Source organism: Watersipora subatra, chromosome 7 (assembly GCF_963576615.1).
Source record: "Watersipora subatra chromosome 7, tzWatSuba1.1, whole genome shotgun sequence".
Taxonomy (NCBI): domain Eukaryota; kingdom Metazoa; phylum Bryozoa; class Gymnolaemata; order Cheilostomatida; family Watersiporidae; genus Watersipora; species Watersipora subatra.
Window position 1 is genome coordinate 440799 of NC_088714.1, and position 119358 is coordinate 560156.

At 39.3% G+C, this 119358-nt stretch overlaps 8 protein-coding genes and 1 pseudogene across 13 annotated transcripts; all 9 read left to right on the top strand.

Moving 5' to 3' along the window:
- Nucleotides 1–11682: 11682 nt before the first annotated feature.
- Nucleotides 11683–35099, top strand: LOC137399561 (glycine N-methyltransferase-like). 2 transcript variants are annotated; one of them, XM_068085737.1, is made up of 7 exons: nt 11683–11787; nt 19357–19584; nt 19679–19806; nt 24134–24265; nt 28892–29034; nt 31150–31292; nt 34618–35099. In XM_068085737.1, exons 2-7 carry the CDS (start codon nt 19370–19372, stop codon nt 34796–34798), a joined length of 942 nt encoding a protein of 313 aa, XP_067941838.1. In that variant the 5' UTR covers nt 11683–11787; nt 19357–19369; the 3' UTR covers nt 34799–35099. The 2 variants fall into 2 exon arrangements, with proteins under 2 accessions (XP_067941838.1, XP_067941839.1); XM_068085738.1 differs by having other exon boundaries at nt 11750–11851.
- A 14076-nt stretch (nt 35100–49175) lies between these two features.
- LOC137399217 (chorion peroxidase-like) lies at nt 49176–55127 on the top strand. 3 transcript variants are annotated; one of them, XM_068085226.1, is made up of 19 exons: nt 49176–49227; nt 49374–49416; nt 49562–49805; nt 49999–50143; nt 50405–50460; nt 50572–50754; nt 50915–51094; nt 51297–51515; nt 51714–51944; nt 52051–52154; nt 52343–52485; nt 52697–52836; nt 52964–53034; nt 53160–53254; nt 53415–53539; nt 53654–53785; nt 54020–54119; nt 54234–54358; nt 54471–55127. In XM_068085226.1, the coding sequence occupies exons 3-19, from the start codon at nt 49712–49714 to the stop codon at nt 54620–54622; spliced, it is 2295 nt and encodes a 764-aa protein (XP_067941327.1). In that variant the 5' UTR covers nt 49176–49227; nt 49374–49416; nt 49562–49711; the 3' UTR covers nt 54623–55127. The 3 variants fall into 3 exon arrangements, with proteins under 3 accessions (XP_067941327.1, XP_067941328.1, XP_067941329.1); XM_068085227.1 differs by having other exon boundaries at nt 52373–52485; XM_068085228.1 differs by lacking the exons at nt 49176–49227; nt 49374–49416; nt 49562–49805; nt 49999–50143 and having other exon boundaries at nt 50425–50460; nt 50583–50754.
- A 5175-nt stretch (nt 55128–60302) lies between these two features.
- On the top strand, nt 60303–66405 carry LOC137399527 (chorion peroxidase-like). Of its 2 annotated transcripts, none has more exons than XM_068085681.1 (20): nt 60303–60348; nt 60495–60537; nt 60686–60702; nt 60901–60929; nt 61119–61263; nt 61525–61580; nt 61692–61874; nt 62036–62215; nt 62418–62636; nt 62835–63065; nt 63172–63279; nt 63545–63665; nt 63877–64016; nt 64144–64214; nt 64340–64434; nt 64675–64799; nt 64914–65045; nt 65286–65385; nt 65500–65624; nt 65737–66405. In XM_068085681.1, the coding sequence occupies exons 1-20, from the start codon at nt 60320–60322 to the stop codon at nt 65886–65888; spliced, it is 2301 nt and encodes a 766-aa protein (XP_067941782.1). In that variant the 5' UTR covers nt 60303–60319; the 3' UTR covers nt 65889–66405. The 2 variants fall into 2 exon arrangements, with proteins under 2 accessions (XP_067941782.1, XP_067941781.1); XM_068085680.1 differs by having other exon boundaries at nt 63172–63275; nt 63523–63665.
- Nucleotides 66406–71509: 5104 nt separating this feature from the next.
- On the top strand, nt 71510–77138 carry LOC137399529 (chorion peroxidase-like; annotated as a pseudogene).
- An 8410-nt stretch (nt 77139–85548) lies between these two features.
- On the top strand, nt 85549–87605 carry LOC137399690 (peroxidase skpo-1-like). Its single transcript, XM_068085887.1, has 9 exons — nt 85549–85552; nt 85634–85726; nt 85854–85924; nt 86064–86158; nt 86399–86523; nt 86638–86769; nt 87003–87102; nt 87217–87341; nt 87454–87605. The coding sequence occupies exons 1-9, from the start codon at nt 85549–85551 to the stop codon at nt 87603–87605; spliced, it is 897 nt and encodes a 298-aa protein (XP_067941988.1).
- A 5146-nt stretch (nt 87606–92751) lies between these two features.
- LOC137399691 (uncharacterized) lies at nt 92752–104433 on the top strand. The gene is made up of 6 exons (XM_068085888.1): nt 92752–92783; nt 103298–103340; nt 103489–103505; nt 103704–103732; nt 103922–104066; nt 104328–104433. Exons 1-6 carry the CDS (start codon nt 92755–92757, stop codon nt 104431–104433), a joined length of 369 nt encoding a protein of 122 aa, XP_067941989.1. The 5' UTR covers nt 92752–92754.
- On the top strand, nt 93559–98541 carry LOC137399530 (chorion peroxidase-like). The gene is made up of 16 exons (XM_068085685.1): nt 93559–93701; nt 93960–94015; nt 94127–94309; nt 94475–94654; nt 94857–95075; nt 95274–95504; nt 95611–95714; nt 95933–96045; nt 96257–96396; nt 96524–96594; nt 96720–96814; nt 97055–97179; nt 97294–97425; nt 97660–97759; nt 97874–97998; nt 98111–98541. The coding sequence occupies exons 1-16, from the start codon at nt 93562–93564 to the stop codon at nt 98260–98262; spliced, it is 2166 nt and encodes a 721-aa protein (XP_067941786.1). The 5' UTR covers nt 93559–93561; the 3' UTR covers nt 98263–98541.
- A 117-nt stretch (nt 104434–104550) lies between the features above and the next one.
- LOC137399531 (chorion peroxidase-like) lies at nt 104551–108662 on the top strand. Of its 2 annotated transcripts, none has more exons than XM_068085686.1 (14): nt 104551–104677; nt 104838–105017; nt 105220–105438; nt 105637–105867; nt 105974–106077; nt 106266–106408; nt 106620–106759; nt 106887–106957; nt 107084–107178; nt 107419–107543; nt 107658–107789; nt 108023–108122; nt 108237–108361; nt 108474–108662. In XM_068085686.1, exons 1-14 carry the CDS (start codon nt 104629–104631, stop codon nt 108623–108625), a joined length of 1866 nt encoding a protein of 621 aa, XP_067941787.1. In that variant the 5' UTR covers nt 104551–104628; the 3' UTR covers nt 108626–108662. The 2 variants fall into 2 exon arrangements, with proteins under 2 accessions (XP_067941787.1, XP_067941788.1); XM_068085687.1 differs by having other exon boundaries at nt 106296–106408.
- A 4996-nt stretch (nt 108663–113658) lies between these two features.
- Nucleotides 113659–119141, top strand: LOC137399528 (chorion peroxidase-like). Its single transcript, XM_068085684.1, has 19 exons — nt 113659–113698; nt 113842–113884; nt 114030–114273; nt 114467–114611; nt 114882–114937; nt 115053–115235; nt 115396–115575; nt 115778–115996; nt 116195–116425; nt 116532–116635; nt 116857–116969; nt 117181–117320; nt 117447–117517; nt 117643–117737; nt 117898–118022; nt 118137–118268; nt 118502–118601; nt 118716–118840; nt 118953–119141. Exons 3-19 carry the CDS (start codon nt 114180–114182, stop codon nt 119102–119104), a joined length of 2265 nt encoding a protein of 754 aa, XP_067941785.1. The 5' UTR covers nt 113659–113698; nt 113842–113884; nt 114030–114179; the 3' UTR covers nt 119105–119141.
- Nucleotides 119142–119358: the final 217 nt, after the last annotated feature.

Consider the following 119358-nt stretch of genomic DNA (forward strand, 5'->3'; position numbering starts at 1 on the left):
ACTATTAGCCTTTGTGCAAAGCTCATCACTTTTGTAATTTGAGCACTCTGGTGCCAGCACATTGACTTTCTTAAAGTCTGTGAGACAACCTAGTTGTTTCATGGCAGGAAGTCAACTCTCATTGGTAATGGGATTTGTGTCCCTTGCCTAAGCTTTGAGCTGCACTGATGAGGCTTCAATAGCCGAAACAGTACTGTCTGTAGCATGAGTATATGCTCCCTAACTTCGGTTTGGTTGAGCACTCTGTGAGAGGTGCGGCACTATTAGCCTTTGTGCAAAGCTCATCACTTTTGTAATTTGAGCACTCTGGTGCCAGCACATTGACTTTCTTAAAGTCTGTGAGACAACCTAGTTGTTTCATGGCAGGAAGTCAACTCTCATTGGTAATGGGATTTGTGTCCCTTGCCTAAGCTCTAAGCTGCACTGACGAGGCTTCAATAGCCGAAACAGTACTGTCTGTAGCATGAGTATATATATATATATATATATATATATATATATATATATATATATATATATATATATATATATATATATATATATATATACAGTATATATATATATATATGTAATATATATATATATATATATTACACAACAATATATATATTACACAGCAATATATATATATTACACAGCAATATATATATTACACAGCAATATATATACATATATATATATTACGGTGCCAGCTCAATGCCAAGAAACAAGTCTTGGCAATAAATACCTACGCACTGTCAGTAATAGCATATCTAACAGGCATAATAAAGTGAACTGAGAAAGCCATCAAGGAAACAGATATAGCAAATCGTAAACTGCTGACCATGCATGGAGCACTCCACCCAAAATCTGATACTACTAGATTGTATCTCGATAGGAAAGATGGCGGTAAAGGACTCAAAAGTGTACAGCAGACAGGGAAAGAGGAAGAACAAAGCATCAAAGCCTATGCAGCCTCCATGGCCACTTCAGATAAGTTGCTAGATGAATTTCAATCGGCTGCTCTGACAATGGAGCTTCGCCCTGACGATGAGGAAATTTACTGCATTTATCATAAATCTCCCAAACAATCACTTTGCTCGTGTTTGGTCATGGGAAAAGGCTTCGCCACACCTCTTACCTTGTCTTACGTCTTTTGTTCATTATATAAGCATCTTCATCATCCTCAATGAAGGCGTCCTCTCGTGAAGGCGCCATCAGTTTACCAAACCTTGAATCAGTTGTTTTTTTAAGGGAAGGGTTTGGAGCAATCAGACCTGAAGAATTAGTAGAGCTAAAAGGTTTCCTACTGTTTTACACGATGAAACAGCAAAGGAGAAAAGAGTAGACTTATAGAGATAATACAGGCTACTTGTAAGTAGGAACTCAACATTGTCCTATTCAACAAATGCTGTAGTTAAAAGCATTAGTAACAGCTCTTTTGATATCTAGGTACAACTGTCTCAATTTATCATGTCTCATCTGCACAGCTCCCTTGATATCTAGGTACAACTGTCTCAATTTACTATTTCCTATCTGCACAGCTCCCTTGACATCTAGGTACAACTGCTTCAATTTACCATGTCCTATCTGCACAGCTCCCAGGATATCTAGGTACAGCTGTCTCAGCTTACCATGTCCTATTTACAAGTCACATGTTCTAGTTTTTTTCTGAACAATTCCATAATGACTGTACCTACGTGTAATTAAACATAGATATGCAAGATAGATTTAGGCTGTACTTGTATCAGCAGCTTACCTTGCCTCATGGCAGCATAGGTGCTGTAGGTGTTGTGTAGATCACTGATGACGAGAACTTTTGACTCTATGAAACCTGCAAGAATTGCTTATAGAGTAAAAGATATATCAAGTTCTAAAGAAAGGATGTCCTTGGCCTGTGGTACTGCTTGCTAGGTTTATAAAGAGAACAAAAGAGTGTTTCTGACAACATGGCATGAGTTTAACTCAATGATGTGATACCTGTGAATAACATGATATGAGTTTAACTGTATGATGTGATGCCTGTGAATAACATGATATGAGTTCGACTCAATGATGTGATACCTGTGAATAACATGATATGAGTTCAACTCAATGATGTGATACCTGTGAATAGCATGATATGAGTTCAACTCAATGATGTGATACCTGTGAACAACATGATATGAGTTTAACTCAATAATGTGATACCTGTGAATAACATGATATGAGTTCAACTCAATAATGTGATACCTGTGAATAACATAATATGAGTTTAACTCAATGATGTGATACCTGTGAATAACATAATATGAGTTCAACTCAATAATGTGATACCTGTGAATAACATAATATGAGTTTAACTCAATGATGTGATACCTGTGAATAACATGATATGAGTTCAACTCAATGATGTGATACCTGTGAATAGCATGATATGAGTTCAACTCAATGATGTGATACCTGTGAACAACATGATATGAGTTTAACTCAATAATGTGATACCTGTGAATAACATGATATGAGTTCAACTCAATAATGTGATACCTGTGAATAACATAATATGAGTTTAACTCAATGATGTGATACCTGTGAATAACATAATATGAGTTCAACTCAATAATGTGATACCTGTGAATAACATAATATGAGTCCAACTCAATGATGTGATACCTGTGAATAACATAATATGAGTTCAACTCAATAATGTGATACCTGTGAATAACATAATATGAGTTTAACTCAATGATGTGATACCTGTGAATAACATAATATGAGTTTAACTCAATGATGTGATACCTGTGAATAAGATAATATGAGTTCAACTCAATAATGCGATACCTGTGAATAACATAATATGAGTTTAACTCAATGATGTGATACCTGTGAATAACATAATATGAGTTCAACTCAATAATGCGATACCTGTGAATAACATGATATGAGTCCAACTCAATAATGTGATACCTGTGAATAACATGATATGAGTTCAACTCAATAATGTGATACTTGTGAATAACATGATATGAGTCCAACTCAATGATGTGATACCTGTGAATAACATAATATGAGTTCAACTCAATAATGTGATACCTGTGAATAACATAATATGAGTTTAACTCAATGATGTGATACCTGTGAATAACATAATATGAGTTTAACTCAATGATGTGATACCTGTGAATAACATAATATGAGTTCAACTCAATAATGCGATACCTGTGAATAACATAATATGAGTTTAACTCAATGATGTGATACCTGTGAATAACATAATATGAGTTTAACTCAATGATGTGATACCTGTGAATAACATGATATGAGTCCAACTCAATGATGTGATACCTGTGAATAACATGATATCGGACAGACTCTCCGTGGCTATTACATTGTTCCAAGCTTCCTCTATTTCAGCGAGATGGAACCCAGCAACTTTTCGCAGGTCACCAGTTAATGGATCATCAATTTCAGACATTTCTTCAACAGTCTCTATAGCAAGTTGTACTATTTGCTTGGCGTTCTATGTTGAATGACAGAGAATCAGAAAACCTTGCACTAAGTTGCAAATAATGAGTTGCTTACTAAAGATAATGGAGAGTATTATTAATAGCAACAATCACAATGCATCAGTGTTAATGAAACCTCTGATATAATGTGTGCAGTACAACTGTATAAATGCGATTCAGATGAGCAGCTTCTGAAAAAAGCAAATCAACAGGAAAAGATAAACTTTAACTGTTAGCACAATCTTTTAACACAAGTTTTTAGTCAATTTTTCATATGTCCTAAAGTTGTTAACTCACTTGCACTATGTCTCTATGCCTCAACATAAACAATTCAGCACCCACAACAAACATAGTATCAATGTTACAGATGCACGGAGCACATTACCAATTCTAGACAGGCAAGGTGTACTTTAACAATGCTATCAATAAACGGAGTGCATTATCATTGCTGCAGATGCATTTTAATGCAGCATTCATGTATCTTTAGGGTAAACAAGAGTGACCAACATGCATTTATCTATGAAACAGAGTTGACTCCCCATCACATGTGTAGCTACTAAACAGAGTTGAGTGATGGTAATATACCTTTATCAGCTGAATTAAAGGTGCCTGTGTCAACCCACTGATCTGGTTTGCATCACTAACAATAGTGCTGGCCTCAGTTCCAATTTCATCAGAAGTTATAGTTTTGCTTTTTCTTTTTGGTAGTGGCAACAGAGACTTCATAGGTAAATTTTTGTTGGCAGGCAGTTTTAACACACCAGGAAGCGGTGTATCATTCCCCGCAAAGTCGACAGCATCCTGAAGCAAAGATATGATAAGAGTTCAGCATATATTTTTTTGATTATTTAGTATATAGTTAACTAGGGCAGAAGAAACAATGAGCCAGAGGTTTTAGGTAGCTACATATCGTGGCAATAAAGAGAAGCTTACATCGGCTGCTTTTTCCAGCTTTTGTTTTAGATTTTTCCTTGCCAGATCCATCAATACTTCTTCTCTGTTTGCCAATGAAACAATGTGTGAGCTGGCACGTGTGATCCTTTATTGCAGCAACAAAACACATCATTACCAACCATGGAAGTATGCAGACATTGCAAAAATAGTGCCAGGAGATATGAAGGTAACAACATACAGTTAAACAAGTAGTTTAAAAGAATGGCATCAAAGAATATAAGTATGCACAAATAAACTGCTGGTAAGGATGATATAAACGCATGCTTACGCGCGTTTTCTGTGTGCAGCACAAATGATGACAATATTCGCAATTACTAACAGGCCTGCTCCACCAGATAGAAGTCCAAAAGAAGAAAAGGACTCTTCTGCTGAGAAGTTCCATTTGCTAGCCATTTTTAGCTGCTAGTTTGAAGACTAGCACAGAGATACTAAAACCATAATGATAATAGCAAATGTAGACAGCACATGTTCTTACAGTTAAAACCAACACTTTTTAATCTGCAACATTTCATCTTTGAAGCTAAACCATGTAGAACTACACTGTGTAGAACTGCACCTACACCTTGAAACAATCTCAAACAAAAGTAAGTGATAGCGCTACTTAAAACTATCTCAAACAATGCAATGGCTATACAATGTGAAAAAGGTGTTTCATTACCTAACAGGATGACCTGCGTCAATGGCATTTGATGGAAAATGCTGAAGTGAAAGAAAACCAAAACCCCTTAGTAAAATATGATAGCCAGCCCCGGAATAAGCCTTGGTAAGGACTGATAAGGCTTTCTCCGCAAAAGAGAACAACACTGGCTAGTACACTTAATGTGCATCATGATGTGCCAGAAAAGAGATAGTCTGTACCTTGGTCTGGGTACCCCTGTGCTTGGTGAGTGTCAAAAACTGCACCTCGGGCTTCCGCAGTGAGTACTACGGCACTTGGTCTCTGAAGTTGGTGGTCAGGTGTGTCTCCAGTTGGACTTTGTTGACTGATTCTTTCTGGAGTCAGCAGTGGAGACGAGTATGGATAAGGGGATGATTTTGGAAAACACTCATCGTGGTAGAACTGAGAGCAGACGTCTCTGGAAAAAGCCGTGACGAAAAATGAAAAAACCGTGCGTCACGACAGTATCATATGTAGACATTACACTTTGTGTGTATAACAAACAAATGTATGACCACACTACTGACATGTAAGAGCCCTGCTGAAAAGTTACAAAAAGCTGAAGGGTCATTCTTCCTCTCAGGAGGGTCATTCCTCCCCTCAGGGGAGATTGGACCTCAACAGATTAAAAGCTGAAGGGTCATTCCTCCCCTCAGAAAAGCCTGCACCCCAACAGATTAAAAGCTAAAGGGTCATTCCTTTTTTCAGTAGAGTCTACACCCTAACAGGCTAAAATTGAAAATTGGCCATTGCAAGGAGAGACTCCAAGATGGTCATCCTAGCCGACAGATGACAGGGGAACACATAGTGAAATGATGGTTCACAGGTTTTTTGCCATAGTCCATTTTACGAGAAAATGAGACAGAGTGAAAAATCAGGACAACCGCCGAGTGTAGTTTAGCAGCCTTAGAATACATTGCAGATATTATTTTATAAATTAGGGGTACATTTGGTATTAGATTTCGTACACTTTGATTTTCATAAAAGACTAAGCGGACTCCATCTCAAGAGTTGGACCAACTAAAATACTGGATATGACAACTCAATCAGCCTTGAGCATTTCAACTACAATGAAGAAACACAGCAGTATAATGAGGGTCACAGCCGCCAAGAAAGTCAGTTTAGTATGTTTTGATAACACAAGCTCTGTTGGCGTGGTATACAGACAGTCACCCTGCATTGACACTGGTCATCTCTGCGTCACACATAAGTATTGACAGGCCACCCGACATCCGCTCTCATTCTCGAGTGAGTGAAATCGCCTTTTCCAGGTAGTTACTGTATATTATCGACTAGCCTTGCTTCGGTCTCCCGACATACCAACATTTCCTAATACACCTAGATGTACATGTACACCCATTCAGATTTATTATTTTTATGTTCTATTACTTTGACTGATCTCTGCACAGATCTGCAATATCCATTCTGTTTTGTTTAGCTTGGTCTCATAATTACAGGGTGGTATTTTAAATTATACTACAAAAGAATGCATCCAATCAAATTACTGTTTGTACTCACACAAGCCTTTTTCCCACTTTATAAATTAGAGGTGAAGGAAACAGTTGTAAGAGTCTTGCTCATTAGTGACTAGCGGAATGCCCAGCGTTGTACGGGTATTAAAAACTAGCTTATAAGCAGTGGTAGTAATGCCACACTTATAAACTCAGCATATAAACAATGCCATTTGCCATTAGCCTGGCACATTGCCAATGACTAATTTAAGTAAGCTTTTACTAATACATAGAATGGCATTGCGCCGTAATAGAGAGCGGTAGGTAGCGTATTTTTCACCCACATAGCAACATATATCGTCTAAGGAATCCATCAATCCTGGGTGGTGCAATGGCTTAGCATATTATTTGGGGAACGGGAGGTTCCGAGATCGAATCTTCTGCGATATGGATTTTCCATTTCAATATTCAATAGCTATAGCTGAACAAACTGAACTACAGACAGACTTTGAGATTTACATATATATATATATATATATATATATATATATATATATATGCGACTCTTGTTCTCTCTTGTTCCCTCTTGTTCTCCCTGTCTACCACCATTATATATATATAATGGTGGTAGACAAGGAGAACAAGAGGGCTACTATAATAGATATCGCAGTACCCAATGACTACAATATAACCAGCAAAGAAAAAGAAAAGGTAGAGAAATATCTCCCTCTTGGAGAAGAGATTGAAAAATGCTGGAATGTAAGAACAACTGTAATCCCAGTAGTCATTGGGGCACTGGGCGCAATAACACCGGCACATAAAATGTGGCTTGCCCAAATACCAACAACAATCAACTCAGGTGAGTTGCAGAAAAGTGCGCCATTGGGAACAGCTAAGAACTTGAGGCGAGTGCTCAAACTCCCAGGTCTCTGGTAGGAGACCCGAGTTAGAGCAGAATTTACCACCCATATGGGGTATCCGGGGTGAGGAAACAATTTTATATATATATATATATATATATATATATTGGTCAGGCAAACACAAGAGGATTTAGTGGGTTCCTTTTCAACACTCATACCTTTTTTATTCACCATTATGAGAAGTTTCCACCCTAACTGATGCACTCTAACTATGGCCGACAACTTGGACCTCAGTCTATAGCCCCGCAATAGTGGCCGCTGCCTTATCTCTGTGTTCACCAGTGTCTTACAATAACTTACACACTTCCTCCTAGCATTACTACCTCTAACTATAGTGTCTCGCTCACTACTAAACTTTACTACACCTTCCTAGGCTTCATCGCATGCTATTAAGGTATGCTGCCTTCTAATAGTGTCTGTCTTATACTTGAGTTACTCACCCCTTCTAAGTTAGTTGCCTCCTACTAGAGTACACTAACTCATAAAAGTATTTATTGTCTCTGCAACAGTTGCTTTCAGGTCAGGCTATATGAACCTGCTACCATAATACATATCCAGTACCACCTGTACATGGGTCACCCAACAGCAACTCTACCCTCAACCCACACACAAATGGGGAAGGTTTACTGGACACCCTTACAGAACAAAAAACAACATTGAGCTATACAAGTGATGCACCTTGGCAGAATCGAAAAAGTGAGGATAAACAAACGTGTCTATCAGCCAGCCGCTGCTACAGGATGAAAATGGTAGCGTGTCTCGACCTGTTCTTACCCTCTAGATACTTTTTCCTTCCTTTCCTGTCGAGAGAGCGACTCTGGTCCAGCGATAACCAGAAATCACTGAAACATCTACATGCAGCTCTATGGAAACTGGCCAACAGTTGTTTATCTTCTCCTGCGGTGCATTATGGATTTCTCATTAGAATCCACTGTGACCAAATAGTGTCTGTTGTTCCCATACTCGAGCTGGTAACATGGTACTGTCTCTACACTTCTACTAGCTGTCAAACTTGATCACTTTCTAAGTATACCATCTACTACTAGGTTCACTAAACATATTTTCTACAGCCTTCTACCTGCATTGAGCGCCTCCGAAGACAGTCGCTGCCTCCTCAACATGGTTTGGGAGTCAAGCTGACTATAAAAATGAGAGATAAAGATGCTGCAATGTGATATTCATGTACATACCTTTTATGTAGTTCATTCATTCATGGACTGAAATAAAGCAAGCTGCCAGAGTCAGCTAAGAGACATGGTGTCATCAGCAGTGAAGTGCATTGTTGCAAAGCTTATTGTTAAATCACTTCCTTTGGACAAACATGAGTAAACAGAGACTTGACAGTCTGTCATAAACGAACATGTGTGCAACTTTTATCGAAGATTCAACACAAAACAGTTTACTTGTTGTATCAGTTCACATCCAGACTTGGTGGGTTCCATTACATCTAAAATGCTTATAAACAAAAAGTTCATCAACAATGCTACCAATAAACGGAGTGCATTATCAATCCTGCAGATGCATTTTAATGCAGCATTCATGTATCTCTAGAGTAGACAAGAGTGACCAACATGCATTTATCTAATAAAAGGACTTGACTCCCCATCACATGTGTAGCTACTAAACAGAGTTGGGTGATCGTAATACACCTTTATCAGCTGAATGAAAGGTGCCTGCGGCAACCCAATGATCTAGTTTGCATCACTAACAATACTGCTGGCCTCATTTCCAATTTCAGTTTCAATTTCCAATTTTGTGAGCTCTAGGCTGCTCACACTCATTTATATAGAGCACAGTAGGAAGATGATATGATACCATGTATGTACACAGTGATACTTGCTTTAGCAAGATCAGACTTAACATTCAAGAGCGTTGCCATGAACAAAGAAGCGTTATGGCTCAGTAATGCGTTTCGTTCTTAAATGTTTACACTTAGACTTGTCCCAGGTAGTGAAGTACCGAGAAATTCAACTGTCCTAAAAACTGTTATTACCTAACTGAAAAGACATCACATAACAGTTTGCAATGTTTCCTACTTGAAAAGGCTACTAGTCGGAAGTGTAGTTGCCATCCATTTTTAACTCATGTGTCAGAAGAGGAGTTGTCTGCTCTTTGCAGAAACCATTGCATCTTATGGAATTGTGTTGTTTAAAAAGTCAAAAGCCAAAAAAATAGTTGTTTACTAAATGGGGTTGAGAGTCCGAACACATTTTAATGATTCAGTGTTAAAAAAAGCATAACACAATATTCATGACCATTCCTAGATGGTGACTAGTCCACCTTGGCAGATGAAACCAGAAGCTATCAAAGATGATTGGTTTAAACTGGCTTGATTAACGCGTCATTTTGTTTAGTTAGAAATCAATATTAACAATATGTTCATTAACAAAGACAAGTAACAATGTTAACTATATATGTTTGACGTATATAACAAAGAAAAAAAATTGTCTACTCACCCTGGCTAACCCTAAAGGGTGGTACTGTCTACTGCTATTTTCCCAAGAGTGCGCTTTTCTGCAACTCACATGTGTTAATTGTTGGTGGTATTTAGGGAAGCCACATCTGATGATATTGCACCCTAATGCTCCAATGACTACCAAAATTACAGTTGCTCTTTTATGGCAACACCTTTCCATCTCCTTGTCGGGTGGAGATATTTCTTCACTTTTCTCTTTTGTGTTGGCCATGTTGTAGTCATTAAGTACTGCTATATCTATTATAACAGCTTTCTTGCTCTACTTCTCCGCCACTTCGATATTTAGCTGGTTTGCCAGTTAGATACCGAAGCTCGTCAGTACACGCGCTTGTCAGTCTGGATGTAGAAGTCCCAAAGAAGCTTAGCATGGTCATTCTCATTGACCTTCTCTAGAGTTTCCCACCAGGGTTGTAGTTTATTGAGACCATACTCATCACACAGACTTCTGTACACTATACCTTCGACATGGTTATGCCACTTAGTTTATGCAGCTCCTGTTAGCTGCTTGTATCCACTGATGATATGTTGAATAGGCTCTGGTGCATCCTTTTCTCATTCTTCAACTAGGATCAATTCGGATGTGATAGACCTATGTTTGTAGTTCAGTAACTGGGAACTCTTGCTTTCATAATATTCCCTTTGCCATAATTAGCAACTCTGTATGGGTGGTTAATTCACCTCTGTTCAGCCACATATAGGTCTGCTGGATGTCGCCAACCTCAGATCCTTGTCAGAGGTAGGCATCATGGAAAAGTTTGGTGTGCCAGTCAGACTCCTCATCATCAATGTGTAAATCTATTGTCACAGCAATCGACTAGAATTCAGCTAGCAAGTTGTCCGTGGTGGTCATAGAGGCTGCATAGGCTTTCATGCTTGGCTCGGCTCTTCTTTAAATGTCTGCTGTACACTTTTAAGCCCCTGTCCAATCTTTCTACAATTCTACTAAGATATAGCTTAGCAGTATACATGTATATTATGTATTTATGCCATGCATAATATATGTATACATTATATGTAATTATATACTGTACAAGTAATATTAGTTAGAGCATTCCAAGCTTGGTGAGAAATGAGAGTTTTCATCTTTAAACGTGCATAGAAAAAACAACTCCTGATACGGCAAAACCGTGTGTTTTTTCTTTGCTACACTACATGCATTTCTATAGCATAGGTAAAGGTTGCTTTGTACATTTTAAAAAAACAATCAAATGTCGTTGAAATATCAATAACTGCATATATTTTCCATGAGGGCAGACGTATTGCGTTGGTGAAATTCTGTAGTAACTGTAGAGTAAATCTATTAATATTCAGCGCTCGAAGAAAACTTTGTTTGTTAGTAGTTGCATGCTGAAAAATGTGAATCAATGAATATTAGCAAACAAAGCAGTGTGACAACACGACTTTTTATGATTTATTTGTAAACGGCTTATCGTTATGGAAGGTTTTTATTCTAGCTTTTCTTGGTTTTTGTTTTGTAGCCTCAGTAAACATTGTTACTAAGACCTGTATACTACTGGAGCTTACTTGAGCACCCCAAACCCGTTTACGATAGAAAACACAGAACTTGGTATAGGGCGTTAAGTCTTTTGCAATTGTGGAAATCGTTCAAGACGTGTCGCCTTTTTGCATAATTTGAGGAGAAAACTCTAGTAAATTCATCTCATAAGCTTTTAGAAATTCAGTCACTTTTGTGACGAACAGTATTCGTCGTCAGGATTATTAGCCTATGCATTTTTGTTTATATTAGTTTCGTCTATCGCGTGTTTAAACTTGCACCGTGTATATAAAGTGTGCTGTGCATGACTTCGTTTAGTTCTTTGCGTGTAACTCAGCACTACGCTTTCTAAACTATCAGTGTTGTCAGGTATAGTGAGTACATAAAATTTGTAACGTAGTTTTAAATTCCAAAATACCAAATACATACTCGTGTGAGTTACTACTATGAATATTAGAAATAACTATGAAGGTCTGTTTTGTCGCTCAATCTATGTAAAGACATTTGCATGTATTGGTAATATTCGGCTTTAAAATTATAAATTAGTACATTTTCATATTATACATCAGATGATTGCTACACATTTTAGTTGTGCTCTGTGACCACGCAACTTGGCGTATTTTAGTATTAGCGCTAATTGCGTTTTCCGGATTACTGCGATTAGTTTCAAAATCTACTATATGGTTAATGGTAAAAGCCTTGGTTGAATGCTATTTGAACACTATTTCAATATCGTTCTATTTCTTAAGTAAGGACCGTAGTGGAATCTGTTGACGTCGCAAGTTTTGCACGAATAAAAATTCTAAGTCATAGGATTTTATTTCTTATCATTATAAATCTGTTTGTCTATATAGATGGTGGATTGACTCTAGCTTGAACTCTCATGATTTAGATTAAAAAATACTCCGTTTTCTGTTTATTGAAATTTGAAAATGTCATTTGTCTGCAAATGGTGTCAAGAATAGTCTCAGCACATCACTGCACATTATAGTTCTTCTAATAATTTAGGAATTTGTTCCTAAAACTTGTTTCCAATATGTTTGGATAACTTTGATCAGTGAAGCTAAAGTCAAAATGATATATAGTAACATACATCCTAGTGATCAACTTAATATGGCATACATGTACAGGCTCATAATATTGCTATTTGCTTTTTTTCAAGCTAGAACTTGTGGTGAGAAGAGAGTCATGACATACAGCTTGCAGCGCGGTATTGTTACATAGTTGTGGTTTGCCTTTGGAATGTGTTCATTACTGGCAGTAAGCCTTACTCTTATGTCATTGGCTGTGCCCCTTTTGTCTATCTTGTGTTGTTTGAGATTATGGTATGAGTAGGCACTCACTTCTTCACTCGCAGTGGTACAATAAAGTCATATAGTGTACAGCACATTTCAGCACAGAACTGTGTTTTTAAGAAAAAATAGTTGCTTATTCGTGTACCAAAATTTATTAATCATTACGAAAAAGTATTTGAGAGATATCATTAATTGCGCTCGTTGCTGGTTGCAAATGCTATCTGAATGCAATAATTAGAATCGTAAAACAACTATTAATTTTTATCTCAGCCATTAAACTTATTGCAAATGATTTTAAAGAATGTGACAATATATTAAACATAGACATAAGCCATTTTGTTAATCTAAGGATTTTTATGCAAAACTGTGCAGCCAAACGTTTAGACTGAGCGTTTGACTGGGAGGCTTGGCATTTAAAATGTAAAACAAAAATAGTTGACTATCTTTAATATATCATCAGTCAGTAACTTCACTTTTGCATAAAGCACATTATTTGGATAAAACATTACCTACTTAAAATTAAGTTGTTGTTTCGCTATGATTTTTTGTGGTTCAGGATTATATAATTGCTGCCTGAAGAAATCATCTATTACATGCTAACTATTAAAAATATATATATCATTGGTGGCAGTTACTTATTCAAATGGAAGGGGCGAAGAAGAAAATCATTGTTTTCTATATCTAGACCTCAAGTACTGTCGTAGCTGATTACCAATAGGCTTTGAGGATTTGAATCGTATTTTGATGTAATAATAGAGCCACGTTTAGATCCATGTAGCTCACCCATATTTTGTAATTGCTTACTCAATATGACGTTATTTATAAATGTGTGCTGAGCAGTTCAGAGCACTGTTATCTTTCCGAATGTCTTACAATAATTTCACAAGAAATCAACCAGCTTTTGTTAAATGGATCATCTCTAGCTTAGTAGCCTGTATCAAATTACGTAACCATTGCTTCCCTGGAGAGATGCCATCTGAAGCAAATGGCCATCTTACATGTGCCTTGGAACCAAATATTGTGTCTCTCTCCTTTACATTCAGTTGTTTGGACTATGACTGTCTTACGGTTTATGCTTTATCACTGACTTCCATGCAGCTCTGTTTTCCACCTTCTGCCATCTGTTTGTGTCTAGTTTCCTTAACTTTATGTTATACTCAGCTTCTTCTTTGTATCTCAGTCTGGGTCAATTGTGGCATAGATGTGTCAGTATACTGCAAACATCTACTAGTGTAAGTATAGTACAAACATTTACTAGTGTAAGTATAGTACAGGCATTTACTAGTGTAAGTATAGTACAAACATCTACTAGTCTAAATATAGTACAAAAATTTACTAGTGTAAGTATAGTACAGACATCTACTAGTCTAAGTGTAGTACAAACATTTACTAGTGTAGGTATGGTACAGACATCTACTAGTCTAAGTATAGTACAAGCATTTACTAGTGTAAGTATAGTACAGACATCTACTAGTCTAAGTATAGTACAGACATCTACTAGTCTAAGTATAGTACAAGCATTTACTAGTGTAAGTATAGTACAGACATGTACTAGTGTAAGTATAGTACAGACATTTACTAGTGTAAGTATTGTACAGACATCTACTAGTCTAAGTATAGTACAGACATGTGCTAGTGTAAGTATAGTACAGACATGTGCTAGTGTAAGTATAGTACAGACATCTACTAGTCTAAGTATAGTACAGACATCTACTACTGTAAGTATAGTACAGACATGTATAGGCAAGAATAAAAGAGTCTCTCTTGCAGTCGGTCATCTCGACAATGACTGTCTTACGGTTTAGGTTTCATCACATCACACGGTTTAGGTTTCATAACATGTACGCAACGACACCCTCAACCATGACCCACTCATTCTCTCCTTCTCGTGCAGTCAGTCATCTCAACATTGACTGCCTTAGGGTTTAGGCTACATCCCTGACCTCCATGTAGTTGTTTCCACCTTCTCTTACCATCTGTTTGTGTCTAGTTCCCTCAACTTCATGTTACGAGTCGCTACTTCTTTGTATCTCTATCTGAGTCTGCCCTAATTCCTTTTTCTTTTGTGGTGTTGTAAATATAATAGTTGCATGTGTTATAAAAAATAGCTCAAGTTTCAAGTGTTAATTTCTTTCCTATAGTTGGCAATGTTGAGTAACTTTTTACTGGAAGATGAGGTAAACGTTATAGCTAACAACTGTAAGGTGTTAGGCAGAGGGGTTTATGTAGGTATCACCTAGCAAGACATTCATTGAGCGGTCATGTCAAATATTAAACATCGTGAAGTTATTGACATGACAAGATTGAGTTACTATTCGTACTCTGCCACCAAAAATCAATGCTATAATAAAATTATTGTTTGTCTGATAGCCATTTTTCTGAGTATCACTTGGATGCAGTTCATATTAATTGTAAGGCTCCATTTCTTATTGCTGTTAAAAGAGAAGCACCTATGCCAATATGGAGGTGGTGCATATACATGCGACAAAAAGTGTATATATTCCTTACCATGTTATCTCATTAACACTTTTCTATAAAAGTACATTGTGTTTGTGTCGTTGCATCATCATAATTTTGCTCAAGAAGTGTTTTTTAAGCTACGCGTCATTTTTCCTCAAAGGTTTTCGAGTCATGCCACTGCGCTTACACGCAGCTGGACTTTAGCCCTACTATGTCAACTTTTATGCAGGTGGACTTCATGAACTGTCTATAGATGTAAAGAGATTAGGAACACTTTATAAACTGTCTATGGTTGTACAGAGATTAGGGTCACTTCATGAACTGTCTATGGTTGTAGAGAGATTAAGGTCACTTCATGAACTGTCTATGGTTGTAGAGAGATTGAGGTCACTTCATGAACTGTCTATGGTTGTAGAAAGATTAAGGTCACGTCATGAACTGTCTATGGTTGTAGAGAGATTAAGGTCACTTCATGAACTGTCTATGGTTGTAGAGAGATTAAGGTCACTTCATGAACTGTCTATGGTTGCAGAAAGATTAAGGTCACTTCATGAACTGTCTATGGTTGTAGAGAGATTAGGGTCACTTCATGAACTGTCGATGGTTGTAGAGAGATTAAGGTCACTTCATGAACTGTCTATGGTTGTAAAGAGATTAAGGTCACTTCATGAACTGTCTATCATATGGTTGTAGAGAGATTAGGGTCACTTCATGAACTGTCTATAGTTGTAGAGAGATTAAGGTCACTTCATGAACTGTCTATGGTTGTAGAGAGATTAGGGTCACTTCATGAACTGTCTATGGTTGTAGAGAGATTAGGGTCACTTCATGAACTGTCTATGGTTGTAGAAAGATTAAGGTCACTTCATGAACTGTCTATAGTTGTAGAGAGATTAGGGTCACTTCATGAACTGTCTATGGTTGTAGAGAGATTGGAGACTTCATGAACTGTCTATGGTTGTAGAGAGATTAAGGTCACTTCATGAACTGTCTATGGTTGTAGAGAGATTAGGGTCACTTTATAAACTGTCTATGGTTGTAGAGAGATTAGGGTCACTTCATGAACTGTCTATGGTTGTAGAGAGATTAGGGTCACTTCATGAACTGTCTATGGTTGTAGAGAGATTAGGGTCACTTCATGAACTGTTTATGGTTGTAGAGAGATTAGGGTCACTTCATAAACTGTCTATGGTTGTAGAGAGATTAGGGTCACTTCAATCACATTTATTATTTTCTAATGTTTTAGACATTTAGTTGCATGTTTTAATATGTTGGAGGAAGATATTTTGCTTTGATTGTTGTTACTATGTTTGGTAATGCAATATTTATCTTAGACTAGTTTATGGTTTCCTTCTATGGAACCAGACTGACATCTGTGTCCCCTACTAAATAGACACAATTGCTGAATCTCCCTAGATAAAGAAAATAGTAGTAAAAGATGCCAGTATTCTGAACATTGGTTATAGTTTTACTACAAAGCTGTCTATATCACAGTCGTGAGATTGTATTAGGGCAATCCTTAATATAATTTGTCTAGCCTTGCCTAGACATTTATTTGTTAGTACTGATCACACGATAGTTATGACAGATCAAAACAATTTTAAATAACCATCATTAAAGTGGCTCTTTAAGTTATCGCTATTTTTTTCTTCCTGGTGGGCAGCAACGTGGATCATTACAATTAATTTGCTCTGAAAGTTTTGATTCACGACAAAACCTTGGTTTGTTGTATCTAATGTTTCTGTGAAGATTGGCTGTATTTATTGTCATTGATTCTAGACCTTATAAATATGACATAGATATTTTAAATCTATCTACATGTATATATATAAATCTCAGTGATCGTATGTCTGTGATTCTGTATTTCAGTGTGTCCAGCTATAGCCATTAAAGTCTTGGAGTGAAAAGCTCATATCGTGCTTGTATATCATATTTGTAACCCATATCATGTTTGTAACCCAAATATTTAACCACAAGTCTACGAAGGTTCTTACGATTCCACAGCTCTTACGTATACTATATACCCGTTTCGCGATTGCACATGCTGAATTATTAATTAATACAATGCATTCAAAGGTTACAATGCTCCAGTTATATCAAATTTGTCGTCTCACTCTATGAAACACAATTCTCTTATCTGCCTTCGCCATTTTAGGGCAAATTTGTTTTTCCCGTCATGCGATATTAACAAAAGATTTTGTTGAAATTAGAATTTGGCAATTTGTGTACTGCTTATAACAAAATAATAAAAATGTCGATGTGCTATTTTGCTGCTCATTTCTCAGTTCAGCGTTATCCGTTATAATAGCAACGATTTGCAAACAGATAAGTGATAAATGTTTAGTTACAATTTTGAAGTTTACTAAAATACATACTAAAACTTCCTTCAAGTACCGTGTGTGTTTAGTAAGCTAAATTCATTTAAGTTAGATTCAGAGCGTATGTTACACGTCTGCCTCGAAGGTAAGAACTCTGTACGTAGTACATGCTAATGTTGTTTTCTTGCAGATCATAACCACAAAATGCCTTAAAGTTCTTGTAGGTAACTATAGTTATTAAGGTTAACATATTGTTTTGTTACTATTTTTTAATGATGATGATTTTTACCAGGTGAATGCATCAGGTAATTACTATGGGTTTCTATACGTCTATACAATATTTTCGCCTTATGATGCTAACACTGAAACGAAATAAAATTAGATAATTGTAAACCAAATAATTTTTTCACCGTAATCCTAGCAAAACAGATTATATTTAGCCATTACTTGCTAATGATTTTGCATTAAAATTCAAACACTTGAAGTTTTATTTTTCTCTCTATTTATTTCAACAAAACACTTCTTTCATAATATGATATTTAAAAGTTACAGTTGTTTGAAAAGGTTTGAAAACCTTTACGGTTGTTTTATTTTTTTTCATAATTCATTTGACCTGCACAAAAAAACTTTTCTCATGATATGAAGTTTGAAAGTTCGAATGGTAAATGTTCTTTATAAATAAAATTTCTGTTCAAAGACATTTTTATTACCGTGCTGTATCGGACATTCATCTAGTGCAGTGGTTCTTAACCTTTTTTAGTGTATTTCCCACTTTGACAAACCACACTTCGAGATTTCCCCCTCCTTAGCAGCCGAAAATTGTGGTATTTTTGCCACTCTCAGATTGCAGGAGGAAGCTTTTCAGATAGCATTTTGCCATACAGTCAAAATGAATCAATTATTAATTGAACTGTGATAGAAATCATATTTTATGGGTAGTTTGTCATGATATACTTTTTATTTATGGAAAAATGAAGTCCAAGATAAACACAACAATAGAGTAATTTAATTATCCAATAAGCTGCTTGATACATCACGAGGCTTGGTTTCCGTATTAATACAGTTGTACCCACAATAAAAGCATGTGTCTGCACCATGTATGTGGTGAAAATACAGTCCAACAGCTATATCCTTGAAATGCGCGTAATCAATATTCTCAATCTGAAGCTTGAGAATTTCCCACCTCAAATCCTCAAATTTCCCACTGATGGGAAATTTCCCATCAGGGGTTAAGAACCCCTGATCTAGTGAATACACAAACATTAAAATCAATGCATTATACATCACAATATAAATTGATAAATGTAAAATGCAAGTTATATTTAAAAACCTAAATTAATAAAGTGCATGTCATAATAATAATAAAAGGAGGTTGCACTTCTTAATTTACCAGAGACATGAGACATTCAGACCTCGTCATGCATAGGTTCAGAAGTAGAGTGACAGAACTACTTGTCATAATTTACTCTAAATTAGAGTCGATAAAGTTTAGATTAATCTTATATATTCTCAAGTCTTTTTGTATTTCATTTGTCTTATTTTTAGCTTTCTTCAGTATCTTCACTTTTTTTATTGCAATGCTTTGAGAAACTTCAAAAGTCATACGTTGGAAATTACTTTGGAATTAGAGTCGGCGTTTGTTTAAACTTCGAGTCATACTTCGGAAAACTTGTCTGTTGAGATGATCGGAAGTAGGGGGTTGTCCTTGCTTGCAAATTTGTCACTCGTTTGTTCTTTAGTTGGTACAGAATGTATTTCTGTTTACCAGCTATGCAAACATACGCAGTTTCTTAGTAGCTAGATATATTGCCCTCCATTACTCGGTTCAGAGCGTTAATATTGCAACTTATTTAACTATATTGTAGATAAAACAGCAAAATGTCTGCGAATGTGGATAGCGTTTTTCGGACCCGATCATTGGGTGTTCCTTCGACGGGTCTGCCTGATCAATACGCTGACGGGCGTGCTGCCAAAGTCTGGGAGTTGTATATGGGTGGAAAATCGGCCAGAACTGATGTGTATAAAGAATGGTTTGCGCAGATCTTTAAAGAGAAAGGGGTAAAAAGCATTATTGACGTCGCTTGTGGCACAGGGTAAGACTATAATTCCTGGCGTGTCATTTGAACTTTTCTTACTTCCATGCTGACCCTCCTGGGTGGGTTTAACTCGTCACTGATATGCTTTCAGGATCGACTCAATTATGCTTCTTGAGGAGGGATTTAAAGTCGTTAGCTGTGATGCTAGTGACAAAATGTTGAAGTCTGCTCTGGAGGAGAGATGGAAAAGAAGGAAGGAGCCAGCATTTGATCAATGGGGTATACGATTCGTTTATTTCAATAAATATTGTCGGTGGTGTCCGTCGGGTTAACTTCTTTAGCCCTGTATGTGTGGCTCAGTGGTTCCCAAACCCTCTCATGCAAACTATTTTATCGTTGTTCCAAAGCGCATAATACCAAGGCACATCAGCTGTTAGCCCGTGTTTGTTTCAGTGCGCAGCTGATGATCTCTTCTAGCTAGCTATTCTGTTGAGCTTTAATTGAAACACGTTGAGTTCTTAACAGTTACAGCACTTACCATGGTTAAAAACTTCTTAAATGGCTGTTACCAGTATGATATTCAGCTGTTGGAATAAAACTTTCAATAAATCAGCACAACTTGGTCGTATATTTTTATCAGTTTTGTAATCCCTTTTAGAATGTTTGAGCCGCAGTCGACATAATTGTTGCCATTAATCTAGTCATGCAACACTAGCTCGTAATCAGTTATAGAACCGAGTGTAGAAATACAGTACGTGTAGGACAGGGAGAAGGACTGGAATCTGGCATAAAAATGTATTAACTCTGTTCACATATATACATACATACTTGCTGTACTTCCCGGTGTTGCCCGAGTAATAAAAAAGTCTTTGAACAAAAAATTTATTTCTGTTTAACGTACCATATACAACATTTACCATTCTAAATTTCAAACTTCATATCATGAGAAAATATTTTTGAGTAATTCAAATGAGTTAGGAGGAAAAAGAAAACAACTGTAAAAGTTTTCAAGCTTTTTCAAACAACTACAACTTTTAATTTTCATATCATGAAAGAAGTGTTTTGTTGAAATAAATTAGGAAGAAAATAAAATTGCAAATGTGTCTAACTATAAATGTGAAATCATTAGCAAGTAATGACTAAATATAATCTGTTTAGCTATGATTACATTGAAAAATTATTTGGTATACGATTAAATGATTTTAGTTCGTTTCACTGTTGGCATCATATGGTAAAAATATGTATAGACGTATAGAGTGGTATAGAAACCCATAGTGATTATCTAATGCAATCACTGACTGTTAAAAGTCATCATCATTAAAAATAGCACCAAAATAATATGTTAACCTTAGCAACTATAGTTACCTACAATAACTTTGTTACATTTTGTGGGTATGATCTGCAAAAATGCAACATTACATTGTTCTGCGTGCAGAGTTCTTACCTTCAAGACAGACGTGTAACATAAACGCTGAATCTAACTTGTATGAATTTAGCTTACTAAAAACATACTTGAAAGAAGTTTTCGCATGCATTTTAGTAAACTTTTAACCAAGATTTTATTACTGTTTATCATTTGTTTGCTAACAGTTTTACAACAACGGATTACGGTGAACTGAGCAGGGTTGGCTCGGTTTAAACCAGTGGTTTAAACCAGCCGAAAAAACCCAGTTTTTTCGGTTTTTTCATTATTTTTTGTGAAAAAAATAATATTTTAAGCTCGTAGTGGTTTATGTGCGATAGAAATGCAATTATATGTAATTATCAGCTGTGGAAGTTTATTTAGGACCCATTAGTAAATTAATGGCAGAGCTCAAGTTGAAACTACATGAAATCCTAGCACAACAATGACTTAGTGAATTTCATTTTCAATTGCTTTTATCAAGTGATACAATGACCTCTTTAATGATGAAATAGAAAAACCACGTGAAATATACTAATCCAATCATCATCTCTAATAATGAATGAATACTTTCTCAAGTCTGGCCAGTGAAAAAAGATTACTTCTACTTAAATCAAAATTAAAACAAAATCCTTTTGGGCAAAGCTTTAAGTTTGCAAACCAATATTTCATTTATTGGACACAAGCCAAAGTAGTTGGATTGTTAGAATTCAGTTTATCAAGGTTTTTGTGTTTTTAAAAGTTAAAGTTGTGTTTCAAATTTCCAACACGCCTCGCACACAGGATTCCGTTTGACAGTTTTTTACTCGAACCGCAAAAGGCAAAGGTTCTAAGGCAACATGTAATAGGTGTGCTGTTGTAACGCGAGTTCACGTAGATAGGCTTAAAGCTCACGTAGCAAAATGTCAAGCTGACCACACAACTTAGGCAGTGATGCTAATATTCAGGTGATAGAAGTTGAGTCATCTGTCTCTGCTCCAAACACTAGCAATGCGTCTGCATTACGCTCTGCTCTACACTAACACATGACTAATCACTTGGATTAAAATTTCTACTTATACATCGAGCTGTATGTAAAATATTCACTTTATGCCATAAGATTTCTGCTCTGTATTTCATCGATCATGTTTGATTAAAGACTCATTCCAAAATTTCCATATGTTTTCTCTCTTTTTTCCCATAACTCCCACAGTACCATCTTTAACATATGATTCCACATATGTATGTTCAGTACTCAATCATGCAGTTATAGTGAGTGATGTTAATTAGACTTAAAAGTGCAAAAACCTTAGTAAAATTATAAAAACCTGTTCAAACCAAAAAGCCTGGTTTTTTCAGTTTTTTCATAAAAACCGTGGTTTTTTCCAACCCTGAAACTGAGATATAATCGTTAAATTTTAATTTTGAGAAAACTTAATCTTGATACCGTTTTATGAAAAACAAAATAGCTCTAGTACAGCGAAGGATGAAAAAGCATCGTGTTTCATAGAGTTAGTAGAATTCATAGAACTTCAATTAACACGTCATTTAGCGTGGAAATACCTATAAATTATTGCGCTATATCAGAATTAAGAAAACATAGTGTGGCTGGAAAAATGTCTTCGGAGCAGCGGAAATAAATTAAGAGAGCAAATGAATGTAGTTGTGAAATAAATAGCAAGTATGTAAACTACGAAACATGATTTTGTAATGATACAATTGATACAAACTGAGAAAACCCAATAAAAATCATTATTTTGTGGTAATCAGTACAATTGCCAAATTTTAATTTCAAGAGAATCTATTGTTGATATCGTTTTGCCGAAAACAAATTAGCCCTAATACGGCGAAGATGAAAAAGCATCGTGTTTCATAGAGCCAAAACAGTTCATAAAGTTTAAATTAATACGTCATTTTGGTGTGAAAATGGATGTATACGTTAAGTAGTAAGAGCGAGCAACAGAAGAGCTTTTGTGGTCTCATGGTTAAAGCGCTGGATTATCTAACCACCTTTGCAATTTTTGTGAGTTCAAGTCCAGCAAAATGCGGAATTTTAATTTCAAAATTTTAATAACTATAGCTGGACATACTGAAAACAGATGACAGACAAATGACAAACTTTGAGAAATGTGTAAATAGATGAATCTCAACGTTTGTTCTTTGTCCGTCCAGCTATAGCGATTAAAATTTAGAAATGAAAAGTCCTCTACTGGATTTGAACCCACAAATGGTTGCAACCACATATTAGTAGGCGAGTGTGCCTAACCACAAGGCTACGCTGTTCTCACTGTTTCACCGCTCTTATCATATACTGTTTACTCTTCACAATCGCGCATGTTAAATTATTAATTAATACAGTGTGCCCACAGGTTGCGATGCTCCTGTTATAAAACTTTTTTCCGTCTTACTCTATGAAACACGATTCGTTTTTTCATCCTCGCCATGCTAGGGCAAATTTGTTTTCCACCATACGATATCAACAAAGATTTCTCTCGAAATTATCATTTGGCAATTGGTGTACTGATTTCGACGAAATAACAAAAATGTCAATACACTATTCACCAAACTCCAATTTTAATTCAGGGTTATTCGTTACCAACGAATTCGAAAACAGATAGTGATAGAATTTTAGTTTGAAAGTTGAAACATAGTAAAATACTTATACCTACTAAAACTTCCTTCAAGTGTGTGTTTAGTAAGCTAAATTTATTCAACTTTAATTCAACGTTTATGTTATACGTCTGTCTTGAAGGTAAGAACTTCCTACTGCCCATACTGCGCGTAGTACATTGTAATGTTATATTTTCTTGCAGATCTTAACCATTAAAGTTACTGTAGGTAACTATGGTTACTAAGGTTAACATTTGTTATTAATTTTTAATATGTACTGTACATATATAAAATTTTGATGATTTTCACCAGGAGGTGTCTGCATTAGATAATTACTATGGGTTTCTATACCACTCTATACGATATTTTTACCTTACGATGCCAAAGCTGAAACGAATTAAAACCATGTACTTGTATACCAAATAATATTTCATTGTAATCATAGCACAACAGGGTTTATTTAGCCATTACTTGTTTATCATTTCATATTTACATTTAAACACTTTTACAGTTTTATGTTTCTTTTAATTTATTTCTACAAATCACTTCTTTCACAATATAAAATTTAAAAGTTACAGTTGTTTTATAAGTTCAAAAACTGCATGTATTTTGCAGTGATACGTGAAGCGAACTGGTTGACCTTGGATGAGGACATCGCTGAGATTGACAACGATGAGCTGCCAGAGAAACAGTTTGATGCTGTCATCTGCTGCGGTAACTCTTTCGCCCACTTGCCTGATTTTCAAGGTAAGTCATTATTGTTATGTAGAGCTAACCATAGTCGTTACTATAATAAGATCCGTGTTGTCTGTCGAAAGTCACGAGGAGATAGATGTTAGGGAAAATTGTATATCGCACAAGATTTAAGGTAGGGCCACACGAGACAAAATTCTCACGAAATCGGCAAAATTTGGACGAAACGATTCGTACGAATTGACATTTGAACGAATTCGTCCATCGTTGGTTGCGCACGATGAACGAATCCTGAATTGGACGAAACGTGAGAAATTCCTACGAATCGTTGTTTGATTGGTCGGTTGAAAAGGTTAGTTGAATGTTGAAGGTCGTTTTCTTTTGCGCATGTTTGTACTGAAGCAAATGATTGAAACAGAATCAGCTTCAATTTATCACCGCGTTCTGATTGGCTAGTTGAAAGTTAGTTTCGTACGAATCCGTGGTGAGAAAACTCCGTGTGGCAGGTCAGAAATTTCGTACGAATGGAATTTCCCAGATTAGTTGAAATTACACGATACGTGTGGCCTTACCTTTAAACTGGAACATTCGGGTCAGCAGCCAGGCACACCACCGTCTGCACCATTGTTATGCACGTAGCTATTACACCTGACGATCTCTCATGCCGCGCTGGGTGGCTGGTAATAGTCTAGATGTAATGTTTAGATTTGTAGCTATTAAGGTTTATTACATTTTAATAGGGGCATTTTTTGTTAAGTCCATTTAGAAAAGAGCTGACTGAGGCTTCTGGTCTTATGATACGGAATATTCATGGCATCGAAGAGTATGATTGATTCCTTGATGTTAAAGACAGTCTTCTCATTTCCTTTTGTCAAGTCCTTTTCAGTTACCCATTTTTGAAGTTAATCACTGTTATAAATACACTGAAGCAGTTTGGGCATTACAGCGATACTATAAATACTCAGGTTGTCTAGTGTAGTTGTCCTCTAGAAGATTTCCTCTTTGTATGTACAGTAAGAGTAGTGGGCTGCTCTAGCAACTCTCAGCACCATTTCATTGGCACTGCTCAAGGATGCCTGATGAAAGTGCATGCTGCGGCAATATCTTCAATAAGGAAGCTCTATTGGCAAGTCAAAAGGCCTTTAATAATCACACAATATGATGCCATCACTGCGTGCAGTAGCATCAGTTGCGGGTATATAGCGGTTGTCAGTGGCTTTGCCTCACCCACAAACCTTAATGGGCACAAGAAGCTCTATGAGTCTACGATATGGTTTGGAGTGCAGTTGAAGCTTCATAACACCAATAAAGTTGAAAGGTCATCAGCAGACGTGATAAGGCTGGGACAGTGAGCAACACACAGTAGTAAAGCTGCATCTCTGGCAGCTACACTGGTCGCTTCATACATATTCTCTTTTTCATCATCATTACTCTTGTCTAACTTGGGCTATGTACAATAGACTTAGTGGGGGTGTGACTATGTACAATAGACTTAGTGGGGGGTGTGACTATGTACAATAGACTTAGTGGGGGGTGTGACTATGTACAATAGACTTAGTGGGGGTGTGACTATGTACAATAGACTTAGTGGGGGTGTGACTATGTACAATAGACTTAGTGGGGGGTGTGACTATGTACAATAGACTTAGTGGGGGGTGTGACTATGTACAATAGACTTAGTGGGGGGTGTGACTATGTACAATAGACTTAGTGGGGGTGTGACTATGTACAATAGACTTAGTGGAGGGTGTGACTATGTACAATAGACTTAGTGGGGGTGTGACTATGTACAATAGACTTAGTGGAGGGTGTGACTATGTACAATAGACTTAGTGGGGGTGTGACTATGTACAATAGACTTAGTGGGGGGTGTGACTATGTACAATAGACTTAGTGGGGGTGTGACTATGTACAATAGACTTAGTGGGGGGGTGACTATGTACAATAGACTTAGTGGGGGTGTGACTATGAATATGGTACGAGGTGTGGCTGTGAGTATGGGGGAGGCTATGACTATAAACACGGTAGAAGGTATGGGTAAGAGCTAGTGGTATGACAAATGAAAATGCAGCCTGCAGTAACCCTTGAAGCAATCAAGAAAGTGGCATCACGGCTGAGCTGCCTGGTATAAGCTTGTCACCTTAAAACAGTTTCTCTATGGCAGCAACAAAATTATTGCGATGTGCTTGTAAAAGACCGGCTAAATGTAGAACTGCTTCAGCATTATTGGGTCATGGCTGGGGTACTCGAGTCAGTTGTTATGTGAAACTGGCATGGCTTTGTTATGACAAGAGGAAGCAGGTGTAAATATGTGGTCTGCTCATATGTATAAACTGTTTAAACTAAGCTTCCTTCCAACTATTATATTCCACACAGCCTCACCAGTTTTATAGTCTAAATAATTGCTGATAGTTGAATATCTAGGTTGAGTGAGGCTACGATGGCCTCTATAACCGGCGAGGGACATGGCTACTCTGTCTCATATGGCAAGGGACATGGTTGCTGTATATTTCATACAAACATGTTTTTTGTCATCCAAAATTTTGGTTAGGATGTCAGCTTCATGAAGTTCATGCAGATCAGTGAGTCCAAATAAAGGTTAAATCTTTCTTATCGTTTCTGCTGAATAGAGTTGTCTTACGCAGGTAGGACAACTCTACCCACTTAGTGTTTCTGCTGAATAGAGTTGTCTTACGCATAGCTTGTAGGACAACTCTACCCACTTAGTGTTTCTGCTGAATAGAGTTGTCTTACACATAGCTCGTAGGACAACTCTACCCACTTAGTGTTTCTGCTGAATAGAGTTGTCTTACACATAGCTCGTAGGACAACTCTACCCACTTTGTGTTTCTGCTGAATAGAGTTGTCTTACACATAGCTCGTAGGACAACTCTACCCACTTAGTGTTTCTGCTGAATAGAGTTGTCTTACGCATAGCTTGTAGGACAACTCTACCCACTTAGTGTTTCTGCTGAATAGAGTTGTCTTACGCATAGCTCGTAGGACAACTCTACCCACTTAGTGTTTCTGCTGAATAGAGTTGTCTTACACATAGCTCGTAGGACAACTCTACCCACTTAGTGTTTCTGCTGAATAGAGTTGTCTTACACATAGCTCGTAGGACAACTCTACCCACTTTGTGTTTCTGCTGAATAGAGTTGTCTTACGCATAGCTTGTAGGACAACTCTACCCACTTGGTGTTTTGAAAAAACCAAAATGTGTATTTTATCTATTTATTATATTTGCTAGTGCGCTGACAGTACCGTGCACTGTGAGAGATCACCATGTGTAATAACTATGCACGCAATTATTCTTAGATTGAAAAGGTGCTTGAGTGGTGCGGCTGAGAGCGCTTGACTGGCAATCCGAAGTTAAGGTGTGATTTCTGTGCGGTATAATCATTTTCCTAAAACTTCAGAAGGATGGACTTGACTTTTACTATAGTAAAGGTTTCGCCATAGAACCTATTTTAACATGAATTCGTGATATAATGAAGACTTGATTTGTTTGAAGGGGAGAGTATACTAGGGTGGGAGTATACTAGTCCATAGTACTTATTATATAGAGTGAGAGTATACTAGTATACAGTACTTACTATATAGAGTGAGTGTATACTAGTATACAGTACTTATTATATAGAGTGAGAGTATACTATGTAGTATACAGTACTTACTATATAGAGTGAGAGTATACTAGTATACAGTACTTACTATATAGAGTGACTGTATACTAGTCGATAGTACTTATTATATAGAGTGAGTGTATACTAGTCTATAGTCCTTACTATATAGAGTGATAGTGTAATAGTCTATAGTACTTATTATATAGAGTGAGAGTATACTAGTCCATAGTACTTATTATATAGAGTGAGTGTATACTAGTCCATAGTACTTATTATATAGAGTGAGTGTATACTAGTCCATAGTACTTACTATATAGAGTGAGATTATACTGGTATATAGTCTTTATTATATAAAGTGAGTTTATACTAGTATATAGCACTTATTATACAGAGTGAGGGTTTACTAGTCCATAGTACTTATTATATAGAGTGAGTGTATACTAGTCCATAGTACTTATTATATAGAGTGAGTGTATACTAGTCCATAGTCCTTACTATATAGAGTGAGATTATACTGGTATATAGTCTTTATTATATAAAGTGAGTTTATACTAGTATATAGCACTTATTATACAGAGTGAGGGTTTACTAGTCCATAGTACTTACTATATAGAGTGAGATTATACTGGTATATAGTCTTTATTATATAAAGTGAGTTTATACTAGTATATAGCACTTATTATACAGAGTGAGGGTTTACTAGTCCATAGTACTTATTATATAGAGTGAGTGTATACTAGTCCATAGTACTTATTATATAGAGTGAGTGTATACTAGTCCATAGTCCTTACTATATAGAGTGAGATTATACTGGTATATAGTCTTTATTATATAAAGTGAGTTTATACTAGTATATAGCACTTATTATACAGAGTGAGGGTTTACTAGTCCATAGTACTTACTATATAGAGTGAGATTATACTGGTATATAGTCTTTATTATATAAAGTGAGTTTATACTAGTATATAGTACTTATTATACAGAGTGAGGGTTTACTAGTCCATGGTCCCCACTATATAGTGTTTACATGTGAATATTGACAGCATTCTGTTGACAGGTGGCCTTGGAAAGCACAAGGTCGCGATACAACAGTTTTACAACCTTCTCAAACCAGGAGGCATACTTGTTATTGACCACAGGAATTATGATCAGATCCTAGAGTCTGGTACCGTCCCTCACGGCCCCAATGTCTATTACCAGGTACTTAAGCTATTGGCACAATCACTGTAAGATGGTCTTGCATAGCTTATTATAAAGATTACTGAAGTCTGAGTGACACTAGAATGACATCTGAACGCATCTCAAATGCTTTTTAATGGTGTTATTAAATACTATAATGTTCTCTTGCCAAAGTGTCTTTTTAACTCGGATCAGATCTGTTTCCACAAACATTATGTCATGCAGGTGACCATGTGGTCTGTGTAAAAGATTACTTTAACTATTTACAACAAACTGGCATTCAAGTCAAGAAAAGGAAATTTAGTGTAAAAATAATATTTTCAAGACAGTTTCTCTAACAAGTGACAGAAAGCAGTAATTTGGTTTTTGAGTGAAGATTCCTGCTATCTCATTCATTTATTTCTGTTGGGTTTCCACGGTTTTCACTTTGTAAAAAAGAAATGGATTATTGAACTAATTGTTGTTTCAAATGAAAGTAACACATTCTGTAATGTTTATAGATACACTCTAGATTTAGACAGGTTGATAGCAATACGTCTTTGTTGGCTAGAATCGCGTACCCTTTCACTAGTTTTAAACATGGAAATGTGAAACAATGGAGACAAACATGAGATATATTTTGGCAAGTCTTTGAAATAATAATTGTGAACAAAAACAGTTAAATTAAATTCATAGACGTGAACAGATAAACATGCGTGAAAATGGTACAAGTTATACTCGGAGCCATATAGGAGTTGTGTGACCAATGGAAGTGTATATCTATTTGGAGAGAGTTTTGTGACCAATGGAAGTGTACATGTATATCTATTTGGAGGTACAGCAAATGTGAATTATGTTTGTTTGTTAATATTTGGGTCTTTCCATTAGAGATTATATAAATATATTGGAAATGGCCAGCTTGTTTGAAAACTAGCATATCTGTTTCCAGTTTTGGTCATGCAACTCTCTCCTGAATGGCTCTACTTACACTAATCCTTTTACCTGTAGATACATATAGCCAAGTTCTCTGGCTGTATGTATGTCCGTGTTCTCAGACTTTATGCTCTATAGTAGACCCTCCAACTGCCAATCACTTCCAAAGAGACCAAGTTTTGTCTTAGCAGCTGGCTGTAAATAAAGATCTAACATGAAATATTTCGTGAATCTTTAGAAAGATGTGATGATTTTTATTAAATTTTTCTAATGAGTTTCACATATAACAGCAGTTATCCGCTCTTGGAGAGTAACATTTTACGATACAGTGGAACCTCAGTTCTCGAACATAATCCGTTCCAGAAGGCTGTTCGAAAACCAAGTTGTTGGAGATCCGAAACGAATTTTCCCATTAGAATTAATGTATATAAACTTTAATCTGTTCCAAGCCGAGATAACAACTTCGGTAGAGTATTTTTATATCATTTCACACCATAAATTGTACTGTCTACCACATACTTTAAATAAAAATGGGTAGATATAGATCGTGTTAAATTTCAATAAAAGATTTTCTATCTATGATGATGGAAAAAGAAAACAAAAAGTAAACATTTCAGATGTTTTGCTCTTAAAACATCAAAAACATCAAAGGTTAAGATACAATACCAAAAATTGCAGAAGTTGATAATGAAACAGCAAAAAATGCAACAGATCAGTTACATCAAAAATCATGTGAAAAAGAAAATATAAACAACAATGGCACGGTTTCTTCACATTTTTGAAGGAGAATCCTTCTCCAACACAGTTAAGGGTAACTCGATTGGAGAAGTTGTCTCCTAGCAAATCTCTTCGGCAGAGGAGACGTTGTCCCGGATGGTTCTTTCTTTTTTTGTAAAGAATTTGTGAAGCGTAACTTCTCCCTTTGTTAACTAATGTTTCCATGCCGTTTACGGAGCTGTTCCGAACATTTAATTCCAATGCGCATGCTCCGATTTGGTCGAAAACCGAAATTATGTTCGAAATCCGAGACGAACAAATCTCAAATTTTTTGGTCGAAAGCCGAGTTGGTCGAGGACCAAAACGTTTGAGAACCGAGGTTCTACTGTATCACTAAATGTCGTAATCACTCCTTTTTTGGATGCATAAAGACCCAAATTAGTTGAGATAGAAGTTTGCAGAAGAAATCAGGTGGCAGAGTAACACCTATAGTCTGTTCACTTACAGGGAGGATTCATCAAAGACATAAAGACCTCCAACCTGTATGTCAATGGAAAACCAACTCTTGTGACACTCGACTATGAAATGGATATTCATAACGTAGATGAAGAGATCCTAAACAAGCTTAAAATTGATCCCCATGAACAGGTGTAAGTGTTGATACCAGTGGTAGGTGTAAGTGTTGATACCAGTAGTAGGTGTAAGTGTTTGTACCAGTGGAAGGTGTAAGTGTTTGTACCAGTAGTAGGTGTAAGTGTTGATACCAGTGGCAGGTGTAAGTGTTTGTACCAGTGGTAGGTGTAAGTGTTGATACCAGTAGTAGGTGTAAGTGTTTGTACCAGTGGTAGGTGTAAGTGTTGATACCAGTGGGAGGTGTAAGTGTTTGTACCAGTAGTAGGTGTAAGTGTTGATACCAGTGGCAGGTGTAAGTGTTTGTACCAGTGGTAGGTGTAAGTGTTTGTACCAGTAGTAGGTGTAAGTGTTTGTACCAGTGGGAGGTGTAAGTGTTGATACCAGTGGGAGGTGTAAGTGTTTGTACCAGTAGTAGGTGTAAGTGTTGATACCAGTGGCAGGTGTAAGTGTTTGTACCAGTGGTAGGTGTAAGTGTTTGTACCAGTAGTAGGTGTAAGTGTTTGTACTAGTGGGAGGTGTAAGTGTTGATACCAGTGGCAGGTGTAAGTGTTTGTACCAGTAGTAGGTGTAAGTGTTGATACCAGTGGCAGGTGTGAGTGTTGATACCAGTGGTAGGTGTAAGTGTTTGTACCAGTGGTGGGTGTAAGTGTTTGTACCAGTGGCAGGTGTAAGTGTTGATACCAGTGGCAGGTGTGAGTGTTGATACCAGTGGCAGGTGTAAGTGTTGATACCAGTGGCAGGTGTAAGTGTTGATACCAGTGGCAGGTGTAAGTGTTGGTACCAGTGGCAGGTGTAAGTGTTTGTACCAGTGGAAGGTGTAAGTGTTGATACCAGTGGCAGGTGTAAGTGTTGATACCAGTGGCAGGTGTAAGTGTTGATACCAGTGGTAGGTGTAAGTGTTTGTACCAGTAGTAGGTGTAAGTGTTGATACCAGTAGTAGGTGTAAGTGTTGATACCAGTGGCAGGTGTAAGTGTTGATACCAGTGGTAGGTGTAAGTGTTTGTACCAGTAGTAGGTGTAAGTGTTGATACCAGTGGTAGGTGTAAGTGTTGATACTAGTAGGAGGTGTAAGTGTTGATACCAGTGGTAGGTGTAAGTGTTTGTACCAGTAGTAGGTGTAAGTGTTGATACCAGTAGTAGGTGTAAGTGTTTGTACCAGTGGGAGGTGTAAGTGTTGATACCAGTGGTAGGTGTAAGTGTTTGTACCAGTAGTCGGTGTAAGTGTTGATACCAGTAGTAGGTGTAAGTGTTTGTACCAGTGGGAGGTGTAAGTGTTGATACCAGTAGTAGGTGTAAGTGTTTGTACCAGTGGGAGGTGTAAGTGTTGATACCAGTGGTAGGTGTAAGTGTTTGTACCAGTAGTAGGTGTAAGTGTTGATACCAGTAGTAGGTGTAAGTGTTTGTACCAGTGGGAGGTGTAAGTGTTGATACCAGTAGTAGGTGTAAGTGTTTGTACCAGTGGGAGGTGTAAGTGTTGATACCAGTGGGAGGTGTAAATGTTGATACCAGTAGTAGGTGTAAGTGTTGATACCAGTAGTAGGTGTAAGTGTTGATACCAGTGGTAGGTGTAAGTGTTGATACTAGTAGGAGGTGTAAGTGTTGATACCAGTGGTAGGTGTAAGTGTTTGTACCAGTAGTAGGTGTAAGTGTTGATACCAGTAGTAGGTGTAAGTGTTGATACCAGTAGTAGGTGTAAGTGTTGATACCAGTAGTAGGTGTAAGTGTTGATACTAGTAGTAGGTGTAAGTGTTTGTACCAGTGGGAGGTGTAAGTGTTGATACCAGTAGTAGGTGTAAGTGTTTGTACCAGTGGGAGGTGTAAGTGTTGATACCAGTGGTAGGTGTAAGTGTTTGTACCAGTAGTAGGTGTAAGTGTTGATACCAGTAGTAGGTGTAAGTGTTTGTACCAGTGGGAGGTGTAAATGTTGATACCAGTAGTAGGTGTAAGTGTTTGTACCAGTGGGAGGTGTAAGTGTTGATACCAGTGGTAGGTGTAAGTGTTTGTACCAGTAGTAGGTGTAAGTGTTGATACCAGTGGTAGGTGTAAGTTTTGATACCAGTGGTAGGTGTAAGTGTTTGTACCAGTGGGAGGTGTAAGTGTTGATACCAGTGGTAGGTGTAAGTGTTTGTACCAGTAGTAGGTGTAAGTGTCGATACCAGTAGTAGGTGTAAGTGTTGATACCAGTGGCAGGTGTAAGTGTTGATACCAGTGGTAGGTGTAAGTGTTTGTACCAGTAGTAGGTGTAAGTGTTGATACCAGTAGTAGGTGTAAGTGTTTGTACCAGTGGGAGGTGTAAGTGTTGATACCAGTGGCAGGTGTGAGTGTTGATACCAGTAGTAGGTGTAAGTGTTGATACCAGTAGTAGGTGTAAGTGTTGATACCAGTAGTAGGTGTAAGTGTTGATACCAGTAGTAGGTGTAAGTGTTTGTACCAGTGGTAGGTGTAAGTGTTGATACCAGTGGCAGGTGTAAGTGTTGATACCAGTGGTGGGTGTAAGTGTTGATACCAGTGGTAGGTGTAAGTGTTTGTACCAGTGGGAGGTGTAAGTGTTGATACCAGTAGTAGGTGTAAGTGTTTGTACCAGTGGGAGGTGTAAGTGTTGATACCAGTGGAACAGAAAGAGAAAGTTTATTGTTGTACTGTGTAGTCACTATAGCATTGGACTGACTGTCTGGTATCCTACTGCAGCAGTCTCAGATAATTCCTTCTTTACACCAACTAAACCTTGTAAGACTACTCCATAGGCCATAGTGGACCCTAACAATACCGGCTACATGAATATATCGAGATTTTAAGCTCAAAGTCAAATGCTTCTAATATGACTGTGTAGTGCGGTACCTTCTCTGTAGTAAACATTAAGTAGAAGTATTAACCATGTTTGCTATATTTCATTAATTTCAATTTTATACCAACATTCTTATCTCTCTGGAGTTTGGAAGTTGTCTTACCTTGCATAGGTTGGGCCTCCTACGTTTTAAAATAAAAATGGTATCACCATGTTAGTTACAGTACGCTAACGATGTGTAGAGTTTGCTGCATAGTTTTGTAGTAACAGTTTGGTCTGAAAGTTTACTGCGAGTAAATTTTTCATTTGACTATATTTTTGAAAGCCACGTTTATGGTCAAATCTTTTATAATTACTCATACAAATAATTCTGTTAGATTTTTACCAGCAGCTGATTTTGCTAGTGGTCATTTGATCTAGTGGAGTACTCAACTTGTTACAACAGCAAGGCAACTTGGCCACACTATTCTCAGGTGCCCTGTCAATCATTCAACCATGGCTCTGCCATACATATGATCTATAGACTTGTCTCCTCGTGCTCACTCCAATGTTTGTAGATGCTGGAAATTCCGTCTTTCTTTTTTCCCTCATCGTTTGTCTGGATTCACCGATTTGCTCCAAGATATCTTCGGCAAGGATGCAGAGCATGAGGTTTTTGCAGACTTTCAGCCTCTCAGTAAATGTGAGAAGGTACCAGCCTATTATATGCATGTCATACGTAGGCCAGACGACTCCTAGGAACCACATGTTACGCCATGGAACTGTAGATACAAGTGCGGGTGCAGTGTCCCCGCCCCTCTCCACAGCTTTACTCGCTCTACTCATGCAAGCTCAGCTATTGTTAGCCAAGTTTTTACACAGTTTTACGCTTCTCAGTCTATTCTGCTTATTGTAGTTTCCACTTTTTGGATGTTTCTATCGAAGTTAATGTTGGCGCTGCTATTTCTACATGCTGTCAGCAAATTTTATTGCGTCATATATTAATTTATTATTCCTTTCCGTTGTTATCAAAACCTAATATAAAATGTTTTAATTTTTACCCATCTGTGTTGGTAAGTCCACTCTTCGCACCGTAAATCCATCCTCGTGTCTCGAGGTTTATCACCAGGCATGGGAAACAGGTTCCTGTTTGTCATGGCAATTTTAGCCCAGGTTTTTACTGTAATCTCAGACGCACTTACTAGGAGTAGAAGCCTCCAATTCCCCCGAGTTAGAACAAGGTCTGACATGGTTTCATTGAGAGCTCAGCAAATCTTTCTATAAGAGATAAAATAGTAGTTGTGAGTCCATTTTAAATTGCAAAACTAGAGTGCTGAGTCATTCGACCATTAGTGAATACCAGAAGTGGTAGTTATTAGTGAATGGCATATGAGGACACTGCTGATCATGCGCCGCTATAGAGTATTTCTTATATTTAAAAGTTGATCTCTATCTCTCCCTGACAACTGTAACAGCTCGTGCTTTGGCACCCAAAGATAAGTCTGAAACATTGCCTTCCGGTACCTAAAGAAGTACGGTAAATTCTGGTGTCCAAGTCAAAAGTTTGACATCAAATATCAAGCTTAACATCTATCCTCGACTTCTATGGCAGTCACGTTTTTCATGACACTAATTTTAGTAAAATTCAACCCTAAACACCATTGCAAATCAAAATTATGTATTACATAAAGGGATTTATTTATAAAATAGTAAAATACTAGTAATCCTACTTAACATGAGGTGGATCAAACACAAAGTCCCATTCTTCCCATGCTTGGATTCTCTTCTGGGATAACTTTTTTTGCGAATTTAAACCTTTTTTCGTAGTATCTGCCTACAAGCCCACACTGCAGTGATTCATTTTACACTTTTACTCTTCCATCCTTTTCCTTGTAGATGAATCAAGATTCTTGACAGAAATCTGTCTTGTGACAGCTTTTCTGTTAAAAAAGTAAGTATTATCAAAAGTGGCAGTTTCGTGCTATTGGTTAGTCGGGCCAATACGATGGCGAAGTATTGTTTTTTGTGGCTTGGGGTCTTCACTAGAACTGTCATCTCTCGTTTTTTTGTTAATTGTAGGCCTATGTATTGCTGATGGCACAAAAAAGACATTGGCATTTTTGGTGTTTTGCCGATGTAGTTTTTGAATGCCATTTCTCCAGCTACACATCACCTGCTTCTGATGCCAACTGAACTGAGAAGGGGTTCGGCTTATACGGCAGGTATATGTCAGAAGCAGGATTTTTAAACTGAACTTTAGACCTCAACTTGTATGCCAGGTCAACTTATACGCTGGAATTTACGGTCCACGTGTGTCATTGTTTGTTTCCAGATGATTGACCAATTTTCTGGCCCACTAGAAGAAAATTACACTACCTTTAAAGTAGCTTCTGACCAAAGCATTGCTTGTATTCGGATTGGTTAAGAACTTACTTATAGTTGAGTGACTCATGCAGATATTCCTTAACAACAATTCAGCCAATTAAACTCGTGCCTGTAGGATTGGCAAGCGCATGTAACAGTAGCGCAGTAATATGTTTTGGTTAACAAAATCCAGAGAGTATAGGCAGTGTTTTTGAGAACTTTCCTCTACCATCGAGATTTTAATGTGATGCATGACAGGGCCTTCTGAAAAAGAAAACAAGTTGTTTTTTCCATCGTCGGTTATAGAAACAATTTTGGTAGAATTAGATTTGATTTCATATTGCAGTGATTTTGCTGCTATAAAAATAAACTTTTATCAACTTTGACGGCTCAACAAGGTGACTAAAGTTAATCATTTTTCATAAGGTACTCATTTCTTATGACGACTCTATGCTGATTGAAAGTTAACTTGTTGCGCGAAGTCATCGACTATTATTAGTAGATCTATGGCAGTTACTAGATGACTAGTATAAAAGTAGCTTTATAAACCAGGCATGGTTGTGATGTAATGAACCTGGTCACGGGCAAATACAAAAAATTCCTGATTGCCTGGTCACTATCTATTTTTTGAGGTGTCATGGTTAAGACACAGGCCTAGTACAGTTTTCAGGAAGAACTGACCGGCATGTGGTTGAGGCCAATTTGTGGTCATTTTACAGCACTCTGTTTATCTGTATAAGTGACCTCAACAGGGCCTCAACACTAATGATTAAGTGTTTTTATTGCATCACAAGATGTGCCCTCACAGATGAATTTTCTGCCCCTGGAATTCATAATTGTGTTACACAAGGCATAGTTAGCTACCATTCTGTAGTCTTTCCACACAGGCTAATAGCTTGTGTGCCAGGCTATTAGCAATGATATACAGCCCCCCATGTGGGGCTGTATATCATTGCTATTAGCCTGTGTATCGGTTTGTACATAGACCAATCAGAAAGTGGCTGAACAGTCAACATCCTGACTGAAGAAGAGTAACTACACAGAATATATACATGACATCATCATACGGTTCCGTTCATGCAAACTTCGTCTTTTTGTGAGGATTTTTACGTATCAGCAATCTCCACTGTCCACTATTCTATGTGATGGGTTTAACTGTGGCGGTGTCTATGCCTAGTTTTCAATGTCTTGTTTGATGTTTTTCTCCGTGGGATCTGAGATCACACGGATATTAGATCTGTGAATAGTTTTAGCCCAAGTATTTTAACCGAGAAAGATACAGAGAATTGCAGTGAGAAAACCTTCCTGCTATTTTAGAACAAATTGTTATCAACAAAATTCTTAAAATATTCTAATAATATCCACCACAAGCTTGCAATACTTTAGTTCAACCATAAAACAACAATATGTGAGACGCAAACACCAATGATAGATGTGGAGAAGGCAGGAAGGATATGGAGAATGTAGGAAGGATGTGACATACAATGATGAAGGAGTACCCTGTGACAAAGGTGGCAAGTGGTAAGTACATGTATGTATGTATGTATGTACGTACGTACGTACGTATGTAAAATTTCTTTCCTCTGTAATCAATGTTTTGGTTACTCTGTAGTTAATATTTTGAGGCTCACATTTCTCTGCCGTTGGCCAGCCGAAGTGGGTGAGGGTTTGGTCCTCTCACCAAGTCATGACCATGTCAGCCAGGGATCAATATTTGCCTCGAAACAGAATAAGATATTAAACAAAAAGGGATTAAGATGCCTATCATAATCTCCCCCCCCCCCATTTGTCTCTTCCCCGTCCCTTTCCTTTCTTCCCCCTCCTCTCTCCCCTCTCCCGTATCCCTTTCCCATCCCCCTGTCCCTCTTCCCAATGTCCGCCTCTCCTTATCATGGTTTCCCCTCCCCTGTCTCCCCTCACCTACAGACCACTATCATTAGTACCCCCACAGAGTCTACAGGTAGATTTTTCACTAATAGATTTAAGTCACAATTATTCCAACCGGAATATAAAATTATTTATTCCACGGAAATGTCTGTTCATTCACCTCACCCCATGTTTACCCTGTTGTTGATATTGTTTATATTTGAGATTTTGTTTTGCTTGATGAACTCGCTCATCTAATAGCTCGCTGAATCACAAGACATTGACCGCAGGTGCTTGCGCAACACTATTTAGCAGTAGCCGCAGGTGGCTGCACCATATCTATTACGAGGCCTGTTGCTTATACTATATCCGAACCTGTTACCCTGGAGGGCATGTAGGAGTATGAGCTATTTTGAAATTGGTTTAGGCAAGAGGAAGCCTTGCAGAATCATAGACTTTCAAAATGTGTTCACCAAGAAATACGGTTGCATCATTCATAAAAATTGTGTTGATACATTTATACGCTTTATGCTATTTATGTTCATTTTGGTACCTGGCTTCACCAGGCAATTGCTGAGCTTATCCATTGACGTAATATTAGATCAGACCCGGTGGATAAAGAAAAGATGCAATTGGATTAGTAAGTCATACAAGATGGCAGCCGTGTAGTACTTCTGGATGTGCCCAGCAATTGATGCCTTCTACCAACACTCTAACTTCATAAGGCAGTAGAACTTAACCTGATATTATATTGCTGGCCATTGCTGCCAGCGTTTCTAGAACAGACCATACAGCAGTGGATGTTCTGTATTAGCATATGAAAATGGCTGCAATGTTTAGCCTACATGTCTCACCTACATGACGTTGTCCACTAAAGCATGCCAGTATTCCTTCATCGTTTTGATGATTTCAGTTTGTTTCAAAATAAAAAACATTTGCATACAACCACATTTAAATTGATTGCTTCCGAGGAAAGTTAGTATTTACTGATTCATCATTAAGTGCTAAAAATTGCCTAACCAGTTGTGCAGTTCGTCTGCAGACTTCTCTGTAGCAAAATAGCAAGAAACAATTGGAAGTTTGGGTTTTTATTAAAATATGTTATTGATCTGGTCTTATTGGAGTCAGTAAAACCTTAATGCCTGTTCCCATAATGGCTGTTTTATCTGTCAGCTATTACCCACACACTTGTCAGTTATTACCCTCCCATCTGTCAGCTATAACCTTTCCATCTGTCAGCTATTACCCACACATCTGTCAGCTTTTACCCACACATCTGTCAACTATTATCCACATATCTGTCAGCTATTACCCACATATCTGTCAGCTATTACCTACACATCTGTCAGCTATTACCCACACATCTGTCAGCTATTACCTACACATCTGTCAGCTATTACCCACATGTCTGTCAGCTATTACCCACACATCTGTCAGCTATTACCTACACAACTGTCAGCTATTACCCACACATCTGTCAGCTATTACCCACACATCTGTCAGCTATTACCCTCCCATCTGCCAGCTATTACCCACACATCTGTCAGCTATTACCCTCACATCTGTCAGTTATAACTTTTCCATCTGTTAGCTATTACCTACACATCTGTCAGCTATTACCCTCCCATCTGTCAGCTATTACCTACACATCTGTCAGCTATTGCCCTCACATCTGTCAGCTATTACCCTCCCATCAGTCAGCTATTACCCACACACTTGTCAGTTAATACCCTCCCATCTGTCAGCTATAACTTTTCCATCTGTTAGCTATTACCTACACATCTGTCAGCTATTACCCTCCCATCTGTCAGCTATTACCTACACATCTGTCAGCTATTACCCTTCCATCAGTCAGCTATTACCCTCACAGCTGTCAGCTATTACCCTCCCATCAGTCAGCTATTACCTACAGATCTGTCAGCTATTACCCTCCCATCAGTCAGCTATTACCCTCCCATCTGTCAGCTATTACCCACACATCTGTCAGCTATTACCTACACAACTGTCAGCTATTACCCACACATCTGTCAGCTAATACCCTCCCATCTGTCAGCTATTACCCTCCCATCAGTCAGCTATTACCCTCACATCTGTGAGCTATTACCCTCACATCTGTCAGCTATTACCCTCACATCTGTCAGCTATTACCCTCCCATCAGTCAGCTATTACCCACACATCGGTCAGCTATTACCCTCCCATCTGTCAGCTATTACCCTCCCATCTGTCAGCTATTACCTACACATCAGTCAGATATTACCCTCCCATCAGTCAGCTATTACCTACACATCTGTCAGCTATTACCTACACATCTGTCAGCTATTACCCACACATCTGTCAGCTATTACCCTCCCATCGGTCAGCTATTACCCTCCCATCAGTCAGCTATTACCCACACATCTGTCAGCTATTACTCACACATCTGTCAGTTATTACCCACACATCCGTCAGCTATTACCCTCACAGCTGTCAGCTATTACCCTCCCATCAGTCAGCTATTACCCTCCCATCTGTCAGCTATTACCCTCACATCTGTCAGCTATTACCTACACATCTGTCAGCTATTACCCTCCCATCGGTCAGCTATTACCCTCCCATCAGTCAGCTATTACCCTCACATCTGTCAGCTATTACCCACACATCGGTCAGCTATTACCCACACATCTGTCAGCTATTACCTACACATCTGTCAGCTATTACCCTCACATCGGTCAGCTATTACCCACACATCGGTCAGCTATTACCTTCCCATCTGTCCGCTATTACCCACACATCTGTCAGCTATTACCCTCACATCTGTCAGCTATTACCCACACATCGGTCAGCTATTACCCACACATCAGTCAGCTAGTACCCTCCCATCTGTCAGCTATTACCCTCACATCTGTCAGCTATTACCCTCCCATCTGTGAGCTATTACCCTCACATCTGTCAGCTATTACCCTCCCATCAGTCAGCTATTACCCTCCCATCTGTCAGCTATTACCCTCCCATCTGTCAGCTATTACCCTCCCATCTGTGAGCTATTACCCTCACATCTGTCAGCTATTACCCTCACAGCTGTCAGCTATTACCCTCACATCTGTCAGCTATTACCTACACATCTGTCAGCTATTACCCTCACATCTGTCAGCTATTACCCTCCCATCTGTCAGCTATTACCCTCACATCTGTCAGCTATTACCCTCACATCTGTCAGCTATTACCCACACATCTGTCAGCTATTACCCTCGTATCTGTCAGCTATTACCCTCCCATCGGTCAGCTATTACCCTCCCATCTGTCAGCTATTACCCTCCCATCTGTCAACTATTACCTACACATCTGTCAGCTATTACCCTCCCATCTGTCAGCTATTACCCTCCCATCTGTCAGCTATTACCTACACATCTGTCAGCTATTACCCTCACATCAGTCAGCTATTACCCACACATCTGTCAGCTATTACCCTCCCATCAGTCAGCTATTACCCACACACTGTCAGCTATTACCCTCACATCTGTCAGCTATTACCTACACATCAGTCAGCTATTACCCACACATCAGTCAGCTATTACCCACACATCTGTCAGCTATTACCCTCACATCTGTCAGCTATTACCTACACATCAGTCAGCTATTACCCACACATCGGTCAGCTATTACCTACACATCTGTCAGCTATTACCCACACATCTGTCAGCTATTACCTACACATCTGTCAGCTATTACCCACATGTCTGTCAGCTATTACCCACACATCTATCAGCTATTACCTACACAACTGTCAGCTATTACCCACACATCTGTCAGCTATTACCTACACATCTGTCAGCTATTACCCACACATCTGTCAGCTATTACCCTCCCATCGGTCAGCTATTACCCTCCCATCAGTCAGCTATTACCCACACATCTGTCAGCTATTACTCACACATCTGTCAGTTATTACCCACACATCCGTCAGCTATTACCCTCCCATCAGTCAGCTACTACCCTCACATCTGTCAGCTATTACCTACACATCTGTCAGCTATTACCTACACATCTGTCAGCTATTACCCTCCCATCGGTCAGCTATTACCCTCCCATCAGTCAGCTATTACCCTCACATCTGTCAGCTATTACCCACACATCGGTCAGCTATTACCCACACATCTGTCAGCTATTACCTACACATCTGTCAGCTATTACCCACACATCGGTCAGCTATTACCCACACATCGGTCAGCTATTACCTTCCCATCTGTCCGCTATTACCCACACATCTGTCAGCTATTACCCTCACATCTGTCAGCTATTACCCACACATCGGTCAGCTATTACCCACACATCAGTCAGCTAGTACCCTCCCATCTGTCAGCTATTACCCTCACATCTGTCAGCTATTACCCTCCCATCTGTGAGCTATTACCCTCACATCTGTCAGCTATTACCCTCCCATCAGTCAGCTATTACCCTCCCATCTGTCAGCTATTACCCTCACATCTGTCAGCTATTACCCTCTCATCTGTGAGCTATTACCCTCACATCTGTCAGCTATTACCCTCACAGCTGTCAGCTATTACCCTCACATCTGTCAGCTATTACCTACACATCTGTCAGCTAATACCCTCACATCTGTCAGCTATTACCCTCCCATCTGTCAGCTATTACCCTCACATCTGTCAGCTATTACCCTCACATCTGTCAGCTATTACCCACACATCTGTCAGCTATTACCCTCGTATCTGTCAGCTATTACCCTCCCATCGGTCAGCTATTACCCTCCCATCTGTCAGCTATTACCCTCCCATCTGTCAACTATTACCTACACATCTGTCAGCTATTACCCTCCCATCTGTCAGCTATTACCCTCCCATCTGTCAGCTATTACCTACACATCTGTCAGCTATTACCCTCACATCAGTCAGCTATTACCCACACATCTGTCAGCTATTACCCTCCCATCAGTCAGCTATTACCCACACACTGTCAGCTATTACCCTCACATCTGTCAGCTATTACCTACACATCAGTCAGCTATTACCCACACATCAGTCAGCTATTACCCACACATCTGTCAGCTATTACCCTCACATCTGTCAGCTATTACCTACACATCAGTCAGCTATTACCCACACATCGGTCAGCTATTACCTACACATCTGTCAGCTATTACCCACACAGCTGTCAGCTATTACCTACACATCTGTCAGCTATTACCCTCACATCTGTCAGCTATTACCTACACATCTGTCAGCTATTACCCTCACATCTGTCAGCTATTACCTACACATCTGTCAGCTATTACCTACACATCAGTCAGCTATTACCCTCCCATCTGTCAGCTATTACCCTCCCATCTGTCAGCTATTACCTACACATCTGTCAGCTATTACCCTCACATCAGTCAGCTATTACCCTACACATCTGTCAGCTATTACCCTCACATCTGTCAGCTATTACCCACACATCTGTCAGCTATTACCCTCCCATCAGTCAGCTATTACCCACACACTGTCAGCTATTACCCTCACATCTGTCAGCTATTACCTACACATCTGTCAGCTATTGCCTGCACATCAGTCAGCTATTACCCACACATCAGTCAGTTATTACCCACACATCGGTCAGCTATTACCCTCACATCGGTCAGCTATTACCCTCACATCAGTCAGCTGTTACCCACACATCTGTCAGCTATTACCCTCACATCGGTCAGCTATTACCCACACATCGGTCAGCTATTACCTTCCCATCTGTCCGCTATTACCCACACATCTGTCAGCTATTACCCTCACATCTGTCAGCTATTACCCACACATCGGTCAGCTATTACCCACACATCGGTCAGCTATTACCTACACATCAGTCAGCTATTACCTACACATCGGTCAGCTATTACCTACACATCAGTCAGCTATTACCTACACATTGGTCAGCTATTACCCTCCCATCTGTCAGCTATTACCCTCCCATCTGTCAGCAATTACCTACACATCTGTCAGCTATTACCCTCACATCTGTCAGCTATTACCCACACATCTGTCAGCTATTACCCTCACATCTGTCAGCTATTACCCACACATCTGTCAGCTATTACCCTCCCATCAGTCAGCTATTACCCTCACATCTGTCAGCTATTACCCTCACATCTGTCAGCTATTACCCTCACATCTGTCAGCTATTACCCACACATCTGTCAGCTATTACCCTCCCATCAGTCAGCTATTACCTTCCCATCAATCAGCTATTACCTACACATCTGTCAGCTATTACCCTCACATCTGTCAGCTATTACCCACACATCTGTCAGCTATTACCTTCACAGCTGTCAGCTATTACCCTCCCATCAGTCAGCTATTACCCTCCCATCTGTCAGCTATTACCCTCACATCTGTCAGCTATTACCCACACATCAGTCAGCTATTACCCTCACATCTGTCAGCTATTACCTACACATCTGTCAGCTATTACCCTCCCATCTGTCAGCTATTACCCTCACATCTGTCAGCTATTACCCTCCCATCTGTCAGCTATTACCCTCACATCTGTCAGCTATTACCCTCACATCTGTCAGCTATTACTCTCACAGCTGTCAGCTAATACCCTCACATCTGTCAGCTATTACCCTCACAGCTGTCAGTTATTACCCTCCCATCAGTCAGCTATTACCTACACATCTGTCAGCTATTACCCTCCCATCAGTCAGCTATTACCCTCCCATCTGTCAGCTATTACCCACACATCTGTCAGCTATTACCTACACAACTGTCAGCTATTACCCACACATCTGTCAGCTATTACCCTCCCATCTGTCAGCTATTACCCTCCCATCAGTCAGCTATTACCCTCCCATCTGTCAGCTATTACCCTCACATCTGTCAGCTATTACCCTCACATCTGTCAGCTATTACCCTCACATCTGTCAGCTATTACCCACACATCTGTCAGCTATTACCCTCCCATCAGTCAGCTATTACCCTCCCATCAATCAGCTATTACCTACACATCTGTCAGCTATTACCTACACATCGGTCAGCTATTACCTACACATCAGTCAGCTATTACCTACACATCGGTCAGCTATTACCTACACATCAGTCAGCTATTACCTACACATTGGTCAGCTATTACCCTCCCATCTGTCAGCTATTACCCTCCCATCTGTCAGCTATTACCTACACATCTGTCAGCTATTACCCTCACATCTGTCAGCTATTACCCACACATCTGTCAGCTATTACCCTCACATCTGTCAGCTATTACCCACACATCTGTCAGCTATTACCCTCCCATCAGTCAGCTATTACCCTCACATCTGTCAGCTATTACCCTCACATCTGTCAGCTATTACCCTCACATCTGTCAGCTATTACCCACACATCTGTCAGCTATTACCCTCCCATCAGTCAGCTATTACCCTCCCATCAATCAGCTATTACCTACACATCTGTCAGCTATTACCCTCACATCTGTCAGCTATTACCCACACATCTGTCAGCTATTACCCTCCCATCTGTCAGCTATTACCTTCCCATCTGTCAGCTATTACCTACACATCTGTCAGCTATTACCCACACATCTGTCAGCTATTACCCTCCCATCAGTCAGCTATTACCCTCCCATCAGTCAGCTATTACCCACACATCTGTCAGCTATTACCCACACATCTGTCAGTTATTACCCACACATCTGTCAGCTATTACCCTCACAGCTGTCAGCTATTACCCTCCCATCAGTCAGCTATTACCCTCCCATCTGTCAGCTATTACCTTCCCATCTGTCAGCTATTACCCACACATCTGTCAGCTATTACCTACACATCTGTCAGCTATTACCCTCCCATCTGTCAGCTATTACCCTCCCATCAGTCAGCTATTACCCTCACATCTGTCAGCTATTACCCACACATCGGTCAGCTATTACCCACACATCTGTCAGCTATTACCTACACATCGGTCAGCTATTACCCTCACAGCTGTCAGCTATTACCCTCCCATCAGTCAGCTAATACCCTCCCATCTGTCAGCTATTACCCTCACATCTGTCAGCTATTACCCTCCCATCTGTCAGCTATTACCCTCAAATCTGTCAGCTATTACCCTCACATCTGTCAGCCATTACCCAGACATCGGTCAGCTATTACCCACACATCTGTCAGCTATTACCTACACATCGGTCAGCTATTACCCTCACAGCTGTCAGCTCTTACCCTCCCATCAGTCAGCTAATACCCTCCCATCTGTCAGCTAATACCCTCCCATCTGTCAGCTATTACCCTCACATCTGTCAGCTATTACCCTCCCATCTGTCAGCTATTACCCTCAAATCTGTCAGCTATTACCCAGACATCTGTCCGTTAAGACCTGCCGATCATCAAGCATCTTGAGTTAAACTCTTCAGCTCAACAAAGTATAATTTAGCTAGAAATAAAAGAGTTCAAGAGGTCAAAGTAATTGTTTGTAAGTTAACGCTGCTGTGGTAGTCTTACGGTGTTAGATGTTCGTTCCTATTTCTACGCTATTTCTATATAGACTTTTACCAAGTTTTGATACAGCGACACACCTCCATGTGGCGATGTGTCGCTCCAATTCTGTCACGATTCAGTGTCGCTGTTTGGAAGAGAAACACTTGTGCGATGTGCCATATTTGTGCTATGGACCTTGGCTTTAGCGGCCAACTGCGTCGCACTTGTGCACGCGCATAGGCTAAAGGTGCAACCTTGACATAATGCGTCGCACAACCATCGATCTACTATAGCGCTCTGTGGAAACCTGATCTGTTTATCAAACCAGCGTAGCGCTTCTGCACTGTCACACTCAGGTGTCACCACTCTATGGATTGGCACACTCAGGTGTCACCACTCTATGGACTGACATACTCAGGTGTCACCACTCTATGGACTGGCACACTCAGGTGTCACCAGTCTATGGACTGGCACACCCATGTGTCACCACTCTATGGACTGGCACACTCAGGTGTCACCACTCTATGGACCGACACACTCAGGTGTCACCACTCAATGAACTGGCACACTCAGGTATCACCACTCCATGGACTGGCCCACCCAGGTGTCACCACTCTATGGACTGGCACACTCAGGTGTCACCACTCTATGGACTGGCACACTCAGGTGTCACCACTCTATGGACTGGCCCACTCAGGTGTCACCACTCCATGGAAACTCATCATATATTACTTTCAACTGACTCTTGTAAATACTCTCTGCTACCTTTCTCTCCTACTTATCCTCATCCATATTCATATCTGACACTGTTTTTATATTCCTAATATTCTGAAACTCTCTAATATATAGTCTCAGTGAATACAAAGGTTTTTCTAAAATTTACTAAAAATTTCTTTGTTTTTTCAAGTCTCAGCAACTAAGCAGAAATCAAGTTAATTTTTACTATTTTGTAAGTCGAACATTGCTAGTAACTTAGGCATGAAAATAAGTTACCAAAATTACCAACTTGATGTAAGGTTACAATAGCCAGTGTTCTTGGAGACAGCTACAATAGCCAGTGTCCTCAGAGACAGCTACAATAGCCAGTGTTCTCCGAGACAACTACAATAGCCAATGGTTCCAGAGACAGCTCTGTTTTGTTTAATAACTGGAAATTCATTAGATTTTGCAATGCTTTTCCTGAGTTGATTGCTAGTTTTGTGAAAATCATAATGTTACAGTTTTTGTGACCTTTTCACCCAGTAACGCTGCCAGCAGCTTACATCACTGCTCATTAAACATGTCCCGTTTTATGAATAGAATAGAGATTGCTCAATCTGCATAATCTCTTTGCGTAATCCTCTCAGATATCCTTCCTGATGTTGAATGTGAAGTCAACTGTGTCAGCACCTGTAAAGAAAGTTAACTGTGTCAGCACCTGTAAAGAAAGTCAACTGTGTCAGCGCCTGTAAAGAAAGTCAACTATGTCAGCACCTGTAAAGGAAGTCAACTGTGTCAGCACCTGTAAAGGAAGTCAACTGTATCAGCACCTGTAAAGGAAGTCAACTGTGTCAGCATATGTTAAGAAAGTGAACCAAAGCAACGCTGCCAAGAAACTTGCTATGTACAGATGTGATTGAGCATTGTCAGCTTCCTTTCTCTTTCCTACTCCCACCAACTACCTCTCTGTCACTCAGTTTCACAAATACCATAGAATATACATGTATAACATTATTGCTATTATCAGCTTAAAGGAACCAATATCAGATGAGTATAAAATTTTAGAAAAGACAATAGCCAGCAGGTGTCACAGTTGACACATGCCAGCATGTGCTCTTAGTAAAACTAAGTAAAACGATTGCTATGATAGGTGAGCTCACAGATGATGAAGGTAAATATTATGTGAAAGTTTGATTTTCTAAGTAACAGTTTATCTCTCTTACCTGCATCGATTAGGATGCTTTCCTAGTCTCTACCTGCGTCACTTTCTCTAACTGTCTACACACCAGCTTGGAAATTCCTACTTGTTCTCCTTTCATATTTAAAATGCTAAACTAAGAGTGCTGACCTAAGGGGTGACATCATACCTCACACAAGGAAATGGTTTCCTGCAAATTCTCAACCAGTTTGTAATCCTGAGCCAGCTAGCACAGGAATATCGTCAGTCACACTTTCGCAATGGTGAACTTTGTCATGTTTTTTACAGAGCTCCTTAAAATCCTGATTAATGATGTCCTATATAGTTTGTCTAGCAACATGTAGTTGGAGTTCTTCCACCTGTCATAGAAGAGATAGAGTAAGGATGATTAATGTTAAATATAGGGGTGGATTGAGTCATATTTTTGTTAGAAGACTACCAAGTTAATAGAATTTACTCATGTCTATTATATATCAACAACTCCTACATCAACAGGCTTAAAGCCACCCCTTTTTCACTCAACACACACTCTAGTATAAAAGCAAGGAGCCATACAGCTGATGACATTATCAAATAGACACACCAAGTAACACACAAGCAAAAATGAGATCTCTGAAATATTTTTTCCATTCGTAAGTACCATCTCTGAGACAGTCTAGAGAGATCAGTTATAAATAATGTCTACTTCTGTTATTAATTATCACATGTGAATACATTTTAGTATCGACATTCTGTGTTATGGTGACATGGTGGTTACATCTGCTGCACTTTGTTGTAGGTTACTAATAGCAGAAGTACTTCTACTGACTCTGAACATACAGGTAGGTCCAGATGTCAAATTCTATTGACTCTGCTGCGGCCTCAACTATAATTTACCACTTCCATGTCATAAACACATATCCATCTGTCCTATATACTTATATATTTGTTACCCATAGTATAAACCTATTGGTATATGTTTTGTAGATCACAATATCACAAGGGTATGTATACTTTGGAGAACCATATTACTCTAATCAACTGGTATCTGCGTTATGAGAGGTTTCGGGTTGTATGATGATTCTCAGTGTAAATACCTGTAGATGACACTTTGGTGAAGGTGCTACATTACTGCTGATGCTGCCGTGTATGATAGGGACTATCATCATTACTATTAGTCATAGTTCTTCTGTGTTTTGTAGAACATCAGATGGAGAACGTAACATTACAGGTAAGCACTGATTCTTTCTTTTCCTACTATCAACAAATACAATATCAATTTTACCAAACGCTGCCGTATAAGAATAGCTGCCAGTTCAGCAGAATCTTAGCATTTTTAACTAAATATTCAGTTAGATTAACTGGTTAGCAAATTGTCAACCCGAATCTAGCTATCCATTTGCATTCATATTATTTGTTGACAGCTGAGATGATTGAGAGAGAACGAGCTGAGAAAAGATTCAGCAATACGATATTTAGCCGTAGCACCGGAAATGAGTTCATCGACAATTCAAATGCCTCTTCAGCAGCACAAACAGATGCTGCCATACTAAGGAGCATCGTTGATCAGTGAGTGCATTTCTTTATATCCATGACGTTCATAGGGGTCTTCAGTGAGATGATCAGAGAGGTGTTCATAGAGGTGTTCATAGATCTTCCTAGAGGTCTTCATAGAGTTATTCAGAGTGGTCTTCATAGAAGTGTTCGGTATATAGAAATAGAGTGGTGTTGGTTATAAGCCTTCAGAACATTCAACATCAACTGGTTTCGAATCTGTTTGGCTGTCTCTGACTCTTTGGTAAAGAAGGTACAACTTTTATATTCTTGTAGGACTGGAATCAATGTAACAACAAGTTTTGATGCTAATGGCAATCCAGTTGATCCAGGTGAGTCTTTCACTCTAAAAACTAAAATTATTCTTATGTTAATAAACTGAAGTTTATGATCGAAATACCTCCTAAGCAAGATCTAAACCCTCTGACAACATTTATTTACAGAAGTAATGCAGGTGTCAGCCGAGCTACGTACATCTTGTGAATATGACCAAGCCAACTCACTGCCTTGCAGCAGTGGCTATAGAGAGCCAACAGCGAGATGTACAAATAGGCAAGAAGGCAGGAAAACATGGGGAATGTCTGGAACTCCATACACCAGAATTCTACCCGCTGCTTACCAAGATGGTACATACCATTCTCCTTCTTAACTAAAGTTTCTTTTTAACTTTGATATTATTAGAATGTTAGGCTATTTGAATTAGTCATATATTTTAAGTTTACCTTTCTATGTTCGGTAATTTTTCACCCTATCAAACTGCTCATTGCATATCATACAATTTTTCAGGTGTCAGTGAGCGTCGTACACTCGAACACGTTTCTCGCCAACCTCTGGCTTCCCCAAGAACAATCTCGACAACAGTAACTACCACTGAGTTAATTCTGGACTTTGAGGGGTTCAATGCTGAGATCATGCAGTGGGGTCAATTCACAGCTCACGAGTTCACTCATCTCTCTGAAGTAGAACGTAAGTTTCACTCGTTGTGTGAAATATACAGAAAGCTTACAATCATAGTAGGTTAAGATCAATTTCAATGTTTTGAGTAAATTTGTTTTAACATTTTGTGTGACTTACTCTCGATGCATCATCTGCTGATTAGTAGATACATAACTGTAAACATGAAGCTTGTTGCATTACTGAAGAGCAAAATATTTTATCACAATTTTAGAAGAAACCGAGTGCTGCCCTGATCACATATTCGCGTCAAGAAATGGAACCGCAGTGCAGCCGACGGAAGAAGACTTGGAGGCTATCAGACAGGAGTTAAAGGAAACTAAAAAAGATGTATGCATGCAGGTGGAGACAAAGAATGACACTCACTACGGAGGGTATCTTTGTATGACTCAACGACGCTCTAGCCCCGCCCCTTTGCACGACTGCTCTTTAGGTATGTCCATTTTACAACTCGTGGCCTTGAACTTTCATAGCATTTTCTCAGTGAAAGTTTCCTGAATAACGCGAATAATAAGCTTCATTTCTGTAGCTCAGAACTTACTTCTAGGTAGAGGGACAGAGGCAAACCTGATTTTCCTTGAGTTTATCGTTCAAATTGGTTGTATATCAACATGCGTGGTGCTTGTTACAGGTCCAAGACAGCAGATGAACAGTATTACTCATGTCTTCGACGCATCTGCCATCTACGGCAGCTCTCAAGAGGAGCTAGACAGTCTCAGAGATTCTACAGGTGGAAAAATGAAGACCCAGACTGTTAATGGTACAGTATTACCCCCACCAGATAATAGCAGGTGTCCTGTGGCACGAAAGGCTGCTAACAAATGTCCATTTCTTGGAGGAGATACAAGGATTAATACGACTCGTGAGTACTTGTTATAACGCTACTAACATGGTAAAATACTCTTCTCGCCTGAAGCTAGTTTTGTGATATTCAACTGTGAAAAATATATATTTAAATTCTCTTACAGCCAACCTGGTCTCAACTCATACAGCCTTCCTTGTCAAGCACAACCAGATAGCCGAGAGACTGAGCAGCATCAACCCTCACTGGGACCATGAACGTCTCTTCCAGGTTAGTTACTAGCAGCTTCTGACAAACTTATTTGATGTACATTCGATGTGTAATCATTAACTCAGCAACAATGCTACAAATATTGATGTCGATGTGGGGCAACTTAACAACTGGTTCAGTAAACGCATGTCTTATGTTTGTCTCCGCGTGAGTAAACAATTCCTAAAATAAGTTAAACTTTTCTACAGGAAACGAGGAAGATTATATCAGGTATCCAGAGCAGCACACACTACTATGAATATCTTCCACTCATCATTGGCAATGAGACAATAAGCAAGTACGAGTTGAACAACTACACAGGATTTGACCATGAAGTCAACCCTTCCTCACTGTAAGTGTCATTCTAAATGTACTCTCAGTTACTTCTACTTAGTTCAGGAGGGGCACTTCATCACCACCCTCAATGACCTACATGTAGGGTCCTCAGGCTATAACTACTTGCTTGGTTAATAAAGCTCTTTAAATTGATCAGTTCCAAATCAGATCCTATGTGACACAATACATATGAGTTTATAACAGTATGACATTGCCTTTGCTTTCAGGAATGAGTTGGCACACGCAGCTTTCAGATTCGGACATTCGACAGTAGGTGGCAGGTTCTCCGTTCTCAAAGATGACGGTTCAGAAGACTTCTTAGACCTTACACAGAACTTCAACAATCCTGATCTTCTCTATGATGGAGGTGAGATCTCATACTGACTATCATATTTATCAACTAGTAGAGGCGGATGGCACTACAGGAAGTGGATAGTGATAGCTAATTATACCGCTTAATTTATCCCTTCTAATACTAGTCATTCATGTTACAGGTTACCAGCAGTGTCTTAAAGGTCTACAGAAAGATGTACCATGGTTGGTTGACAGGAACTACCCAGTAGCAGTGAGTATTTTCTTTATAGACATCTAGTACCTCTATTTATGTCAAGTTCATTGCAATCAGCTGTCTATTGCCATACAATGGTTGCGACCTCGTCCAAACCTGACAGTTTGCTCTTGAATATTTAGATGAGAGACACCCTGTTCGCTGTCAAAAAGGATATCGTTTCATTGAACATCAACAGAGGAAGAGATCATGGTTTTCCTCCTTACGTGGCATACAGGTATGGTAGAGCTCAGTGGTGTTTCTCTCAATACCAATAGTCTGTTCAGTCATAAAAGTCTCTAGTACCATCTCAACCAACACCTTGAGCTCTTTTTTTACTTCATATTGAGACAGAGCTATAAAATAATATATGTAAATATTGTTTTACTCTATTATAGACGCCACTACGGGCTGAGTATTCCACGAACATTTGAAGATCTCAAGGACACACACCCTGAAGAAGTTGTAGAGGCCCTACGTAAAGTTTATACAACTGTCACTGATGTAGAACTCTATATCGGAGGTAAATAATTACATCATTCACTTATTCGGCTGTAAAGTCATCACTGAGTATGACCAGTGGTCCATTTTATTGGTTTTGGTTCAAAATAATCATAAAGTCTTAATTAACTTTTAGGTATCACAGAGAAGCCACTCACCGGAGCTTCTGTCGGAGAACTCTTTGCCAATATCATAGGTGATGGATTTGCCAGAATTAGGAATGGAGACAGACTCTTTTTTGAAAGCCCAGAGAGCGGCCTCACTCAAGGTAAATATATTCACCTCTAGTTTCTCCTCAGTGTTCAGGTTCGAATATATTACTTTAGATTTGTCCTCTCATTGTTCACAAAATTCAAAAAATGTGAGCTAGATTATACAACTATTGGAGATGAAGAGTACAAGTTTACATAAAAAGGTGATGGCTAACTTTGCTCTAGATGTTTATTTTATTATAATGCCTCTGGTATTAACTGCTCTCATGGCTCTCCTTTTTCTCTTACAGCTCAGATAGACAGTATCAAGGGATACAAATACAACAAGTTCTTATGTGACATCGGAGGCATGGCTAACATAAGCAGCAACGCTTTCATCATCGCTGGACGGTGAGTCGATTTTATCTTTTAAAATGCTGTCGAGAATGTTGACATTACAGCGTATAGCCTGTGAACCACAGTACTCTATGCAGTTACTTTTATTGTTGTTTGTTTGGATTACAGAAAAGGAGCGACTACAGTTGAATGTGACAGCCTTCCAGAACTTGACTTGGAGCTCTGGAGAGAAAACACTCAGTCACCCCCTCAGTGCAGTTGGAGGGTTACTAACGAAGGACCCTGTTGCTTTGGTAGGTTACCGTCACACTTACCCACAAATCTTCTGCTGAATTTTCAACACGAGAAACTATTCTGTTTTCTACTTGATAAACAGAGTCTAATTGGACATGATCCGTTTTGTAGGCAGCCAAACTTTGACAAGAACCTGTGAAGGAGATGTCGGTTGCCTCTGTGAGGGCTCTGATACCATCGAGGAACCATGCACTTGTGTCACTCCTGACTGTGTGAAGAGTTTATGGCGCAGATGTTTAAGCAAGCTGAGAGAGAGGTGGTAGAGAGACCAGAATATTCATGCTAATCCATCTACTGCCTTCCGTGTCATCATCTTGTACCTTATATACTATTTTTTGCTGCAGTAAAAGTTTATTGAACTAAAGGTTTTATTTTTTTAGAATATGCAAAGTCACTTTGTGTAAACAAATAGAAATAATTTTGTATAAGAAAATCTTACCTAGGCCAACCACAATGCCACAATTTCTTAACTCAGTTGTATCTCATTGCTCAAGAAAGACATTTCTTTCCTAAACAAATCATAGCTGATTGATATTTGAGTGCTTTACTTCTCTATGACCAAATCCAGCAGAATATATTTTTACACATCATTATGTCTATTGTAAGTTGTTCACTTACTCTCTCATTCATGTTCATAATTATTTATTACCTGTTTATAAAACAATTATATATTATTGTTTTATTGTTTTTGGCTCAAGACCTCATCCTGTGAAATTATCAGTAAACTCTTTTTTATACTAACTATGATGTAATATAACTATAATATTACTCTAAAGTCTCCTGACCCAAGCTTGTTTACCATTCATATAATCATCTTATTATCTAACCAGGCTCATGTGTAGAACATAGTTGGTTCATCACATGCTACACGGCAGCATTGTCAGCATGTTATCACTGATCACTACAGACTCGTTCTTGCTGATACCAACTCTGTATGCTATAGAGAATATACTAATTGCACCAGTCAATATGTAGCTAGAACTATCAGTTTTATTTATTTACAAATTGTTACTGATTATAACTAAAATTTTTCACACTTGCTCAACACCTACAACCTTTTAAACCAGCACAAATTGTTACATCATCAAATTCTATTCATAGTAAAGGGCAGTAAGAGTACATTATTTGTAGGTCATGAACTCTGCACAAATTAGTCATGTCATAGATTTTGTTGAAATAGCGCATTCACATGCAACAACAGAAGCTGCTTTTTTTAAGATTAGGAAGTTGTTCTCCTCTGTTGTCAGTTCTGATTACCAGACAGCCATCGCTGCCTGCTGCTTTATTAAAATAAAAGTTTTGTAGAATGTCAGCAGTTCAATGATGATGCTAATGCTGTATACTTACCAATTTGCTATTTAATTTCTGCTTTGAATTGAATTAGATTATTTAAGGCCAAAGAGTCTTGGACTTGTTAACAATTACATTGATAAAAGATGATAACTCATAAATCGCTACTAATTTTATTTTAGAATTTGACTTTGTTGAAACTAGCATCCAGAATGATATCATCATACTCCCTATTTCGCTGTCAGAGTAAATATTGCGAAATATACAACCATAAATATAAAAGGCCCCCAGACGGTACAAAATGTATGTGAGGATGTTAAATTTGCTTCTTGTTGTAACTAGTGACCAATTGAGTTGTTACTTTGTGTTCAAGCAGATCTTTGGAAAAATTAATGAAAATTTTAGAAAAGTAAATTAGCACAGTTTGTTTCTCTACGGCTAGAATTGGGACTCGCTGATTTCAAGGTGATCCTACTAACTTATGTAGAACTTACAACATTGTCAGCAGCTCATCCATAGACCTCTGAGTTGTGTGATCTGATATCATTAGTAGGCTGTTTAGTTTCAAATGAGCTGAAATATTATTTTGGGTGTGTTGACATAAAACATTCATTTTCCAGTTTGTAATTCATTGTAATTGTCAATATTAAAGAGATATGATTTGATTCTATCTGTTTGTAAAAACTTAACTCTGTTAGCCTTATGAAACGAAATCTTCAAAATCTGATAGAATGTTTCTCCACAAGCTCAACAAACAATTTCTCTTTTTCTGCGCTTTCTAATTTCAGTTCCTCAATCACTACTCTAACCAACTCTACTGACACTGCAAGGCCCAGTCTCATCCAGCGTTTTTGAGACTATGAAAATGACAGCAATCTCAGGACATACGCACTAGCACTACCCGACACACCGACTATCGACTCTATGACAAACACTAGGATCAACTTGATAAATACTTGTATTTGGAATGAAGCAACTTAAGCTGACTCAACTACTTGTAACTATATACAGACATAGACTCTAGTAATAGACAAGATGACCCAGACTACGTACATTATACAGACTTTTTAGTACTTGGCCTCGCAGCTCCTACATGCCTGTTTTACTTCATTCCTAACATTTCTACTGTATTAAATATAACTACTGTTTATTCCCTCAACTAGTATAGTCTCTGTCTAACTAATCACCATGTGCTGCTCTTGATTATAAAACTGACATTTATCTACCTCAGGTACCTCAGAGAGTTGAATTAGAGCAAACAACAATGTCGAAAAGAAGCAGTTTGGATTAAAACCGAAGGTTCCAGAAGGTTCCAAAGAAATTATTTTAGCATGTAAGTTTGGTTTACTTCAACGATTGAATTTAAAGAAATATCACAATTTGTAATGCAAAGTTCATAAAGTTATGCTAAAGGTTTTGTAAGCATAAGAACTTTGGTAGAACCTCCATATACTAGTATAACTAGTAGCATAAGAGGGAAGTTGGTGCCGTAAGCCTCAGATGCGTCAGGTTCTTTGCGGGGAGGGCAGGTACAATCCCATTAGTTCATTGGGAACCTTAGCTAATTTTATCTGAACATCAGTCTGAGTATACTAACGTTCACTTTTTGTGGAGCAGTAGTCAAGACTGTAGGTTGCAGTCTTGACTACTGCTCGGCAAAAAATGGTAAACCAGAAGACCCAGGTAACCATAAGACCCAGGTAAACCGTAACAACCAGGTAAACCATAAGAACCCTATAGTAAAACCAGCAAGAAAGTAGTACTATCATGAAAGAAAGTTTGTTATGGAAAAGGATAAGTAAGGAATGATATAATAGGACATGAATATTGAAACAGATCAGGTGATACGAGTAAAAAGAGCAGGTATCATTGTGAACGGTAGCACACACGGACATACAAGGCTACTGGCATAGAAGTATAGAGTGACGGAGGAATGATGAAAGGAAAGATATGGAATTTGATGAGAGAACTGAGAAAGCAGTGAGGACATTCTGTTGATGAAGTGTTTATAGCATTAGGACCATGTAGGTCTTTAGGGGTTGCGCACTGCATAGATTAGGGATTAAAAAGCATTGATTGCAACAGCACGAATAACAAAGCAAGCACCTGCGTCACCTGTCTAGTTGCTGCAATCTAATTCCAGTTAGGTAAACACTGAAATAATAATATTGTAATAATGTTAATATCCGGTATTTGGCATTTCTTGGAAGAGCAAGTGTGTGAGGAGGGTCTTTGAGTATAATTAATTCGGTTGAAAATGAAATGTTTGTAGTTTTCACTTTGATAGTGTTACAGCCATGAAATTAAGTAATAGAAATTGAATTTCTAATAAATGTGAGGCTGCAACTGCCGAGGTGAATAGAAATAGAATAGAGATATTTGAGCTCTTTACCCGTCAAGTCTTTATGCATTTCTTTATTATCTTTTCTCATGTTGAAGTTGAGGCTTACAGAAGGCGTCACGCGACTACCGGTCTACTATAGCGCCCATGAGAACTGGTTGTTAGCCTAGCGTAGTGCTTCCACACTGGCCCAACCAGGTGTCACCACTCTATGGACTGACACACCCAGGTGTCACCACTCTATGGACTGGCACACTCAGGTGTCACCACTCTATGGACTGGCACACTCAGGTGTCACCACTCTATAGACTGGCACACTCAGGTGTCACCACTCTAAGGACTGGCACACTCAAGTGTCACCACTCTATGGACTGGCACACTCAGGTGTCACCACTCTATGGACTGGCACACTCAGGTGTCACCACTCTATGGACTGGCACACTCAGGTGTCACCCATCTATGGACTGGCACACTCAGGTGTCACCACCCCATGGACTGGCACACTCAGGTGTCACCACTCTATGGACTGGCACACTCAGGTGTCACCACTCTATGGACTGGCACACTCAGATGTCACCACTCTATGGACTGGCACACTCAGGTGTCACCACTTTATGGACTGGCACACTCAGGTGTCACCACTCTATGGACTGGCACACTCAGGTGTCACCACTCTATGGACTGGCACACTCAGGTGTCACCACTCCATGGACTGGCACACTCAGGTGTCACCACTCTATGGACTGGCACACTCAGGTGTCACCACTCTATGGACTGGCACACTCAGGTGTCACCACTCTATAGACTGGCACACTCAGGTGTCACCACTCTATGGACTGGCACACTCAGGTGTCACCACTCTATAGACTGGCACACTCGGGTGTCACCACTCTATGGACTGGCACACTCAGGCGTCACCACTCTATGGACTGGCACACTCAGGTGTCACCACTCTATGGACTGGCCCACTCAGGTGTCACTATACTATAGACTGGCACACTCAGGTGTCACTATACTATAGACTGGCACACCCAGGTGTGATGATACTATGTAAACTCAGTATTTATTACTTTCAACTGACTCTTGTAAATACTCTCTACTACTTTTCTCTCCTACTTATCCTCATCCATATTCATATCTGACACTGTTTTTATATTCCTAATATTCTGAAGCTAAAACTCCTGCTGTCAGTAGTATCACTGCACATTGTAGCCAGATACGCGTATACGCAGGTATAACTTTCCAACCTGCATTCATTGCCATTGGCTGTCAAGATAAACTCTCTAATATATAGTCTCAGTTAGAGAATACAAAAGTTTCTCTCAAATTTGGTAAAAATTGTTTGTTTTATTAAGTTTCAGCAACTAAGCAGAAATCAAGTTAAATTGTACTATTTTGTAAGTCTAACATTGATAGTATTGCAGTCATGAAATTAAGTTACCAAAATTACCAACTCGATGTAAGGCTACAATAGCCTGTGTTTCCAGAGACAGCTCTGTCTTGTTTAGTAATTGGAAACATATACATGTATAACATGATTGTTATTATTAGCTTAAATGAACCAATCAGATAAGTATAAAATTCGAGAAATGACAATAGCCAGCAGGTGTCACAATTGCCAGTATGTGTTAATAGTAAAACTAAAGATCTACTGAGTGCTATGACTGGTGAACTTACATATGGCAAAAGTAAATATTATGTGACAATTTGCTTTTCTGAAGAACAGTTTATCGAGCTCTTACCTGCATTGATTAGGATGCTTTCCTAGTCTTTACCTGCGTCACTTCCTCTAACTGTCTAGTGTCTACACACCAGCTTGGAAATTCCTACTTGTTCTCCTCACATATTTAAAATGCTAAACTAGGAGGGCTGACCTAAGGGGTGACATCATACCTCACACAAAAAAAGGGTTTCCTGCGTATTTTCAGCCAGTTTGTAACCCTGAGCCAGCTAGCACAGGAATATCGTCAGTCACACTTTCGCAATGGTGAACTTTGTCATGTTTTTAAAAAGCTACTTAAAATCCTGATTAATGATGTCCTATATAGTTTGTCTAGCAACATGTAGTTGGAGTTCTTCCACCTGTCATAGGAAGAGATAGAGTAAGGATGATTAATGTTAAATATAGGGGTGGATTAAGTCATATTTTTGCAAAAGACTACCAATTTAACAGAATCTACTCGTGTCTATAAATATATTAACAACTCCTACATCAACAGGCTTACATCCACCCCTTTTTCACTCATCACACACACTCTAGTATAAAAGCAAGGAGCCATACAGCTGATGACATTATCAAATAGACACACCAAGTAACACACAAGCAAAAATGGGATCTCTAAAATATTTTTTCCATTCGTAAGTACCATCTCTGAGACAGTCTAGAGAGATCAGTTATAAATAATGTCTACTTCTGTTATTAATTATCACATGTGAATACATTTTAGTATCTTCATTCTGTGTTATGGTGAGATGGTGGTTACATCTGCTGCACTTTGTTGTAGGTTACTAATAGCAGAAGTACTTCTACTGACTCTGAACATACAGGTAGGTCCAGATTTCAAATTCTATTGACTCTGCTGCGGCCTCAACTATAATTTACCACTTCCATGTCATAAACACATATCCATCTGTCCTATATACTTATATATTGGCTACCTATTATAGTATAAACCTATTGGTATATGTTTTGTAGGTCACAATATCACAAGGGTATGTATACTTTGGAGAACCATATTACTCTAATCAACTGGTATCAACGTTATGAGAGGTTTCGGGTTGCATGATGATTCTCAGTGTAAATACCTGTAGATGACACTTTGGTGAAGGTGCTACATTGCTGCTGATGCTGCCGTGTATGGTAGGGACTATCATCATTACTATTAGTCATAGTTCTTCTGTGTTTTGTAGAACATCAGATGGAGAACGTAACATTACAGGTAAGCAGTGATTCTTTCTTTTCCTACTATCAACAAATACAATATCAATTTTATCATGCGCTGCCGTATAAGAATAGCTGCCGGTTCAGCAGAATCTTAGCATTTTTAACTAAATATTCAGTTAGATTAATTGGTTAGCAAATTGTCAACCCGAGTCTATCCATTTGCATTCATATTATTTGTTGACAGCTGAGATGATTGAGAGAGAACGAGCTGAGAAAAGATTCAGCAATACGATATTTAGCCGTAGCACCGGAAATGAGTTCATCGACAATTCAAATGCCTCTTCGTCAGCACAAACAGATGCTGCCATACTAAGGAGCATCGTTGATCAGTGAGTGCATTTCTTTATATCCATGACGTTCATAGGGGTCTTCAGTGAGATGATCAGAGAGGTGTTCATAGAGGTGTTCATAGATCTTCCTAGAGGTCTTCATAGAGTTATTCAGAGTGGTCTTCATAGAAGTGTTCGGTATATAGAAATAGAGTGGTGTTGGTTATAAGCCTTCAGAACATTCAACATCAACTGGTTTCGAATCTGTTTGGCTGTCTCTGACTCTTTGGTAAAGAAGGTACAACTTTTATATTCTTGTAGGACTGGAATCAATGTAACAACAAGTTTTGATGCTAATGGCAATCCAGTTGATCCAGGTGAGTCTTTCACTCAAAAAACTAAAATTATTCTTATGTTAATAAACTGAAGTTTATGATCGAAATACCTCCTAAGCAAGATCTAAACCCTCTGACAACATTTATTTACAGAAGTAATGCAGGTGTCAGCCGAGCTACGTACATCTTGTGAATATGACCAAGCCAACTCACTGCCTTGCAGCAGTGGCTATAGAGAGCCAACAGCGAGATGTACAAATAGGCAAGAAGGCAGAAAAACATGGGGAATGTCTGGAACTCCATACACCAGAATTCTACCCGCTGCTTACCAAGATGGTACGTACCATTTTCCTTCTTAACTAAAGTTTCTTTTTAACTTTGATATTATTAGAATGTTAGGCTATTTGAATTAGTTATATATTGTAAGTTTACCTTTTTATGATTGGGCAATTTTCTACCCAATCAAACTGTTCAATGTCTACCGTACAATTTTTCAGGTGTCAGTGATCTTCGTAAACTCGAACACTTTTCCCGACAACCTCTGGCTTCCCCAAGAACAATCTCGACAACAGTAACTACCACTGAATTAATTCTGGACTTTGAGGGGTTCAATGCTGAGATCATGCAGTGGGGTCAATTCACAGCCCACGAGTTCACTCATCTCTCTGAAGTAGAACGTAAGTTTGACTCGTTGTGTGAAATATATAGAAAGCTTACAATCATAGTAGGTTAAGATCAATTTCAATGTTTTGAGTAAACTTGTCTTAACATTTTGTGTGACTTACTTTCAACGCATAATCTGCTGATTAGTAGATACATAACTGGAAACATGAAGCTTGTTGCATTACTGAGGAGCAAAATATTTTATCACAATTTTAGAAGAAACCGAGTGCTGCCCTGATCACATATTCGCGTCAAGAAATGGAACCACAGTGCAGCCGACAGAAGAAGACTTGGAGGCTATCAGACAGGAGTTAAAGGAAACTAAAAAAGATGTATGCATGCAAGTGGAGACAAAGAATGACACTCACTACGGAGGGTATCTTTGTATGACTCAACGACGCTCTAGCCCCGCCCCTTTGCACGACTGCTCTTTAGGTATGTCCATTTTACAACTCGTGGCCTTGAACTTTCATAGCATTCTCTCAGTGAAAGTTTCCTGAATTACGCGAATAATAAGCTTCATTTCTGTAGCTCAGAACTTACTTCTAGGTAGAGGGACAGAGGCAAACCTGATTTTCCTTGAGTTTATCGTTCAAATTGGTTGTATATCAACATGCGTGGTGCTTGTTACAGGTCCAAGACAGCAGATGAACAGTATTACTCATGTCTTCGACGCATCTGCCATCTATGGCAGTTCTCAAGAGGAGCTAGACAGTCTCAGAGATTCTACAGGTGGAAAAATGAAAACCCAGACTGTTAATGGTACAATACTACCCCCACCAGATAATAGCAGGTGTCCTGTGGCACGAAAGGCTGCTAACAAATGTCCATTTCTTGGAGGAGATACAAGGATTAATACGACTCGTGAGTACTTGTTATAACACTACTAACTTGCTGAAATACTCTTCTCACCTGAAGCTAGTTCTGTGATATTTAACCATGTAAACTATATATTTAAATTCTCTTACAGCCAACCTGGTCTCAACTCATACGGCCTTCCTTGTCAAGCACAACCAGATAGCCGAGAGACTGAGCAGCATCAACCCTCACTGGGACCATGAACGTCTCTTCCAGGTTAGTTACTAGCAGCTTCTGACAACCTTATTTGATGTACATTCGATATGTAATCATTAACTCAGCAACAATGCTACAAATATTGATGTCTTTGTGGGGCAACTTAATAATTTTTGGTTCAGTAAACGCATGTCTTATGTTTGTCTAGGAATATGTTTGTCTCATATTCCTAAAATATATATTCCTAAAATATATATTTTAGGAATATGAGTAAGCAATTCCTAAAATAAGTTAAACTTTTCTACAGGAAACGAGGAAGATTATATCAGGTATCCAAAGCAGCACACACTACTATGAATATCTTCCACTCATCATTGGCAATGAGACAATAAGCAAGTACGAGTTGAACAACTACACAGGATTTGACCATGAAGTCAACCCTTCCTCACTGTAAGTGTCATTCTAAATGTACTCTCAGTTACTTCTACTTAGTTCAGGAGGGGCACTTCATCACCACCCTCAATGACCTACATGTAGGGTCCTCAGGCTATAACTACTTGCTTGCTTAATAAAGCTCTTTAAATTGTTCAGTTCCAAATCAGATCCTATGTGACACAATACATATGAGTTTATAACAGAATGACATTGCCTTTGCTTACAGGAATGAGTTGGCACACGCAGCTTTCAGATTCGGACATTCGACAGTAGGTGGCAGGTTCTCCGTTCTCAAAGATGATGGTTCAGAAGACTTCTTAGACCTTACACAGAACTTCAACAATCCTGATCTTCTCTATGATGGAGGTGAGATCTCATACTGACTGACATATTTATCAACTAGTAGATGCGGATGGCACTACAGGAAGTTGATAGTGATAGCTAATTATACCGCTTAATTTATCCCTTCTAATAATAGTCATTCATGTTACAGGTTACCAGCAGTGTCTTAAAGGTCTACAGAAAGATGTACCATGGTTGGTTGACAGGAACTACCCAGTAGCAGTGAGTATTTTCTTTATAGACATCTAGTACCTCTATTTATGTCAAGTTCATTGCAATCAGCTGTCTATTGCCATACAATGGTTGCGACCTCGTCCAAACCTGACAGTTTGCTCTTGAATATTTAGATGAGAGACACCCTGTTTGCTGTCAAAAAGGATATCGTTTCATTGAACATCAACAGAGGAAGAGATCATGGTTTTCCCCCTTACGTGGCATACAGGTATGGTAGAGCTCAGTGGTGTTTCTCTCAATACCAATAGTCTGTTTATTCATAAATGTCTCTATTACCATCTCAACCAACACCTTGACCTCTCTTTTTACTTCATATTGAGACAGAGCTATAAAATAATAGATGTAAATATTTAGATAATAAACAAGTAGAATATAAGAATTCACTATACTGCTAAGTCGATAGACAAGATACTCCTTCTATACATGACATTGTCTTATTTTATTATAGACGTCACTATGGGCTGAGTATTCCACGAACATTTGAAGATCTCAAGGACACACACCCTGAAGAAGTTGTAGAGGCCCTACGTAAAGTTTATACAACTGTCACTGATGTAGAACTCTATATCGGAGGTAAATAACTACATCATTCACTTATTCGGCTGTAAAGTCATCACTGAGTATGACCAGTGGTCCATTTTATTGGCTTTGGTTCAGAATAATCATAAAGTTTTAACTAACTTTTAGGTATCACAGAAAAGCCACTCACCGGAGCTTCTGTCGGAGAACTCTTTGCCAATATCATAGGTGATGGATTTGCCAGAATTAGGAATGGAGACAGACTCTTTTTTGAAAGCCCAGAGAGCGGCCTCACTCAAGGTAAATATATTCACCTCTAGTTTCTCCTCAGTTTTTAGTTTTGATATTATCACTTTAGATTTGTCCTCTCATTGTTCACAAAATTCAAAAAATGTGAGCTAGATTATACAACTATTGGAGATGAAAAGTACAAGTTTACATAGAAAGGTGATGACTAACTTTGCTCTAGAGTAACTGAGTCTAACCATCCTAAGTCTTCTGATATTTACTGCTCTCACGGCTCTCCTTTTTCTCTTGCAGCTCAAATAGACAGCATCAAGGGATACAAATACAACAAGTTCTTATGTGACATCGGAGGCATGGCTAACATAAGCAGCAACGCTTTCATCATCGCTGGACGGTGAGTCGATTTTATCTTTTAAAATGCTGTCGAGAATGTTGACATCATAGCATACAGCCTGTGAGCCACAATACTCTATGCAGTCATTTTTATTGTTGTTTGTTTGAATTACAGAAAAGGAGCGACTACAGTTGAATGTGACAGCCTTCCAGAACTTGACTTGGAGCTCTGGAGAGAAAACACTCAGTCACCCCCTCAGTGCAATTGGAGGGTTACTAACGAAGGACCCTGTTGCTTTGGTAGGTTACTGTCTCACTTACCCACAAATCTTCTGCTGAATTTGCAACACGAGAAACCATTCTGTTTTCTACCAAATAAACAGAGTCTAACTGGACATGATCCGTTTTGTAGGCAGCCAAACTTTGACAAGAACCTGTGAAGGAGATGTCGGTTGCCTCTGTGAAGGCTCTGATACCATCGAGGAACCATGCACTTGTGTCACGCCTGACTGTGTGAAGAGTTTATGGCGCAGATGTTTAAGCAAGCTGAGAGAGAGATGGTAGAGAGACCAGAATATTCATGCTAATCCATCTACTGCCTTCCGTGCCATCATCTTGTACCTTATATACAATTTTTTACTGCAGTAAAAGTTTGTTGAACTAAAGGTTTTATTTTTTTAGAATACGCAAAGTTACTTAGTGTAGACAAATAGAAATAATTTTGTATAAGAGAATCGTACCTAGGCCAACCGCAATGCCACCATTTCTTAACTCAGTTGTATCTCATTGCTCAAAAAAGACATTTCTTTCCCATACAAATCATAGGTGATTGATATTTGAGTGCTTTATATCTCTATGACCAAATCTAGCAGAATATATTTTTACACATCATTATGTCTATTGTAAGTTGTTCACTTACCCTCTCATTCATGTTCATAATTATTTATTACCTGTTTATAAAGCAATTATATATTATTGTTTTATTGTTTTTGGCTCAAGACCTCATCCTGTGATTTTATCAGTAATATGTTTCTTGTACCAACGATGATAGGTCATCAATAAACTATAATATTACTCTAAAGTCTCCTGACCCGAGCTTGTTTACCATTCATATAATCATCTTATTATCTAACTAGGCTCTTGTGTAGAACATAGTTGGTTCATCACATGGGTACGGCAGCATTGTCAGCATGTTATCACTGATCACTACAGACTCTCCTTTGCTGATACCAACTCTGTATGCTATAGAGAATATACTAATTGCACCAATTAATATGTAGTTAGGAGGATCAATTATATTCATTCATAACCTGTTATTGATTCTAGCTAAATTTTTTTACACTTGCTCAACACCTACAACATTTTAAACCAGCACAAATTGTTACATCATCAAATTCTAATCATAATAAAGGGCAATAAGAGTACATTATTTATAGGTCATGAACTCTGCACAAATCGGTGATGTTAAAGTTCTTGTTGAAATAGCCCATTCACTCGTACCAACAGAAGCTGCCTTTCTTAAGATTAGGAAGTTGTTGCCAGTTCTGATTACCAGACTGTAACCGCTGCCCGCTGCTTTCTTCAAATATAAGTTTTGTAGAAAGTCAGCAGTTCAATACTGATGCTAAAGCTGCTTACTTACAATTTTGCTACTTAACTTCTGTTTTTAATTGAGTTGTTAGATTATTTTAGGCCGAAGACTCGTGGACTTGTTAATAATGACATTGATAAGAGATGATAACTCATAAACCTCTACCAATTTTATTTTAGAGTTAGTTGAGATTTATGATTTATGATCTCTTATGATTTCTGATATAATTCTGGATGCTGAAACTAGCATCCAGAATGATATCATCATACTCCCTATTTCGCTGTCAGTGTAAATATTGCAAAATATACAACCATAAATATAGAAGGCACCCAGACGATACCTAAAGTGAGTGAGGATGTTAAATTTGCTACTTATTGTAACTAGTGACCAATTGAGTTGTTACTTTGTGTTTACGCAGATCCTTAGGGAGACTAATGAAAGACTTAAAAAGTAAATTAACCAAAATGGTTTCACTAAAACTAGAATTAGGAGTCGCTGATTATAAAGTGATCCTACTAACATGTGTAGAACTTAGAACATTGTCAGCAGATCTTCCATAGACCTCTGAATTGTGTGATCTGACAATTTTAGTAGGCTGTTTAGTTTCGAATGAGCTCACATATTCTTTTTTGTGTTGACATAAAAGATTCATTTTCCAGTTTGTAAGTTATTGTAATTGTCAATATTAAAGAGATATGATTTGACTAAATCTGTTTGTAAACATTGAACTCTGTTTTCCCTTTGACAGGAAGTCTTAAAATTCTGATACAATGTTTCTTCACAAGCTCATCAAACAATTTCTCTTTCAATGCACTTTCCAACACCAGTTCCTCAACCACTACTCCAACTAACTCTACTGACACTGCAAGGTCCAGTCCCATGTGACGTTTCCGAGACTACGGGAATAACAACTTCAGGACATACGCACTAGCACTACCCGACACACCGACTAATGATACTATGACAAACATTAGGATCAACTTGATAAATACTTGGAATGAAGGGACTCAAGCTGACTCAAATACTTGTAACTATACACAGACTTTGACTCTAGTAATAGACAAGATGACCCAGACTCCGTACATGACACCGACTCTTTGGGACTTGACCCTGCAGCTCCTACATGCCTGTTTTACTTCATTCCTAACATTTCTACTGCATTAAATATAACTACTGTTTATTCCCACAACTAGTTTGGTTTCCGTCTATCTAATCACCAAGTGCTGTTTTTGATTATAAAACTGACGGTTATCTACCTCAGAGTGTTAAATTCAAGCAAGAAATAACATCGAAAAGAAGCAGTTTGGGTTAAAACCAAATTTTTCAAAGAAATTGCTTTAGCATGTAAGCATGTAACATGTAGTATTTAAGAAATATCACAATTTTTAATGAAAAGTTCATAAAGTTATCTTGAAGGTTTTGTAAGCATAAGAACTTTGGTAGAACCTCCAAGTGCTAATATAACTAGTAGCATAAGAGGGCAGTTGGTACCGTAAGCCTCAGATATGTCAGGTTTTTTGCGGGGAGGGCAGGTACAATCCCATTAGTTCATTGGAAAATTTAGCTAAGTTTAACTGCGCATTAGTCTGAGTATCTTAAAACTAACCTTTTTGCGGAGCAGTAGTCAAGACTTTAGGTTGCAGTCTTGACTACTGGTCAGCAAAAAATGATAAACCATAAGACCCAGGTAACCATAAGAGCCAGGTAAACCATAACAACCAGGTAAACCATTACAGCCATATAGTAAAACTAGCAAGAAAGAAGTACTATCATAAAGGAAAGGCTGTTATGGAAAAAATAAGTAAGGAATGATATAATAGGACATGAATATTGCAACAGATCAGGTGATACGAGTAAAAAGAGCAGGTATCATTGTGAACGATAGCACACATAGACATTCAAGGCTAGAGGTATAGCTCTATAGTGTGGCCGAGGAACAGTGATGGGAAAGATGTAAATATTGGATGAGAGAACTGAGAAAGCAGTGAAGACATTCTGTAGAAGAATTGTTTATAGCATTAGGACCATGGTGGTTTTAGGGGTCGCGCACTGCATAGATTAGGGATTAAAAAGCATTGATTGCAACAGCACGAATACCAAAGCAAGCACCTCCGTTACCAATCTAATTCCAGTTATGTAAACGCTGAAATAATAATATTGCAATAATATTAATGTGTTGTTGAAGTTGGCATTTCTTGGAAGAGCAAGTATGTGAGGAGGGTTTTGAGTATGATTAATTCAGTCGAAATTGACAGTTATTGTAGTTTTTAGTTTGATAGTGTCACAGCCATGAAATTAAGTAATAGAAATTGGATTTCTAATAAATGTGAGGTTGCAACTGCCGAGGTGAATAGAAATATAATAGAGATATCTGAGCTCTTTATCGGTCATGTCTTTAGGCATCCCTTTTTTATCTTTTCTCATGTTGAAGTTGAGGCTTACAGAAGGCGTCGCGCGACCACCGGTCTACTATAGCGCCCCGTGGGAACTGTTTGTTGGCTCAGTGTAGCGCTTCCACACTGGCCCACCCAGGTGTGACCACTCTATGGACTGGCCCACCCAGGTGTCACCACTCTATGGACTGGCACACTCAGGTGTCACCACTCTATGGACTGGCCCACTCAGATGTCACCACTCTATGGACTGGCCCACCCAGGTGTCACCACTCTATGGACTGGCCCACTCAGATGTCACCACTCTATGGACTGGCACACTCAGGTGTCACTACACTATGGACTGGCACACTCAGGTGTCACCACTTTATGGACTGGCCCACCCAGGTGACACCACTCTATGGACTGGCACACTCAGGTGTCACCACTCTGTGGACTGGCACACTCAGGTGTCACCACTCTATGGACTGGCCCACTCAGATGTCACCACTCTATGGACTGGCCCACCCAGGTGTCACCACTCTATGGACTGGCACACTCAGGTGTCACCACTCTATGGACTGGCACATTCAGGTGTCACTACACTATGAACTGGCCCACTCAGATGTCACCACTCTATGGACTAGCACACTCAGGTGTCACCACTCTATGGACTGGCACACTCAGGTATCACCACTCTATGGACTGGCACATTCAGGTGTCACTACACTATGAACTGGCACACTCAGGTGTCACCACTCTATAGACTGGTCCACTCAGATGTCACCACTCTATGGACTGGCACACTCAGGTGTCACTACACTATGGACTGGCACACTCAGGTGTCACTATACTATGTAAACTCAGTATTTATTATTTTCAACTGACTCTTATTATAAACACTCTCTACTACCTTTTTCTCCTACTTATCTTCCTCCATATTCATATCTGACACTGTTTTTATATTCCTAATATTCTGAAACTCTCTAATATATAGTCTGAGTTAGTGAATACAAAGGTTTTTTTACAGTTTACCAAAAATTTGTTTGTTTTATTAAGTTTCAGCAATTAAGCCGAAATCAAGTTAAATTTTACTATTTTGTAAGTCTGACATTGCTAGTATTTTAGTAAAGAAATTAATTTACCAAAATTACCAACTCGATGTAAGGTTACAATAGCCTGTGTTTCCAGAGACAGCTCTGTCTTGTTTAATAATTGGAAACATATACATGTATAACATGATTGCTATTATTAGCTTAAATGAGCCAATAAGATAAGTATAAAATTCTAGAAATGACAATAGCCAGCAGGTGTCACAATTGACACAAGCCAGCATGTGTTCCTAGTAAAACTAAAGATCTACTGAGTGCTATGACAGGTAAACTTACATATGGCGAAAGTAAATATTATGTGAAAACCTGTTTTTTTGAAGAACAGTTTATCGAGCTCTTACCTGCATTGATTAGGATGCTTTCCTAGTCTCTACCTGCGTCACTTCCTCTAACTGTATACACACCGGCTTGGAAATTCCTACTTGTTCTCCTTTCATATTTAAATGTTAAACTAGGAGTGCTGACCTAAGGGGTGACATCAGACGCCACACAAAGAAAGGGATGCCTGCGTATTTTCAGCCAGTTTGTAATCCTGAGCCAGCTAGCACAGGAATAGCGTCAGTCACACTTTTGCAATGGTGAACTTTGTCATGTTTTTAAAAAGCTCCTTGAAATCCTGATTAATGATGTCCTATATAGTTTGTCTAGCAACATGTAGTTGGAGTTCTTCCACCTGTCATAGAAGAGATAGGATAAGGATGATTAATGTAAAATATAGGGGTGGATTGAGTCATATTTTTGCTAGAAGACTACCAATTTAACAGAATCTACTCGTGTCTATTATATATTAACAACTCCTACATCAACAGGCTTACATCCACCCCTTTTTCACTCATCACACACTCTATTATAAAAGCAAGGAGCCATACAGCTGACGACATTATTAAATAGACACACCAAGTAACAAGCAAGCAAAAATGGGATCTCTAAAATATTTTTTCCATTCGTAAGTACCATCTCTGAGACAGTCTAGAGAGATCAGTTATAAATAATGTCTACTTCTGTTCTCAATTAACACATGTGAATACATTTTAGTATCTAAATTCTGTGTTATGGTAAGATGGTGGTTACATCTGCTACACTTTGTTGTAGGTTACTAATAGCAGAAGTACTTATACTGACTCTAAACATACAGGTAGGTCAAGAGGTCAAATTTTATTAACTTTGCTGCCTCAACTATAATTTACCTATTCCATGTCATAAACACGTATCATCCATCTGTCCTATATACTTATATATTTGTTACCCATAGTATAAACCTATTGGTATATGTTTTGTAGGTCACAATATCACAAGGGTATGTATACTTTGGAGAGCCATATTACTCTAATCAACTGGTATCAACGTTATGAGAGGTTTCGGTTGCATGATGATTCTCAGTGTAAATACCTGTAAATGAAACTCTGGTGAAGGTGCTACATTACTGCTGACGCTGCCGTGCATGGTAGTTAGAGACTATCATTAATACTATTAGTCATAGTTCTTCTGTATTTTGTAGAACATCAGATGGAGAACGTAACATTACAGGTAAGCACTGGTTCTTTTTTTCCTACTATCAACCAGTACAATATCAATTTTATCATACGCTGCCGTATAAGAATAGCTGCCAGTTCAGCAGAATCTTAGCATTTTTAACTAAATATTCATTAAGATTAACTGGTTAGCAAATTGTCAACCCGAGTCTAGCTACCCATTTGCATTCATATTATTTGTTGACAGCTGAGATGATTGAGAGAGAACGAGCTGAGAAAAGGTTCAGCAATACGATATTTAGCCGTAGCACCGGAAATGAGTTCATCGACAATTCAAATGCTTCTTTGGCAGCACAAACAGATGCTGCCATACTAAGGAGCATCGTTGATCAGTGAGTACATTTCTTTATATCCATGACAACGGCGTTCATAGAGATGTTCAGTGAGATGGTCAGAGTGGTGTTCATAGAAGGATCTTCATAGAGGTCTTCATAGAGTTAATCAGAGTGGTCTTCATAGAAGTGTTTGGTATATAGAAATAGAATGGTGTTGGTTATAAGCCTTCAGAACATTCAGCATCAACTGATTTCGAATCTGTTTGGCTGTCTCTGACTCTTTGGTAAAGAAAGTACAACTTTATATTCTTGTAGGACTGGAATCAACGTAACAACAAGTTTTGATGCTGATGGCAATCCAGTTGATCCAGGTGAGTCTTTCACTCTAAAAGCTAAAATTATTCTTATGTTAATAAACTGAAGTTTAGGATCAAAATACCTCCTAAGCAGAATCTAAACCCTCTGACAACGTTTATTTACAGAAGTAATGCAGGTGTCAGCCGAGCTACGTACATCTTGTGAATATGACCAAGCCAACTCTCTGCCTTGCAGCAGTGGCTATAGAGAGCCAACAGCGAGATGTACAAATAGGCAAGAAGGCAGGAAAACATGGGGAATGTCTGGAACTCCATACACCAGAATTCTACCCGCTGCTTACCAAGATGGTACGTACCATTCTCCTTCTTAGCTAAAGTCTATTTTTAACTTTGATGTTATTAAATATTAACCTATTTGAATTAGTCATATATTGTAAGTTTACCTTTCTATGATTGGGCAATTTTCTACCCAATCAAACTGCTCAATGTCTATCGTACAATTTTTCAGGTGTCACGGATCTCCGTACACTCGAACACTTTTCCCGACAACCTCTGGCTTCTCCAAGAACAATCTCAACAACAGTAACTACCACTGAGTTAATTCTGGACTTTGAGGGGTTCAATGCTGAGATCATGCAGTGGGGTCAATTCACAGCCCACGAGTTCACTCATCTCTCTGGAGTAGAACGTAAGTTTCACTCGTTGCTTAAAATATACATGTATAAAAAGCTTACAATCATCGTAGGTTAAGATAAATTGCAATGTTTTGAGCAAATTTGTCTTAACATTTTGTGTGACTTACTCTCGACGCATCACCTGCTGATTAATAGATACATAACTGTAAACATGAAGCTTGTTACATTACTGAAGAACAAAATATTTTATCACAATTTTAGAAGAAACCGAGTGCTGCCCTGATCATATATTCGCGTCAAGAAATGGAACTGCAGTGCAGCCGACAGAAGAAGACTTGGAGGCTATCAGACAGGAGTTAAAGGAAACTAAAAAAGATGTATGCATGCAGGTGGAGACAAAGAATGACACTCACTACGGAGGATATCTTTGAATGACTCAACGACGCTCTAGCCCCGCCCCTTTGCACGACTGCTCTTTAGGTACGTCCTCTTTACAACTCATGGCCTTGAACTTTCATAACATTCTCTCAGTGAAAGTTTCCTGAATAAAGCGAATAATAAGCTTCATTACTGTAGCTCAGGAGTAACTTGTGGATGGGGGGGGTGAGAGGCAAACCTGATTTTCCTTGAGTTTATCATTCAAACTGGTTGTATATCAACATGTATGGTGCTTTTTACAGGTCCAAGACAGCAGATGAACAGCATTACTCATGTCTTCGATGCATCTGCCATCTACGGCAGCTCTCAAGAGGAGCTAGACAGTCTCAGAGATTCTACAGGTGGAAAAATGAAAACCCAAACAGTTAATGGTACAGTACTACCCCCACCAGATAATAGCAGGTGTCCTGTGGCACGACAGGCTGCTAACAAGTGTCCATTTCTTGGAGGAGATACAAGGATAAATACGACTCGTGAGTACTTGTTATAACGCTACTAACTTGCTGAAATACTCTTTTCACCTAAAGCTAGTTTTGTGATATTTAACCGTGTAAACTATATATTTAAATTCTCTTACAGCCAACCTGGTCTCAACTCATACGGCCTTCCTTGTCCAGCACAACCAGATAGCCGAGAGGCTGAGCATCATCAACCCTCACTGGGACCATGAACGTCTTTTCCAGGTTAGTTACTAGCAGCTTCTGACAACCTTATTTGATGTACATTCGATGTGTAATCATTAACTCGCAACAATGCTACAGATATTGATGTCTATGTGGGGCAACTTAACAACTGATTCAGTAAACGCATGTCTTATGTTTGTCTCCGTGTGAGTAATCAAGTCCTAAAATAAGTTAAACCTTTCTACAGGAAACGAGGATGATTATATCAGGTATCCAAAGCAGCACACACTACTATGAGTATCTTCCACTCATCATTGGCAATGAGACAATAAGCAAGTACGAGTTGAACAACTACACAGGATTTGACCATGAAGTCAACCCTTCCTCACTGTAAGTGTCACTCTAAATGTACTCTCAGTTACTTCTACTTAGTTCAGGAGGGGCACTGCATCACCACCCCCAATGACCTACATGTAGGGTCCTCAGGCTATAACTACTTGCTTGCTTAATAAAACTCTCTAATTCATTCAGTTCCAAATCAGATCCTATATGACACAATACATATGAGTTTATAACAGTATGACATTGCTTTTGCTTTCAGGAATGAGTTGGCACATGCAGCTTTCAGATTCGGACATTCGACAGTAGGTGGCAGATTTTCCGTTCTCAAAGATGATGGTTCAGAAGACTTCTTAGACCTTACACAGAACTTCAACAATCCTGATCTTCTCTATGATGGAGGTGAGATCTCATACTGACTGACATATTTATCAACTAGTAGATGCGGATGGCACTACAGGAAGTTGATAGTGATAGCTGATTATACTGCTTAATTTATCCCTTCTAATAATAGTCATTCATGTTACAGGTTACCAGCAGTGTCTTAAAGGTCTACAGAAAGATGTACCATGGTTGGTTGACAGGAACTACCCAGTAGCAGTGAGTATTTTCTTTATAGACATCTAGTACCACTATTTATGTCAAGTTCATTGCAATCAGCTGTCTATTGCCATACAATGGTTGCGACCTCGTCCAAACCTGACAATTTTGCTTTTGGATATTTAGATGAGAGACACCCTGTTCGCTGTCAAAAAGGATATCGTTTCATTGAACATCAACAGAGGAAGAGATCATGGTTTTCCTCCTTACGTGGCATACAGGTATGGTAGAGCTCAGTGGTGTTTCTCTCAATACCAATAGTCTGTTTATTCATAAATGTCTCTATTACCATCTCAACCAACACCTTGACCTCTCTTTTTACTTCATATTGAGACAGAGCTATAAAATAATAGATGTAAATATTTAGATAATAAACAAGTAGAATATAAGAATTCACTATACTGCTGAGTCGATAGACAAGATACTCCTTCTATACATGACATTGTCTTATTTTATTATAGACGTCACTACGGGCTGAGTATTCCACGAACATTTGAAGATCTCAAGGACACACACCCTGAAGAAGTTGTAGAGGCCCTACGTAAAGTTTATACAACTGTCACTGATGTAGAACTCTATATCGGAGGTAAATAACTACATCATTCACTTATTCGGCTGTAAAGTCATCACTGAGTATGACCAGTGGTCCATTTTATTGGCTTTGGTTCAGAATAATCATAAAGTTTTAACTAACTTTTAGGTATCACAGAGAAGCCACTCACCGGAGCTTCTGTCGGAGAACTCTTTGCCAATATCATAGGTGATGGATTTGCCAGAATTAGGAATGGAGACAGACTCTTTTTTGAAAGCCCAGAGAGCGGCCTCACTCAAGGTAAATATATTCACCTCTAGTTTCTCCTCAGTTTTTAGTTTTGATATTATCACTTTAGATTTGTCCTCTCATTGTTCACAAAATTCAAAAAATCGAGGTAAATTTGGCAACTATGGAAGATGAAGAGTACAAGTTTACATAGAAAGGTGATGGCTAACTTTGCTCTAGAGGTTTATTTTATTATAATGCCTCTGGTATTAACTGCTCTCATGGCTCTCCTTTTTCTCTTACAGCTCAGATAGACAGCATCAAGGGATACAAATACAACAAGTTCTTATGTGATATCGGAGGCATGGCTAACATAAGCAGCAACGCTTTCATCATCGCTGGACGGTGAGTTGAATTTATCTTTTAAAATGCTGTCGAGAATGTTGACATCATAGCATACAGCCTGTGAGCCACAATACTCTATGCAGTCATTTTTATTGTTGTTTGTTTGAATTACAGAAAAGGAGCGACTACAGTTGAATGTGACAGCTTTCCAGAACTTGACTTGGAGCTCTGGAGAGAAAACACTCAGTCACCCCCTCAGTGCAGTTGGAGGGTTACTAACGAAGGACCCTGTTGCTTTGGTAGGTTACCGTCTCACTTACCCACAAATCTTCTGCTGAATTTGCAACACGAGAAACCATTCTGTTTTCTACCTGATAAACAGAGTCTAATTGGACATGATCCATTTTGTAGGCAGCCAAACTTTGACAAGAACCTGTGAAGGAGATGTCGGTTGCCTCTGTGAAGGCTCTGATACCATCGAGGAACCATGCACTTGTGTCACTCCTGACTGTGTGAAGAGTTTATGGCGCAGATGTTTAAGCAAGCTGAGAGAGAGGTGGTAGAGAGGCCAGAATAATCATGTTAATTCATCTACTGCCTTCCGTGCCATCATCTTGTAACTTATATACAATTTTTTACTGCAGTAAAAGTTTGTTGAACTAAAGGTTTTATTTTTTTAGAATACGCAAAGTTACTTAGTGTAGACAAATAGAAATAATTTTGTATAAGAGAATCGTACCTAGGCCAACCGCAATGCCACCATTTCTTAACTCAGTTGTATCTCATTGCTCAAAAAAGACATTTCTTTCCCATACAAATCATAGGTGATTGATATTTGAGTGCTTTAAATCTCTATAACCAAATCTAGCAGAATATATTTTTACACATCATTATGTCTATTGTAAGTTGTTCACTTACCCTCTCATTCATGTTCATAATTATTTATTACCTGTTTATAAAGCAATTATATATTATTGTTTTATTTTTTTTGTTTCAAGACCTCATCCTGTGATTTTATCAGTAATATGTTTCTTGTACCAACGATGATAGGTCATCAATAAACTATAATATTACTCTAAAGTCTCCTGACCCGAGCTTGTTTACCATTCATATAATCATCTTATTATCTAACTAGGCTCTTGTGTAGAACATAGTTGGTTCATCACATGGGTACGGCAGCATTGTCAGCATGTTATCACTGATCACCACAGACTCTCCTTTGCTGATACCAACTCTGTATGCTATAGAGAATATACTAATTGCGCCAATTAATATGTAGTTAGGAGGATCAATTATATTCATTCATAACCTGTTATTGATTCTAGCTAAAATTTTTCACACTTGCTCAACACCTACAACATTTTAAACCAGCACAAATTGTTACATCATCAAATTCTAATCATAATGAAGGGCAGTAAGAGTACATTATTTATAGGTCATGAACTCTGCACAAATCGGTGATGTTAAAGTTCTTGTTGAAATAGCCCATTCACTCGTAACAACAGAAGCTGCCTTTCTTAAGATTAGGAAGTTGTTGCCAGTTCTGATTACCAGACTGTAACCGCTGCCCGCTGCTTTCTTCAAATATAAGTTTTGTAGAAAGTCAGCAGTTCAATACTGATGCTAAAGCTGCTTACTTACAATTTTGCTACTTAACTTCTGTTTTTAATTGAGTTTTCGAATTGAGAGATTAATTATTCGCGTCAAGAAATGGAACTGCAGTGCAGCCGACAGAAGAAGACTTGGAGGCTATCAGACAAGAGTTAAAGGAAACTAAAAAAGATGTATGCATGCAAGTGGAGACAAAGAATGACACTCACTACGGAGAGTATCTTTGTATGACTCAACGACGTTCTAGCCCCGCCCCTTTGCATGACTGCTCTCTAGGTATGTCCATTTTACAACTCGTGGCCTTGAACTTTCATAGCATTCTCTCAGTGAAAGTTTCCTGAATAAAGCGAATAATAAGCTTCATTACTGTAGCTCAGGAGTAACTTGTGGGTGGGGGGAAAGAGGCAAACCTGATTTTCCTCAAGTTTATCATTCAAACTGGTTGTATAGTAACATGTGTGGTGCTTGTTACAGGTCCAAGACAACAGATGAACAGCATTACTCATGTCTTCGATGCATCTGCCATCTACGGCAGCTCTCAAAAGGAGCTAGACAGTCTCAGAGATTCTGCAGGTGGGAAAATGAAAACCCAAACTGTTAATGGTACAGTACTAGCTCCACCAGATAATAGCAGGTGTCCTGTGGCACGACAGGCTGCTAACAAGTGTCCATTTCTTGGAGGAGATACAAGGATTAATACAACTCGTGAGTACTTGTTATAACGCTACTAACTTGCTGAAATACTCTTTTCACCTAAAGCTAGTTCTGTGATATTTAACCATGTAAACTATTGTAAAGGATCTGACTCCGGTAGCTGAGTCAGCTTTACGTCCTAACAAGGGAGTCGCAACCTGGGCTACTGGCTGACCTTGTCCGAGGCCTGATTGACCTGCCTGTGGCGGTCAAGTCAGTCCAAGACAAGAATCTAGTAGTCAGGCTTGCTCTGAAACCAAACCCCCGGCCTGCCTCTGGATCTCTATCCCAGGCTAGTCTGGATCCACTAATGGCTGGTCTTAAGACTGGATCTCTAGTGCCATGGCACACCTGATCGAGTCTAGACAAGGCCGTGGATCGCCTCCTAGCCTTCTTAGAGTCACCCTGGCAGTTCCGTCTGTTGGTTGCACTGAGTCTGCTTATACAATCGGTGAGCCAACCAGGCAGGCGTCAATAGAAGCAGTTCGTATGAGTATATAGCAGTTTATTATCGATATCTTTAATACAAGTATGCACAAGTATGAGTGGAATCAAGCACACCTCTGCCTGCCTACCGCGCTGGCTTATATAGCCAGCGCCTATCGTTTAACTCCGCCTACTGATCTATTTATAGCACAAAGGAATTGCCAGATACAACATGATGGTTATGTAACAAAAAGGCAGTTCAGTAATACAAGGGCAGTTCAGTTATATAATAAAAAGGCAGTTCAGTAATACAAGGGCAGTTCAGTTATATAATAAAAGGGCAGTTCAGTAATACAAGGGCAGTTCAGTGATACAGTTATATAATAATAAAAAGGCAGTTCAAGCATGCAATAAGGGAAGTTCGAGAGGTTCGGTTAAACGACAGTGCGGATATATATGTGAGTGCAGTAATTAGTACACAGGCATGTCCCGGTCCTCCACACTCTCCCCCCCAATTGTTCGGCCAGGGGTGAACAATTAAGTGAACTCAGTGGAAACGCCGCGCTTGTGTTCTCAACCTCTGAGCTTCTACCCGGCATTCCTCGGCCATCCGGATATAACGTCGGTATTGGTCCTCTTCTCTTCCCGCTCTACGGTTGTACTCTTCTCGCCGGGCCCGTGTGTTCTCGATGGCCCTGGTTACCCTGTTGCTGGTAGGTTCCTTGGTCTTGCCATCGGCTTCGGTGTATACCCCAGCGATGTCGTCCGCATTGATGTGGATCTCCAGGGCAGTCTCGCTTTCTCCCGCTATCTCTGTCCCAGCTCCCTTAGGCGGTATGTTTATTTCCGGATTGATGAGTCTTGCTTCCTTCCGTTTTACTCTTGGGATTACGTACCCTCGAGACAAAGGCCTTTGGACCCGCTCCTCTCTTCCTTCGGTGGCTCGGCATCGGTTTAAATGGACGCGGAGGTCGGCTGGTCCGTCTCTCCTGTTGTCCTGGAGGGTCTCCGGTTCAGTACACCCCCTTTCTTCTGGTGACTCTGTCCTGGGTCGTTTTTGCCCCATCCCTCTACCTCGTACCCACCCGTTCCCATCCTTTATGGGAAGGCAGGTTCCAAACGGGGGGTACTCTGTCCATTTCATGTATGTACAAAAATCGGTGTACCACTCCTGATCTACTTGGTATACAATAGTAGGGTGTAGTCCGGAATCCTTGGCTTTCTTTTGATGCTTGTATATACTAAAGAATGATGATGAGTTTTTCTGACATTTGCACCAGTAGCGCCAAAAGTGTTGCCGAATATGTCTCCTTACTACCCTACCGTCCTTGTTTTTGAAACCACAGAGTCTGCACTCTCCCTTCTGGCGGTCTTCCTCGGCCTCCATCTTTGCGTAGGAAGTGGGGGAGTACCAGATATCCTCGGCTACTCCGTCGAGGGTTTCTCGGCTTTTTCTTCTCTCGGGCGGTCCGTTCACTTTTTTCTGATCGATCGGAATCGTTGTTAGTTTTATCGAGCAGGCTTGTACTGGTCCTGGTCGCGGTTGAGTATTCAGTCGGCGCCTCTGGCTAGTCTCTAGCGGAGGGCCACCCTGGAGTGGTTTACCTCTGCTCCTGACTTGGGAACTCTGGCCCTCAGAAGTTTGCCTGGCCTGTTTTGGCTTGGCTTTGTCCTGGGGCGCCCTGTTCCCTATCATTTGCACCATCCTGGTAGTGGTTATCGCCGGTTCTACTGGCCTCGCTCCCTTATAGGCAATGGGTGCGATATTTTCCTTGGTTATACTATTCCCAGGTAGTTTTACCTGATCGACGTCTTGGTTTCCTGCCGTTATCTCAGTTCCTTCCAAGATCTCGTCCAATTCTGTTAATAATACCTGCAGTTCTGGATCCCCGATGGCGTTGGTTTCATCTGGAGTTGGTCTCATATTCGTGATATAGGTTTGTGGAGAGAGCTGGTTCTTCGTTAGTGCGCAACGGTTGAAGTGACTGGAGGCTGTCTCAGTTTCATAAGATGGCCGCTTTCCGGTCCTACCGTGCTCTCGTTCCTGAATTTGTCTGTCCGCTTCTGCCTCCTTGAGAGGTCCCAACCGGTGGGGGGGTTGTCTGACCGGCCTGGCACCCTCCATCAGAGGTATGCTGTGGGCGATTCGGTCGGTCCTTCCTACGTCGCCATCATACTTGCTAAACACGTCCTGGTACCTGGTCAGAAGATGGGCCAGGCTCTGCTTCTCTCCTTTGTGCCGGCATCCTGGGAGGGCCTGCTGATATAGCTCAACCAGGTGACCCGGAACGGCTTCCCCCGTCCTTACAGTGGCACACCCCACTCCTGATTCGTCGAGGCTCCCGTGTTCCGGCCCAGACCAGAGATCCGTCTGTATGTCCTCTTCTTCCACAGCCGTGTATGAGCCAATGACGTGTCCGGCGCCCAACTCTATCGGTTGACGTCCGGGGTTCAGGCATCGTATGGTGACATCACCACCCTCTCCAGGCCTGTTCAGGCTGCATGCCACGGGTAGATGTGGATCAGAGCCCTCTATCAAGCCCATCGGCACGTAATTTCTGGCGGAGATCTTCCCCGTCACTCTTACCTCTGACAAGGGAGGGATAGTAACTTTCTTCCAGGCGTGAACGTTGGACACCATTATCCTCCCGTATTTGTCGGTGCAAGTAAGTTGCCTATTCCCTAGGGAAATGACGGGTCGGCCGAATTCAATCTGACACTTGTGGGAGGTCAGGAAAGGCATACCCAGAATAGCGTCTTCGCTGATCTGGCTTACGAGAAAGTTCTCCTCTATAGCCACGTCCCTGATCCGTCCGGTTAGCCTTATCAGTCCATAAAACTGGAGCTTGCTACCATCTGCCATGAGTCCATACCGGTCATTCTCTTCTAACTGCACCCTCACTCGCTCCGGCATTCTGTCGAACACCTTTTTGGAGAGTAGGTTAGTGTTGCAGCCGGTGTCTATGAGGAACAGGAGGTCTTGCCTCTCTACCTTCCCCGGTAGGAAGTAGCTCGACCTATGGGGTTTTTCCAGAGCTCCAACTCTTGGCAACCCTTCCCCCGTTGTGGCGGTATCGAGCATCTCTTCCGATTTTTTCCTCCTCGGACGTCCCCTAGGCCTATCCGGTGGTGGACTCTTTTCGAGCTGGTCCTCCAGGCTTTCCTCGGGAGTAGCTGGCCTTGTGCTCTCCCCGTACCGGCCTGTCGGACCCGACACCGGACTCGTGGGTTGGCCTAGATTCCCTCCTTGGAGATGGCCGCCTCGGGTCGGCCCCCGTCTCGGGGGTTCGGCTTCATCCCAGCCCTTTTCGTCTCTGGGTCTATGGTACTCCGGTCTCTGGAGATGCTCCGCCATTGCTGGGTCCTCGTTCCATCCCGATCCGGTTGATACGGATCTCCTGAACGGATCAGCGCCGGTGGGGCCATCTCTCTCTGACCTAACCTGTCTAGGCTTACGGCGGGGTTCCATCTGGGTCGCAAGCTCCCTTCTTCCTGATCTGTACAGCGTTGGTCTCTCGAGAGCTTCAGTTACCCCTGAATCTGCTCTCTGTCCCGACCCTTGCTGTCCAGATCGCTCGGGGTGCTCGGCCCTAGTGGGACCTCCCTTCCGCCCTGGCCTTTCTGGTTCTCTGGTACGTCCGTAAACTCTTCGTTTTTCGTCCAGTCTCTGGATCTGGTGGAGGTACTGCCGCTGCGCCTGTTTGGCCGCCCGCGGTGAGTCCCGGGGGCTCGCCTCGCGTCCCTCTTCCTCCTCGTCCAGTTCCCATAGACTTTGGTATGGGTTGTAGACGGGAATCGTTTCTACCGGGGGTCTCTTGACTGGTGCCGTCGTTTTAGTCGGATGCTGCCAACCCTCCGGATCAACTCCAGATTCCCTTTGACTTGTATTGTTACGTTGTCTGTGTTTTTCGTGTCCGAGTGCCCTTGTGCAGCCAGCAGGTAGACCTACTGCTGCGGGCCGTAGGCGTTTCCCTGGTCCTGCCTATAGGATGTCCTCTGATTTGCCTGCCTCCGCGGACAACTTCTCCTCTGGTGGCCTTCCTGGTTGCACCCCCAGCATCTCGCCATTTCCTTTTTCTTCGTCCCGCTTTCTGTAATAGACTGCGGTCGATGGATATACAATTTTAACTTGGCCACTTCTTTGGCTAGGTCCGTCACCGAGGTCAACAGCAGCTCGAGGGTATTCGGGGTAGTCCTAGCCACCACAATCGGCTCTTCGGGGCCCTGTTCTCCCTCGCCCTGTCCTGTCTCGTCTGGCTGGACTGCCCTGACGTCCGACCTGACGGGTTGGGCTTGGTGAGACGCCATACTAGGTCGAACCTGTAAGTACTCGTTCCCTGCTCTCACGGCTGCCTCCAACGTAGGAGTAGGCACCGCTAGCAGATGTCGCTGCAAATACACATTGCCCAGCGTACTACAGAACGTGTCTACGGCCATCTCCTCTTTTAGGCGATCTGACATTTCCCCAAACGCGATGTCGGTCAGCTTCTCTATTTGGGTGGCGTGCTCAAATAGCGTTGCTTGCTGGTCCTTTTTTAGGCCCTGCAGTTTGGCTCTGGCTTCCTTGGGTGTCAGTCCAAACCTGGCCCGGAGGTTGTTAAATACGCCGTGTATGGTCTGCCCGTGTCCACAGTCCTTAGCCTGCCCTCGCAGTCTCTCTCGGATGTGTAACAGCGCGGACCCTGGCCCCCAGTCATTTGCAACGGCTACATCGTTGAACTGTCTGATGAAGGCCTCTACATCGCTATTCCCGTCATATTCTGGGGCTCTGAATGTTTCTCTTGGTGCAGGGGGTCCCTGTGTTCTCTGGTTGACGAGCAGTCTTTCCAAGACACCTGTCAGTCGCTCTAGACCTCCTAGTCCCTCCGTTCGGAGAGCTTCCGGTCTTTCCGCGCTGCGAGTCCGTCTGGTCATACCTGCGTCGTCTTTTTAGTCCCTGTTAGTCGTCCTGTTGTGGGTTAAGCAAATCCCACTGCTGCCACCAGTGTAAAGGATCTGACTCCGGTAGCTGAGTCAGCTTTACGTCCTAACAAGGGAGTCGCAACCTGGGCTACTGGCTGACCTTGTCCGAGGCCTGATTGACCTGCCTGTGGCGGTCAAGTCAGTCCAAGACAAGAATCTAGTAGTCAGGCTTGCTCTGAAACCAAACCCCCGGCCTGCCTCTGGATCTCTATCCCAGGCTAGTCTGGATCCACTAATGGCTGGTCTTAAGACTGGATCTCTAGTGCCATGGCACACCTGATCGAGTCTAGACAAGGCCGTGGATCGCCTCCTAGCCTTCTTAGAGTCACCCTGGCAGTTCCGTCTGTTGGTTGCACTGAGTCTGCTTATACAATCGGTGAGCCAACCAGGCAGGCGTCAATAGAAGCAGTTCGTATGAGTATATAGCAGTTTATTATCGATATCTTTAATACAAGTATGCACAAGTATGAGTGGAATCAAGCACACCTCTGCCTGCCTACCGCGCTGGCTTATATAGCCAGCGCCTATCGTTTAACTCCGCCTACTGATCTATTTATAGCACAAAGGAATTGCCAGATACAACATGATGGTTATGTAACAAAAAGGCAGTTCAGTAATACAAGGGCAGTTCAGTTATATAATAAAAAGGCAGTTCAGTAATACAAGGGCAGTTCAGTTATATAATAAAAGGGCAGTTCAGTAATACAAGGGCAGTTCAGTGATACAGTTATATAATAATAAAAAGGCAGTTCAAGCATGCAATAAGGGAAGTTCGAGAGGTTCGGTTAAACGACAGTGCGGATATATATGTGAGTGCAGTAATTAGTACACAGGCATGTCCCGGTCCTCCACACTCTCCCCCCCAATTGTTCGGCCAGGGGTGAACAATTAAGTGAACTCAGTGGAAACGCCGCGCTTGTGTTCTCAACCTCTGAGCTTCTACCCGGCATTCCTCGGCCATCCGGATATAACGTCGGTATTGGTCCTCTTCTCTTCCCGCTCTACGGTTGTACTCTTCTCGCCGAGCCCGTGTGTTCTCGATGGCCCTGGTTACCCTGTTGCTGGTAGGTTCCTTGGTCTTGCCATCGGCTTCGGTGTATACCCCAGCGATGTCGTCCGCATTGATGTGGATCTCCAGGGCAGTCTCGCTTTCTCCCGCTATCTCTGTCCCAGCTCCCTTAGGCGGTATGTTTATTTCCGGATTGATGAGTCTTGCTTCCTTCCGTTTTACTCTTGGGATTACGTACCCTCGAGACAAAGGCCTTTGGACCCGCTCCTCTCTTCCTTCGGTGGCTCGGCATCGGTTTAAATGGACGCGGAGGTCGGCTGGTCCGTCTCTCCTGTTGTCCTGGAGGGTCTCCGGTTCAGTACACCCCCTTTCTTCTGGTGACTCTGTCCTGGGTCGTTTTTGCCCCATCCCTCTACCTCGTACCCACCCGTACTCTCAGTTACTTCTACTTAGTTCAGGAGGGGCACTGCATCACCACCCTCAATTACCTACATGTAGGGTCCTCAGGCTATAACTACTTGCTTGCTCCATAAAGTTCTCTAAATCATTCAGTTCCAAATCAGATCCTAAATGACACAATACATATGAGTTTATAACAGTATGACATTGCATTTGCTTTCAGGAATGAGTTGACACACGCAGCTTTCAGATTCGGACATTCGACAGTAGGTGGCAGGTTCTCCGTTCTCAAAGATGATGGTTCAGAAGACTTCTTAGACCTTACACAGAACTTCAACAATCCTGATCTTCTCTATGATGGAGGTGAGATCTCATACTGACTAACATATTTATCAACTAGTAGATGCGGATGGCACTACAGGAAGTGGATAGTGATAGCTAATTATACTGCTTAATTTATCCCTTCTAATACTAGTCATTCATGTTACAGGTTACCAGCAGTGTCTTAAAGGTCTACAGAAAGATGTACCATGGTTAGTTGACAGGAACTACCCAGTAGCAGTGAGTATTTTCTTTATAGACATCTAGTACCGCTATTTATGTCAAACTCATTGCAATCAGCTGTCTATTGTTATATTCATGCAAACCTACAATGGTTGTGACCTCGTCCAAACCTGACAGTTTGCTCTTGAATATTTAGATGAGAGACACTCTGTTTGCTGTCAAAAAGGATATCGTTTCATTGAACATCAACAGAGGAAGAGATCATGGTTTTCCTCCTTACGTGGCATACAGGTATGGTAGAGCTCAGTGGTGTTTCTCTCAATACCAATAGTCTGTTCATTCATAAATGTCTCTATTACCATCTCAACCAACACCTTGACCTCTCTTTTTACTTCATATTGAGACAGAGCTATAAAATAATAGATGTAAATATTTAGATAATAAACAAGTGGAATATAAGAATTCACTATACTGCTGAGTCGATAGACAAGATACTCCTTCTATACATGACATTGTCTTATTTTATTATAGACGTCACTACGGGCTGAGTATTCCACGAACATTTGAAGATCTCAAGGACACACACCCTGAAGAAGTTGTAGAGGCCCTACGTAAAGTTTATACAACTGTCACTGATGTAGAACTCTATATCGGAGGTAAATAACTACATCATTCACTTATTCGGCTGTAAAGTCATCACTGAGTATGACCAGTGGTCCATTTTATTGGTTTTGGTTCAAAATAATCATAAAGTTTTAACTAACTTTTAGGTATCACAGAGAAGCCACTCACCGGAGCTTCTGTCAGAGAACTCTTTGCCAATATCATAGGTGATGGATTTGCCAGAATTAGGAATGGAGACAGACTCTTTTTTGAAAGCCCAGAGAGCGGCCTAACTCAAGGTAAATATATTCACCTCTAGTTTCTCCTCAGTGTTCAGGTTCAAATATATTACTTTAGATTTGTCCTCTTATTGTTCACAAAATTCAAAAAATCGAGGTAAATTCGGCAACTATGGAAGATGAAGAGTACAAGTTTACATAGAAAGGTGATGGCTAACTTTGCTCTAGAGGTTTATTTTATTATAATGCCTCTGGTATTAACTGCTCTCATGGCTCTCCTTTTTCTCTTACAGCTCAAATAGACAGCATCAAGGGATACAAATACAACAAGTTCTTATGTGACATCGGAGGCATGGCTAACATAAGCAGCAACGCTTTCATCATCGCTGGACGGTGAGTTGAATTTATCTTTTAAAATGCTGTCATGAATGTTGACATTACAGCGTATAGCCTGTGAACCACAATACTCTATGCAGTTACTTTTATTGTTGTTTGTTTGGATTACAGAAAAGGAGCGATTACAGTTGAATGTGACAGCCTTCCAGAACTTGACTTGGAGCTCTGGAGAGAAAACACTCAGTCACCCCCTCAGTGTAGTTGGAGGGTTACTAACGAAGGACCCTGTTGCTTTGGTAGGTTACCGTCTCACTTACCCACAAATCTTCTGCTGAATTTGCAACACGAGAAACCATTCTGTTTTCTACCTGATAAACAGAGTCTAATTGGACATGATCCATTTTGTAGGCAGCCAAACTTTGACAAGAACCTGTGAAGGAGATGTCGGTTGCCTCTGTGAAGGCTCTGATACCATCGAGGAACCATGCACTTGTGTCACTCCTGACTGTGTGAAGAGTTTATGGCGCAGATGTTTAAGCAAGCTGAGAGAGAGGTGGTAGAGAGGCCAGAATATTCATGTTAATTCATCTACTGCCTTCCGTGCCATCATCTTGTACCTTATATACAATTTTTTACTGCAGTAAAAGTTTGTTGAACTAAAGGTTTTATTTTTTTAGAATACGCAAAGTTACTTAGTGTAGACAAATAGAAATAATTTTGTATAAGAGAATCGTACCTAGGCCAACCGCAATGCCACCATTTCTTAACTCAGTGGTATCTCATTGCTCAAAAAAGACATTTCTTTCCCATACAAATCATAGGTGATTGATATTTGAGTGCTTTATATCTCTATGACCAAATCTAGCAGAATATATTTTTACACATCATTATGTCTATTGTAAGTTGTTCACTTACCCTCTCATTCATGTTCATAATTATTTATTACCTGTTTATAAAGCAATTATATATTATTGTTTTATTGTTTTTGTCTCAAGACCTCATCCTGTGATTTTATCAGTAATATGTTTCTTGTACCAACGATGATAGGTCATCAATAAACTATAATATTACTCTAAAGTCTCCTGACCCGAGCTTGTTTACCATTCATATAATCATCTTATTATCTAACTAGGCTCTTGTGTAGAACATAGTTGGTTCATCACATGGGTACGGCAGCATTGTCAGCATGTTATCACTGATCACTACAGACTCTCCTTTGCTGATACAAACTCTGTATGCTATAGAGAATATACTAATTGCGCCAATTAATATGTAGTTAGGAGGATCAATTATATTCATTCATAACCTGTTATTGATTCTAGCTAAATTTTTTTACACTTGCTCAACACCTACAACATTTTAAACCAGCACAAATTGTTACATCATCAAATTCTATGCATATAAAGGGCAATAAGAGTACATTATTTATAGGTCATGAACTCTGCACAAATCGGTGATGTTAAAGTTCTTGTTGAAATAGCCCATTCACTTGTAACAACAGAAGCTGCCTTTCTTAAGATTAGGAAGTTGTTGCCAGTTCTGATTACCAGACTGTAACCGCTGCCCGCTGCTTTCTTCAAATATAAGTTTTGTAGAAAGTCAGCAGTTCAATACTGATGCTAAAGCTGCTTACTTACAATTTTGCTACTTAACTTCTGTTTTTAATTGAGTTGTTAGATTATTTTAGGCCGAAGACTCGTGGACTTGTTAATAATGACATTGATAAGAGATGATAACTCATAAACCACTACCAATTTTATTTTAGAGTTAGTTGAGATTTATGATTTATGATCTCTTATGATTTCTGATATAATTCTGGATGCTGAAACTAGCATCCAGAATGATATCATCATACTCCCTATTTCGCTGTCAGTGTAAATATTGCGAAATATACAACCATAAATATAGAAGGCACCCAGACGATACCTAAAGTGAGTGAGGATGTTAAATTTGCTACTTATTGTAACTAGTGACCAATTGAGTTGTTACTTTGTGTTTACGCAGATCCTTAGGGAGACTAATGAAAGACTTAAAAAGTAAATTAACCAAAATGGTTTCACTAAAACTAGAATTAGGAGTCGCTGATTATAAAGTGATCCTACTAACATGTGTAGAACTTAGAACATTGTCAGCAGATCTTCCATAGACCTCTGAATTGTGTGATCTGATAATTTTAGTAGGCTGTTTAGTTTCGAATGAGCTCACATATTCTTTTTTGTGTTGACATAAAAGATTCATTTTCCAGTTTGTAAGTTATTGTAATTGTCAATATTAAAGAGATATGATTTGACTAAATCTGTTTGTAAACATTGAACTCTGTTTTCCCTTTGACAGGAAGTCTTAAAATTCTGATACAATGTTTCTTCACAAGCTCATCAAACAATTTCTCTTTCAATGCACTTTCCAACACCAGTTCCTCAACCACTACTCCAACTAACTCTACTGACACTGCAAGGTCCAGTCCCATGTGACGTTTCCGAGACTACGGGAATAACAACTTCAGGACATACGCACTAGCACTACCCGACACACCGACTAATGATACTATGACAAACATTAGGATCAACTTGATAAATACTTGGAATGAAGGGACTCAAGCTGACTCAAATACTTGTAACTATACACAGACTTTGACTCTAGTAATAGACAAGATGACCCAGACTCCGTACATGACACCGACTCTTTGGGACTTGACCCTGCAGCTCCTACATGCCTGTTTTACTTCATTCCTAACATTTCTACTGCATTAAATATAACTACTGTTTATTCCCACAACTAGTTTGGTTTCCGTCTATCTAATCACCAAGTGCTGTTTTTGATTATAAAACTGACGGTTATCTACCTCAGAGTGTTAAATTCAAGCAAGAAATAACATCGAAAAGAAGCAGTTTGGGTTAAAACCAAATTTTTCAAAGAAATTGCTTTAGCATGTAAGCATGTAACATGTAGTATTTAAGAAATATCACAATTTTTAATGAAAAGTTCATAAAGTTATCTTGAAGGTTTTGTAAGCATAAGAACTTTGGTAGAACCTCCAAGTGCTAATATAACTAGTAGCATAAGAGGGCAGTTGGTACCGTAAGCCTCAAATATGTCAGGTTTTTTGCGGGGAGGGCAGGTACAATCCCATTAGTTCATTGGAAAATTTAGCTAAGTTTAACTGCGCATTAGTCTGAGTATCTTAAAACTAACCTTTTTGCGGAGCAGTAGTCAAGACTTTAGGTTGCAGTCTTGACTACTGGTCAGCAAAAAATGATAAACCATAAGACCCAGGTAACCATAAGAGCCAGGTAAACCATAACAACCAGGTAAACCATTACAGCCATATAGTAAAACTAGCAAGAAAGAAGTACTATCATAAAGGAAAGGCTGTTATGGAAAAGAATAAGTAAGGAATGATATAATAGGACATGAATATTGCAACAGATCAGGTGATACGAGTAAAAAGAGCAGGTATCATTGTGAACGATAGCACACATAGACCTACAAGGCTAGAGGTATAGCTCGATTCTGTGGTCGAGGAACAGTGATGGGAAAGATGTAAATATTGGATGAGAGAATTGAGATGCAGTGAAGACATTCTGCAGAAGAATTGTTTATAGCATTAGGACCATGGTGGTTTTTAGGGGTCGCGCACTGCATAGATTAGGGATTAAAAAGCATTGATTGCAACAGCACGAATACCAAAGCAAGCACCTCCGTTACCAATCTAATTCCAGTTATGTAAACGCTGAAATAATAATATTGCAATAATATTAATGTGTTGCGGAAGTTGGCATTTCTTGGAAGAGCAAGTATGTGAGGAGGGTTTTGAGTATGATTAATTCAGTCGAAATTGACAGTTATTGTAGTTTTCAGTTTGATAGTGTCACAGCCATGAAATTAAGTAATAGAAATTGGATTTCTAATAAATGTGAGGTTGCAACTGCCGAGGTGAATAGAAATATAATAGAGATATCTGAGCTCTTTATCGGTCATGTCTTTATGCATATCTTTTTTATTTTTTCTCATGTTGAAGTTGAGGCGTACAGAAGGCGTCGCACGACCACCGGTCTACTATAGCGCCCCGTGGGAACTGTTTGTCGGCTCAGCGTAGCGCTTCCACACTGGCCCACCCAGGTGTGACCACTCTATGGACTGGCCCACCCAGGTGTCACCACTCTATGGACTGGCACACTCAGGTGTCACCACTCTATGGACTGGCCCACTCAGATGTCACCACTCTATGGACTGGCCCACCCAGGTGTCACCACTCTATGGACTGGCCCACCCAGGTGTCACCACTCTATGGACTGGCACACTCAGGTGTCACCACTCTATGGACTAGCACACTCAGGTGTCACCACTCTATGGACTGGCACACTCAGGTATCACCACTCTATGGACTGGCACATTCAGGTGTCACAACACTATGAACTGGCACACTCAGGTGTCACCACTCTATAGACTGGTCCACTCAGATGTCACCACTCTATGGACTGGCACACTCAGGTGTCACTACACTATGGACTGGCACACTCAGGTGTCACTATACTATGTAAACTCAGTATTTATTATTTTCAACTGACTCTTATTATAAACACTCTCTACTACCTTTTTCTCCTACTTATCTTCCTCCATATTCATATCTGACACTGTTTTTATATTCCTAATATTCTGAAACTCTCTAATATATAGTCTGAGTTAGTGAATACAAAGGTTTTTTTACAGTTTACCAAAAATTTGTTTGCTTTATTAAGTTTCAGCAATTAAGCCGAAATCAAGTTAAATTTTACTATTTTGTAAGTCTGACATTGCTAGTATTTTAGTAATGAAATTAATTTACCAAAATTACCAACTCGATGTAAGGTTACAATAGCCTGTGTTTCCAGAGACAGCTCTGTCTTGTTTAATAATTGGAAACATATACATGTATAACATGATTGCTATTATTAGCTTAAATGAGCCAATAAGATAAGTATAAAATTATAGAAATGACAATAGCCAGCAGGTGTCACAATTGACACAAGCCAGCATGTGTTCTTAGTAAAACTAAAGATCTACTGAGTGCTATGACAGGTAAACTTACATATGGCGAAAGTAAATATTATGTGAAAACCTGTTTTTTTGAAGAACAGTTTATCGAGCTCTTACCTGCATTGATTAGGATGCTTTCCTAGTCTCTACCTGCGTCACTTCCTCTAACTGTATACACACCGGCTTGGAAATTCCTACTTGTTCTCCTTTCATATTTAAATGTTAAACTAGGAGTGCTGACCTAAGGGGTGACATCAGACGCCACACAAAGAAAGGGTTGCCTGCGTATTTTCAGCCAGTTTGTAATCCTGAGCCAGCTAGCACAGGAATAGCGTCAGTCACACTTTTGCAATGGTGAACTTTGTCATGTTTTTAAAAAGCTCCTTGAAATCCTGATTAATGATGTCCTATATAGTTTGTCTAGCAACATGTAGTTGGAGTTCTTCCACCTGTCATAGAAGAGATAGAAAAAGGATGATTAATGTAAAATATAGGGGTGGATTGAGTCATATTTTTGCTAGAAGACTACCAATTTAACAGAATCTACTCGTGTCTATTATATATTAACAACTCCTACATCAACAGGCTTACATCCACCCCTTTTTCACTCATCACACACTCTATTATAAAAGCAAGGAGCCATACAGCTGATGACATTATCAAATAGACACACCAAGTAACAAGCAAGCAAAAATGGGATCTCTAAAATATTTTTTCCATTCGTAAGTACCATCTCTGAGACAGTCTAGAGAAATCAGTTATAAATAATGTCTACTTCTGTTCTCAATTAACACATGTGAATACATTTTAGTATCTAAATTCTGTGTTATGGTAAAATGGTGGTTACATCTGCTACACTTTGTTGTAGGTTACTAATAGCAGAAGTACTTATACTGACTCTAAACATACAGGTAGGTCAAGAGGTCAAATTTTATTAACTTTGCTGCCTCAACTATAATTTACCTATTCCATGTCATAAACACGTATCATCCATCTGTCCTATATACTTATATATTTGTTACCCATAGTATAAACCTATTGGTATATGTTTTGTAGGTCACAATATCACAAGGGTATGTATACTTTGGAGAGCCATATTACTCTAATCAACTGGTATCAACGTTATGAGAGGTTTCGGTTGCATGATGATTCTCAGTGTAAATACCTGTAAATGAAACTCTGGTGAAGGTGCTACATTACTGCTGACGCTGCCGTGCATGGTAGTTAGAGACTATCATTAATACTATTAGTCATAGTTCTTCTGTATTTTGTAGAACATCAGATGGAGAATGTAACATTACAGGTAAGCACTGGTTCTTTTTTTCCTACTATCAACCAGTACAATATCAATTTTATCATACGCTGCCGTATAAGAATAGCTGCCAGTTCAGCAGAATCTTAGCATTTTTAACTAAATATTCATTAAGATTAACTGGTTAGCAAATTGTCAACCCGAGTCTAGCTATCCATTTGCATTCATATTATTTGTTGACAGCTGAGATGATTGAGAGAGAACGAGCTGAGAAAAGGTTCAGCAATACGATATTTAGCCGTAGCACCGGAAATGAGTTCATCGACAATTCAAATGCTTCTTTGGCAGCACAAACAGATGCTGCCATACTAAGGAGCATCGTTGATCAGTGAGTACATTTCTTTATATCCATGACAACGGCGTTCATAGAGATGTTCAGTGAGATGGTCAGAGTGGTGTTCATAGAAGGATCTTCATAGAGGTCTTCATAGAGTTAATCAGAGTGGTCTTCATAGAAGTGTTTGGTATATAGAAATAGAATGGTGTTGGTTATAAGCCTTCAGAACATTCAGCATCAACTGATTTCGAATCTGTTTGGCTGTCTCTGACTCTTTGGTAAAGAAAGTACAACTTTATATTCTTGTAGGACTGGAATCAACGTAACAACAAGTTTTGATGCTGATGGCAATCCAGTTGATCCAGGTGAGTCTTTCACTCTAAAAGCTAAAATTATTCTTATGTTAATAAACTGAAGTTTATGATCAAAATACCTCCTAAGCAGAATCTAAACCCTCTGACAACGTTTATTTACAGAAGTAATGCAGGTGTCAGCCGAGCTACGTACATCTTGTGAATATGACCAAGCCAACTCTCTGCCTTGCAGCAGTGGCTATAGAGAGCCAACAGCGATATGTACAAATAGGCAAGAAGGCAGGAAAACATGGGGAATGTCTGGAACTCCATACACCAGAATTCTACCCGCTGCTTACCAAGATGGTACGTACCATTCTCCTTCTTAGCTAAAGTTTCTTTTTAACTTTGATATTATTAGAATGTTAGGCTATTTGAATTAGTCATATGGGGTATTGTAAGTTTACCTTTCTATGTTCGGTAATTTTTCGCCCTATCAAACTGCTCATTGCATATCATACAATTTTTCAGGTGTCAGTGAGCGTCGTACACTCGAACACGTTTCTCGCCAACCTCTGGCTTCCCCAAGAACAATCTCGACAACAGTAACTACCACTGAGTTAATTCTGGACTTTGAGGGGTTCAATGCTGAGATCATGCAGTGGGGTCAATTCACAGCCCACGAGTTCACTCATCTCTCTGAAGTAGAACGTAAGTTTGACTCGTTGTGTGAAATATATAGAAAGCTTACAATCATAGTAGGTTAAGATCAATTTCAATGTTTTGAGTAAATTTGTCTTAACATTTTGTGTGACTTACTTTCAAAGCATAATCTGCTGATTAGTAGATACATAACTGTAAACATGAAGCTTGTTATATTACTGAAGTGCAAAATATTTTATCACAATTTTAGAAGAAACCGAGTGCTGCCCTGATCACATATTCGCGTCAAGAAATGGAACCGCAGTGCAGCCGACGGAAGAAGACTTGGAGGCTATCAGACAGGAGTTAAAGGAAACTAAAAAAGATGTATGCATGCAGGTGGAGACAAAGAATGACACTCACTACGGAGGGTATCTTTGTATGACTCAACGACGCTCTAGCCCCGCCCCTCTGCACGACTGCTCTTCAGGTATTTCCATTTTACAACTCGTGGCCTTGAACTTTCATAACATTCTCTCAGTGAAAGTTTCCTGAATAACGCGAATAATAAGCTTCATTTCTGGAGCTCAGAACTTACTTCTAGGTAGAGGGACAGAGGCAAACCTGATTTTCCTTGAGTTTATCGTTCAAATTGGTTGTATATCAACATGCGTGGTGCTTGTTACAGGTCCAAGACAGCAGATGAACAGTATTACTCATGTCTTCGACGCATCTGCCATCTACGGCAGCTCTCAAGAGGAGCTAGACAGTCTCAGAGATTCTACAGGTGGGAAAATGAAGACCCAGACTGTTAATGGTACAGTATTACCCCCACCAGATAATAGCAGGTGTCCTGTGGCACGAAAGGCTGCTAACAAATGTCCATTTCTTGGAGGAGATACAAGGATTAATACGACTCGTGAGTACTTGTTATAACGCTACTAACATGGTAAAATACTCTTCTCGCCTGAAGCTAGTTTTGTGATATTCAGCTGTGAAAAATATATATTTAAATTCTCTTACAGCCAACCTGGTCTCAACTCATACAGCCTTCCTTGTCAAGCACAACCAGATAGCCGAGAGACTGAGTAGCATCAACCCTCACTGGGACCATGAACGTCTCTTCCAGGTTAGTTACTAGCAGCTTCTGACAAACTTGTTTGATGTACATTCGATATGTAATCATTAACTCAGCAACAATGCTACAGATATTGATGTCGATGTGGGGCAACTTAACAACTGGTTCAGTAAATGCATGTCTTATGTTTGTCTCCGCGTGAGTAAGCAATTCCTAAAATAGGTTAAACTTTTCTACAGGAAACGAGGAAGATTATATCAGGTATCCAGAGCAGCACACACTACTATGAATATCTTCCACTCATCATTGGCAATGAGACAATAAGCAAGTACGAGTTGAACAACTACACAGGATTTGACCATGAAGTCAACCCTTCCTCACTGTAAGTGTCATTCTAAATGTACTCTCAGTTACTTCTACTTAGTTCAGGAGGGGCACTTCATCACCACTCTCAATGACCTACATGTAGGGTCCTCAGGCTATAACTACTTGCTTGATTAATAAAGCTCTTTAAATTGTTCAGTCCCAAATCAGATCCTATATGACACAATACATATGAGTTTATAACAGAATGACATTGCCTTTGCTTTCAGGAATGAGTTGGCACACGCAGCTTTCAGATTCGGACATTCGACAGTAGGTGGCAGGTTCTCCGTTCTCAAAGATGATGGTTCAGAAGACTTCTTAGACCTTACACAGAACTTCAACAATCCTGATCTTCTCTATGATGGAGGTGAGATCTCATAATGACTGACATATTTATCAACTAGTAGATGCGGATGGCACTACAGGAAGTTGATAGTGATAGCTGATTATACTGCTTAATTTATCCCTTCTAATACTAGTCATTCGTGTTACAGGTTACCAGCAGTGTCTTAAGGGTCTACAGAAAGATGTACCATGGTTGGTTGACAGGAACTACCCAGTAGCAGTGAGTATTTTCTTTATAGACATCTAGTACCGCTATTTATGTCAAGTTCATTGCAATCAGCTGTCTATTGCCATACAATGGTTGCGACCTCGTCCAAACCTGACAGTTTGCTTTTGAATATTTAGATGAGAGACACCCTGTTTGCTGTCAAAAAGGATATCGTTTCATTGAACATCAACAGAGGAAGAGATCATGGTTTTCCTCCTTACGTGGCATACAGGTATGGTAGAGCGCAGTAGTGTTTCTCTCAATACCAATAGTCTGTTCATTCATAAATGTCTCTATTACCATCTCAACCAACACCTTGACCTCTCTTTTTACTTCATATTGAGACAGAGCTATAAAATAATATATGTAAATATTTAGATAATAAACAAGTAGAATATAAGAATTCACTATACTGCTGAGTCGATAGACAAGAGACTTTTTCTATACATGACATTGTCTTATTCTATTATAGACGCCACTACGGGCTGAGTATTCCACGAACATTTGAAGATCTCAAGGACACACACCCTGAAGAAGTTGTAGAGGCCCTACGTAAAGTTTATACAACTGTCACTGATGTAGAACTCTATATCGGAGGTAAATAACTACATCATTCACTTATTCGGCTGTAAAGTCATCACTGAGTATGACCAGTGGTCCATTTTATTGGTTTTGGTTCAAAATAATCATAAAGTCTTAATTAACTTTTAGGTATCACAGAGAAGCCACTCACCGGAGCTTCTGTCGGAGAACTCTTTGCCAATATCATAGGTGATGGATTTGCCAGAATTAGGAATGGAGACAGACTCTTTTTTGAAAGCCCAGAGAGCGGCCTCACTCAAGGTAAATATATTCACCTCTAGTTTCTCCTCAGTGTTCAGGTTCGAATATATTACTTTAGATTTGTCCTCTCATTGTTCACAAAATTCAAAAAATGTGAGCTAGATTATACAACTATTGGAGATGAAGAGTACAAGTTTACATAGAAAGGTGATGGCTAACTTTGCTCTAGATGTTTATTTTATTATAATGCCTCTGGTATTAACTGCTCTCATGGCTCTCCTTTTTCTCTTACAGCTCAGATAGACAGTATCAAGGGATATAAATACAACAAGTTCTTATGTGACATCGGAGGCATGGCTAACATAAGCAGCAACGCTTTCATCATCGCTGGACGGTGAGTCGATTTTATCTTTTAAAATGCTGTCGAGAATGTTGACATTACAGCGTATAGCCTGTGAACCACAATACTCTATGCAGTCATTTTTATTGTTGTTTGTTTGGATTACAGAAAAGGAGCGACTACAGTTGAATGTGACAGCCTTCCAGAACTTGACTTGGAGCTCTGGAGAGAAAACACTCAGTCACCCCCTCAGTGCAGTTGGAGGGTTACTAACGAAGGACCCTGTTGCTTTGGTAGGTTACCGTCTCACTTACCCACAAATCTTCTGCTGAATTTGCAACACGAGAAACCATTCTGTTTTCTACCTGATAAACAGGGTCTAATTGGACATGATCCATTTTGTAGGCAGCCAAACTTTGACAAGAACCTGTGAAGGAGATGTCGGTTGCCTCTGTGAAGGCTCTGATACCATCGAGGAACCATGCAGCTGTGTCACTCCTGACTGTGTGAAGAGTTTATGGCGCAGATGTTTAAGCAAGCTGAGAGAGAGATGGTAGAGAGACCAGAATATTCATGTTAATCCATCTACTGCCTTCCATGTCATCATCTTGTACCTTATATACAATTTTTTACTGCAGTAAAAGTTTGTTGAACTAAAGGTTTTATTTTTTTAGAATACGCAAAGTTACTTAGTGTAGACAAATAGAAATAATTTTGTATAAGAGAATCGTACCTAGGCCAACCGCAATGCCACCATTTCTTAACTCAGTTGTATCTCATTGCTCAAGAAAGACATTTCTTTCCTATACAAATCATAGGTGATTGATATTTGAGTGCTTTACTTCTCTATGACCAAATCTAGCAGAATATATTTTTACATATCATTATGTCTATTGTAAGTTGTTCACTTACCCTCTCATTCATGTTCATAATTATTTATTACCTGTTTATAAAGCAATTATATATAATTGCTTTATTGTTTTTGGCTCAAGACCTCATCCTGTGAAATTATCAGTAAACTCTTTTTTATAGTAACTATGATATAATATTGTTATCAGCAGACTCTCCTTTGCTGATACCAACTCGGTATGCTATAGAGAGTATACTACTTGCGCCAATCAATATGTAATTAGGAGGATCAATTATATTCATTCATAACCTGTTATTGATTCTAGCTAAATTTTTCTCACTTGCTCAACACCTACAACATCTTAAACCAGCACAAATTGTTACATCATCAAATTCTATTCATAATAAAGTGCAATAAGAGTACATTATTTATAGGTCATGAACTCTGCACAAATCGGTGATGTTAAAGATCTTGTTGAAATAGCCCATTCACTCGTAACAACAGAAGCTGCCTTTCCTAAGATTAAAAAGTTGTTGCCAGTTCTGATTGCCAGACTGTAACCGCTGCCCGCTGCTCTATTCAAATATAAGTTTTGTAGAAAGTCAGCAGTTCAATACTGATGCTAAAGCTGATTACTTTCAATTTTGATACTTAACTTCTGTTTTTAATTGAGTTGTTAGATTATTTTAGGCCGAAGACTCGTGGACTTGTTAATAATGACATTGATAAGAGATGATAACTCATAAACCTCTACCAATTTTATTTTAGAGTTAGTTGAGATTTATGATTTATGATCTCTTATGATTTCTGATATAATTCTGGATGCTGAAACTAGCATCCAGAATGATATCATCATACTGCTTATTTCGCTTTCAGAGTAAATATTGTAAAATATACAACCATAAATATAGAAGGCACCCAGACGATACCAAAAGTAAGTGAGGATGTTGAATTTGCTGCTTATTGTAACTAGTGACCAATTGAGTTGTTATTTTGTGTTTAAGCAGATCCTTGGGGAGACTAATGAAAATCTTAAAAAATATATTAACCAAAATGGTTTCTCTAAAACTAGAATTAGGAGTCGCTGATTATAATGTGATCCTACTAACATGTGTAGAACTTAGAACATTGTTAGCAGCTCTTCCATAGACCTCTGAATTGTGTGATCTGATAATTTTAGTAGGCTGTTTAGTTTCAAATGAGCCCACATATTCTTTTTTGTGTTGACATAAAACATTCATTTTCCAGTTTGTAATTTATTGTAATTGTCAATATTAAAGAGATATGATTTGACTAAATCTGTTTGTAAAAACTGAACTCTGTTTTCCCTTTGATAGGAAGTCTTAAAATTTTGATACAATGTTTCTTCACAAGCTCATCAAACAATTTCTCTTTCACCGCACTTTCCAACACCAGTTCCTCAACCACTAATCCAACTAACTCTACCGACACTGCAAGGTCCAGTTCCATGTGACGTTTCCGAGACTACAGGAATAACAACTTCGGGACATACGCACTAGCACTACCTGACACACTGACTATCGACTCTATGACAAACACCAGATCTGACTTGATAAATACTTGGAATGAAGGGACTCAAGCTGACTCAACTACTTGTAACTATACACAGACATAGACTCTAGTAATAGACAAGATGACCCAGACTACGTACATTATACAGACTTTTTAGTACTTGGCCACACAGCTCCTACATGCCTGTTTTACTTCATTTCTAACATTTCTACTGTATTAAATATAACTACTGTATATTCCCTCAACTAGTATAGTCTCTGTCTATCTAATCACCATGTGCTGCTCTTGATTATAAAACTGACAGTTATCTACCTCAGGTACGTCAGAGAGTTGAATTAGAGCAAACAACAATGTTGAAAAGAAGCAGTTTGGGTTAAAACCGAAGGTTCCAGAAGGTTCCAAAGATATTATTTTAGCACGTAAGCATGTAGCATTTAAAAAGGTTACAATTTTTAATGAAAAGTTCATAAAGTTATCCTAAAGGTTTTGTAAGCATAAGAACTTTGGTAGAACCTCCATATACTAGTATAACTAGTAGCATAAGAGGGCAGTTGGTACCGTAAGCCTCAGATATGTCAGGTTTTTTGCGGGGAGGGCAGGTACAATCCCATTAGTTCATTGGAAAATTTAGCTAAGTTTAACTGTGCATTAGTCTGAGTATCTTAAAGTTAACCTTTTTGCGGAGCAGTAGTCAAGACTACAGGTTGCAGTCTTGACTACTGCTCGGCAAAAAATGGTAAACCATAAGACCCAGGTAACCATAAGACCCAGGTAACCATAAGAACCAGGTAAACCATAAGAACCAGGTAAACCATAACAACCAGGTAAACCATAAGGCCCAGGTAACCATAAGAATTAGGTAAACCATAAGAACCAGGTAAACCATAACAACCAGGTAAACCATTACAGCCATATAGTAAAACCAGCAAGAAAGAAGTACTATCATAAAGGATAGGTTGTTATGGAAAAGGATAAGTAAGGAATGATATAATAGGACATGAATATTGCAACAGATCAGGTGATACGAGTAAAAAGAGCAGGTATCATTGTGAACGATAGCACACATAGACATACAAGGCTAGAGGTATAGCTCTATAGTGTGGCCGAGGAACAGTGATGGGAAAGATATAAATATTGGATGAGAGAACTGAGAAAGCAGTGAAGACATTCTGTAGAAGAATTGTTTATAGCATTAGGACCATGTAGGTTTTTAGGGGTCGCGCACTGCATAGATTAGGGATTAAAAAGCATCGATTGCATCAGCACGTATACCAAAACAAGCACCTGCGTCACCTATCTAGTTGCTCCAATCTAATTCCAGTTAGTTAAACGCTGAAATAGTAATTATATTGCAATAATATTAATGTGTTGCGGAAGTTGGCATTTCTTGGAAGAGCAAGTATGTGAGGAGGGTTTTGAGTATGATTAATTCGGTTGAAATTGACAGTTATTGTAGTTTTCAGTTTGATAGTGTCACAGCCATGAAATTAAGTAATAGAACTTGAATTTTTAATAAATGTGAGGATGCAACTGCCGAGGAGAATAGAAATATAATAGAGATATCTGAGCTCTTTATCGGCCATGTCTTTATGCATCTCTTTATTTTTCTCTTCTCATGTTGAAGTTGAGGCTTGCAGAAGGCGTCGCATGACCACCGGTCTACTATAGCGCCCCAAGGGAACTGTTTGTCGGCCCAGTGTAGCGCTTCCACACTGGCCCACCCAGGTGTGACCCCTCTAGGGACTGGCACACTCAGGTGTCACCACTCTATGGACTGGCACACTCAGGTGTCACCACTCTATGGACTGGCACACTCAGGTGTCACCACTCTATGGACTGGCCCACCCATGTGTGACTATACTATGGAAACTCAGCATATATTATTTTCAACTGACTCTTATAAATACTCTCTACTACTTTTCTCTCCTACTTATCCTCATCCATATTAATATCTGACACTGTTTTTATATTCCTAATATTCTGAAACTCTCTAATATATAGTCTCAGTTAGAGAATACAAAAGTTTCTCTCAAATTTGGTAAAAATTGTTTGTTTTATTAAGTTTCAGCAACTAAGCAGAAATCAAGTTAAATTGTACTATTTTGTAAGTCTAACATTGATAGTATTGCAGTCAGGAAATTAAGTTACCAAAATTACCAACTCGATGTAAGGCTACAATAGCCTGTGTTTCCAGAGACAGCTCTGTCTTGTTTAGTAATTGGAAACATATACATGTATAACATGATTGTTATTATTAGCTTAAATGAACCAAGCAGATAAGTATAAAATTGGAGAAATGACAATAGCCAGCAGGTGTCACAATTGCCAGTATGTGTTAATAGTAAAACTAAAGATCTACTGAGTGCTATGACTGGTGAACTTACATATGGCAAAAGTAAATATTATGTGACAATTTGCTTTTCTGAAGAACAGTTTATCGAGCTCTTACCTGCATTGATTAGGATGCTTTCCTAGTCTTTACCTGCGTCACTTCCTCTAACTGTCTAGTGTCTACACACCAGCTTGGAAATTCCTACTTGTTCTCCTCACATATTTAAAATGCTAAAATAGGAGGGCTGACCTAAGGGGTGACATCATACCTCACACAAAAAAAGGGTTTCCTGCGTATTTTCAGCCAGTTTGTAACCCTGAGCCAGCTAGCACAGGAATATCGTCAGTCACACTTTCGCAATGGTGAACTTTGTCATGTTTTTAAAAAGCTACTTAAAATCCTGATTAATGATGTCCTATATAGTTTGTCTAGCAACATGTAGTTGGAGTTCTTCCACCTGTCATAGGAAGAGATAGAGTAAGGATGATTAATGTTAAATATAGGGGTGGATTAAGTCATATTTTTGCAAAAGACTACCAATTTAACAGAATCTACTCGTGTCTATAAATATATTAACAACTCCTACATCAACAGGCTTACATCCACCCCTTTTTCACTCATCACACACTCTAGTATAAAAGCAAGGAGCCATACAGCTGATGACATTATCAAATAGACACACCAAGTAACACACAAGCAAAAATGGAATCTCTAAAATATTTTTTCCATTCGTAAGTACCATCTCTGAGACAGTCTAGAGAGATCAGTTATAAATAATGTCTACTTCTGTTATTAATTATCACATGTGAATACATTTTAGTATCTTCATTCTGTGTTATGGTGAGATGGTGGTTACATCTGCTGCACTTTGTTGTAGGTTACTAATAGCAGAAGTACTTCTACTGACTCTGAACATACAGGTAGGTCCAGATTTCAAATTCTATTGACTCTGCTGCGGCCTCAACTATAATTTACCACTTCCATGTCATAAACACATATCCATCTGTCCTATATACTTATATATTGGCTACCTATTATAGTATAAACCTATTGGTATATGTTTTGTAGGTCACAATATCACAAGGGTATGTATACTTTGGAGAACCATATTACTCTAATCAACTGGTATCAACGTTATGAGAGGTTTCGGGTTGCATGATGATTCTCAGTGTAAATACCTGTAGATGACACTTTGGTGAAGGTGCTACATTGCTGCTGATGCTGCCGTGTATGGTAGGGACTATCATCATTACTATTAGTCATAGTTCTTCTGTGTTTTGTAGAACATCAGATGGAGAACGTAACATTACAGGTAAGCAGTGATTCTTTCTTTTCCTACTATCAACAAATACAATATCAATTTTATCATGCGCTGCCGTATAAGAATAGCTGCCGGTTCAGCAGAATCTTAGCATTTTTAACTAAATATTCAGTTAGATTAACTGGTTAGCAAATTGTCAACCCGAGTCTATCCATTTGCATTCATATTATTTGTTGACAGCTGAGATGATTGAGAGAGAACGAGCTGAGAAAAGATTCAGCAATACGATATTTAGCCGTAGCACCGGAAATGAGTTCATCGACAATTCAAATGCCTCTTCAGCAGCACAAACAGATGCTGCCATACTAAGGAGCATCGTTGATCAGTGAGTGCATTTCTTTATATCCATGACGTTCATAGGGGTCTTCAGTGAGATGATCAGAGAGGTGTTCATAGAGGTGTTCATAGATCTTCCTAGAGGTCTTCATAGAGTTATTCAGAGTGGTCTTCATAGAAGTGTTCGGTATATAGAAATAGAGTGGTGTTGGTTATAAGCCTTCAGAACATTCAACATCAACTGGTTTCGAATCTGTTTGGCTGTCTCTGACTCTTTGGTAAAGAAGGTACAACTTTTATATTCTTGTAGGACTGGAATCAATGTAACAACAAGTTTTGATGCTAATGGCAATCCAGTCGATCCAGGTGAGTCTTTCACTCTAAAAACTAAAATTATTCTTATGTTAATAAACTGAAGTTTATGATCGAAATACCTCCTAAGCAAGATCTAAACCCTCTGACAACATTTATTTACAGAAGTAATGCAGGTGTCAGCCGAGCTACATACATCTTGTGAATATGACCAAGCCAACTCACTGCCTTGTAGCAGTGGCTATAGAGAGCCAACAGCGAGATGTACAAATAGGCAAGAAGGCAGGAAAACATGGGGAATGTCTGGAACTCCATACACCAGAATTCTACCCGCTGCTTACCAAGATGGTACGTACCATTCTCCTTCTTAACTAAAGTTTCTTTTTAACTTTGATATTATTAGAATGTTAGGCTATTTGAATTAGTCATATATTGTAAGTTTACCTTTCTATGTTCAGTAATTTTTCACCCTATCAAACTGCTCATTGCATATCATACAATTTTTCAGGTGTCAGTGAGCGTCGTACACTCGAACACGTTTCTCGCCAACCTCTGGCTTCCCCAAGAACAATCTCGACAACAGTAACTACCACTGAGTTAATTCTGGACTTTGAGGGGTTCAATGCTGAGATCATGCAGTGGGGTCAATTCACAGCCCACGAGTTCACTCATCTCTCTGAAGTAGAACGTAAGTTTCACTCGTTGTGTGAAATATATAGAAAGCTTACAACAATCATAGGTTAAGATCAATTTCAATGTTTTGAGTAAATTTGTCTTAACATTTTGTGTGACTTACTCTCGATGCATCATCTGCTGATTAGTAGATACATAACTGTAAACATGAAGCTTGTTATATTACTGAAGAGCAAAATATTTTATCACAATTTTAGAAGAAACCGAGTGCTGCCCTGATCACATATTCGCGTCAAGAAATGGAACCGCAGTGCAGCCGACGGAAGAAGACTTGGAGGCTATCAGACAGGAGTTAAAGGAAACTAAAAAAGATGTATGCATGCAGGTGGAGACAAAGAATGACACTCACTACGGAGGGTATCTTTGTATGACTCAACGACGCTCTAGCCCCGCCCCTTTGCACGACTGCTCTTTAGGTATGTCCATTTTACAACTCGTGGCCTTGAACTTTCATAGCATTTTCTCAGTGAAAGTTTCCTGAATAACGCGAATAATAAGCTTCATTTCTGTAGCTCAGAACTTACTTCTAGGTAGAGGGACAGAGGCAAACCTGATTTTCCTTGAGTTTATCGTTCAAATTGGTTGTATATCAACATGCGTGGTTCTTCTTACAGGTCCAAGACAACAGATGAACAGTATTACTCATGTCTTCGACGCATCTGCCATCTACGGCAGCTCTCAAGAGGAGCTAGACAGTCTCAGAGATTCTACAGGTGGAAAAATGAAGACCCAGACTGTTAATGGTACAGTATTACCCCCACCAGATAATAGCAGGTGTCCTGTGGCACGAAAGGCTGCTAACAAATGTCCATTTCTTGGAGGAGATACAAGGATTAATACAACTCGTGAGTACTTGTTATAACGCTACTAACATGGTAAAATACTCTTCTCGCCTGAAGCTAGTTTTGTGATATTCAGCTGTGAAAAATATATATTTTAATTCTCTTACAGCCAACCTGGTCTCAACTCATACAGCCTTCCTTGTCAAGCACAACCAGATAGCCGAGAGACTGAGCAGCATCAACCCTCACTGGGACCATGAACGTCTCTTCCAGGTTAGTTACTAGCAGCTTCTGACAAACTTATTTGATGTACTTTCGATGTGTAATCATTAACTCAGCAACAATGCTACAGATATTGATGTCGATGTAGGGCAACTTAACAACTGGTTCAGTAAATGCATGTCTTATGTTTGTCTCCGCGTGAGTAAGCAATTCCTAAAATAGGTTAAACTTTTCTACAGGAAACGAGGAAGATTATATCAGGTATCCAGAGCAGCACACACTACTATGAATATCTTCCACTCATCATTGGCAATGAGACAATAAGCAAGTACGAGTTGAACAACTACACAGGATTTGACCATGAAGTCAACCCTTCCTCACTGTAAGTGTCATTCTAAATGTACTCTCAGTTACTTCTACTTAGTTCAGGAGGGGCACTGCATCACCACCCTCAATGACCTACATGTAGGGTCCTCAGGCTATAACTACTTGCTTGGTTAATAAAGCTCTTTAAATTGTTCAGTCCCAAATCAGATCCTATATGACACAATACATATGAGTTTATAACAGAATGACATTGCCTTTGCTTTCAGGAATGAGTTGGCACACGCAGCTTTCAGATTCGGACATTCGACAGTAGGTGGCAGGTTCTCCGTTCTCAAAGATGACGGTTCAGAAGACTTCTTAGACCTTACACAGAACTTCAACAATCCTGATCTTCTCTATGATGGAGGTGAGATCTCATACTGACTATCATATTTATCAACTAGTAGATGCGGATGGCACTACAGGAAGTGGATAGTGATAGCTAATTATACCGCTTAATTTATCCCTTCTAATACTAGTCATTCATGTTACAGGTTACCAGCAGTGTCTTAAGGGTCTACAGAAAGATGTACCATGGTTGGTTGACAGGAACTACCCAGTAGCAGTGAGTATTTTCTTTATAGACATCTAGTACCTCTATTTATGTCAAGTTCATTGCAATCAGCTGTCTATTGCCATACAATGGTTGCGACCTCGTCCATACCTGACAATTTTGCTTTTGAATATTTAGATGAGAGACACCCTGTTCGCTGTCAAAAAGGATATCGTTTCATTGAACATCAACAGAGGAAGAGATCATGGTTTTCCTCCTTACGTGGCATACAGGTATGGTAGAGCTCAGTGGTGTTTCTCTCAATACCTATAGTCTGTTCAGTCATAAATGTCTCTATTACCATCTCAACCAACACCTTGAGCTCTCTTTTTACTTCATATTGAGACAGAGCTATAAAATAATGTATGTAAATATTTAGATAATAAACGAGTGGAATATAAGAATTTATTATACTGCTGAGTCGATAGACAGGAGACTCCTTCTATACATGACATTGTTTTACTCTATTATAGACGTCACTACGGGCTGAGTATTCCACGAACATTTGAAGATCTCAAGGACACACACCCTGAAGAAGTTGTAGAGGCCCTACGTAAAGTTTATACAACTGTCACTGATATAGAACTATATATCGGAGGTAAATAACTATATCATTCACATATTCGGCTGTAAAGTCATCACTGAGTATGACCAGTGGTCCATTTTATTGATTTTGGTTCAGAATAATCATAAAGTTTGAACTAACCTTTAGGTATCACAGAGAAGCCACTCACCGGAGCTTCTGTCGGAGAACTCTTTGCCAATATCATAGGTGATGGATTTGCCAGAATTAGGAATGGAGACAGACTCTTTTTTGAAAGCCCAGAGAGCGGCCTCACTCAAGGTAAATATATTCACCTCTAGTTTCTCCTCAGTGTTCAGGTTCGAATATATTACTTTAGATTTGTCCTCTCATTGTTCACAAAATTCAAAAAATCGAGGTAAATTCAGCAACTATGAAAGATGAAGAGTACAAATTTACATAGAAAGGTGATGGCTAACTTTGCTCTAAAGGTTTATTTTATTATAATGCCTCTGGTATTAACTGCTCTCATGGCTCTCCTTTTTCTCTTACAGCTCAGATAGACAGCATCAAGGGATATAAATACAACAAGTTCTTATGTGACATCGGAGGCATGGCTAACATAAGCAGCAACGCTTTCATCATCGCTGGACGGTGAGTTGAATTTATCTTTTAAAATGCTGTCGAGAATGTTGACATTACAGCGTATAGCCTGTGAACCACAGTACTCTATGCAGTTATTTTTATTGTTGTTTGTTTGGATTACAGAAAAGGAGCGACTACAGTTGAATGTGACAGCCTTCCAGAACTTGACTTGGAGCTTTGGAGAGAAAACACTCAGACACCCCCTCAGTGCAGTTGGAGGGTTACTAACGAAGGACCCTGTTGCTTTGGTAGGTTACCGTCACACTTACCCACAAATCTTCTGCTGAATTTTCAACACGAGAAACCATTCTGTTTTCTACCTGATAAACAGGATCTAATTGGACATGATCCGTTTTGTAGGCAGCCAAACTTTGACAAGAACCTGTGAAGGAGATGTCGGTTGCCTCTGTGAGGGCTCTGATACCATCAAGGAACCATGCACTTGTGTCACTCCTGACTGTGTGAAGAGTTTATGGCGCAGATGTTTAAGCAAGCTGAGAGAGAGATGGTAGAGAGACCAGAATATTCATGCTAATCCATCTACTGCCTTCCGTGCCATCATCTTGTACTTTATACACAATCTTTTACTGCTGTAAAAGTTTGTTGAACTAAAGGTTTTATTTTTTTAGAATATGCAAAGTCACTTAGTGTAGACAAATAGAAATAATTATGTATAAGAGAATCTTACCTAGGCCAACCACAATGCCACAATTTCTTAACTCAGTTGTATCTCATTGCTCAAGAAAGACATTTCTTTCCCATACAAATCATAGCTGATTGATATTTGAGTGCTTTACTTCTCTATGACCAAATCTAGCAGAATATATTTTTACACATCATTATGTCTATTGTAAGTTGTTCACTTAGCCTCTCATTCATGTTCATAATTATTTATTACCTGTTTATAAAGCAATTATATATTATTGTTTTATTGTTTTTGGCTCAAGACCTCATCCTGTGATTTTATCAGTATAATGTTTTTGTACCAACGATGATAGGTCATCAATAAACTATAATATTACTCTAAAGTCTCCTGACCCGAGCTTGTTTACCATTCATATAATCATCTTATTATCTAACCAGGCTCATGTGTAGAACATAGTTGGTTCATCACATGCTACACGGCAGCATTGTCAGCATGTTATCACTGATCACTACAGACTCTTTCTTGCTGATACCAACTCTGTATGCTATAGAGAATATACTAATTGTACCAATCAATATGTAGTTAGGAGGATCAATTATATTCATTCATAACCTGTTATTGATTATAACTAAAATTTTTCACACTTGCTCAACACCTACAACCTTTTAAACCAGCACAAATTGTTACATCATCAAATTCTATTCATAGTAAAGGGCAGTAAGAGTACATTATTTGTAGGTCATGAACTCTGCACAAATTAGTCATGTCATAGATTTTGTTGAAATAGCGCATTCACATGCAACAACAGAAGCTGCCTTTCCTAAGATTAGGAAGTTGTCGCCAGTTCTGATTACCAGACTGTAACCGGTGCCCGCTGCTCTATTCAAATATAAGTTTTGTAGAATGTCAGCAGTTCAATACTGATGCTAAAGCTGCTTACTTACAATTTTGCTACTTAACTTCTGTTTTTAATTGAGTTGTTAGATTATTTTAGGCCGAAGACTCGTGGACTTGTTAATAATTACATTGATAAGAGATGATAACTCATAAACCTCTACCAATTTTATTTTAGAGTTAGTTGAGATTTATGATTTATGATCTCTTATGATTTCTGATATAATTCTGGATGCTGAAACTAGCATCCAGAATGATATCATCATACTCCCTACTTCGCTGTCAGAGTAAATATTGCAAAATATACAACCATAAATATAGAAGGCACCCAGACGATACCAAAAGTAGGTGAGGATGTTGAATTTGCTGCTTATTGTAACTAGTGACCAATTGAGTTGTTACTTTGTGTTTAAGCAGATCCTTGGGGAGACTAATGAAAATCTTAAAAAGTATATTAACCAAAATGGTTTCTCTAAAACTAGAATTAGGAGTCGCTGATTATAATGTGATCCTACTAACATGTGTAGAACTTAGAACATTGTCAGCAGCTCTTCCATAGACCTCTGAATTGTGGGATCTGATAATTCTAGTAGGCTGTTTAGTTTCAAATGAGCTCACATATTCTTTTTTGTGTTGACATAAAACATGCAAATTTCCCAGTTTGTAATTTATTGTAATTGTCAATATTAAAGAGATATGATTTGACTAAATCTGTTTGTAAAAACTGAACTCTGTTTTCCCTTTGATAGGAAGTCTTCAAATTCTGATACAATGTTTCTTCACAAGCTCATCAAACAATTTCTCTTTCACTGCACTTTCCAACACCAGTTCCTCAACCACTACTCCAACTAACTCTACCGACACTGCAAGGCCCAGTCCCATGTGACGTTTCCGAGACTACGGGAATAACAACTTCGGGACATACGCACTAGCACTACCCGACACACCGACTATCGACTCTATGACAAACACTAGGATCAACTTGATAAATACTTGGAATGAAGCAACTCAAGCTGACTCAACTACTTGTAACTATACACAGACTTCGACTCTAGTAATAGACAAGATGACCCAGACTACTTATATTATACAGACTTTTTGTGACTTGGCCTCACAGCTCCTACATGCCTGCTTTATTTCATTTCTAACAGTTCTACTGTATTAAATATAACTACTGTTTATTCCCCCAACAAGTTTGGTCTCTGTCTATCTAATTACCATGTGCTGTTCTTGATTATAAAACTGACAGTTATCTACCTCAGAGAGTTGAATTAGAGCAAACAACAATGTCGAAAAGAAGCAGTTTGGGTTAAAACCGAAGGTTCCAAAGAAATTATTTTAGCATGTAAGTTTGGTTTACTTCAAAGATTGAATTTAAAGAAATATCACAATTTGTAATGCAAAGTTCATAAAGTTATCCTAAAGGTTTTGTAAGCATAAGAACTTTGGTAGAACCTCCATATACTAGTATAACTAGTAGCATAAGAGGGCAGTTGGTACCGTAACCCTCAGATATGTCAGGTTTTTGCGGGGAGGGCAGGTACAATCCCATTAGTTCATTGGAAAATTTAGCTAAGTTTAACTGTGCATTAGTCTGAGTATCTTAAAGTTAACCTTTTTGCGGAGCAGTAGTCAAGACTACAGGTTGCAGTCTTGACTACTGCTCGGCAAAAAATGGTAAACCATAAGACCCAGGTAACCATAAGACCCAGGTAACCATAAGAACCAGGTAAACCATAAGAACCAGGTAAACCATAGCAACCAGGTAAACCATAAGACCCAGGTAACCATAAGAACCAGGTAAACCATAAGAACCAGGTAAACCATAACAACCAGGTAAACCATTACAGCCATATAGTAAAACCAGCAAGAAAGAAGTACTATCATAAAAGATAGGTTGTTATGGAAAAGGATAAGTAATGAATGATATAATAGGACATGAATATTGAAACAGATCAGGTGATACGAGTAAAAAGAGCAGGTATCATTGTGAACGATAGCACACATAGACATTCAAGGCTAGAGGTATAGCTCTATAGTGTGACCGAGGAACAGTGATGGGAAATATATGAATATTTGAGAAGAGAACTGAGAAAGCAGTGAAGACACTCTATAGATGAATTGTTTATAGCATTAGGACCATGTAGGTTTTTAGGGGTCGTGCACTGCATAGATTAGGGATTAAAAAGCATCGATTGCATCAGCACGTATACCAAAACAAGCACCTGCGTCACCTGTCTAGTTGCTCCAATCTAATTCCAGTTAGGTAAACGCTGAAATAATAATAATATTGCAATAATATTAATGTGTTGTGGAAGTTGGCATTTCTTGGAAGAGCAAGTATGTGAGGAGGGTTTTGAGTATGATTAATTCGGTTGAAATTGACAGTTATTGTAGTTTTCAGTTTGATAGTGTCACAGCCATGAAATTAAGTAATAGAACTTGAATTTTTAATAAATGTGAGGATGCAACTGCCGAGGAGAATAGAAATATAATAGAGATATCTGAGCTCTTTATCGGCCATGTCTTTATGCATCTCTTTATTTTTCTCTTCTCATGTTGAAGTTGAGGCTTGCAGAAGGCGTCGCACGACCACCGGTCTACTATAGCGCCCCATGGGAACTGTTTGTCGGCCCAGTGTAGCGCTTCCACACTGGCCCACCCAGGTGTGACCCCTCTACGGACTGGCCCACCCAGGTGTCACCAATCTTTGGACTGGCACACTCAGGTGTCATCACTCTATGGACTGGCACACTCAGGTGTCACCACTCTATGGACTGGCACACTCAGGTGTCACCACTCTATGGACTGGCCCACCCAGGTGTGACTATACTATGGAAACTCAGCATTTATTACTTTCAACTGACTCTTATAAATACTCTCTGCTACCTTTCTCTCCTACTTATCCTCATCCATATTCATATTTGACACTGTTTTTATATTCCTAATATTCTGAAACTCTCTAATATATAGTCTCAGTTAGTGAATACAAAGGTTTTTCTAAAATTTACTAAAAATTTGTTTGTTTTATTAAGTTTCAGCAACTAAGCAGAAATCAAGTTAAATTTTACTAATTTTGTAAGTCTGACATTGCTAGTATTTTAGTCATGAAATTAAGTTTCCAAAATTACCAACTCAATGTAAGGCTACAAGAGCCTGTGTTTCCAGAGACAGCTCTGTCTTTTTTAGTAATTGGAAACATATACATGTATGACATGATTGTTATTATTAGCTTAAATGAACCAATCAGATACGTATAATATTTTAGAAATGACAATAGCCAGCAGGTGTCACAATTGACATATGCCAGCATGTGTTCTTAGTAAAACTAAAGATCTACTGAGTACTATGACAGGTGAACTTACATATGGCGAAAGTAAATATTAAGTGAAAACTTGCTTTTCTGAAGAACAGTTTATCGAGCTCTTACCTGCATTGATTAGGATGCTTTCCTAGTCTCTACCTGCGTCACTTCCTCTAGCTGTCTAGTGTCTACACACCAGCTTGGAAATTCCTACTTGTTCTCCTCACATATTTAAAATGCTAAACTAGGAGGGCTGACCTAAGGGGTGACATCATACCTCACACAAAAAAAGGGTTTCCTGCGTATTTTCAGCCAGTTTGTAACCCTGAGCCAGCTAGCACAGGAATATCGTCAGTCACACTTTCGCAATGGTGAACTTTGTCATGTTTTTAAAAAGCTCCTTAAAATCCTGATTAATGATGTCCTATATAGTTTGTCTAGCAACATGTAGTTGGAGTTCTTCCACCTGTCATAGAAGAGATACAGTAAGGATGATTAATGTTAAATATAGGGGTGGATTAAGTCATATTTTTGCAAAAAAGACTACCAATTTAACAGAATCTACTAGTGTCTGTAAATATATTAACAACTCCTACATCAACAGGCTTACATCCACCCCTTGTTCACTCAACACACACTCTAGTATAAAAGCAAGGAGCCATATAGCTGATGACATTATCAAATAGATACACCAAGTAACACGCAAGCAAAAATGGGACCTCTAAAATATTTTTTCCATTCGTAAGTACCATTTCTGAGACAGTCTAAAGAGAGTTATAAATAATTTCTACTTCTGTTATTAATTATCACATGTGAATACATTTTAGTATCTAAATTCTGTGTTATGGTGAGATGGTGGTTACATCTGCTGCACTTTGTTGTAGGTTACTAATAGCAGAAGTACTTCTACTGACTCTGAACATACAGGTAGGTCAAGATGTCAAATTCTATTGACTCTGCTGCGGCCTCAACTATAATTTACCACTTCCATGTCATAAACACATATCCATCTGTCCTATATACTTATATATTTGTTACCCATAGTATAAACCTATTGGTATATGTTTTGTAGATCACAATATCACAAGGGTATGTATACTTTGGAGAACCATATTACTCTAATCAACTGGTATCTGCGTTATGAGAGGTTTCGGGTTGCATGATGATTCTCAGTGTAAATACCTGTAGATGACACTTTGGTGAAGGTGCTACATTACTGCTGATGCTGCCGTGTATGGTAGGGACTATCATCATTACTATTAGTCATAGTTCTTCTGTGTTTTGTAGAACATTAGATGGAGAACGTAACATTACAGGTAAGCACTGATTCTTTCTTTTCCTATTATCAACAAGTACAATATCAATTTTATCATGAGCTGCCGTATAATAATAGCTGCCGGTTCAGCAGAATCTTAGCATTTTTAACTAAATGTTTAGTTAGAATGACTGGTTAGCAAATTGTCAACTCGAATCTAGCTATCTATTTGCATTCATATTATTTGTTGACAGCTGAGATGATTGAGAGAGAACGAGCTGAGAAAAGGTTCAGCAATACGATATTTAGCCGTAGCACCGGAAACGAGTTCATCGACAATTCAAATGCCTCTTCGTCAGCACAAACAGATGCTGCCATACTAAGGAGCATCGTTGATCAGTGAGTACATTTCTTTATATCCATGATAACGACGTTCATAGAGATGTTCACTGGGATGGTCAGAGAGGTGTTCATAGAGGGATCTTCATAGAGGTCTCCATAAAGTTATTCAGAGTGGTCTTCACAGAGGTGTTCATAGAGGCGTTTGTATATAGAAATAGAGTGGTAATGGTTATAAGCCTTCAGAACATTCAGCATCAACTGATTTCGAATCTGTTTGGCTGTCTCTGACTCTTTGGTAAATAAGGTACAACTTTTATATTCTTGTAGGACTGGAATCAATGTAACAACAAGTTTTGATGCTAATGGCAATCCAGTTGATCCAGGTGAGTCTTTCACTCTATAAACTAAAATTATTCTTATGTTAATAAACTGAAGTTTATGATCGTAAGTAATACCTACTAAGCAAGATCTAAACCCTCTAACAACGTTTATTTACAGAAGTAATGCAGGTGTCAGCCGAGCTACGTACATCTTGTGAATATGACCAAGCCAACTCTCTGCCTTGCAGCAGTGGCTATAGAGAGCCAACAGCGAGATGTACAAATAGGCAAGAAGGCAGGAAAACATGGGGAATGTCTGGAACTCCATACACCAGAATTCTACCCGCTGCCTACCAAGATGGTACGTACCATTCTCCTTCTTAGCTAAAGTCTATTTTTAACTTTGATGTTATTAAATATTAACCTATTTGATTTAGTTATATATTGTAAGTTTACCTTTTTATGATAGGGCAATTTTCTACCCAATCAAACTGCTCAATGTCTATCATACAATTTTTCAGGTGTCAGTGATCTCCGTACACTCGAACACTTTTCCCGACAACCCCTGGCTTCCCCAAGAACAATCTCGACAACAGTAACTACCACTGAGTTAATTCTGGACTTTGAGGGGTTCAATGCTGAGATCATGCAGTGGGGTCAATTCACAGCCCACGAGTTCACTCATCTCTCTGAAGTAGAACGTAAGTTTCACTCGTTGTGTGAAATATATAGAAAGCTTACAATCATAGTAGGTTAAGATCAATTTCAATGTTTTGAGTAAATTTGTCTTAACATTTTGTGTGACTTACTCTCGATGCATCATCTGCTGATTAGTAGATACATAACTGTAAACATGAAGCTTGTTACATTACTGAAGAGCAAAATATTTTATCACAATTTTAGAAGAAACCGAGTGCTGCCCTGATCACATATTCGTGTCAAGAAATGGAACCGCAGTGCAGCCGACGGAAGAAGACTTGGAGGCTATCAGACAGGAGTTAAAGGAAACTAAAAAAGATGTATGCATGCAGGTGGAGACAAAGAATGACACTCACTACGGAGGGTATCTTTGTATGACTCAACGACGCTCTAGCCCCGCCCCTTTGCACGACTGCTCTTTAGGTATGTCCATTTTACAACTCGTGGCCTTGAACTTTCATAGCATTCTCTCAGTGAAAGTTTCCTGAATAACGCGAATAATAAGCTTCATTTCTGTAGCTCAGAACTTACTTCTGGGTAGAGGGACAGAGGCAAACCTGATTTTCCTTGAGTTTATCGTTCAAATTGGTTGTATATCAACATGTATGGTGCTTGTTACAGGTCCAAGACAGCAGATGAACAGTATTACTCATGTCTTCGACGCATCTGCCATCTATGGCAGCTCTCAAGAGGAGCTAGACAGTCTCAGAGATTCTACAGGTGGGAAAATGAAAACCCAGACTGTTAATGGTACAATACTACCCCCACCAGATAATAGCAGGTGTCCTGTGGCACGACAGGCTGCTAACAAATGTCCATTTCTTGGAGGAGATACAAGGATTAATACGACTCGTGAGTACTTGTTATAACGCTACTAACATGGTAAAATACTCTTCTCACCTAAAGCTAGTTTTGTGATATTCAGCTGTGAAAAATATATATTTAAATTCTCTTACAGCCAACCTGGTCTCAACTCATACGGCCTTCCTTGTCAAGCACAACCAGATAGCCGAGAGACTGAGTAGCATCAACCCTCACTGGGACCATGAACGTCTCTTCCAGGTTAGTTACTAGCAGCTTCTGACAAACTTATTTTATGTACATTCGATATGTAATCATTAACTCAGCAACAATGCTACAGATATTGATGTCTATGTGGGGCAACTTAACAATTATTGGTTCAGTAAACGCATGTCTTATGTTTGTCTCCCCGTGAGTAAGCAATTCCTAAAATAAGTTAAACTTTTCTACAGGAAACGAGGAAGATTATATCAGGTATCCAGAGCAGCACACACTACTATGAATATCTTCCACTCATCATTGGCAATGGGACAATAAGCAAGTACGAGTTGAACAACTACACAGGATTTGACCATGAAGTCAACCCTTCCTCACTGTAAGTGTCACTCTAAATGTACTCTCAGTTATTTCTACTTAGTTCAGGCGGGGCACTTCATCACCACCCTCAATTACCTACATGTAGGGTCCTCAGGCTATAACTACTTGCTTGTTTAATAAAGCTCTTTAAATTGTTAAATTCTAAATCAGATACTATGTGACACAATACATATGAGTTTATAACAGAATGACATTGCCTTTGCTTACAGGAATGAGTTGGCACACGCAGCTTTCAGGTTCGGACATTCGACAGTAGGTGGCAGGTTCTCCGTTCTCAAAGATGACGGATCAGAAGACTTCTTAGACCTTACACAGAACTTCAACAACCCTGATCTTCTCTATGATGGAGGTGAGATCTCATACTGACTGACATATTTATCAACTAGTAGAGGCGGATGGCACTACGGGAAGTGAACAGTGATAGCTAATTATACTATAAATTTATCCCTTCTAATACTAGTCATTCATGTTACAGGTTACCAGCAGTGTCTTAAGGGTCTACAGAAAGATGTACCATGGTTGGTTGACAGGAACTACCCAGTAGCAGTGAGTATTTTCTTTATAGACATCTAGTACCTCTATTTATGTCAAGTTCATTGCAATCAGCTGTCTATTGCCATACAATGGTTGCGACCTCGTCCAAACCTGACAGTTTGCTTTTGAATATTTAGATGAGAGACACCCTGTTTGCTGTCAAAAAGGATATCGTTTCATTGAACATCAACAGAGGAAGAGATCATGGTTTTCCTCCTTACGTGGCATACAGGTATGGTAGAGCTCAGTGGTGTTTCTCTCAATACCAATAGTCTGTTCATTCATAAATGTCTCTAGTACCATCTCAACCAACACCTTGAGCTCTCTTTTTACTTCATATTGAGGCAGAGCTATAAAATAATATATGTAAATATTGTTTTACTCTATTATAGACGTCACTACGGGCTGAGTATTCCACGAACATTTGAAGATCTCAAGGACACACACCCTGAAGAAGTTGTAGAGGCCCTACGTAAAGTTTATACAACTGTCACTGATATAGAACTATATATCGGAGGTAAATAACTATATCATTCACATATTCGGCTGTAAAGTCATCACTGAGTATGACCAGTGGTCCATTTTATTGATTTTGGTTCAGAATAATCATAAAGTTTGAACTAACCTTTAGGTATCACAGAGAAGCCACTCACCGGAGCTTCTGTCGGAGAACTCTTTGCCAATATCATAGGTGATGGATTTGCCAGAATTAGGAATGGAGACAGACTCTTTTTTGAAAGCCCAGAGAGCGGCCTCACTCAAGGTAAATATATTCACCTCTAGTTTCTCCTCAGTGTTCAGGTTCGAATATATTACTTTAGATTTGTCCTCTCATTGTTCACAAAATTCAAAAAATCGAGGTAAATTCAGCAACTATGAAAGATGAAGAGTACAAATTTACATAGAAAGGTGATGGCTAACTTTGCTCTAAAGGTTTATTTTATTATAATGCCTCTGGTATTAACTGCTCTCATGGCTCTCCTTTTTCTCTTACAGCTCAGATAGACAGCATCAAGGGATATAAATACAACAAGTTCTTATGTGACATCGGAGGCATGGCTAACATAAGCAGCAACGCTTTCATCATCGCTGGACGGTGAGTTGAATTTATCTTTTAAAATGCTGTCGAGAATGTTGACATTACAGCGTATAGCCTGTGAACCACAGTACTCTATGCAGTTATTTTTATTGTTGTTTGTTTGGATTACAGAAAAGGAGCGACTACAGTTGAATGTGACAGCCTTCCAGAACTTGACTTGGAGCTTTGGAGAGAAAACACTCAGACACCCCCTCAGTGCAGTTGGAGGGTTACTAACGAAGGACCCTGTTGCTTTGGTAGGTTACCGTCACACTTACCCACAAATCTTCTGCTGAATTTTCAACACGAGAAACCATTCTGTTTTCTACCTGATAAACAGGATCTAATTGGACATGATCCGTTTTGTAGGCAGCCAAACTTTGACAAGAACCTGTGAAGGAGATGTCGGTTGCCTCTGTGAGGGCTCTGATACCATCAAGGAACCATGCACTTGTGTCACTCCTGACTGTGTGAAGAGTTTATGGCGCAGATGTTTAAGCAAGCTGAGAGAGAGATGGTAGAGAGACCAGAATATTCATGCTAATCCATCTACTGCCTTCCGTGCCATCATCTTGTACTTTATACACAATCTTTTACTGCTGTAAAAGTTTGTTGAACTAAAGGTTTTATTTTTTTAGAATATGCAAAGTCACTTAGTGTAGACAAATAGAAATAATTATGTATAAGAGAATCTTACCTAGGCCAACCACAATGCCACAATTTCTTAACTCAGTTGTATCTCATTGCTCAAGAAAGACATTTCTTTCCCATACAA

Coding starts and splice junctions, on each gene's coding strand:
- LOC137399561 (XM_068085737.1), top strand. CDS start 19,370: ATGTCTGCGAATGTGGATAGCGTTTTTCGGACCCGATCATTGGGTGTT. Junction 19,585..19,678: donor GACGTCGCTTGTGGCACAGG/GTAAGACTATAA, acceptor ATATGCTTTCAG/GATCGACTCAATTATGCTTC. Junction 31,293..34,617: donor ATTGATCCCCATGAACAGGT/GTAAGTGTTGAT, acceptor CAATGTTTGTAG/ATGCTGGAAATTCCGTCTTT.
- LOC137399217 (XM_068085226.1), top strand. CDS start 49,712: ATGCTGCCGTGTATGATAGGGACTATCATCATTACTATTAGTCATAGT. Junction 52,837..52,963: donor TGATCTTCTCTATGATGGAG/GTGAGATCTCAT, acceptor TTCATGTTACAG/GTTACCAGCAGTGTCTTAAA. Junction 53,035..53,159: donor ACAGGAACTACCCAGTAGCA/GTGAGTATTTTC, acceptor TTGAATATTTAG/ATGAGAGACACCCTGTTCGC.
- LOC137399527 (XM_068085680.1), top strand. CDS start 60,320: ATGGGATCTCTAAAATATTTTTTCCATTC. Junction 64,215..64,339: donor ACAGGAACTACCCAGTAGCA/GTGAGTATTTTC, acceptor TTGAATATTTAG/ATGAGAGACACCCTGTTTGC. Junction 64,800..64,913: donor TGTAGAACTCTATATCGGAG/GTAAATAACTAC, acceptor ACTAACTTTTAG/GTATCACAGAAAAGCCACTC.
- LOC137399690 (XM_068085887.1), top strand. Junction 86,524..86,637: donor TGTAGAACTCTATATCGGAG/GTAAATAACTAC, acceptor ACTAACTTTTAG/GTATCACAGAGAAGCCACTC. Junction 87,103..87,216: donor GCTTTCATCATCGCTGGACG/GTGAGTTGAATT, acceptor TTTGGATTACAG/AAAAGGAGCGATTACAGTTG.
- LOC137399691 (XM_068085888.1), top strand. CDS start 92,755: ATGGGATCTCTAAAATATTTTTTCCATTC. Junction 103,733..103,921: donor TGGAGAACGTAACATTACAG/GTAAGCAGTGAT, acceptor ATTTGTTGACAG/CTGAGATGATTGAGAGAGAA. Junction 104,067..104,327: donor CTAAGGAGCATCGTTGATCA/GTGAGTGCATTT, acceptor ATATTCTTGTAG/GACTGGAATCAATGTAACAA.
- LOC137399530 (XM_068085685.1), top strand. CDS start 93,562: ATGATTGAGAGAGAACGAGCTGAGAAAAGGTTCAGCAATACGATATTT. Junction 94,310..94,474: donor ACCCGCTGCTTACCAAGATG/GTACGTACCATT, acceptor ACAATTTTTCAG/GTGTCAGTGAGCGTCGTACA. Junction 96,397..96,523: donor TGATCTTCTCTATGATGGAG/GTGAGATCTCAT, acceptor TTCGTGTTACAG/GTTACCAGCAGTGTCTTAAG.
- LOC137399531 (XM_068085686.1), top strand. CDS start 104,629: ATGTCTGGAACTCCATACACCAGAATTCTACCCGCTGCTTACCAAGAT. Junction 104,678..104,837: donor ACCCGCTGCTTACCAAGATG/GTACGTACCATT, acceptor ACAATTTTTCAG/GTGTCAGTGAGCGTCGTACA. Junction 107,179..107,418: donor CCTCCTTACGTGGCATACAG/GTATGGTAGAGC, acceptor ACTCTATTATAG/ACGTCACTACGGGCTGAGTA.
- LOC137399528 (XM_068085684.1), top strand. CDS start 114,180: ATGCTGCCGTGTATGGTAGGGACTATCATCATTACTATTAGTCATAGT. Junction 118,023..118,136: donor TATAGAACTATATATCGGAG/GTAAATAACTAT, acceptor ACTAACCTTTAG/GTATCACAGAGAAGCCACTC. Junction 118,269..118,501: donor AGAGAGCGGCCTCACTCAAG/GTAAATATATTC, acceptor TTTCTCTTACAG/CTCAGATAGACAGCATCAAG.